This window comes from Silurus meridionalis, chromosome 1 (assembly GCF_014805685.1).
Source record: "Silurus meridionalis isolate SWU-2019-XX chromosome 1, ASM1480568v1, whole genome shotgun sequence".
Taxonomy (NCBI): domain Eukaryota; kingdom Metazoa; phylum Chordata; class Actinopteri; order Siluriformes; family Siluridae; genus Silurus; species Silurus meridionalis.
The window spans coordinates 21,442,900-21,587,078 of record NC_060884.1 but is presented as its reverse complement, the minus strand read 5'-3'; the positions used below and the strand labels follow the sequence as shown (position 1 = coordinate 21,587,078).

At 38.3% G+C, this 144,179-nt stretch overlaps 3 protein-coding genes across 24 annotated transcripts in view; all 3 read left to right on the top strand.

Annotated features, from left to right (window-relative positions):
• The first annotated feature begins 27,571 nt into the window (after nt 1–27,571).
• Nucleotides 27,572–95,169, top strand: pbx1b (pre-B-cell leukemia homeobox 1b). Of its 3 annotated transcripts, XM_046847644.1 has the most exons (9): nt 27,572–28,329; nt 29,829–29,902; nt 79,571–79,815; nt 82,304–82,494; nt 83,784–83,919; nt 86,334–86,493; nt 88,109–88,221; nt 89,138–89,227; nt 91,443–95,169. In XM_046847644.1, exons 1-9 carry the CDS (start codon nt 28,142–28,144, stop codon nt 91,533–91,535), a joined length of 1,290 nt encoding a protein of 429 aa, XP_046703600.1. In that variant the 5' UTR covers nt 27,572–28,141; the 3' UTR covers nt 91,536–95,169. The 3 variants fall into 3 exon arrangements, with proteins under 3 accessions (XP_046703600.1, XP_046703615.1, XP_046703605.1); XM_046847659.1 differs by lacking the exon at nt 88,109–88,221 and having other exon boundaries at nt 27,580–28,329; XM_046847649.1 differs by lacking the exons at nt 27,572–28,329; nt 29,829–29,902 and adding an exon at nt 68,106–68,259.
• Nucleotides 95,170–118,533: 23,364 nt separating this feature from the next.
• Nucleotides 118,534–123,241, top strand: med8 (mediator complex subunit 8). The gene is made up of 7 exons (XM_046851711.1): nt 118,534–118,646; nt 119,205–119,326; nt 120,761–120,905; nt 121,019–121,159; nt 122,256–122,343; nt 122,739–122,975; nt 123,102–123,241. Exons 1-7 carry the CDS (start codon nt 118,641–118,643, stop codon nt 123,170–123,172), a joined length of 810 nt encoding a protein of 269 aa, XP_046707667.1. The 5' UTR covers nt 118,534–118,640; the 3' UTR covers nt 123,173–123,241.
• A 9,476-nt stretch (nt 123,242–132,717) lies between these two features.
• Nucleotides 132,718–144,179, top strand: part of szt2 (SZT2 subunit of KICSTOR complex) — a 106,911-nt gene continuing 95,449 nt past the window's right edge. For 16 of the 20 annotated variants that reach the window (XM_046857565.1, XM_046857616.1, XM_046857611.1 and 13 more), the window contains exons 1-13: nt 132,718–132,950; nt 134,467–134,592; nt 135,340–135,513; nt 137,440–137,610; nt 138,276–138,398; nt 138,763–138,910; nt 139,135–139,241; nt 139,376–139,586; nt 140,922–141,092; nt 141,443–141,674; nt 142,067–142,196; nt 143,027–143,172; nt 143,300–143,452. In XM_046857565.1, coding sequence (XP_046713521.1) covers nt 132,927–132,950; nt 134,467–134,592; nt 135,340–135,513; nt 137,440–137,610; nt 138,276–138,398; nt 138,763–138,910; nt 139,135–139,241; nt 139,376–139,586; nt 140,922–141,092; nt 141,443–141,674; nt 142,067–142,196; nt 143,027–143,172; nt 143,300–143,452 — 1,916 coding nt within the window. In that variant the 5' untranslated portion in view covers nt 132,718–132,926. The remainder of the gene's footprint in view (nt 132,951–134,466; nt 134,593–135,339; nt 135,514–137,439; nt 137,611–138,275; nt 138,399–138,762; nt 138,911–139,134; nt 139,242–139,375; nt 139,587–140,921; nt 141,093–141,442; nt 141,675–142,066; nt 142,197–143,026; nt 143,173–143,299; nt 143,453–144,179) is intronic. The other 4 variants (XM_046857674.1, XM_046857684.1, XM_046857664.1 and 1 more) reach the window with 1 other exon arrangement.

Sequence of the window (144,179 nt, the reverse complement as noted above, 5' to 3'; positions counted from 1 at the left end):
TTTAGAATCTGAACAAAATGCTTTTTTAAAAATAATCACTTCCATTTATAATTTAAAGATTTTTTTTCATAAAATATTTTATTCCAATTTCAATTATCTGCTTCTTATTCTGATTACAAATCTTATATTTATCTGATGTTGATAGTTTTTTTGAATGACTGACTTATTCATTAACTGTAGTTACCTCTTAATGAACAGTTGTCACACAGCACACAGAGATTTTACAGCATATTTTACTGCCGTTATCCTGCCAAGTACTTTGAGTACTTAATTAATTTTTTTTTTAGTTAATATTTATGCAAATTTTAGAGCCATCAATTGACCTGATTCGGACATATTGCAGTTGCTTTAGTTCTCTTTACAACACAGAGATTTTAAAAATCTAGGCTTTCAGGTAATAGAAAAGAGCTGCATTTAAATGCTGTGTTTGTTAAGATAATTATTGTCATCTTTAAAGCAGCAGACTGAAGGGTGTGTGTGTGTGTGTATATATATATATATATATATATATATGTCTGTTGTGGGGTGGATTTATGGAGGTCAGCTATAAGTGTTTGGTCTGTGGCCAGCGTTGTGGCACAGTGGGGATTGAAGCGTGCATCACCTCTGTGATTAAAACCTAATGACACACCGGGGTGTCGATATGTTCTCCTGCAGGATTTGTGGCTCTGGTCGGCCAGATGACCGTCAGAGGCACTATACATCATCTGAAGAGGTGTGTGTGTGTGTATGTGTGTGTGTGTGTGTGTGTGTGTGTGTGTGTGTGTGTTTGGAGAGAGAAAAAGAGACTGAACATGAGTCTGAGTGTCTATTAGAAACAGAGAGAACTGAACTGTCTGAAAAAAAGGTCTGTTTGATTTCAGCCCCTCTTGGCTCCAGTGCAGGACTTATTTCTCATTTCAGGCAGGGCCTGCAGTAAATACCTCTCTTTGCCCACACTGCTCCTGTCATGACCCCTGACCTGGTCCCATCTCCCATGATTCTCTGCTCAAGGCCAGCCGACGCTGCAGGGACGGCGGCCCTGTAATTCACAGCCCTCCAGAATGCCTGCCAGAGAAGTATTGATTTTTGTTTCCCCAATCTCCAGGAGAGAGGCTGAGAAAAGATTAAACACACTGTCAGTCCGGAGCTGAATAAGGATGGTGCGCCGGGGAGATACCTTGCACAGAGAGAGAGAGAGAGAGAGAGAGAGAGAGAGAGAGAGAGAGAGAGAGAGAGAGAAAGGTGGAGGAAGTGGGGGTTAAGGGAGGGTCAAGGAAAAGGCAGGACTTTTTATGGCTTTGATACTTTATATGCTGATCCTAGGGTAAAATGTAACTAAACTGACATTTGATCAGCCAATCCAAAAAGTGATCATTTGTCACCATCACCACCTTTCTACCCACTAGCTGTAAAGATAGATAACCTTTTTTATATTTCAACAATAATTGTGGTAGTCATAATTCAATTGAGCAAATTAAGCACGTCAGCCTTACTCAAATGCTTAATCTTTACTATTTACTGCCTGTATTCTGCCAACAATTTTAAATACATAATACCTAATTAATGCAATATTTATGCTAACTGTTTCAGAGATTCCTCTCATTCTGCACTAGGGCTGTATTACTTTTGCTCTCAGTCTCTTTACAATACAGAAAGAGAAATTCTGAAACTATCTCGCACAGTATTCGTTATTTCCCAAACGACTGGCAAATAACATTTTGAGATTAATCTCTATTGCCAGTTATTGAGTGTATTGGATGTGCAGTTGAAGGAAAGAGCCGGTAGATTAGCTCACTAGCTGCTCCTGCCTATTTATCCACTGTAATAAGCAGCGTCTCGCTTTCAGACTGCTGCTTTCATCATTAATGACAGGTTAAGATTGTCTCTACTCTGTCCCTGCCTATATAGTTTACAGTCATACTCTGTTTGTGTGTGTGTGTGTATGTGTGTGTGTGTTTGTCCAGTGCATTCTGAATGAGCCAGTCAAGCCCAATTCATCTCCTCAGTGTTGAAAAGGTGTGTTATGGGCCCTGACCTCATATGAAATATTGTCCTATCAGTTGTACACGAGTTGCCAAAAGGCATTAGGAGGGCACGTCTCTCAGAAACACACAAACACACACATTCACTGTTCTCTGGTCCATTTTTGATTGTTCAGCATAATCCTTTTCAATACCCTGACCAGAGTGATCTCTTTGGGTGATTTTGACTTACAGTAATATCTTCAGTATCATTCTTATCATGTTATGTCCCACTGGTTTTTTTTTTTAGTATTTTGTCTTTGTTTGAGAAAGAGTGGATCACGGGTCAGTAATTTAATCATAAGTGAAAATTAGGAATGCATTGATTTATTGGAAATGAGTGATGCTCTATTAAAGGAACTCATACTTGGCGGAAAAAAAAGCTCTGATATCAACATCTGATTTAATATAATAATAAGCCAGGTAAGCCTAATGTAAAGCAAAGCTGACTGCAAACTGTGCTCTGTAAAGATATCTAAAGGAGATAGGAGTACATCATCTTCCTACAATGCAAGGAACCTGATAAAACATCTTTATGGCATTTAAATTATATCTTTAATAGAGAGTGCATAACCTGAGCAGCAAGGAGCAGTATAAGCCAGAAGTCATTATTGGATGCAAGGTGCCATGAATTGCATGCACCCAAAGGTTTGTAGGAGTATAAAGAAGTGAAAGTAGGGTCTATGCTTTTCCTGAAAGTTAAGATTAATTTCACAGCGCCTTGCACTCATTTTAATGTTATACCTGTTGACACAGTTATGTGTGCTCAGAACAAAGACAGTTGTTACATTTTCTTTCCAGCAAAACTCTCCAGCACCATGGTGCTGCCACCCCAATGCTTTACTGCTGAGATGGTATTCTTCCAATTAAAAGCTTAATTTATTTCAAACAGAGGACTGATGACACATTTTTCTTTTTTTTCCCTATGAGCAGAGAACAATCTTCCAAAATGCTGGTGATTACCATCAAATATCAATGAAGTACAGTAGGACTCTAAATGGTGGATGTACTACATACCGTATTTTCCGGAGTATAAGCCGATACTTTTTTCCCCACGCTTTGAACCCTGCGGCTTAAACAATGAAGCGGCTAATTTATGGATTTTTCCTGGGTTTTTCCCGATTTCACAAGTTCATGCCACAAAACCGAGCCCCATAACATTAGACCAATTAAATTGCCGAACGGGTTAAAGTGAACCAATGAAACTCTTTATATTCAATCAGATGCGCTCCCACTGAATTGAGCTGCACCACATTATAAATATGGATGAGGTTCCTCTGACGTTTGACCTGCTGCTCACTCGGACTGTCTACAGGAAATGCGAATCATTCGTCACGCTGAAAACAACCGGGCATAAAAACGCACTTCACCTGTGTTCTGAGCTGCACGGCATCAGGAGAAAAGCTTCACCGATGGTGATTTTTAAACGCACGACGATGCCAAAAGATAAACTCCTGAGAGAAATAGTTGTGAAAGGAAGGAGGAAGACAGTGAACAATTAATTTCTTGGTAGGCTACTGTTTAAATACAAGCCGTGTAACAGACACTGTCTTTTGTTAAAACTTGTGTAAAGTTTATTAGTTTCAGTGTAGGCACCTGTGGCTTATAGACAGGTGCAGCGTATTTATGTTCAAAATAAAAATCTTTGTCAAATTCAGTGGGTGCGGCTTATATTTGGGTGCGCTTAATAGTCCGGAACTAACTCTAACCCTTTTAAATAATCTGTTCATTGGCACCCTGAACGATGCCATGTCTGTGTGGTTGCATGATTTTTACAGATTCGTTGTTTCAACGAATGCAAGTGGTGATATTCCTGTTATTTAAAATGTAAACATAAATTAGCTAATGCAAACAAAACCATAAGAGCAAGTAACAACAAAACATGAACAACACAACCTGAGCAAAAAGCTAAAGACAAGAGAAAACAATAAAAGACAAACATGAGACAAATTGTAAATGGTGAAATACTAATTAAAAGACAATGTGATTCAGGTGTGTGTGATCAAAGACAAGTAAGTGATCAGAGACATGCAATCAAGTCATGTGAGGTACAGTGGCTGATGGGAATCATAGTCCAGGACCATAATCCTGACTGTTATCAATGCATCTTTAGAATAAAGAGATGTTGAATATTTCAAGACCCACATTATGAACAACAACAATATTGAATAATGTTTGAGGATCAGCATTCATCTAATAGCAGCACGGTTTGGCTTAAGAGTTGAGATTTCTGGGATGTACTAGGTAATGTTCAGGTTTTGTGTGTTTGCTTTTTATGTATGTTTACTTTCTCACACATAACTCTTTACTCATCTACCACAACATCATTTATTTGCTAGTGGTAAGCAAACATAGTGTTTGCTTGAAACATTTTTAAAACGTACATACCTTTTTTTTTTTCACTTCTTGGCTTCATATTTTGCCAAGATTTGTGAAGTCATAAGAATATCATTCTATTTATTAATCTCTCCTATAAATATTGCAAATAAGCTCATACCAAGCATGCAAATAGAAAAATAGAAATAAAAATGAGGATACAATTTAATGACACAGTGAAGCCTGCCTTGACCTTTTTTTAATGTGCTGTGTATACATAATGTGGCCTGAATTTCTTTTGTGCTACTGATGCATTTACATATTGAAATGAGTTACAGCCTGGAGCTGTAAGTTCTTATGCTTGCTTGCACACACACACACACACACACACACACACACACACACACACACACACACACACACACTTACATAGAGGCTTTCCGTCTTCAAAGGGCATATTAGTTTTGCTTTTGAATTTTAATCTGTTTTGCCTGGCAGCCATGGAGCCTCTGCCTGGACACAGACACCCTTCCCCCACCATGTAATTGCAACACTGGCTAAAGATTTCACCAGTCTCCATCATCTCACCCTGATTTGTACATCTAAAGCTGTCCACCCTGACTTATTTCCATAAAACTCAGTGTATATAGACACATATTGGATTGCATTGCTTTTCTTTATTTTATCTAATACTCCATGTTTCACCTATAGACATACAAACACACTGGTCTGCAAACAATGTCCAGGATGTCCCAATATCTATCTATCTATCTATCTATCTATCTATCTATCTATCTATCTATCTATCTATCTATCTATCTATCTATCTATCTATCTATCTATCTATCTATCTATCTATCTATCTATCTTCAGATTTACACTGAAATAATAATTAATCTGTATACACACACACACACACACACACAAACACAGACAGACAGACAGACAGACAGACAGACAGATAGATAGATAGATAGATAGATAGATAGATAGATAGATAGATAGATAGATAGATAGATAGATAGATTATTTACAATTTCATAAAAATATACTAATTACCTCTTTGATTAAAACCAACACAAACTGTTCCTATTTGACAAATAAAAATGGCATGTTTGCTGCCCCATTTATCTGACAAGTACTATTCTAGTACCTAATGGTAAAAGATGGGAACTGTAGCAATTGTAATTAGAGGCCATTGGGGGCAGGAATACTACTGCCCCATACTCAGTCTATTAACATTTTTGCTTGAAAAAGAGCAGCAAACAATTACTGACAAAGTTGGCAAATTTACATCAAATTGGGTTAGTTAAAAAATACCCTGCCCCTAAATTCAATAGTCACAAGTCTTTGCTGACTCCGACAGAATGGGTTCTTTTGGTACTTAAAACAGCAGTTAAAGCGATATCTAAAAACTCCAATTTGTAATCTGCCAGAATGATCCAGAGACTGTTTATTTTTTTCGTTTACAGGAACCACCACTCATCTCCCTGCAATCAAGACAAAAACATCAGTCAAGGCTGTCAGGTTGTAAAATAAATGATCTACCAAAAAAACCTACGATACTTAAGCATGCAAACATTTCTATTAAGGCACATATTTTTTTAGCTCACCAGCTCTAAAAGGATTGTTTTTTTATCTTCTTGTTAATAACTGAAGGAATTGTTTACCGTGCCTCTTGCAAAAAGCTGTAATTAGCTATACATCAGGGAACACAGGAGAAGATCTAATTGTTTCATCTTGAGACTTTGCACTAACACGATTAAAGAATCCTTATTTCCAGGTCCAGCTGTGGACATAACTTTAATGGAATCTTTGTTAGAATTTCTAGTTGTTGCTATAAATAAAACTTTAACACCTCACCATATGAATTTTCTGTAGTAAACGTCTACATATTTTTCCCTGTTGTACTTGTGTACTGTGCTGCAGTGTTTACCACTAACTACTTTTACATTTGTTACACTGCAGTTAATACTTGCAGCATTTTTGCTTATACAGATACACTATATGGACAAAAGTATTGGGACACCTAACTTTTCCAGCCATATGTGGTTCTATAAGTTAGAGGCACACAATTCTATAGGATGTTTTTGGATGTTTTAACTTGAAATTGTTTTTTATTTAAATTAAACTACAAGATGCAAACCTTTTCTGTGTGTACAAACCAGCTCCATGAAGATATTGTGTGTCATGATATGCAAATTGTCTGCCAATTACCAGCCTGATCGCACTATCATGTGTTGTGGGGATTGGGGTGGGCAACAGACCTGAGAGATAAAAAACATGTCTGACATTCGGTTCTGTATGCTGGTGTCTGCTACAATAATCAATATTAAAACATTGTGTAATTGTAATAGCACTGAGGTAATTAGTTCAATGCTAATATGACAATGGGCATAAAATTGTAAATGTAAATAAATAAATACAAATATATTTATAATAATAATACACATCACAAATAATAAAAAGAAAATCAAATGTTTGTCATCAAATGCATAATCAAACTCCCAAAAAAAGACTTGAATTAATTGTAGGCCAGGTCAGACCATAACTATAGCCTACTGCAGAGTCACCACTAGAACTTACATTTATACACTATAGAGCTCTCACTGACCCGTCAATAAATGTCAACCTCACTTGTTACATTTACATTGTTTGTGCCCTGAACAATAATATCCTATTGCAGTACCTTTTTTTCTGACAGTGTATTAAAATGGCATGTTCTGGAGCTTACCATGGCAGTTTAAGTACTGCAACATGCAGTTTTTATTGTCAGGATATGAACAAAGTAGTAATAGCTTTAAGCTACCTAATTACCTTTTTTGAAATTGAACAGCAGTGAAACGCTGAATAATGTTTTAGAATAACTCTTTTTTTTCATTCGTTTTATTCAAGTGAGGTTGTTGGTGTATTGCACAGGGCTATGTTCCTGCATGTCATATTATGCTCATTGTACAGTTTAAAGCATAAAACATTTTTAGCATTACAACCTTATAATCAACATTTTATTAGCTCTATTTTACCAGCAGTTATTGGAGATACGTATAGAATGGCGCAGGATTTAATCAATGTTTTTTATTCTGTATGTTTTTGGAGTTTGATGTCTTTGCCGTATGTTTGGGTGGTTGTGAGAGCTAAGCGTTAACTCGGTCCTCTTGGGAAAAGAGTATTTTGAGCGTTTAGCTAGTCACTGACGACCACAGAGAGCCTGACAGTAGAGAAGCAGGATTCGATCCATCAGATACGTATGCTCTCACTAGGCCCGACGTTAATACACACGGTATGCACGCATAACGGGGGATAACCACTTACTGATGCACTGCACACACTGTTAGACATGTTAACACATACATACACACACACACGCAAACATGCATTTGTGTACACACACCTACAGACTCACACATCACATGCTGAAGCCCAGGTGGATTTGGAGCAAGCTGTTCTCACCAGCAGTGCCTCCTCCCCTCTAAGCTTCATTCCTCTCTCCATTCTTCTCTCCATCTACCCCTCCACTCTCAGCATGTGGAGCTGTCAAGCAGCACGCTCCCATAATGAAGGCCAAAATATTTTATTCAGATTTATTAATTTGAAAATGAAGCGTGCCTGTCTGACTGAGGGATGGCTCTTCTCAATCTGTCACACAGGAGGTGCGTCGCTCTGACACCACCACTCGTCCGTCATGTTGCATGTGACAGTCGGATTTTCCCCGAGCTCCGGTGCTGTCGACTGTCCTGGGATTTTTAGGAGTGAAATAAAACATGCAGAGACAAGGAACAGCCTCTTTATTATTGCTAATTAGCCAGTGAAAATGGCACCGCCATCCACTTGACTTAAGACACTTGATTCTGACACCACCGTGTGTGTGTGTGTGTGTGTGTGTGTGTGTGTGTGTGTGTGTGTGTGTGTGTGTGTGTGTGTGTGTTTGTGTTTCTGTGCTTCTGTGTGCGTTTGTGATTTAATTATAAGAGACTTAAAGAGTGACTGGAGGTATGAAGATAAACATGTGACCATGAACATGAGTGGTAGTGGAAGCATACACACAGAACTGCATACTCTTATTGGATCACTGTTGTGTACACAAGTGTCCTCATCTACTGTACAAGACTAAAGGACTTTTGACACTGCATTTCAACTTTTTTTATACTGTTTTTCTGATTGGTTATCTGTTCAATGCTCAAAGTAGCAGCTTGTTTGGCTTTTGATAGCTGTTCAGTGCAACCAGACACTGATCTCAAGCATTCATTCAAAAATATTACAGTTTCTGTTCTATTGGTTCCTATGGTTCAAATTTCTGGTTCTTTTCACATCTGAACAATTGTATAAATTCAGCAATTCAAACTGCAAAGAGTGGCTGCACAGTGACCAGGAGTATACAGCCACATTTTATGCACATTAAATCACACTAATTTTGTGCATGAGTGTGTAAGAGAGGAGAGGAGAGGAGAGGAGAGGAGAGAGGAGAGAGAGGAGAGGAGAGGAGAGGAGGAGAGGAGAGGAGGAGAGAGAGGAGAGGAGAGGAGAGAGAGGAGAGAGGAGGAGGAGAGGAGAGGAGAGGAGAGGAGAGGAGAGATGAGATATGCAGCTGTGTTTAAACGTGTGGTTAAAACAGCTTTCATAGTAGTAAAAAAAACTATTCCTTCTTGCTCAATCTCTCAATCTATTTCAGTGTCTCTCTCACACACTCCATTTTCCTTCCTCTATCTCTTTGTGTCTCTCCCACTCTCTCATATTAACTTGTCTTATAAGGCTGTTCTGGGGTTTTAGGGTATGTGCGTGTTTGTGTGTGTGTTTGTGTGTGTGTGAGATTGAGAGAGAGAAAGAGGGATAGAACACCCCCCTTTCCCCTGTACATGTTGCAATAAGGTAAATTGAACTTGCTGTATATGGGATCGTTAAAAAGGGAAAGCTGTCAGTCACACTGGACGAAAGGGAAGAGGTGCATGCTGGGATTGCTGCTCGTACACGATGGCTTTCTGGATCCTTCAATTACCTAAATGGATGGATGAGATGGGAGAAGAGACGTGTATGTCCACTGTAACTAGCCGTTAGTGCTCAGACCACCTAATTGCTGAGTCTCAGTTGAGGTGGATGTGTTTCAGTTGAAGGTGTTAGAACCGCAGACAATCTGAGCTCAGCTCCTGCCAATAGCACAAGACTGTCAACCGCCTCATATCCTGCACCACATCTAAATCAATAAAGTGTCTCTGAGGAATATGTCTGCGCTGTGCTCTCTGCCGTGCACTGCTTTTCCAGCTCAGCATCATACATTAGCTAATACTGTAGTGTAAGCTCAAAAACAATTGCTATGCTATGTAAATGGGAATATTACGTCAGACCCGAATGTTTCTCTTGGGGCAGTTTAATAAAGAGGTTGTGGAGTAATGTGTTTTTTATTTTTTATTTTTTTGTACAACCTTTATCTTCCTTTGGTGCATTTTTTTCCTCTGATGCATTTCCTTTGAACCACCTTTGTGGATTTTTGGTGTAAAGCCAAAAAACAAATTTAATCAAAATGTATAAAAAGATTCTGAATCATGTCCCAGGGAGAATTTTACTCAGGTTCAGGTTTAACATATACTTTATTGGCAAGACGTTAAAATATATCTAATGTCACCACAGCAAAAAGAGAAACTACAATACATAATTTGCTGTTAACATAAAGTATCAAACATGACGATGCATGCTGTTAACGGAAAAAGATCAAAAGAAGGGTGGTGTGATGCAGTGAATTCGATTTTTTTTTAAATACGTGCACTTCCTAAAAGGTTTTATTCCTCTTTCACAAGGGAACAACACATTGTGTTTTTTATAATTACTATATTGTTATAGTTAAAGTTTTATCACTTTACTTTTATCCTCCTGTTGCATCAACATCTTGAAAATTGACTGTTACAAATATTAAGCACATTAAATGAAGCAAAGCTTCATACTGTACATTAATGATTGCAAGCTTACTATAGAAATCATAAACTCACATGAGTACACTAATTTAAACTTGTTTTATGAATTACAACACTAATGTCCAGGTTGCTGTTATTCAAAATTAATTCACACCTTTTTATTTATAGAATTCAACAGCACTGTGGTATAATTTCCTAATACCAGAATATGCCAGAGTATGCTATATAGGATTTCTCCTCTGTTTTCCTCTATGGTCTGCATACATATTGTATTTAACAATTACGAAGTTTATATGCTCACATAGTTTTTATGAAAACCCAGCCCTCTCAGTTCACTGGCCTTTTAAAGTCTGTGACCTATGAAAGAAAAAATTTTCACGCTCTCACCCTGTGTGGGTCTAGGCCTATAGGCTGTTTTTCATCCTGTTGCAAAATATCGAACACTACCTTACTGACAGCACAAGTGAAAGTCGGTTTGTCTTGTGTCACAACTGTTTGATGATCAAACTCAGCATCACTAGGCTTCTATTCTTTCAGCTTGCACCATTGTGTCTTTTGTTATCCTTGAGTGACGAGGCAGACTAGAACCCTTAGACAATGAAATGTCTAATTTAGTAAACAAATTTGGTCTCATACCAACATTTTGTAATGATTTATATTGTATTCCATGGGCATGAAATACAAATGCAAACTGTCTTGCCAAATGGATTGTAATTATTAATAATATTCTTTGATTCTATAGCAAGTGTTTTTTTTCTGTTATTATATTTTCCGACAGATTAACAGTTAATGGACCAATTTCTATCACACAGTTTGCAGCAGGCTAGGATATTGAACCATAATGTTTGGGCCCTTAATACTACTTAATAATTCACACATATTTGTGATATGTACATTTATATCTTCTATATATTAAAAACAATTTAGTGGCAAATTGTGATGGTACTTTTAAAATCATTAGTATAGCAACATCATCTTTTATTACAAGAAATACAAAATAGTCTATTTTTCAAAATTTTTTTTGTTTGGGTTTTTACAATTTAATATTAACTATTTATACCCAAACATCTTAACCTGATGTACAGATTAACCTGTCATCCATTGTTTGCAAAATATTTCTCCTACTGTTTAATATTAATAACACTTTAAAATGACCTTGTTTTTTCTTTAACTGGTACATTTGATATGCTTTCTATGTTCTATTGTGATTTAAATATGAGTTTGTGAGATTTGCAAATCATTGCATTCTGTTTTTTTTACATTTTACACAGTGTAACAACTTGGGGATGTAATAGTTATTTAACTGTATTGACTGTCCACTTCACTGGTCTTAATGGGACAAAAAGTATACAAAGAAATGTGGTTTAATCTTGATATGTTGCAGATAGGATTTTGTTTTTTGATTGTTTGAGGGAGAGAACAAATCAAAGCAGATACAATTAAATACATTTAGATTTATGTAAACAAGAAATAGATTTCAAAGTTTCTCACTTTTTTTTTTTTTTTTTTTTAATTGAGAAAAACAGTTGCTGTAGTTTAAGGGGGGGAATGTTGTCCCATTTGTGTCCGACACAGGATTTCACCAGCTCCCCAGTCCTAGGCATTTTTGTTCATATTTTTTATTTCATGATGCACCAAATGTTTTCATCAGGTGTAGACTGCAGGCAGGCCAGTTCAGCTTTCTCACTCTTCTACTGCAAAGCCATGCTGTTGTTATAGATGTAGTATGCAATTTGACATTGTCTTGCTAAAATAAGCAAGGCCTTTCATGAAAAAGATGTTGTCTAGATGTTAGCCTATGTTGCTCTAAAACCTGTGTACACCTTTCAACGTTGATAGTGCCATCAGCTTTGACCCAGTTAAGATTGTGTCTTTTCTGGATCATGTTCACCTATGGCTTCCTCTTTGCATGACTTAGCTTTAACCAGCATTTGCAGAGATTTTGGATGATATTATGTATAGTAGATAGTAGAAATGTTTAAAGTCTTTGTAATTTTATATTGAGAAACATTATCCTGAAATTTTTCCTCAATTTGTACTCAGTGTTTTGGAGATTAAACCTCTGTCAATTTTTACTTCTGAGAGATTTTGCCTCTCTAAGAGTCGCTTTTTCATACCAAGGCTTGCACCTAGGTATCTGTTGTCAATTGAACAATTTAGCTGAAAACCTTTCCTCCAGCTGTTTCTTTTTATTAACACTTACTTTTCTAGCCCCCTAACTTTTTGTTGCCCCTGTCCCAACAATTTTTTAGACATGTTGTGGCCATCAAATTTCACATTACCTTAATTTTCTTTTAAATGGTATTTATTTAGTAGAAGTTTGCAATAAAAGATATTCTTATGGTTTAAATTGGCTATGTTTAAAATAATACAGAGATTTTGTTTGGTGATTGAATTTAATTTCTCTATTTGGTTGATGTATTTTGTACTTGATTTAAATCTCCTTCGATTTTGCCATGATCGTTTGTTAAGTTGACGTCACACCTCCACTCACACGTTTTCGTTTTGTACAGTTTTTCATTTCTGCTCTCAGTGTTTCTATTTTTAAGTCATCTCTATCTACACATACTCCACATAAGTGATGACCTCTTTGGCTCCCTCCTTCATCAATCGCCTTCATAATTTTAAAAGCCCTTTTATGTTGTTTTTTCTCTCCTATAGTAAATGGACCCATAATTTAATATTTTAATGCATGTTAATGTGTTGTTTAACCTTCTCATGACAATCAGGCGCCTCTAAGGTTAACCTTGAACACAAGCGAGTGTGGGCACTTCGTAAAGATGCGCTGCTCTTTGACAAACATCCTAGTCTAATGGACTGGTGCATGATTGCTTCAGCCTGTGGCAGAACAGATGCCGTATATATTGGATAGGCATTAAAACGGGCATTTCTCAATTCCTCCCCCGGCTGCCCCTTCAGGGTCAGCGCAACAGCGTGGAGACGTAGTGATGAGTCAGCACTTCCCGCCTAATTTATCTCGGCCTTCGGATTGCGCTCGGCTTACAGAATTTAAAAGAAACAGGAGAGGTTGATGGTTTTGGAATGCGAGTGTCGTAAGGGTCGTCTGAGTCCTCACGGGCGCACCATATCACAAACACACTGAATATTTCATCAATGTAGTCACGGCCAGATTCAGATCTGGCAAATGGAGCTGGAGGAAATGATGTCTCGTTTCTCAGTCTTACCGTATCAGCCAAGATAAACAGAGGATCACACTATTCAGTGGGCAATACACAGGGGCATTCATCACGAGTTTGTTATTTGGTTCTGCTGGCTTTTAAAATTCCCAGTCAGTGCTTTTATATAGGAGTTGCACAAAGGTCAGTAAGGTATCTAATACATCAATTATAGAGCATTTCTACAAAGTAGGTTGATTTACCTATTGAGAAAGACTCACCAGCTTTACCTCAGTAGACACCAGAAATTGAGCGCGCAAAGGCAAAATATAAGCTAATTTGTTTGCTAGGTAGTGAATCTAGCATAAATCTATATAGCATATTATCATATCTACAGTTTCTTATTATTCTATAGATGTTGTGTTTCTTTTGCCATTTATGAATTTATGAATGTTGTGCACAGTAGCAAAGCAATTTATTTTTTACATAATCATAAACTTATACATCAACCATGGTTATGTAAAAAAATAAATTGCTTTGCTACTGTGTATACTGCATATTGTATACTGCATATACATATATGTGGTGCATAAATCTCAGGGTTGGAATTAAAGCATTCATAACTTGCTATCATGTCAACTGATATCATTCGGAGGGGATGGTAAAAGACAGTTTTACAATGGGGATTACATGGACAGTCGCATTTGTGCAAAGGTCACTTGGTATTTCTGTAAAGATTTAGAAGGAACTCAGTTAAAAATGTTTTTTATTTCTATTAGGAAAAATGACACCTTTTGAGCTTTGATTGTTCCCTCCTTCTGTGCTAGGACTGACTAATAGTTCTTATTTACTAGCAGTTGGCTGACTGGACAATTGAGAAGCCCCACTGTGAAAAACAATGACAAGACTGAGACAAACTGCAGTGTTGCAAAATTAAACCTGTTTAGTCATTTTAACTACACATATGGCTCATTCGAATTAAGCCTTAATGGTTGTTCAATACTATGAAATATTTTTTTCTCTGAGCCAATTATGTGTTTGTTGTACCAAGAGTAAAGGCAGCTATTTACATTTCAAATCAAACTAGGTGCCATTGATTTTAATGAGAACCATGTATAGATGGGCAACCAGTGCTTACTTATTGTAATCTGTTAGAAAAAAACTCATGGTCATGTAAGAGGAGGAGGAGGAGGGATCAATCTTTGCTGTTATTGTTCCATGAACCTTAGATAATCAGCAAGGGTGAACCTTCCAACAAAGTCACCTAGTGACATACTCTATGATGGAGTATTTGCAATAAATACTATTGTCATACAGCCATTTTTTCCTGGAGCCTTGTGGAATATATACCAGTTCCCAAATGACAAGAAACATTTAGCAGTTATCAGGGTCCATATAGCCATAGTGTCAGTATATACATATCTAGGATTCCATTTCAACTTATCTAGAAGGGGCAATAATAATCACATGGATAATGTATGTAAAGAATGGGCTTCAATCATCAGAGTAAAGTTGGGTGCAAATATTTGCATAAACCAAGACTCTTTTAAAATATGCCAGATTAATTACAGCTTCATAAACGCTGATTTCCAAACACTTTTAAAAATAAAGAATTTATGCATAGATCAGCTCTTATTCAGCTTTAAAAAGGAGGACCAGTGAAATGAAAAATAGTACTCACCTTAGGATGTCACAGAAAGTTGCTCAGAGATGACCACCACTACTTGGAGGAGTGATGTTAACCTTGTAAAACCGGGAGAAAATGCATGGTGAAGCTCTTATAGGAGCAGGAGCACTGACTCCTGCCATAACTCTAAATAATTCCCATGAGAAGGAGACGGTCCTCATAGAGATGTCTAGCAAGTTTGTAGGCCATAGTGATACACTGCTTAGACATGAAAGCCAACATGTTTTTCCCCACACTACTCCCTAGCCAGTAAGGGAAGCGTCTGTGGTGATTATTTTCTCCAAAGGGGCACCACTCCCAAAAGGACCCCTTTTGTTAGGAGTGCACTGCATCTCCATCAAACTACTTGGGCACCACACCTGACATTCTTAGCATATGAAAAAGGAGAGCTTTTATAAGCTAATTTCCCTTTTTACAAATTCAGAAATGGAAAAAACACAGTAGTAATATGACTGTAATACAACCACAACCCATTACCCTGTATTTAGTCTTCAATTAGCAATGTGGACATGTCAAGTGTATTGGGTTTAAGAATTTCCAAGCCAACTCTCAAATGTACACTCTATTGGCAAAAGTTTGCAGACACCTGGTCATAAGTATGGTATGTGATTTTTGAGCATCGCATTCCACATTTAGTCCCAATTTGCTTTTATAATTCACTCCACTCTTTTGGGAAAATGTTTCACCAGATTTTTTTGGACATTTGTGTTCATCAGACACAAGTGTAGGTATGTACTTATTCAAGGTAAGGATAACTGGGGTGAAGTCAGTGTTTCAATTTATCCCAAAGGTGTTCAGTAGAGTTGAGATCAGAGCTCTGTAGCAGGCCACTCAAGATCTCCCTTTCCAAACCAGGAAAACAATATCTCCAATATCTCGCTTTGTGAACAGGGGGCATTGACATGCTGTAACAGGTTTGGGTTTTCAAGTTCAAGTTAAAGCAAAGACATCCTATACAATTGTGTGCCTCTAGCTTTGTCCATATAGTGTATATACTGTATATTGTCACGTTGTAGCTATGTGCTAGCTTGGCTGCACACTGCAGCAATGCACAGGGCACCCACATTCACTCATTCACGCCGGGGGCACAATTAACCTACTGTTCTATCATTGAGAGGTAGGAGAAAACCAGAGAACCCAGAGAAAAGACCCAGTGTTCAAATAGAAAGAACATGCACAGAACCTCTACACAGATAGAAACCTCAACTCTACCCACTGTGACACCCTTTGTCCTTGTTATAATAATTGTCTTTCTATATGTAGGATGTTGCCAGTTTATAAATATTTTCCATTCTAATCACATCATACGGTGTTTTTTTTGTTGTTCTGTTTGAATGTAGCTACTAATAGTTCATCATGTTGTGCTGCATTTGGCATCCTGATCTATGTGCTTCATTTTAATGTTGAGCACCTGCCGCTCTAAGGGTCTTTGCCCAGCTCTGATCAGTATCAATATCACTAATGTGCAAGTAAATATAAGGGTAAGTAAGACTTGTCAGTTCTAATATATTAAGATGCCCTTGGGGTCTACCAGCCCTCCCTTGACTGTTTAAGGCTGGCTGCCTGAACTACTTCTCATTCTGTTGTGTTTGCTTAAATTTACTTGAACACTAACTAGACATGAGCTCTTGTTCTTTTGCAGAAAGTCTTAGTGTTTTTCCTGCCTCACGTACCTGCTTCAGCTAAGGGTAGAAAGCAAAGAAATCTGTAGTATGTAAATATATAGTTAATTGTAATAGTACATTTTTTCTTTCCTTATATATATATATGTATGAACGTATTTATGTATAAAAAATCACAGATTAAAAGATATTATAGTAAAAGTGTAAGCCAGTTAAAAATACAAATAAATGATTATGTTGTCGACCAAATTAAAGCAGTTTTCTGATGAAATTTTACACTTGAGGTGCAAAATGTTGCAAGTGCTTTATGGTTGAGACAGTGAAGACAGATGAACATCCCAAATCCCAATCAGGTATCTTCAGTTTAAAATGCATCTGAGGAAACCGCATGATAATGATCTGCAAATTACCCAAACTGAAACCCATAGAGATATCAGAATTTTACAGCTTAACATCCAACATGTGGATACACGTGCAGATAAGCCATTAGCTAACTGAGTGAGCTTTACAAGCTAGCCTGATCTTTTACAGAATAAAAACTCTGTATTAAATGTAAAATATTATTTTGGTGTTTGGTGCTAATTTACCCTATAGGTAATTATCTGAAGAAAATATAAGGAAACATCTTTGCTAGAAACTGTTTAGCTAGAATGAATAAATGTATTAATTAACGTGAGCTAGTAAGCGAACCAAAAACTTATCCCACCACTGCTAATTCTCAGTCATCGCTAGTAACATCCCAAACAGTAACACGTCTAATCCATATTTATTTATTTATATTGTATCATCTCAATAAACGTGACTGAATCTATTATCTATAATGCACAGTTCTACCACTGAGAAATGTCTATAAGTGATTGGTTTACGAAATTAATGTTCAAACAAGTGTTTAATGAAATAAAGCACAACATTAACATTGTTATCTGTAACAAATTGCTAGAGGTCATATGTATTTACCTTCTCTGGGTGCTCCATCGTGGTTTAGCTGAGTGATTTATGAAGAGTGGTATTTTGTATGGTCTGCTAATTAGCAGATTAACCTACAGGCTATTCATAAGGGGTCAGCCTTATGTTGTAGGCCCCTATGTTGCTTCTTTGAAATGTCCATAGACTTTACCTATATCCCTGTCCTACAAAAGGTTATAGGGCTTGCAGAATATATAGTCATGGAAACCAAATACACACCTGTTCTGTATATTTTGATTATAAATAACTCAGATATTCCAATGTTCTCTTTTGCATTATCACCCTAGTGTGAGAGAGCAGTGAAAGCAGAACACCTCTGTGCAAGGACAGACTCTGTGGATGTAGAGTGGAGAGCTCCGTGTAGAGAAATTTGCTTAAAATATGAGTGTTTTGGCCTCTAGCATGTCATTAAGGACGGTGTTCTTTCTACATTCCATGGTTGTTCATTTGCATTTGTGGCCAGCGTGTGTTTGCAGTTGAATCCGGCTGTCTCACATTATCACACAGCTATAATTGCAGCAGAGCTGTTTGTGGAATACTCCTTTGCTGTATAACCCCATATTTCTTGTTTAAACCATATTTTTGTCCTACTGGATAAGGTCACCCTGCTACATTAAGCACTGTTCTAGTAGAACAGTGTATATAATGTGTTTATCTATTCTCTGTTCTAATTCACCAAATTCACACACCAGGTATTTATCATGGCCTTTATTGAATGTTTGAGCAAGGAAAACACAATTTTTTGTAGCTTCACAAACAGTGAGAATTTGACATATCCAGGTAAAAGCTCTTCAGGAGACTTTTGTCAAGGGTACTTGGATACATTTTTATTTATTTTATACTTGAGGACTACTGCTCTTCATTATATACTGCAAATAGAAAAGTAATGGGAAAAATATCGGAATGAACTGTAGTGCTGCAGAAATATAACGTATTATGGAAATCTGTGATTCCAAAAAATGAGTATTTATCATTTTTTGTTTGCTTGGTTTCTGATCATTTAAAAGTGTGTAGTTTGAAAGTGAACCAGCACACATGCAAACTGTGGCAAACATCTCAAATTCACTTTTTAGGCAAATCGATTTAATGTGCACTTCAGATGACAACAGTAATCATGTATTTATGCAATTACATTATGTCACAAATTTCCTTTCTCTTTGCCTTTGTTTTGGTTTAGACCTTGTCTCCATCTCTTTATTTTTACTGGTTTAATTTCTCTAATGTGTTCAACTGTTCTGTGTTTTGCAGTAATTTATTTGTCTACCTCTATCTCTGTCTCCAAAAGTCTTGTCTATTGTAATTGTAAGTATCTGAGCATTGTTTTTCTGTCTGCTGATGCTGTTTGTTCTCCCAAATTGTGCCTGCCGTATCATTATAGAGCTGTCTTCAATAGTGCGGCCTACATGTGTATTGACCGCTGATTTGCGAATTGCACACAATAAAGGCAATGACCTGTGATTTTATGCTGTTGCATCCTGCCTCACAAGCCCACAAGTTGCAATCACTTTCCCAGGTGATACTCAAAAGGTGAACAAATACATAAGAGTGCCTGCATTGTTGCAACAAAACCCTGACATCGTGTAGTGTCTTTGTTTAGATGGATGGGATAATGAAAGCTGTCCTGTTTTGACCTCTACTTAACAGCCATTACCACTAAGGTATTTTTCATAAGTCCTGGTGGTCCTTGCTAATCATATTCCTTTTTAAGTCATTTTCCCAGGTTACTTCAGCTTTCAGCTAATTATGAAGTTAGTGTCGGATTGGGGAAATCCCTAAACTCTGTAGCTGCACTATTGTACTTTTAGAGAGTAATATTTTAGAACGGAAACAGGAGGATGGGATCAGAGGAGAAGGAGGAGGAGGAGAGGAGGAGGAGGAGGAGGTGGGCAGATGCCAGCCTAACATAATGAGCCTTTGCAAATAAACAAGCTGGTGATTGATGTGACAGGAGGCTCGTGGAGGTATGGCCAGACTGTGATTACAGAAGGACACGGAGCAAAGAGGCTCCTGACAGAATGAACCTGAACCACCTGAACGAGCTGAAGATGTACAAGCTCATTGCACGTGGCTCACTGTGATTTGACAGAATAGCTATATAAGATGATAGCTTTATTCAGAATAACCTGGAGATGTGTCATATAATCCGTAATTCTTAAAATTCACATTGTTGCCTACTTACATTGTCTGCTTCTTCCCTACAGTCATTGCATAGATAAAAGGAATAGTCAATAATTCTGGCGGAATTAGACTGAAATAATCTATCACACATGCTGTCTACAAAAATACTCAAACACATTCCCTCAAACACATGCACATGTGTGTATGTGCAAACTGATTGGCAGGCAATTAGAGATGCCTTCTTGTCCCGATTGGTTGAAAAACAAACGATGGTGGTCCACATAATTTGTTTTCTCCTACAATTACAGAGTCTGGGTCACCACAATGGAGTTATTTTTCCATGTGAGATATGTGCGGGAGTACAGCATAAATGCTGTATAAAAAAATAATAAAATATTAACACCTAGGCTTTCAAAAATAAGAATAAGTTAACCAATTAGGTGGAAATGTGTTTTAATTAGTCTAGTTTGTGAGTTTTTTTATGCTTTCTTTTTTAAATAATCACTTCAGTCACAGAGAAAATGTAACAATCAGTAAAATTTTCAGTTGTAGTAACAACATTTATTCCGATTACAAATGTCTGAAACCAAGTGTGATTTTCTCTGGTCAAGATTTGTGAATAGTTAGACACCAAAGCAAAACATTTATAAATGCTTAAATGACCAATTACAGACACATTCATTATCAGTAAAAATTTAGTCAGCAGGCGTTTTTCAGAACTGTACATAGTAGATAATGTCACATTTGATCATGAGAAGGGATTTCCCAAGCCACCACACATATTGTATTGACAGCTGCTGGAGGAGTACATGTCAAATATTACAAATAGTGTTCCTTCCTCTCCATCTGTATCTCTCTCTCTCTCTCTCTCTCTCTCTCTCTCTCTCACTCTCCTACTCTCCTGTGTCTCTTCAACCCTCAGCTCATCATCTGTCCTGATTGTTGAATACAGTAGCTGGACTGCATTTATTTATACTGTAAAAACAATTTCATAATTTGCTGTATATTAAGTGCATAAAAAGTTTTTTTTAAACGTGATTTTCCTGACAATAAACCGTTACATAAAGGACAAATTATGCATTTGTTTTGTGCAATATATATTTTGTATATTGAATACATTTCTATTTTTTTTACTTCTTTTATATATTTAAAAGCTTGAATTCGAATAAATAACATTTCCTAATTTGCACATCTGCCTAAAACCTAGGTGGTGTAATAGCATTAACAACATTCTGTAATTTGTGAGTGCATATGTGTGTGTGTGTGTGTGTGTGTGTGTGTGTGTGTGTGTGTGTGAGCGCATAAAAAACTAATGAGCAGAACAGTGCTTCTAACATTCACTGACACTATGCACCATGGGAATGCGTTAATGATTGAGTCAAAATATTCAGCTTCAAATTAACACTAAGGAGAAAATCTGATTTTCTCTGCTCATTAAAAACAGTGATGAGCTAGAATGCAAATCTGCAAATGCATATATATGTTGAATATATAAAACGTTGAATAAAAGTACATTAGCACAACCTTTTTTACGGCTTTCTCTCATTGGTGTTTCATTCTAAAACCCTTATTGTTAGCGTTTAATGGTTGGACTTAAACATTTTTGCTAAGCATTTACATATTTTAGATGACTGAAGAATCTAAATTGCCCCAGGGGGTGAATGAGTGTGTGAATGTGTGTGTGCCTACTGCTCTGTAATTGACTGCCATTGTATCAAGTGGGTATTTCAGCTTCCTTGGATAAGCTTGACCAGAACAAAGTGGTAAAGGAAATAAATGAATATATGAATGAATGAATGAATGAATCAATGAATGAATCAAATAATCAATTAATCAATTAATCAGTTAATAAATTAATGGAGGAACAAATAAACAAATGAACAAACGAATGAACGAATGAACAAATGAACAAATAAACAGAAGTATAAATGAATGAACTGCCTTTAAACTAAATGGGTTTTGGCTTAAAGGCACTGAAGCAAACAGGATTAATGAAGCATATTATTTTCATGTTTTATTCAAATGTGTGGCACCATCAGCTGCAATGAACTGCTCTCCCATCCAGGGTGTAATCCCTCCTCACGTATGGTGTTTGTAGGATAGGATTTGGGTTTACCCTGACCCAGAGCAGGACAGAGTTACAGAATAGGAATGAAAAATTAGTTGTGTCAGTAATGTCCTTTTTATTATAAAAGTTATTCTTTTGTATTATAATATGGATGGTGGTGATATAAGTAACTCACAGAACATATAGTGTGTGTGTGTGTGTGTGTGTGTGTGTGTGTGTGTGTGTGTGTGTGTGTGTGTGTTTGTATGTGTTGGATTACACCTTTATCTCTGGTGGCCACAGATAGGAAAACAGTATTGCTTGAGGTCACCTTTCTTTATCTCAAGAGATACAAAGGACATCTCAGTGTTGTATTAAAGATCACTGCCTTCTCAGTTCTTTCTCCTAAATCACCCTTAGGAGAAAAGTGGAGATTAAATTAAGTGTATAAGAAGTTCTGGAGACACGTTCTGAGAAGAGAAAAACAACTCCATTTCATACAGATGATGAAATATTATTCAATTCACACTCTGGAGAGATGGGTCAAACACATAAGAATGAAGTTGATCATGAGACATTAGAGTTTGGTTTTGGATGCAAAATCCATTCATTCAAATCTTTTTTGGATAAAAATGGCCACACACACACACACACACAAATGGCCACACACACACACACACACATATACACACATATACACATATACACATAAACACACACACATATACAGTATATATATATATATATATATATATATATATATATATATATATATATATATATATATATATATATATATATATATATATATATATATATATATATATATATATATATATATATATATATATATATATATATAATATATATAATAATGGCCACACACATTAAATAATTGTAATATGGAAAGCTATAACTATATTTAGTGACTTATTTTTTGATATGATATTCTGTTGTAAAGTATGAATGCACTATATATTCTTTTTTATTTATTAAGGCAATTATGACCCTATCAAATGAAGATTTTGACACATTTTTGGAATCTGAAACATTGTGAATTGAACATCACCAATATATATAAAACAAATTGCAGTATTTATCACAATTACATATATTTTTTCCTGCACATTTTAAAACAGCTATCCCTTTAAAATGTATCTATATCTAAATCATTATTTTGGTTAAGATAATTTGTCCTTAAGTTTGGCAGTGTCATAATGGAAAAAGACAAATATTTTTAAATGAATGCAAGGCAAATTTTCATCATGCCATTTCATGATAACATCAATTTGTTTAACTTTCTTGTATTTCCCATTGTGTGATTGCAATATTCTCCCCCCCTCCCCTCCAGTTATCACTTGAAATAGTTGTGCAGTTATCATATTGTGAATTTATCCTCTATCCTTCCAGTCCTGATAAAGTTGGCCCTGACATGAGAGGCACTGAAAGCACAGAGCCTCTTTATCTCCGGAAATGACTAAGGGCACTACAAACGGTTCCTGTCTGCTGAGAAATCAACTGATCCACTACGGAGAACACTAGTGTCAGCTCCAATACACTCAAACGAATATATCCCTCACCCCACCCTTACACACACAGACACACGATGCATTAGTTTACCAACACACACACATTCCCATGCACGTCAAAGCTGGGGTTAAGTGATTACAGTGAGCTTTTTCACAGATGAGATGTGTGATATACGATTTGGCGTTAATTCCCAGTCTCTGGTTGATATGCAGCTGTAGAAGTTCTCAAATCTGTCTGCAGCAGTACGTCATTAGGGTCTGTCACAGTTTTGCTGTTTTTACATTATTAAAACAACGAATTATGAGCGCTTTGTTTATGGCACAATATTAAAATAAATATTTACAGCACAGAAATTTTAGTTAAATTAATATTGCAGGCTCCACGTTCATAATTTATCACTTGATGAACTAGTTGTGGTTTCTAATAAAATTTTAAAATGAGTGTCCTCCCTCTCTTTGTCCTCAGGTGTTAATGCTTTTATCAGAGTGTGTGTCGTCTCAGTATAACGGTCTCCCTGCTGTGATCTATAGGGAGACAGGAGAACGAGAATGCCATGTCTTCCTGCACTGGTGTTGCATTTCACACAGCTGTCTGAAATAACCCCTGTTACTTTTAATAACTGTAACAATAACACACTGGATCACATTAGGATGGCAATATAAAGAAAACAATGCCCAAGTAGAAGAGTTCGCTAGTCTGCCACCAGCACAGTGGAGCAAAATGTACATCAGTTTTCCTCAATGGCTGTAATAAATAGAAGACTGGATACTATAGGACTCTACAAAACTAAACTAGAAAAAAACTATTTACGCAAAAGGCACAGACACTATACACATGCACCCATGCACACAATCCAGTGCTAACTCTGTGTTGTTTTATTTAAAACTGTTTTGTAGTCACTGCAGAAATGTAAGGTGAGGCAAAACCTGTATTCCTGAGTGAACGGATTTTTGGCCACTGCAGGAGGGCAGAGTCGCTTCATTCTTGGCAGTGAGAAGAGGCCGAATGTTTGCTGTGCCATCTGCTAAGTGTTGGTCTAACGAGAATACCTGAGGGAGCGTGTGTGTGTGCAGCAGCAGACATTGTCACACTGGCCAAACATCTGCCCAGTCAAGCTCCAAGCCAGCACACAATCATTCGGCTAAAGAGCCTCGTACGCACATACACATGGACGCTCTGTAAACAACATTCCTCACAGAATAGGGATTGTGATACAGAATAAAACACGCTTTCATGTTTGATTTCAGAAAAAAGCCGATATTTTCTAATCACCAGGGTGGTACTGTGATGCATCAAATGTGCACCTTATTTACTTTAGGTCTGTATCTTCAACACGTATACTTTAACGTAATGATATAGTGAAACAACGTAAGGATATAGTGAAACAATTTAGTACTATTTCTATATATTTCTGAGAATGTATAAAAATTAATGGTACACAAGCAAAAGACGTGTCTCTAATGAACAATCAATTCATATGAAGAACTTCGAACTAAAAATATCAACAAGGGATGCATTCAGACCAGATTTGTGTTCCAGTTTGGAAAAATCCTTTAAAGATATTTTATTTGTTTATTCACGATTCCTCACTGGTTACTCAATTCGAAAAATACAACAGGTATTCTTTAAACACTGACCTACTCTTCATACAGCACACAATCTCTTTTTAATGAGTAGGTTACTGGTTTGCCTCGTAATTATCACAGGTAACTTAGCTACAAAAGTTGTTATTTTAACCAATTCATATCAACACAATTTATGAGTTATAAATATTAGCTATTAAACAAACAATTTATTTACATTTGTTGGTGCAACAATTTGGTTCAGCATGTTTGTTGAAGCTTTCATGGGACTCTGCACCCATGAAAAGAATTATGCGATTTGCTACTAAATTTCCTAATATGATGTACCTGGGAGAAGGTAGCTGAGATCTAAATAATGAGAAGTTCATCCTGGGGTTGTGGAAATGCTCCTCAAATTACTGCTTACCTAGTAGCTGCTTTTGTCATACATTTCAAACATTAATTGATAAGTTGCTTCACTTTTTGTAATGATTTGTTCCCTGCTGTACTATTGCATATTTCTTGTTTTGACATAAATTGAATTTCCCAGATTGCTAGTTGGTGTAGCTAAGAAACTGGCAATTCAATTAATTTTAAATGTCCTGTTAAGTGAGTGTTTATATGCTATACAATTACAATAAAACTTCTAAACATCTTGGTGAAGCTAATCTTAGTAGGATTCACCTAGATAAATAAACAACTATGTTTTCATCACTAATGAATTTTCAGTGTTAAAAATTGTACAACACAATATCACTCTTTTAACACATTGCATCATTACATCTGTTCACATATTCCATTTTTGAAAAGATGATATAAAATTCCATATTGAAGTGCAGCAACAGTGCAAAAGTTATTCTGCTAACATACTTGTTAGAGATTATGTAGAAATTCGGCAACACATGTCCTTGATGTGCAGTTATTAAAAACTTAACTTAAAATATGTGCTCTGTTGCCTCACATTCAACTTCTTAGCTGACAGAAATGAAGCATGATGGAGTTGTCTGCTCTTGTGGCCTTTCTGCTTGAAGGTTTGATGTGTATGTTGAGATGCTTTTTCTGCTCACTATAAATTGTATTAGTTGTTATACCCTTATCTTTAACAAAGCTGCATATTTTCCTCTGACATCTCACATGAACAAACTGTTTCAGTGCAACAATATCGTCAATATATGATAACAAAGATCACCATTTTATATTTTTATATTAGGAAAGATAATAATTATACAATAATAATAATTTTAATGGACCTTTACTGATGTGTTTTATATATATATATATATATATATATATATATATATATATATATATATATATATATATATATATACATATACACGTATAGGCTGATGTTCTAATATATCAGCTTTTTACATCATCAGCATAAAACATCTTTCAGTCAAGTAGGATTAGTGTTGAGACAATCTGTGCTATCTGTGTGGGTGGGTCTGTGCCTTGGCCCTTTTCCTGTAGCCCCCCCATGGCAGAAGCAGAGGAATGGAGGACTCGGTGGGCCTGAAGGGCACTTTTCAGCCTCGACACACACACACACACACACACACACACACACACACACACACACACACACACTTGCCTGCACACTATGGGTCATCGGCTTACATCAGGGCGAGGCAAGCAAACGCAGCCATGCGTAGGCCTCCAACATACCTGGAAAAAATAATACACATTGCACTGAGCACCAGAATAAAACCACAATCTCACGGACCATGTAGCAGGCTGTACAAAATGGGTTTGTGTGGCTTTAGACTGCATTCAGTCAAAAGGCTTGATGTCTGGAATTATATAGGAGTGCCCTGAAATATAATGCAACCTAATGTAGCTAAACAATTCAAAAATACTCAGGGCAATTGTATTTTTCTTTATCTAAAATTAAAGAAAAGAATTAGAGCACACTTACTTAGCAGTAGGTCTTATCTACCATTGTAGATTAAATGTGCTACTTGGCATTAGGCTGGAAAAACATAATGGTGTCTTGGAGATTGAAAATAAAAAGAGGATTTTGTTGATATCCTATTAGCTGGGTTGGTTTCCAAAAACAAATATGACAGACAAAATCCAAAGCTTATACGACTGCATGCATATAATCCAATAAGACTTTTTTGTTGTATATTAATAGTGTCATATGTCATTTAGCGTAGTAAAATTTACATTGTTATACAAATTATATGGTTTCCTTTTGATGTGCAACCTGTTGTGTAACAGGTAAGGCATATAATACGGGTAATTAGCTAGCTATGGCCATCCTCGTTTTCTTTCTATTTATGTTTAATAATTTTTCGTGTTTATTTAAATAACTTTGAATGTGGGTCATGTAATAAGATTGGAAACTGTCTACTTGGAAGTTGGAAGAATTGGGACTGGATGAAAAAGTAATATTGTGCTGCAATGCTAAACTTTTGATGATCATTTCAGGGAATTCTTTTTTTCTGGAAAGACTCTCCTTGGACCAAATTCAGTAGATTCTCGAACAGGGAAAGCAGACAAACTAAATCATGATAGTAACATTGTTGTTCCTGTGTGACGCCTTGCTATTTAATAGAAATGAAGAAACGCTAAAAAAAACAAAAATAAAAAAAAAACAATAGAAAAAGCTCGTGTAGCGTGAAAGCTACATATGCTTAGAATGCTACATGTTTTCTTCGAAATCAGTGAACCTTAGTCCAGCCTAGGTGAATGGAGGAGCATCAGGAAGAGCAGGGTATAGTAGGCTCGTTCCCGCGACTCAACGTCTTCTCGCTGCGCCATGATTGACGTTCGAGGAAAGGCATAAGAGGAGGAGCCAGTAGTGAGAACTGTCCAATGGTGTAAGATGGGCGGGAGTTGATGGTGCTCAGCCCTCCAATCGGTTCTCGCGGGCGGGGTTTGTGCTCCATAGTCGGTGTTTGCGCTGTGAACGTGTAACAAAAGCGAGAGGATGGACTGAACTGAGAGCGGCTGCATGGAAGAGTGTTCAGTTCACATCGCAGCCACTGTGATTTACCCGGAGAACGGTGAGACAGCCTCCAGTTCACACACGCGCCTCAATCCACTGCTGAAGTCCAACCCGGCCATCAGAGTTCAGCTCATATTTCACGGAGTCCAAACACAACCTTGTACGCGTTTTTTTATTTATTTTGCGTGTGTGTGTGTGTGTGTGTGTGTGTTCACCGCCGAGCGGGCGAGCGACCCTGTCTGAGACGTAAGGTTTAGCCGAAGCTGCAGGGAAAGAGAGAGAGAGAGAGGGAGAGAGAAAGAGAGTGAAGCGGCAGACATGGACGAGCAGCCGCGGATGATGCACTCGCACGCCGGCGTGGGGATGACCGCGCACCCGGGCCTGCCTCAGCACATGCAGGAGGGAACCGGAGGAGCCGACGGCGACGGCAGAAAGCAGGACATCGGAGACATTTTACAACAAATCATGACGATTACAGACCAAAGTCTGGACGAAGCGCAGGCCAGGTAAGCTGTCAAAACACACGCGCGCGCACACACACACACACACACACACACACACACACACACACACACACACACACACAGTATCACTGTGAGAGGACAGTTATATTGCAGTACATAGTTTTTCTTTAAGTCGCATTAAATATGTAGCACTTTCAACTTTCATTCATATACTTTTAATAATACAGTAATTAATTTTAATGATAATGATACAAAAACAATAATAATAGTTATAATAATGTATTAATATAAATTATTTTTATTATTATTATTTTGTAACAACATAATATTGTATTAATAAATAATATTAACAATATTGTAATATTCTAAACAATAATATAACGTAATTATTTGTAGTGAGTGTAGCATTGGAATTAATAATAATAATAATAATAATAATAATAATAATAATAATAATAATGACAGCTTTGTAAAATACTGGGCTTAGATCTCTTAATTGTTGTCTATTATTATTATTATTATTATTATTATTATTATTATTATTATTATTATGACCCGATTTGTACCAGTTCTATATAGTTTGATGTAAACCACTCCAAACACATTAACATGATCGCTCTCATTTACATTTAGAAACGCTATGTATGTAACAGGCCTGATTGGTATGCAATTAAAATACAAAATAGTTGTAATATTAAAACTTATTTTATAATGTAAAAGTAACATGTTGGCCACTTGATACACTCGATATGAGTGAGCTGAGGTGACTGTTACCCTGAGTATTGATTCCTCCACGCCGACGTGGCCGTTTAGATGCCCAAGTTAAATACTCCAAAGATTTAGTTATAAATAAAAATATATTTATGATTTGTATGGTTACTGAATAAATTCTTTATAATCTCTAATCGCTATTTGATGTCAAAAAGTTTACAAGCTGTACAAGAATTGGATGTCTGTTGAAGAGCTAGCTATCGAAGCTTTCCCTGTTACCATGACGACCAGCCGTTGAACGCGGCTACCTCCAGAAGCGCACAGTGTTGTGGCCCGCTAACAGGGAACCCACAGCTACTGCACTCTTCTGACAGTCCACTTAGCACGTCAGTCTGCGATTTGAGACGTGTCCTGGTTAGTTCTGCAAGACTAAAAGCAGGATAATTGATTAGGATCAAATATTATTTCAAACCAAAACAATACGTTTGCGATGCTGTCAAATTAAGATAAACACCATCATTAGAATCAGCTGAGAAAATTGTAAAAATATAATAATAGTACGCACGGCTCTGAACATGTATTTGTATGGAGAACAGTAATGTAGGAGAGAGAGAGGGTAATGGATGTGGAAGGTGTCGGCGGGCGGCTGCGGTACACAGCTGACGGAGGATTTGTTCAGCAGCTACGCGTCAGCTTCGCTTTTCTCCGGCGCGCGCAAAAAGGCGGGAAAATGTTTACGGCGCGAGCTTCTGATCACGCGCCTAATTTACAAAAAAAAAAAAAAAAAAAATGTTTTTTTTTTTTTATTTATTTATTTTTTGGCGTTTTAGGAAGCACGCGCTCAACTGTCACAGGATGAAGCCGGCGCTCTTTAACGTCCTGTGTGAAATAAAAGAAAAAACAGGTCAGTTTATATCTCTATTTTACATTATCTATCTATCTATCTATCTATCTATCTATCTATCTATCTATCTATCTATCTATCTATCTATCTATCTATCTATCTATCTATCTATCTATTTTTATTTATTCATTTTTTTTCTTCACTTAGCTCATATAGAAAGCTCAGGTTCAGCAGGTTATAGAGATATTAGCCTTTACACATATGTATAACTGTTGTTATAAATAAGTCTGTGCCTTTACATGTTGTATACAGTTTTCTAAAAACAGCTACATTCAATAAATTTATCATTAATATTAGTATTAAAAAGCCACTTTGAAGATAAAAGCCCACAGCATAAACTAGGCCTAAATTAAAGTGTTGAAGGAATGAATATGACTGAAGAAAGACTTAATTCACAATTAAGTCAAGTATTATATATTTTTTTTGACATGCTAAATATAATTAAGGTTCAAGTTTAGACATTTAAAATATATATTTTTTTAATTTTATAATTTTTTTTTAGCCCTGCCTTTATAGCTCATTTATGGCGAAACTTTTGGAAATATATGGAAATATGTAATGGTCTACGTGTGCACATGTTGGAAAGCTCATCTCTTTTAGTTGAAAAAACATCCCCATAGGCAAATAAAAACATTTAATTTTTCACTTGCTTTGAATGTAAAATATGTATATTTAAAATGCTAAAGCCTGATTGTGCCACCTTTGCCACTTGTAGATGGTGACTATTTGATTTGCCTCGGTAGCTCCCTGTATTTCAGCTAAAAATATCTCTTTGTGTACATATGTTTCTGCCTTGCTGCTCTGTCAATGTCTCTTTTACTCACCGCTGTCTCCCATATCACATATATATTTTTTTACATTCTGGCTTTAAGAGCTGCAAGAGTCACGTTGAGCAGAAACATGGTGGAAATTTCGCCCTGCGTGATTTTAAGTGTTTAATGATTAGGGTAAATTACCAGGTGCCAGGTTTCCAGTGTGTGTGTGTGTGTGTGTGTATAGGTTAAAACATTCAGGGAATTCATTCGTGACATGTCCGTTTGGTGATAACAGTGCTACCAGTCTTTCTTGCTGACAATATAAAATGACACGAGCGACCTGAATCTCATACCAGATAGACTTCAGACTTTTTATTTTCACCTCTGGAGAGACGGAGGGGCGCTGAATTTGCGCCTGCGACTCCATCACAGAAAAGGCTGAGGCATTTTTCACAGTTATTAGTGCGTGAAATAAAATGGATGGAGATATCTAAAGGAGATATCTCTCTCTCTGAACGCTCTCTCCTGGCCGGATAACTTCAGCATGAACGCTGTCGTTTATTCAGCTTCCTCGGCTGCAGCTCTGCCCCGGAGTGGCGTTTGCATTGAAGTCAGACTCCCCTGTTGCCTTTCCCTTTCTTTCTGTCTGTGTTGTTTTGCAGCAGCAGGGGGGTTGTAGCTATGCACCAAGTTTTTCACTCCCTCCATGGGTTCATTCAAAGTTCGAGCACAGGGTGACATGGACCTATTCCAGACAAGCTCACTCTGTCTTTCCCCCTTAAACTCACCTTCCCGTTCCGAGCAGTGCTGCAAGGGCTCACAGGTCAAAGCTAGAGCCCAGGACTGTAAGACAGCGCAGGTATACAGTGCGCTAGCTGAGTGATGGGGCTTTAAGAAGGTTTAGATTTGAAGTGTATTTGTTTGGTCTTTTACTGGAGAGCTCTCTTTGCGTGTGTTTAGTTTGAACTAAAAAATCCTGTAGGGGAATCCCACGGCCGTCCTCACTCCTCCCCGAGTCTCAATGGAGATTAGGCCGAGCAAAATATTTAGCTCAAACCTCGTCTGGCTTGAGATTGTAGAAGTGGAAAAAAGTGAAGTGTCTGCGTTTCTTGCACAAGCTTCCTTGAGTGTTGAAATCCATATGATCCAGCTGTTTGAGGTTTTCGTGTTTATTAATGCAACACGTTAGCGCCTCGATTTACAAGCAGTGAAGAGTTTCAGAAGCGTGCTCAAGTTCAGCAGCTGTCTATGCTCGAAGTTACACTCCTTTAAAAGCGTTTATAATTAATTTGTTATGTTGTGTTTTAGGATATGTTTTTTTTTTTCTCCAGCAAGTTTCTTGGTCTAAGTGATAGTCCTGTCCACTGTCTTTGACAATCGTACATTTTTAGTCTCATCCGGTGAAGAAAATTGTGTTTTTTTTAGAACACATGCGAGTTACTAGCAGAAACTATACATGTTGTATTACACTGATATTATACATATTAGGAAATGTTTTTTTTTTCTATTTCTGATGGTGCTGTGTTTTGCACACAAGAAGAAAGAAATTGTCTTATGTCATCTTTAAAACAGAAAATATTATATGTATATTGATTAAAAAATACAGTATTATATTTGTTCAATATTGTAGTATTTTGTTGTCATGGGTGTATGACTAAATAGGTTGGTATTATGTTATGATCTTTAATTTTTAGTATTAGTAAGCTAAAAAAAATTATTTATTGAAAATGTAAAAAATTATTTCATATAAAATCAAAAAAGTATTTCTCAGTTTATACTTTTATTTGAATCAGGATGAAAATGACAAACGAAAGAGCAAGGGAATATAGCACTATACATTTTACCATTGCATATTGTGTAAACATTGTTACCACCAAAATAATTTACATACACAATAATACATATATTACATACATTTAGTAATACATCTAACTAAATGTTTTATGGTACAGAAATATATATTGTGGCATTTCTGTATATACAGAGGGAATTAACTGATTAATAAAGCAAGATATTAGTCACAGCTCTTAACAGATCTTAACATAAGCATGTGTAAAATAGTGTGATCGTAAGAGGAGTTATATTTCTCTACATATGCTAGAAGGAGCAGGGTGGCAAAAGTTTGTTTTTGTTTTGGTAATGATAGTGTTGTTATAACTGTAGCATAATAGGATGTATTAATATTGTTGATTTTGTTAATACTCTAATTGCTGAGGATGTTTGTTGAAATTTCTTTGCCAAATGCAAAACTAGAAATAATTAGCATTTATTTTAACCAAATTCACTGATAGTCCAGTTATGAACATTTGGTTATTTTTAACAATGACAGATGCATGCAATTATATGTTATAAAACGGAGTAGCAGCATTTCTTTCATATTCTATAATAACATTTGACCACAATCAGCACATAATATCATTACCGATTTCATCATGGGAAATAAAAAATCTCTGTAGAGCTTCAGTCATTCAGACTCTGAGTTTGACACACCTGCTTTACATTCTCAGCCAGCATGGATGTTCACCTCATAGTGATCGATAGTTGCTCATTGTTTAAGCAGTGTGTGTACATAAGTGTGGATATACCGTGAGTTTGGTAGTTCTGTTCACATCACTATATATATGTGTGGGAGCAGATACACTTCACCGCACAGCTTTGTTACTGTATATAACAGTATGGAGAAAATTACTGGTGAATCCAGGGAGTGTGTTTAGATGAAACAGTAATCATGCTCATAAGTCGTTCTGTAAAGTAGTTCCTACATATATGGTGAAGCAGCCTTTAAAAAGTTTCTATGTGATTATTTCAATTGATTTCCACTACAGATTTTTACTATCTATCACTAAATATTCTCCATTCACACACACACACACGTTTAAATTCTAAAGCAATAAATAAATGGACGGAATGTGATGTGCTCATGTATTTCTGGATTTTTAAAATGGTTTTATTACAGTAGTGCTTTGTAAGCTTGTGCGGTGTGTGTGTGTGTGTGTGTGTGTGTGTGTGTGTGAATGCAGTATATTTAGTGAAAAATAGCACTCTCGCAACATAATGCTTAAATATGTGCAGGAACAGTAAAACAACAACAGCAAATTATAGAAATGATACCATGGTCTATTTGAAAAAGTATTTTGTAAGATAAGTAAAATAATTGAGGAAAAGTGCTTTTGCAAATAGAAAGCCTGAAATCTGAATTGTTCTTTAATTATCTTTTTTTCCCAAAACACAAGCATGAATTACTGTATGTGATGCACTTTATTTTAATTTACATAAATTAAAATAACCATTTATACAAAGATGTCTTTGTGATCCAAGATAGAAAATGTATTTTTTGGCAGAACATTGTTGTTCCGTTTCACTTGTTGTTTGTTGCATTTCAGCAAGGTGTGAGTGTATGTATGTGTATGTGTGGGTTTCAAGCTTAATCGGTGTGATAGTCCACGCCTGCAGGGGGGTGTATGCATGGACTGAGGGCATGACCTGATCTTATGACCTACACTTTAGTTTTCTATGCTTTCATAGTGACTTTGAATACTCATGGAAGAAGGGATTTTTCAGTCAGATTTTTTCCCCTACTCCTCTCTTTTTGAACCCAGTCACATTCCTCACATAGTTTCACTCTCAGCTCAGAGAACAGAGTGTTGTTTTACACAAAGCTTTGCAATTTGTGTTCTCCTGCACACACTTTATACCTGGTGCATTACTTGTTCTTGTTTATGTTGGCTTTGGACTATAGTGTTGTCAATTTGAGACATGAGAAATTTGCAAATGTATTTGTATAGCAAATACATTCATAATTTTCCTTCAGAGGAGACTATATTGACATTACTTTTTATCTCACTGTAATTCCTTTTTTATCATTGTTTATGTCATGATAATGTAATAAATATTTAAAGATAGTGATAAGAAATAAGAAAAGAAGTAAGAGATTTTTTACTTGACAGTATTTTTCCACCATCATCATCGTCAAATTGAGCAAATATCTTGTGGAAGAATGATAGCCCTTTACTGCAGACTTGTAAAATGTATGCAAAGACACATTGAAGCTGTTCTGGAGACTCAATTAATGGCTCAATATATAACTGAGACACCTTTACCATTTTTTCCCTTTATTAACATTTAGAAATATTATAGTCACTTATGTGTACATGGTGCAAAATAATATTTAGTTTGCACTTTCATTAGATACCTAAACACACTGAACTGTTTTAAATTAATGAAAAGCTCCACATTTATTTAACAAGTAATTCAAAGAACCATATCTAATAAAAGAAGAAACAAAATAACATTTCACTTGAGAAAATCTATTAAAACACTGGATGAGTGCCCAGCACACAGTGGGTCACTTCCTGAAACAGTAACACAAGCTTCAGATCATATTTATAAACATGTGACATGACTTTACTTACTTTTCTTATGTTTTCATTATAAAAAAATTGCATGTTAACATAAATGAATAGTGGAAGAGGTTTAGTGCCTTTATTAGATTACAGTGCAGTTGTGCGATTTATGCGTTTATCTATTTCTATTTTTGCTGTTCTTGTACTGTAAGCATCAATCATCCCAGTGTTCCTATGATAAGCTCTGACCAAAAAAAAACTGTTACTAATGAATGAAAGAGTGATTGATTGAATCCTTTAGTGAACGATGTGGTGTATATAGTTCCCTGGTCCAATGATATAAATACAGTGCTATATAGCATTTAATACAGATACAATGATGTATTGAAAGCCATCATATTTGGCAGTTGTCATGCTGAATGGTTCACATAAGTTAATTTTAATTTTAGTAAGGAAGAGGAAGAAAGAGAAAGGTCAGCTGGTAAACTCTGCTGAAAACAATGGCCATGTCTTGTCAGAGTGCCTGCTGTCCCTGGAGCTTTGACGGCTTTCCAAAAATACAGGCCCAACTCCACCCCTCTCTCTCTCTCTCTCTCTCTCTCTCTCTCTCTCTCTCTCTCTCTCTCTCTCTCTCTATCTATCTGTCTATCTTTCTCTATCTCTCATGCAGACTTTAACACCACTCACAAACTCTTTCCTTACTGCACATGACACGCTGCAATGACATAACCCAGCCTTACACTTGAAAGGAGAAAGTGCAAATGTTCTTTGTTGTGTGCGTGTGTGTCATTTTTCGGGTTTTGTCTCATCTGACACTTAGAAACTAGTCTCAGAGGAACGAATGCTTGGATCTCCAGGCACTTACGGATGGTGTCAAGGCGTGCGGTTGCCTAGCGTCACATGCATGCCGCTCCATGACACTGCCTTGAACCTTAGCTAAGAAAAAACCAAACAGGAGAACGGCAAGAATTGAGTAACACTCACACTCTGCTCCTGGCGTACATAAATAAACAGGATACAAATAGTTTCTTGAGTTCCAGTTTCACTTCACACGCTTTCCTAATTCGCTGTTTTTCCTCTGTCATAAATGAAGCCATTATGGAAACTGTTAATGCACTCAGTGACTTTTTCATTATCCCTTCTCGTTTTTCTGCACTTAAACTCCACCGAGCGACATTTAAAAATGAATTACGTACTAAATCAATTCATTCTCCTTTTCTTTTTGCGGCATGACGTTTCTCATAGCATCATAATCAGTAAAGTCCTGTTCTCAGTTTTCTGGAAAACGGACTTGTAAACAAATGCCACCTGAGAAAAATTGGAAGCGAAAAGGAGCTGTAAACATCTTACATTTGGTATAAATCTAAACCTTATAAACCTGCATCAAACCGCAGCAGTCCTCCTGAATAAAGCTCGAGACAGACGGGTCTGTCGTTTGATTTTTTTCCCCTCTTCTCTCAACAAAGAGCCTGTTTTCCAGCGGTGTGTGTTTGACCAGCGTAAGGTTTCACGCCCTCGGGGAGCGACCCATTTATAAGAGCGAGCTGTTGGGTGATGTAATGTTATTTTTTGAAGGGTGAGAATGGGGTGAGGAGAGAGGGCGACAGAGGAATATTTGACAAGGCTGAAACGAGCCAGAGATCTGATTACTGCGAGACTGTGCTGCGTTTTGCACAGCGTTAAAGGTGACAGTAGTCATAGTATACAGTTACTGCAGTATAGCTCATTACAGCTGGAGTAAATCATTTTAGCCAGGCCTCTCAGTCAGCACCATTCACTTCATGGGAACCAGGGTGCACGCTGAAATAAAATACACCTCGCAATTTCATCACAGTGGTTTTATAACAGTGACCACTAACGTGTGGTTGACACCATGCCAAGGAAAAGAACAAACCACTGAGAAAGGTGTTCGTCTGCTTTAAAAAGAGAAGCCAGGTTGAAAAGAAAACTGTGGATTCATACATGGAATTCTTTTTCCAAAACTATTAGGGGGACAGTTTCAAAATATCACTGATATAAATAGTGTGAGTTGGAGAAATAGACAATAAGGGAATGTAAAATCTCTATCATAGTATATTATAAATAGTCCATCTTGTTCAAAATTGTGCAAGATCCTTTAAAATATAAATATGGATTGACGAATTGTTAATGGGTAAACTTTAATTTGACTTTTTAAGTACCGTTTGGGTCTTAAAGTAGAAGAAGGACTGCTGATGAGCATAGAAAAGATAGTGAGCTAAGGAAGAAGGGAAATGAAATGTTCTTTTTGCAGGCTTCTGCAAATAAGGTAATTTTAAATCATTCATATTGTTTAAAATCCATGCATGAAATATCGTCAGCTATTTCACAATTTTACTTGTGCTAAGGTTATGAGTAGCATTGTGCAATATATTGTTGTTTTTTAATGTTATCATGTTGTTGATTTTTGCAGATCTTTCCAAAATTTTTATTGTGTTTTCTAAGTGCCTATCAGAAGTTCTACATAATGTGTTTTCTGCACATTGATAAATGGTGGCAATAGCATGATCCAACACAAAACAATTGTCTTTTGGTCAGATGACTGCTGAGCATATCTTTAACCGCGTTCATTCAAATCATCGTCAGTATGTTTACCCTCTCAACTGCTAAAAGCTTTGCTTAGATGAGATCCTACCTCAGCCAAAAGTGGCAAAAGAAGCAGACAAAGCAGACTAATTGATCACAATTGTGTTACTTTATATAGATCGTGATTTTAAAGTGTTTCTATTACTGACAGCTCTTCTGTTTTAAATATATGCAAGATGTTTTGAAAATAGACATCTGCATTAAGAAATATTGTATAATTAAACCATTTAATTTGTGTGATGTTTATAAATGAAGTCATGCAGTAGACCTCCTGATGGTGATGCAGAAGCTCATAACTATCAAACTGTGCTATGTAAATGAATTAAAAAAAGATTTAATACAAGCAGTACGTTTCCTGCAGAATGTGTGAGACTAAAGAAAATCAATATAGACTCAGATATGAAACTGATACAAAACTGCACAGTTCCTGAATTTCAATTTATATATCTTTACAAACAATACATTGAGGGAGAGCAGAATAATGATTATCCTTAATGGCTCATATCCTGAAAATGTCCTAATTTGTTACCATGATGTATATAAATTCCATTTTTTATATGATTTAAACTGTGCAGGCTAGTTATCTGTGCTCAAGGCTAACACTCAAACCCTTTCAAGTCTGCATTCAAGCCTCTTTATCTTTTGCAAACTTGTGTTTGTTTGAAGATATTAATCTAGATAATTAAAGATATGAATTTCTTATAAGTGTGTCTAACCAAGCAGCAAACTAAAACAGCAGGCCTAATGATTTTGCATAATGATTCGATGCTCTCGCTAACATAAAACCTCTTCATGCCACTGTGTGATTGCCAAAGAGCCACGGCACTGTAAACTGGCACTTCACATGCTGTCAACACTGTGTGTGTGTTCAGACACACACACACAAAAATATGGTCGGATGTTAATATGGAGGGCCTTTTCTTCCTTCGCTCCATCCTCCACCAGAGCAAGTGAGAGAGCAAAAGAGAGATGGGCATCACAGCTGTTTGCTCAGCCACACGGGCTAATTATCCTCTGAGCGGAAACGCTAAAACCTAATTCTGCGCATAATAGACACACACACGCACTCACAGACACACACACACACACACACACACACACACACACACACACACACACAGACCCGATCATCCTCACAAATATACAGAAGACCATTGTATCATTGTAACAAGTGTACATTTTTTTGCAAGCATGGCTTTTTCAGCGCTTGTGTCTAAAATGCGATTAAGGACAGCAATCGTGGAGATGGATGTCAAGAGAGCCTGCGCTCGCATTTAGCATGTTTAGTATTGTTATCTCGGAGCATACACCAGAGCGCAATCGCATTACCTTATGAATTATGCAAATTGTCAGAGGCCTAATTGAGACGTGTTAATCATATTAAGAAGCTTAATTGCCAAAATTCAGCCCCGATGCAATTTGGTAATTAACTATGACATCGCGTTTTCACTGCGATTGATTGAGAGCTCTCGGATGAAGCTGTCTACGTGTGCAAGCGTGTGTGTGTTGGCATGAGAGAAGGAAAAAAGCTGCTGGTCAGAGTCGTGCACACGATTGCATCCTGCTCTCGCATGAATGGCACAGCTTCCTTTGATTCTATTAGTATATGTGGCATTTTAATATTTATAGAAATAGATATGTATCACATATAGAGATGAAACTGGCTAAAACTGGTATCAGTGGCTGGCTGGGTTTCTTATCAGCTCTAGCAGTCAATGCCGCCTCCATATTAGCTGAAAGCACAGCGTTCAGCACATCACGCGCACAGTGGAGATGTTATCACTCGGCTCTGCTTTCCTTTTTCATAAAGCCTTTTTTAACCAGCCACGTGGGTAAGAAGCTCGGAGTTCCTGCTTTCAACCCCCCGCATCCTTAATGCGCTACACGTTTAATCGAATCTTCAAATTTGTAGCACGTTAAACCGGCGATCTCTTTTACGAATGCGGTTGCCATACCAACCCCCGTAGGAGTTCATTTTCTTTAATGTGAGATTCGGAATCTCATTTCCTCTCCTCCTTCTTGCTGCTGCTGTGAGCTACCAAAGGGCCTACCAACCCTCACGCACACACACACACACACACACACACACACACACACACACAGTACACAAACACAGAGAGAGAGAGAGAGAGAGAGAGAGAGAGATGCAGTGGGGGAGCAGAGTGAAAGAAAGCGAAGGAGAGGCCTCTCTCCACGTAGTGGAAATGACACAAATTAATATACACAACTTAAACCAGACCAAGATTAATGGCTGCCTTTCGCTGCAGCTTAGTTCTTCCGTCACTCGCCGGCTGCTCGTCGGACAAAATCAACACTAATCAACATTTATTCCACTTTCGCCCTGGGCCTTTAGAAGTCTGCCAGGACCATTCCCCCCCTCTCCATTCCTCCATTCTGCCATCTCTCCATCCCTCCACCTCGCCACGCTTTTCACCTCTCATCCACCTCGTCCATACATCACCGTACTCCCTGTCTCCCTCTCACCACGCTCTCCCTTCAGGCCACATTACAGCTATGATAGATTTTCTCTTTTCATTTGCATCCGATATTTAACGCCATAAAACGTTCGCTCTGACATGTCTCTCTCTCTCTCTCTCTCTCTCTCTCTCTTTCTCTCTCTCTCTCTCTCTCTCTCTCTCTCTCTCTCTCTCTCTCTCGCTTTATCTACCTTGACCATTTCCCCAGTCTTTTCCATTTTTCCCCTTTTTCTCTGCTCTAGCCCTGACTCTTGCTCTTTTGTCTCTTCCACTTTCTTGCTTATAACTACAATATTAATATTTATTTAGAAAATTATAATAGTGTGTATATCTGTATGTGTCTGGTTCCTTAGGCTGCATGTTAAGAAGCATAATGTCCAAAGTTATTGTCTTTGTTCTTGTGAGTGTGTACAAATATATACTTTCTTTATGATAACTGTGCACTAAAATGCACATGGCGCCACATTGCTGCCAACTGAAACAGAGAAATAAACGAAAGTCACTCTGGAGCTGCTTTAATGATTTGCTGATTAAAATCACATTATTTCTCTCTCTCTCTTTCTCTCTCTCTCTGTCTCACTCTCTGTCTTTCTCCTTCACACCTTTCTCTCTTTCTATCTCTTTCACACACACACACACACACACACACACACACACACACACACACACATACAAATACACACAAACACACACACGCACTTTGACCCAAAACTATTATTCTGTTAAGATTACTCAAATGCATTGAAGAACCAGATGTTAAGAGCATATCATCAGATCCAGATGTCTGGCCTTTAAATAAGTGTGGCAAGACAGACGGGTAGAATGTTTGCTTCTTATTACAACTGTTTGATTACCAGGCTTGTCTTTATGGCAGAAATACTATATCATTACACCTGAAGAGGTTTTCAGGATACACAATATGTTTTACAATATTTAGATGCTTTACTAACAATGTAGTATCAAACAAAAGAAATATCATATTATTAATAATAATAATAACAATAATAATAGTAATAATAATGTAAGTAATAAGTACATGTTATAGAAATATTTCAAGTGACAATATTGAGGAACAACACTTCCTGTGGTCTTAATTGTCATATTGCACAAAGCTGATTTTCTGCGCTGTTCTCATTATGCAAAAAACATGGCTAGTTGATCATAAGATTTCCCCCTAAAGAACCTTTCTCTTTCTCTATCCCAATTCTCTTTTTTCCACCCTCTCTCTCTTTCACACATACACTCTCTCTCACTCACTCTCCATTTCTTTCTCGCAAGGATTTGCCCGTCTATGCAAATCGCTCATAATTAGACATGTTAATATATGGCGGTAATAAGCCGCTGTCTCTCATTATGTCTGCCTGTCTCCCTGTTGTGTTGAGGGGGAAAATGTTCCTGAGGAATAACATTACCTAGAGCTCAGTCCTCTCAGTGCACTCTGCAGAAACACACTGCTAAATGGGTTTGGCTTTACAGCTTGACTTATTGATACAGCAGCCACTGATCCTTTTTTCTTTGTCTATACAATCCCGATATCAGTGTTCTGAGTATTGGCAGATGTAGACTCAATATTGCCTATCTCTCACTTTAACTGCAGAAACTGGTTTTATTTAGCTGGAATATTTAGAGGGGTTCATATGGTGTCTGTGTGAGGCTGCACGGTTTGCTGTTATTCTCTTTCAGCTACTGATGAGCTTCAGACAAAAATAATGATCATCACTGAGCTACTAGCGCTGCATTTAAAAAAAAAATTGCCAGTCAACATAACACACATTAAAACAAAAACACCAGTGGAGCAGATCTAAAAATATCGTCGCCTTTTGTGATATCAGTGTTTCATAGATTTTCAACTTTCACAAATAAGGAGCCTTAGCAGTAAGCTTTACCTTTGAACATCAGTGCGGTTCACATATTGCTGCAAAAAGATAAATGAAGAAGTGCCTTTGAAAACAATATTGTTATAGGCCTGTAGTGTCAGACTGATTATTGGCACATGTTAAACAGGTCTTAAAAACAAATAGGATGTAAAAAGTTGGTGGCTACAGCTGCCATCTCATCAGGGACTAGTTTTGTGACTTTCTGCTGTGGTGAGCTTCTACCAAAACTGACACCAATTAACGGCCTGCCTAGCTCTGCGAGAGTCCCATCGCAGGTGTGTGTGTGAGTGTGTGTGTGTGTGTGTCTTAAAATAGCCCCTCAGCACACGGCATCAGTGGCAGGGGAACATTTTTTCGAGGAAGTGTGCAGTGCCTTGTGCCCCCCTCGAAAGGAAGCAAATGTTCTGGAGCAGAAGAGTGCATCACTTTTGGCCCATGTCCCAATACACACACACACAAACACACACAAACACACACAAACACAAACATGAGTGCCATCTCAGCTATGTTGTAGCTCAGGAGAACCTGAGCTGCCAATGTTGGCTTGAATAGACACTAAACATACACTAGAACTGTGCAATAAATTTTATACAACACCCAAAACATACACTACTTCACTTTCCTTTCCGCTAGCCAATCATAACCAATCTGCCAACACGAATGATTGTAATTAGTGGAAAATGAAAGAACAAATGAAACTAGGGAAGAGGTGGGACTTGTTTAGAGGGACTTTGGTAGAAATTAAGCTCTAACTGTTGCAAGGTGACATACAATATTATATACAGTATTACATAAATGTATTTTTCCCATACATGAAGCCTTGCCTCCCAGAATTCCTGATAGCCACATCCTTATTCGTTATTGCTGTTTGAATTTTGTGTCCAGTCCCACAAAACTCTATGAAAGAATTTTAAAAGGGTTAAATCAAATGGGCTGTGCTATTATAGAAAAATAGTCTAAAATGGGTCGATGTAGATTTTTCTCACACATAAAATGTCCTGAAGTATTTAGTTTTTTTTTATTTCACAGCAATTTGCCAACAATAGTATACTACAGTATACACTAGTTACAATAGTGAGCTGTGAGGATATAGACAATTTGCACCTTAAGACACAAGAAGTCAAACGCACTTTGGAATGTATGTGGTATTTATTTAAATTAAGCAGGCAAGTCATAATTATGCATTTATTTACAGCAAAGGCCTTTTTAGCGGACGTGTGGGGGGTTAGGGAAAATGTTGTTTTTAATACAAGGACCCAGTAAAATGAATTTAGATTAAAAAATTTGATTTTCAATTTGCAGTTTACAAAGTAATGATGTCATCATTAGAATGACTTTCGACAGGTAAATAACTCATAGTAGTAATGATAAAATCCGATCTCTACAGAGTACTAGCTTTGTTTTTGCCAGCGCATGCTCAGCAGTTCAGCAGCGATCATCCTGTCGAATGCTGGCAGTGCTGCAGCAGCGGGAACAGGTGCTTCTTGTTTGGGAAGGTCACTTCAGGACTCTGCTGTTGGAAAGGTTATGATCCGAGGCAGTGTGCTGACATCAAACACTGCCAAGTTAAGCCACACACACACACACACACACACACACACACACACACACACACACACACACATGCACACAGACTTCTCCTGACCCAATTTTATGTTATACAGTATATAAGAAGACTCTTTAATAGATAATCATAGAGCTGCACTGTTTGATTATCAGGATTTAATGTCAAAGTTCATTTTTTTCTTTTTTTTTTCCTCACTTTCTTTTCCTTTTTCTTTTCTTTTTCTGTGCAAATCTTTCCCTCTATGTTTTTTCTATATGTTTCTTTCTCACCCTCCCTCTTCTCTCTTACTCTCTCTCATGCTGGTAAAGCTGGCCTGGCATTTTTATGACCAGTGGCCTGAAATGCAGGCATGAGTCACATGGATAAAAGAGTGCAGACACACACACACACACACACACACACACACACACACACACACACCGCATGCAACATACTACACTCAGAAGCAGTACCAGCAGATGTGATCTCACCTGCTGTATGGAAACATTGGGAGAACAAATGTGGCTATAGTCTTAGGACTAACAAAGAGATATTTTTATTAACAACAAGAAGTAATGCTTCTGTTATTGTTTTCTCAATTGTGCTTCATGTAGCTCTCAGGGATAACAGCTGAAAGCTGAGAATGCCATTTGGCACCTTCCAGTAATTGGTATATGATGTACTGCAATGTTCAAACCTGCACATTTTTATTTAAGGCGAATCTGTCATTATTCCTATATAATTTATGTGAGAAACGTTAGACACTGTTTGTGTTCATGAAAGAACAAAGGCAACATGCGTCTTCCTTATTTCAGAAAAATTCTAAAGGAGGCACTTTACGTGTCCTTCTCTCTCTAATTCTGTTAAATTCCAAATGACATACCACAAAGGTTCATTTACAATTAAAATGTTGTCCAATGAAAACAGATACTAGTATTTTTAAAGAATACACTGTATGCTAAGTGTAATAAAATGCTAGGCATTTACTGTGACATGAAAATGTAATATCAGCACATGCCTACTAGTGGGTTTGGCCTCCGGCGCATCATTTTGCCTGAGATGCCAAACGGTATTCATAATGAAAATGCCATTCGACGGCACTGTCAGCATCCCCTCGTCACAGTTTCATCAGCCCGCTGCTGTGTATCTAATTGTTTTTTTTTTTCTCTCCCCACTCTGACTAGACTGCCTGATAACTCCATATTCTGACAGAAGGCGAGAGATAAAGCAGGGTTAAGAGTTTGGAGGATAACGTAACCTTGATAAAACACTTGTCTCAATGACGCTGATCTTCTCCATCCATCTTCAGCCGTCATGAAGTATGCAAATGGGGCATCGGCGAGAGCTAAAACACCACCGCGGTTAAATGGGCCATTTCAAATGCTTTGCGCATCACACTGACAACCACATTTCCCCCTCACGATTGTGCCACTACACTGCTCTTCCTCCCTCTTCTCCTCCGTCTTCTTTTATTTACACCTTTCTCCTGTTCATCCTGCTCCATCCTTCAGCACTTTCACTTTCCCCCTCAGCCTGCTTCACAAATTAGAGATATACTGCCTGGTGTCAGGACGACTACTCATAAAATATTAACAGCGTGTAGAGAGTTTTGTGTCGCTACATTCCTCTTCATTTTTAACTCTGTCAGCACAAGCCGTGGCACAGTTATTTGTGTATGCTCATCTGTTTTAATACCTGGTTTATACAAGGCCATGTTCACCAGCTATCTCTCCACTTATTCACTTTGGGGCTTTCACAACTAACATATTTTAAACTATATTTTTAGACCCAGAGGTTAAAATATGGTGTGGGTAAACCCATTCCTCAAATCATCTGTGATTATTTATTCATGCATTTCATAAATGTTCTCTTTTACTTACTTGGGGACTTAATGTACAGCCTTTATAATCTCACCTTTACATACTTCTTTATATTCCAGTGATAACCCATGTATAACCATAACCATAAACATATACTTTATATAAATTCTACAGTATAAAACTAAGTCATAATTCCCAGTGTTACCACAGGAGGTTGGCCTGTTCCTGCTTCTTGACTTGTCTGTACAGCTTTCTGGCTTTAGGAAATCTGTATTTTAAATGGCCAAATTAAAATGCAATATATTTTTTTTAGAAGAAATGCTATGTCAAACAGACTAATACATAAGGAAGATTTCAATCCAAGCCGAGCGGCTGATTTTGACGGCCTTTACTCACAACCTCAGAAGTGGCTCTCTGGCACTCTTGGAATTCACTTTTGGCACTTTTTCCCTTAGCAATAAGCAACATTACCCTCATAGCTCTAGCACAAAACTAAAGAAGTAAATATGATTTGGCTGACATTTGTGCTAGGATTGTAATGTTTACTCTGACTTGTCCTAATTCACATTTCTGTGCACATATGTACGGAATTGTTTTGGTCCTTTATGTTCATGCTGATCCAGTGCTCAGTCAAAACTTAAATGATCATAATAAGTAAAATGAATACACATATTCTCAGCCGCGTGAATAAAATGTCGAACAAGATATTATATATAATGATGCAGCCAGTAACATTTGCTGACAGTGTGTAGGAGAAGTATGAGATGTCTGAAAGGCGTTTTCCAGAGATGATTGATTTTTACATCTGTCTGTCTGGCTCACCCTGCCTTCCAAAGTAGTTGATGCTAGTGGGCGAGAATTCGTCCTGAACTTTTTTTTATTGGATTATAGATTATTGATAATTTATTTTTTCTTTTGTAGCGCTTTTTTAAATTGCTACAAACATAATGCTATAAGGCAGCTGAACATTGGAACAGCCTATCCAGAGAACACTGGGCATGAGGAGTGGAAACACTTATTTGTATGTAGGGCCAATTTATAGAAGCCAATCCACCTATTAGCAGACTAGAAAGGAAACTGTAAGAATATATGGAGAATATATGGACAACAGCACAATTGCACTAACCTAAGGTCATGATCAGTGCTTTAGTACATTTCCACTCTATATAGCACAGTAAACCATGTTTTGGCACCCTTAATATGTCTGATTGTAAAGCATTTTACCCTGACAGTACCACATTCAATAGTATAATTTAATCTTCTTTGATATTGCAGTCTGAAATCTTAATTTTATATACAGAATCCCTAATGGATTGTATGGTATCATATCATTAAATTAGTACTGTTTCACCAAAACCCACAGTTCCTGCCACTTCCTTATAGAAGGTTTAGACTTTTCTCTGACTAGAATCCCCTTAAGACTGAAGGGAATTAGGGCTGCGCTTAAGTGGGTGGAGAGGAGCGGCATACTGACAGAATGTTTATTAATCAGCTCTGACACGTTTGATTGTTATTCATTTCCACTGACATGTCCCATTGTGTTGATTGTCCCTCCGTTGCCCATCTAGTGACAGACGGCAGAAACCGAAACGGCATAGAGCAGACGAATGTTTATGATCTATGGTGGAAAATATACATGTTATATGGCTAAATGCTGACAGGAGCGTTTGATCGACAGTAGACCAGTGCAGCCTCTCTCTCTCTGTGATCAATCACAGCTCATCTACAAACCAGCATGAGCAGTAAATCACAAGGATGCTCTTGCTTGAGATTCGCTCCTGTAGAAATGAATTGGCCATGTTTGTACGCTGGAGTTCCAAAAAACAGCAAAAAACATTCTCACCCTTATTCTCCAACAGAAAACAAACCATGCACAATTACAATTACAAAGGTTTTGCATGCAATATCAACACAGTGGAAGAAAATCACAGTAAACAGTGGTGGATGAGTTAATGAGCTGAATCCTCCCAGCTCGTTCCTCCTCTCCCGTGTGCTAATGATGTAGCCACGCTCAGGTAACTGTCAGCACGCCGTGATTAATTAAAGTTGAAACTAGGCCAATTTGTCAGATTCTTCCATGTGGTCAGAGAGAGAGAGAGAGAGAGAGAAAGAGAGAGAGTGTGTGTGGTTTATTGGTGTCTCCTCTTTTGTCCTTTCAGCCACACTCTTTGTGTCACTCCCATTTCAGAAAGGCTCACCTGATATGACAAAGGTGTACCTAATACCAATTATAGAAAGCTATTCTTATAATAATCTAATTTTATATGATAAAAGTTCAGTCTATTACAAAAGCATGTTATGTTATTGGCTACCATCTGTGTCCCATGTATACTCTTTATAATGATCATCATTGAGAAAATGTAATATTGAAATATATTCTCTAAAGTAATGGTCTGTGTCAGTCTTTGTTAAAATGAGGTGTGTGGAGGATAGGATGTTTCATGGCTTTAGCTTGTTACAGTGATAAAAATCACAACCCACTATATAACTATATATAAATTGTTGCAAGATAAAGGGATTTGTATTTTTTTTTTTACAACAAAAACATATCCTTATACTATAAGTAGATCGAGGTGCAAGAATACTGTTAACATAAAACTCATTGAGAATATGAAAATATGAGGAGTCTTATTACTGTTTTATTCATATAATAATTTGGTGCCCAAGGGGTCACATTGTATCACAGCTCACGGGGTATGTGTATGCAAAATGAATCAGAACCACTGGTCGAGATAATATAGAGTACATTACACAGTAGTGAACAAAACAGAAAAACAATTTTTTTAATGAAGAATTGAACTAGTTTGCTTGATCTGTTTTTTTAGTGATGATATTGCAGAAGCAGGTCAATGACAAAGACAGGTTTTCCAGATATTCTCACCCTCAAATCCATGTAGACTTGTAAGTATCCAGCTGGCCATCAGAAATATTTGTTCATGTTCAAGTTTAAATCATTTAGAAAGAAGTGGTCCTCACTAGACCCTGTGTCGGACATGTGAATTTGATTCATGTGATCATTTCCTGGCAAAATATGTTAATAAGGCTGCTGTTAGTTCTAGAGGTGTGCATTTCTAGTTAGGATGCTTATGATGCCTATTTTGATATGTGTTTTGTGATCTGATGTATAAAGACAAGAACTGATTCAATACTACATGCATATTAGGGCAGTTTTAATGAGCTACAGTGCCATACAGTGTGATCAGAATTATGCATAGTAAATGCTGGCAATTTTCTACACTTTTTTCTAGTTGTGCTCATAAAAGAGTTGAACCCTGCTTGTGCATGTGTTTTTTTGCATATAAATAAAGGAGTCCATCTTGCCAACATCCATTTTGCCAACATCCAAGTAATTTCTGTCCCCACTTCCCTGCTGTTCTACCTGCCAGCATGTGAAGCCTTTACACTGCAAAGTGACACAAAATAGCAGGAGCCAAAGGACTAATGCAAACCCCCATACAGAACTCACCTCTCTCTTTTCACTTTTCCATTTCACCACCACCCCCAGCCCCCCCTTCACCACACGTCCTTTTAGCGGCCACTCCGATTGATCTGTGGTGATCCGGAAAAGGATCGCTCTATATTTAATGTCTTTCAGTGCTGCTGTTTCAATGGAGGCAATTTGACGTTAATAATTTAATTGCAAACGTGTTTCTGGACAGCATTATAATGGATAGATATTTTTTTGGTTTCCTGAATGATGAGTGATACACTCAGCCACACTCAAACTCACACATGCACAATCTCATTTTTCTTTATAATATGCACGCAGCGCGGCTCCTGCCACTGATCTTTCAGGGTCTCGAGGTCCTCGGGCCGAAGTTTCTCTGTCCCTTCAGTGCTAGCCGTCAGAGCTGACAGTTCTCATGTTTATTTCATTGTGTGTGTGTGTGTGTGTGTGTGTGTGTGTGTGTGTGTGTGTGTGTGTGTGTGTCTGGGCCGTCTCGTTTTCCCTCTAGCCCGCGATGTCATTAACGGCGGGAGAGAGGAGCCTGCAGTGGCGCGCCTAATGAATTCCACTGCGGCTTTCTCTCTCCCCACCTCGTTACCCTGGCGCAGGGTGTCAAATTAAAACGGCTGGAGAAAAGAAGGAGGGATGGAGGTTGAGGAGAGAGTGTGCACTTGGTAGGGGGTAGTTGTGAGAAAGGATGTTATAATGGTTATGAGGTTTTACTCTTGTGGTCAATAATGAAATCTGATAGTCAATAATTAATGTTGAGCTGTTATTTATTATTTACTTCTGTTCATGTAGGCTGCGACTGGGTATGTGTTAAAAAATGCTTGATTTGTATTTTTTGTGTAAAGAATCCATTCTCTAAAATTGTGAAAAACACTTTGCCACCACTTGTGTCATTACAAGCAGACTTATTTCTAATAACAAGCATATTATTATCTGATTGGGTGGCATGTGTCTGTGATGCTCTAACCTGTAAGTCCTTGATTCCAAGGCAACAAGCATAAACAACAGTAATTGAGATATTTTGTTATTATTTAATCAAAAGACTGTAAAGCAGTGAATACCGGATCACACAACATCGCATCTGTTTTCTTTAAAGCTTAAAAATCCAGCGAGGTGGGTATGAGGAAGTAAATAATGTATAATGCCTTCAGCTATTGTTTAAATGACTGTGCATGGTCATGTTTAGACAAAATAACTCCACTAAATGAATATGACTTGATTTGGTGGTCTCATTTGCTTTTTGCTGATATTGGCATGTTTTGCTGAATACTATCTACTCTACAAAGGATGACTATCATACTGTGTGCATATATTCGAGTATTAATAAGCATCACCTTTATTTTTCTCTATTTATCATCTCTTGCTTCATGATTAAGGTGAACATGAAATAAAGTAACATGATAGGAATTTTTTTTTTTAAGAAGAACCCGCTTCTTCTTAGACACGGCTGCTTTTAGCACTGCCCTGCTAATTGCTGTTTGCCAAGATTTAGATGTCACTGAGGGAAGCGTGACGAGGGTGGACGTGTTATTGAGTTGTGCAACAAGAAAAGCTTCACTGCAATCTGTATTTGAAGTAAAGAAAGTAAATAAATACTGCAAAGGCATCCAGTGATTTTGTTTGGGTTGCAGCTGGAGCTGCTAAGCTTCATCATAGCACTTGCGTGAGCTGCTGTTATTAATCATTTGGTCTTATTGTGGTGAATGGTTTTCAGTGCAATTGTATTCCAGTCAAATGTTGTTCTTGTGATTTAGGCCAGCAGTTAAAGAAACACTTACGCTTTAGCTTGTATAGAGCGCATGCAAGGCTAACAATCCGGCGTGCAAGTGTGTCCCTGTAGACCTGATGCTGAAATGGCCTGTGTATCTCTTTCTCATTTTCTCTCTCTCTATCTCTCTTTCTCTCTCTCGCTCTTTCTTTCTCTCTCTCTCTCTCTCTCTCTCTCTCTCTCTCTCTCTCTCGCTGACAGCACTGGCAGATGGAAAATGGTGTCAATCAATTCGTCTGAGCTGTGTGCCTCCTTGGGGAGGAATGTGTTTGTGTGTGTGTGTGTGTGTGTGTGTGTATATATATGTGTGTGTGTGTGTGTGTGTGTGTGTGTGTGTGTGTGTGTGTGTGATGGGGAGGTGCTGATAAGGGCTGCAGCAAGGTGCAGGCCTGGCGGTGATGATTCAGACCACCATGATATCCATACACACTGTTATGAATCAATTTTCTCCAGCTTTGCAGACAGCCATGCTCTAACAATACTATCCGGATTAAATGAAGTTAATTCTGTACATGTTGGAGTGGTGGCACTCTATCTGGAGCACTATATCACAAGTCCACTGCTCCTGTTTTTATTTCCATAACAACTGCAACAGGACGTAGAATTCGGTATGAGTGCTGAGAAAATGAAAGCAGCAAAGACAATAATACAATAGAAAACTAAGATATGTGTTGAGAGCAGGAGAGTCATGCGCAGAAAAATGAAGCATAGATGTCAGCAGACATTGCCAGCCAAATTAGCCAAATTAGCACCAAGAAAAGTATGGGGTTTTAAAATCAGCAGTAGTTCCCGTGCAGGCTGTTCTGACACGTGTCTCTGACATTACGCCCTACAGGTGTCATTTTCCGTTTGCTGAAAACATCACAATGTAATTTGATTTGATTCTGTGCTTACAGAAATGCAGAAACCATTTACAAATAGGGTGCAGTATATCACTCAAAGTTTTCACACGCTTCAATAGGGTTTCTGTGCTGATTACGATTATGTATGGAGTTACAAGCTGTGAGCTTGGTGGCTTCTGTTATCGCCAGTCTACATGTCCAGTCACATACATTAATTGCTGTCAGGTATTTCTGCACTGGTGTGTTTGGAGGTTACGTGTCCTCCAGGTCTGACTTGACTGTAGCTGAAGTAACACGTGGCTGTTTGCGGTGTGTATTTCACCGCTCCTTTGCCCAGTGATCTGTGTTGCTGTGAATCACCTCGGCACTTCCAGCCCACGGCTTGTTAGTCTAAAAGAATGTCACGCGCTAATTAACGACGCGTAAATATCCTCGAATGGGGCCGCATTTGCATGTTAAGAGAGATTTGTGGGATCGGAGGCATGATATATTTTAATTAAGGATTAATTGAAAAATAATGGGAATCTGATTTTGCGTGGCATGCCGGGTTTGGATCGTGAGCCGGCGTCTGCTGTGAGCTCATCAGTGCAATATTGAGCACCGGAGAGAAAGACAGAGAGAGGGTCCTCTCAAGGTCTTCTAAAAACAACCCCCCTTCTCATCCTCAACACACACACACACACACACACACATACACACACCTCTAGCAGCAGGAGTGGCCCTTGTTTGGCTTAATTAAACCCCTGCCTCTGTCTCTCACTCTCCCTGTTACCCCTTTGTCTCTCTGTCTCTCTCCCTTCTATTCATTCCTCTCTCTCTCTGTTTTTCTCTCTCTCTCCTTCTCTCTCTTGGTGAGGCGGCTGAGAGGCATAAGACACGCAACACTAGTTGTGCAGGCAATTATGTTAATGGGATGCTATTAGGCCATGATTCCGTATGAGCGATCGGGGAGAGCGAGTGCCTCGCCGGTGGAGACGATAACGCGCAGCGCTGCTCATTGATACTGCTCCAGCAACATCATTAGCATAACGAAGCCTCGCTGCTAACGAGGGGTGGGGCTCATCCGCCTCAGAGCGGGAATGCAGAGGCTTATCCATCCATACGACTGCACGTTATTTTACTTTCAACTTTTCAACTCGCTTTCCCTGACAATAAGTCCATAGTCATGGATGAGTATTGTAATTCTGAAATATTGACCTGCTTAGGGGAACCCCTGGCATCTTAGTGAAAAAACATTAAAAGTAACTTTAAATTCCTCCTTTATTTAGAATGTACCGTGCATGCATGTGTGCGTATGTATTACCGTGAGCTCCACTTCACATAATGTGGCCAAACGAAGAGCAGACGAAGTATATATTAGAGTATATTATTAGTCAATGCACAGCATTCCCACAACATTATTAAAGCTGAGTATTAAAGCAGCTTTACTAAACAGTCATTAATAATACACTGTAGTTCTTTTGGGTTCTTTGGGTACACAATTTTGCATCAATGATCAATATAAACTGTTAATCCCAGAGTATTGAGGTATTATACTTTACACTACACAGCTATGTACTGGTTTAGCTTCAGAGTTGAGTTTTATTCTTCTATGTTCATGTTTGTGTTTATGTACCTGGCAATGAAAAGACCATCAGCTAGTAAAGTGATGGATGGCAGGTTTGGGTCTGCAGTTTTGACTACATTTCATGCAGTTTCGAGCTTTGGGCTCATGCAAGGTTAGGGCAGCCGAACAGACTCGGAATGAAACCTAAAGAATGTAACTATATGAAGAAGTATTACATAGAGCATTATTAATCATTGGTTAGTACACAGCAGAAGAATCACACAGCAGGAGTGAAACACTCATTTGTGTGAGACAAAGCATTGTACCCCACTCTGTCTAAAACCCACCTGGAAACACTAAATTGTTGCAAAGGAATACTGCAAACCAATACCAATGCACTAGTATGTGAAATACAGAGGCAAACATTGAATCAGATTTCTGAAAATATTTATGAGGTGTCATGTTTGCATGATATTGATGGCGATCAAACTCTGTTCTTTTAGCTGTAAAATGCCATCTTAATCAGTAGCAGCTCACCAGGCAAAGACAATGTAGTCAACAATGACTTTTATTACAACATTTATTTCAGACTAAATCCCTCCAGACTAATCTAACAGATAGTTTGGACATGCTTCTTTGCTCATACAGACAGTAAGTATTTTAGTAAATGTTTAATGAGTAAAAGATACAAATAAATAAATTTGTCATTCAGGTTTCCCTTGTTAATGACCTTTAGCTTTACCTACATCCAAATAAAAAGCTCCTTTGTCTGCAGTCTCGTTGTGTTTGAACAGCAGAGTCAGAAGGTGCTGTGATTGGTCAGACAGTTAAAATATATAAACGCACCTAAGTAAGTAAGTAAGCTAGTTATCATGAGCTAGCTTTGTGTAACATCAATATTATTGCAGGTAAAAATTTTAATTTAATCAACGATGGCCATGAAATATAACATTTGATGCGTGTTCTCAGTCTATTTCTTTCTCCTATGTAAGTTTGATTTTAGGGATTTTTGCTTATACCTTCCCTGTAATCAACCATCATAATTTATTATAAAACGGGTCAAGCCTTTTTTATCTCTCTTTCTTTTTTCAGTATGAGGGTTTCTGTGTCTGTTGCGCTGTCTGTCTATCTGCTTGTCTTTCTCTCGTGTCTATGTCTATTATTTGTGCAATTCCATTTGCCCAGTCCTATTTCTCTCTCTTAGTGTTTTGTGTGCCTCTGTGTGCCTCTCTGTGTGTGTGTGTGTGTGTGTGTGTGTGTGTGTGTGTGTGTGTGTGTGTGTGCGTGTGTGTGTGTGCAGGCATGTTTTTCTGTGGTAAGGCCTGTCATCTCCATACAGTGCAAGTGGATGTGAACAGAAGAGTCCGAATTCATGTAGTGGAGGAATATATATTAAACACCCTGAGCTCCCTCAGGCTGTGGTCTCTCTCTCTCTCTCTCTCTCTCTCTCTCTCTCTCTCTCTCTCTCTCTCTCTCTCTCCCCCTCCCCCCTCTCTGTCTTCACTCCTCCTTAATGAGAATGCCTCCTAATTATTCCAGTGGCTGTAGGGATGGAGGGCTGGAGCAGAAGCCGATGCCCATGCTGAGCTCAGGGACGTGACCGCTATGCTGATGAAGCTCCTGGATCAATAATTCAGACACGAGCTGTAATGGCAGGGCTCGGGGAGAGTAAGAGCAATACGTCTGAGTCAGAGATTGTGCCACGAGCAGCCTATCCACGATGCACTGCACCTCGGTGCGTAGACTCTGTTAATAGCCCGTTGCCTGTTTCCTCTTCTTATTACTATATCTTGCATTGTTCCTCATTTGTAGCTTGCTGAATCACTTCAGTCACACATCAGTCTTTGGTGAAAGGTAATCCTCCTTGCTGCGTTTCTGGCTTTTTTTTTCTGTTTTAGAAGAAGAGTCGGTGCAATCTGATTCTCCATCTCTCTTTCATTCCCTCCTGAGGCATCTGCATGCATCTTTTAAAGCAAGGACTCGGCTCCAGCCTGGGCCTCAATTATTAAAGCCAGCACTCCTCTCTCAAGCTTCTATGTTTTTTTATTCCCTCCTCTAGCCCTTTGCTTCTGTATTCTCTTTCTTTATTTTACTTTTTTTCCATGCTACTAAAGTCTTGCTTTACTTTATTTAATTCAGCCCACCAATATTGATAAGACTGATTAATGCAAAAACATAATATTATTAGCAACAGCATTAATGATGGGGAATGAGGAGGTCAGTGTGTAAGGTGTATGCAGGAGGGTGGTGGTGGTGTTGGCGGTGTTGATGGTGACTTTGTTGCTACATACTTTGTTTTCAGTTCATGATCTATGTTTCAAATGAAGTCATTGTTCCTCTGCCTTCCACTCGTTCTCCCTATTCTTTCTCCAACCTTGTTTCTATCTCTCTTTGCCTATTTCTATTCATGTATTCATCCTCCTCTCCCTCTCCCTCTCCATCTCTCTCTCTCTCTCTCTCTCTCTCTCTCTCTTTCTCTCTCTCTCTCTCTCTCTCTCTCTCTCTCTCTCTCTCTTTCTTTCTCTCTCTATTCAATTCTGCCTTCCCCTTATTCTCTCTCTTCCTAAACTATTTGTAGCACTAATGGCACTAACAGCAGTAGAGTTAATTGATTAAGAAAAATAATCAATTACAAACTCAATTCTGAATTGCATTTCTATCTGTGAAGATTCTGCATTGACTTAAAAACGTATTTCGATTTTTACTGCTACATAATCAGACAATTTTAATAATACAATTTTTTTGAGAAAAACAAAATAAAAAGATTAAGCCTAGTGTGTACAGTATGTGTTCACATTTTGTAAAAATGACAGTATTCTGTTTTAAAAGTAGCAAGTGCTGATTCTGGAAAAAATAAAGAATTGAGGCATCAACATGAATTTTATAATCACATTGTGGCTCCCTGAGATGCTTAGATATTCCCACCCTACTACTAATAACAACAACAATAGTAGTAGTAATAACAAGAAGAACATGAAGAAAAAGTCGAGGAATATTTTTTTGGAGATAGGAGATCTAAAAAAAAAAAGCTATCCTGATTTTTTTCAGCCTTTTCTGCAATGCACCATATATATGCTCACACACACTGCCGGGACTACAAGAAAAGAAAAGAAAAGAAAGGTTTTTAGGAAATAAAGCAATTAATAATAATAAAAAATAATAATTTATTTGTATTTTCTATAATAAAATATGCATAAACAAAAAAAATTAAAAGTTAAAAAAGGTTTAATATTTTTAACATTCAAAACATCAAGTCAGTACATATATATTATATACATATACAAGATGTCTGAGAAACGCAAACCTGTTGATGAATATATTATCGCCCAGCCCTACTCTCTTTCCCTATTGATGAATAGTGCAATCGGACAACAATAAACAATACAGTCTCCTGCATCTCTCCTTCTGTCACCCTCCATAATCATCCTCTGCTCTCAAACACTGCAGACAAAGCTAGATGAAAGACTAAACTTTGAGCGCAGATTAAGACCATTTATGCCGTGCTAAATCTGTTCCATAACAGCTGATAAACATTTAACAAACACTGGGTTTACTCTTCCACAGCACGAAGGCTTTTGCATGTGTTAATAATTGTAGTAAGCTCCATTGGGAAAGTTGGACAGGCTCGAGCATGATGCGTGTGATGGATGTCGTGTCGCTGCTGAAGTCCAAAATGAAGCTTCGCTACAGTTTTCCATCACTGTGTCTTTGATGTCACAGCGCATCAGGAGTCAGTCTGTGCGCTAACGATTCCGCAGGAGACATTTCAGCCTGCTGTCTGAGATCTGCGGTTTTGTTCTGATTCAATCCAAACGACATTCTGCTATTGACTCGACTTAATAAACGCCAACAGACTCGCTTAGAACACGCCTGTCGTTTTTACGTTTCAGGGCCCTGCAAATGGATGGAAAGGCTCGTAAATAGAAAGCGATGCGTCCTAAATGATTCCCATCATAATCCGTAATGAGAGAGGACGCCGTTATGAGTTTGCCTGGTTCGAGGCTGTCAGCAGAAAAACACTCGGTTTGCTTTTAATGTGTCTTCAGTCTTTCATTAAAACGGCTGCGCCACTCGTTCCGCTAATTCCCTTCAGATGCCTGCCGGCCCCGGGTAATAAAGCGAATTCCTCAGAAATCTTGTTCTCACCGCTTGGATGAAATATTAAGCTTTGTGTAAAACCCAAGTCTTCACATTGCATGATTCAGTCAGTGTCATGCACTTCACGCTTTTTTAATTAGGCTCATGTCAATAATTGGATAAACAATCGAGCTGAACAGTGACCGCCCAGTTTTTCAGCTGCATTAGTTCCATTAGTTTCTCAGCAGATCATGACATCCATGGAAATAGAAATGCAAATGGTCTAAAATATCTAAATAATTCCAGCCAGGTATAAGATTAAATAAACAGTATTTACTATAGTATAGTATATCACATCGATCTTGTTTTAGCCTGGCACACAAGTGGCCTAGCAATTCAAGATCCATCTACTAAAAAAACAAACACATTTATTTAGCTCTAATTCCATGTTTGATAACGTTGACCTGTGACAATTATTATAAAATCAATTAAATGAATCATTTTGTCCGAAGACAACATTGCTGCTTATTCCTCTTATAGTGTGATGATTTAAGTGCTTAAACGTTGGATTAGAATGGATTCTCTAGTGTTTCCAGACACACTGGAGCCTTGTACATGCCAACTGGTGTCTTTGTTGATGAGGAGAGATGGATAGGAGGCATTGTGTGCTGTTTTGTCAGTTTGATGTCCGACGTGTGTGCCTGGCGTGGACTATTGACGTTGAGTGAAGACGAGACGGACAAATCGGCAGCTGCTCTTAATCACATCATGGCACCCTGGTGAAACGCTCTTTGTCATCTGGAGAAATGTGTGCGTCTTTTGATTGCTCAATTTGTCGGGTTCCCATGCAAAATCCGTGTTTTTTTTCCCTTGTTGTTTTCAACATGACATCAGACAAAATCGTTGTCAAATAAAATAACATGTCTGTTGTAAGATTGAGGCTCAGGCATGAGATTTGACTAATAAAGCTACTAATCTGCTGGTACTATCATCTTTATAACCATACTAATATTATATTCAGTTTGCAAGGATGATGTAAAGTGCCTAATATTGGAAAACTGTTGTGTTGCTGTGTTTAGCTGGTGTGCTGTACTGGTGTTGTCTTATGCAGGAACACAGTATGTGAAGAAAACATATTTTTTGCAGTGTTAAGAAAAAGTATTTCAATAAGAAGCTACTCTATATGAGGTCATGAAGTTGCGTTTAATACATTTATGTGAAGGTCAGAGGTTCAGACAGACTTTGTTATTCTTGTAATATATCCTTTGTGGCATAAGGTGTTGTACTGAAATTAATCTCCTTACTTTTTAGTATCGCTGCAGCTTATTTCCAGAGAAAAGTATTTTCTTATCCCAAATGAGGTGTCTATCATGCTGGAATATGCAAGGAAAGAAGGCAGAAAATCTCTGTCCATGTATTTGTATGTGTCTTGTGTTTTCTTTTTATAGAAACTCGATGTAGCTGGGTGTTATTTCATAAAATGTCCAGAAGGTTACTTTAAGTAAGAGCCCAGATGTTTGTGTCACACACAGTAATGCTTTCGCTTTATTGGATCATATTTGTATACAAGTTGCATGAGTCGTTATCCAGTATAAAGATAATGGCTGGATATTATAGACAGATTTAGAGTCAGCAGGGATTTGAGCCATAAAGGTTAAGCATTAAAAAGACTATATTTTTCAATCAAATTGTGGCTGCTGGGGAAATATAGAAATTCTATGGATTTAAATGAAAAGAAATGTAAACTTGATGTGTAGCAGGGGGCAATTACAGTGATGTCTCACCAGACGGGACTTAAATGGTCAAGTCACCCTTAAGTGTAACCTGCTGGGGTTGTGCAGTGTTTATCTACTTCTGCTGCAAGTCCAGAATGTCATAACATTGAATTCCAGTCCACAATGATGAAGTCTTTCTTTCTTTGGTTTCTCTTTCATTTTTGTCCTCTGAGCTGGCGTTTTGTTAATTGCCTCAACGTCAGATATTTGTATGTGTCACAATGCAAAGTATTAGAGAGAGCAGCTCTCAGTGCCAGAATAACAAACCACAGTCCACCAAGATATTATATTTACTTCATATTTCCCCCAAGTTCAGCTCTGTTCCAAATTGGCACTAAGCTGAAGTTTGGTTAACATTCCAACTGAAAACATGGCAATCTTTTCATTTTCTTTCCTTTTTTGTTTGGGTCTTTTAATTTTTTTTAAATTACGTAGTAATGATGCATTAGTCCAGACTGAGTCTTATTTTTTAAATATCTCTCTGAAGCCAAGTAACTAATTGTCCTTCATTAAGTAAATAAAGGCTGGTTTGAGACAGAGCCCAGAGAATGCATTCCCTTCACAGAGACTGTTGGCTCAGATAATGACAAGGAAATTGCACTTTGCCTGGTGTAGGCATGTGCTAATATAACATTTTCATGTCATGATGAGTTTCTGACATTTTAATCATAACTTACGATATTGCCATCAAATGTTTCTTAAGGTGTTGTGAAGCTCTGATTGGGAAATCTTAGTTTGAAAAAAGGACACATATGACTGTTATAAGACCCTTATAAAACCAGCTAGGACAGGATCCGAAGGCTAATGACATTGAACTTGTTGAATATCATTATTGATTATTGACAGATGGATTGAAGGGAAAGAAAATGCAAGATTGAACATCAAAGAGGTGAAGAGACAGAGCAAGTGAAAGAGGGATGTCACACTGTTCCTATCACACTGATTACATGCTTGGGTCAGATCCACGACAACAGACCAGCCTTTTGGGAAATGTAATGATAACATCAAAGCACTCAATTACTCCCATGATGACCATTCACAATACTCTTTATAGTAGATTCAAAGATATAAAAGTTTATTGGGTAAGTGAAAAGGGACAGTGTGTAGGATGCTCTGCATTACAGCCCCTTTGTGGCTTTTTCAACCTTATAGAATGTTCCAAACCTGAGCAAAGTGAGGAATTTACGAGTTTCTGTACGGTATGTGGATAGATACACAATTTCTGAAGTACTATGCCATTCAGTCTGTAGGGGACTTTTTTGTTTCGAGAATGATTTCTTCACGAAAGAAACAACCAGGTATTCGCTTTTTGACATAATGGGCTTGCGTTCCCTTTACGATCACTTTGGTGATGGCAGAAAGAAGCAGCTTATATGCTCTCAAACCTGGCACACACAAGCAAAATGCTCCTGATCAAAATCAACCTGTAGGCAATCTTAACCTGTTTCAAACAAAACAATCACATTGATGATATTATGTTTATTTAAAATTGCAGTTGTGCAAGCAGCACATTCTCACGACCTCACAGGGTAACTCACAGGGTAAATCCTGAGCTCAGTGTCAGATTTTTGTGTCTGTAGGGAGATTTGCATATTCTTCACGTGGGATGTGAACTGCAGTTACGATGTCGGACATTGACGGCTGTAGCAGTGTAGACACCTATGCCAGTAAGGGGGGCCCTAAACTGTCATTCTAAGCTTAGACAATTATAATAACAAGTGACTTTAGTGAGATTTCGGCTCATGCCTGGTCGTGATTAGATCTGCTCTAATTTCAAGCATGATGCCTGCATTTCAGCCTCAATTTAAAGTTTGTATTTTTATATTGTGCCTTGTGTTGCATCACTGCAGTGAAGTCAATTGAAAATCCTTTTCAGCCTAAGTTTAGTGTGGAAAACCGGCCCCCAGAGTTTTGTTATACACAGTTTTATTTGGCTTTATAATGATATATAGACGTATTTCCTCAATAGATGAAATGGGAACACAATGATGGTCGGTGGAGGATGAAACACCCCTCCTCCTCCTCCTCCTTCTCCTCCTCCTTCTTCCTCCTCCTCCTCCTCCTCTTCTTTCTCTGTCTGTTTCTCCTCGTTAAGCAGTCCATGTTGTTTTTGCAGTGAGACCAGGAGACTTGCGCCGCTCTCGCGCTCTCTGTGAGCAGAATTCGAAAGCAGGCGAAAGTGAACGAGGGAGTCAATAAAGCCTGAATGTTTTATGAAGGCAGAGATATTCAGATCACAGCGCAACTGACGGAGAGAGAGAGAGTAGGAGAGCAGCTCGTGGCTTATATAAAGAGACAGAAGAGAAGAGCGCAGAGGCCCGCATCGCTCTCTCCAGTAGGGTTTTCTTTTTCTTTTTTGTTATTTTTTTTTTTTTTCCCTTTTATACACACTCCACTCATTAATGCTGTGCTGGGGTAAGGCCCAACCTCAGTCTTAGTCAGTATTAAACTATCAGAACATCTCCCAGTCATATCTTTTTTGTTCTTTCTTTCTTTCTTTCTTTCTTTCTTTCTTTCTTTCTTTCTTTCTTTCTTTCTTTCTTTCTTTCTTTCTTTCTTTCTTTCTTTCTCTCTTTCTTTCCCTGTGTCCCTCTCTCATTAAAAAAAGGAATAAACAAACTGCAGCACCATCACATCCCCGGCACTACCATCAGGTGGGATTTGATCCGAGTGAAATGCTCACTGTAATCGTTATATCGAGCTCTGTGCAGAGCGCTCTGCAAGACTATCACAATATTCCATTATAAAATCACACATTTACCACCAGAAATACTTTCTGGAAGGACACATGCACACATTTCCGAAGTTTGTTTAGAATAGCAGGATGAGTAAGAGACAAAGGATAGAGAGGGAGAAAGGAAAGGAATTAGGAAGGGATTAGAGGAAGAAAGTAGAAATCTGTCCAAAAGAAACAGGGTCACTGGTTTTATACCACCACCTGAATAGAAAAGTTTTTTTTCTTGTTTTTTTTTTTTTTTTTTTTTTTTACTTTTTTCCCCCCTGAGGTAATGATATGAGTATTGTGATGTACATGTTGAGCCTATGCATGCTTGAAAATATATTTTTCCTGAATGAGGAGTGTCTATTTTTAGGTATTATTAATATTAATAGGTTGGGACCTCCTGCTAGCAAAGTAGTTATATGAGTTCCTTTGAGTGCATGTGTGTGTGTGTGTGTGTGTGTGTGTGTGTGTGTATGTGTGTGTGTGTGATTGAAACAGAGTGCTTATCTCCAGCCGAGTGTGTTTTCTCTTCTGTGTCATTAATCTGAAGGGAGATGCTATTTTTTTCCAGGAGCTCATTGAAGCTCCGAGTGGAATCTGGTGCAGGAGAGCTGGGGTCACCTGAAAGACATCTCGCAGCAGAGCTTCCTAAAGTCAGAACACTCTGTTTCTCTCTCGCTCACACACATACACACACAGAGACATGCACAAACAAACACACACAAACACACTGCTATCTGAATCCCTGTGCTGTCTTTTCTTTCTCTGGTTGTTTTTGTTTACACTTGCTGAACATGTGTGTGCAGATGTTGCGGTTGTTATTGATTATCCAGTGTGTGTCACCAAATCTCAGTCACGTTTTTTCCCTCAGCGCAAGTGTGTGTCTGTCAGCTCCATCTCTCTCTCTCTCTCTCTCTCTCTCTCTCTCTCTCTCTCTCTCTCTCTCTCTCTCGCTTTCTTTTTCTCTTTCTTTCACAGCTCCCAGCTGACAGCTCCTCCTTTCTATTAAATTCATTTTCTGTGTCGTGGTTCTGAATTCGTCTAGCTCACCATACAGCATGAGCAGAGGGAAGAGAACAAGGGAGGGATGAAGGGAAAATGAGCAAGAGAATGAGGGAGTGACAGAGGCAGAAAGAAAAAAGGAATAAGGGCAAGATGTTGGGAGAAAGGCACGGGAACAATAGAGTGACAGAGGAAGAAAGGCACAGCAATGAGGGCGAGATGAAGAGAGGAAGAAAAAGGAACGGGGCAGAGATGAAGGCAGGAAGTAAGGAAACAAGGGAGGGATGGAGGGGTGGAGGAGACAAGTGTGAATAGACAGTGGAACTCATAATGCCAGGAGGAGCAGGTGCACATGCGCTCAAAGGTCGAGGTGTGTGTGTGCGTGCGTGTGTGCGTGTCTGTGAGTCTGTGTGTGTTTGTGTCCAGCATACAAAAAGGTTTTCCTGGTTAGCTCTCTCTGTGTGTGTGTGTGTGTGTGTGTGTGTGTGTGTGTGTGTGTGTGTACTGGTGTGTGGAAGAGCTGAGACAGAAAGAAAGATAATGTGTTTATAGTATGCCTGTAGTTCACACTTTGTGTGTCTTTGTCCATCAGAAGCTGTCTGTGTATGTGTGTGGCCCATATGTCTAGGTGCTGATAGAGAGAGAGAGAGAGAGAGAGAGAGAGAGAGAGAGAGAGAGAGAGAGTGTGTGTGTGTGTGTGTGTGTGTGTGTGTGTGTGTGTGTGTGTGTGTGTGTGTTGGCAAAGGAGATAAGCGTGTGTTTATAAGCTCGGCCGAGTGTGCGCTCTAATCTGGCAGCAGCATATTTCCCCTCAGCGCCCGATAAAGAGCCGAGAGCAGCCTTATCTCTATCCCTCACACACACACACACACACACACACACACACACACACACACACACACACACACACAGGCCAAGACAAAGATACAGTGTCATATAGACACATAGCCACATCAACACATTCACTTCCTCAGTGGCTTCCAGGCACAAACTCCCTCACGTTAACACTCATATTCATATTTTCAAATCTATATGCATCCACACTGCATGTAGACTCCCTGTCTCTCTCCTTCTCTCTATTACACATATAGGAAGATGAGAGAGAGGAGGGGGGGGGGGGGGGGTATAAGAGAGAGAGGGATAATATAAGTGAATGAGGGAGAGACAGAAGTAAAGGATAAGTATATGAGGGAGAGACAGGGAAAAGGGGAAGTGTATGAGGGAGAGACAGGGAAAAGGGGAAGTGTATGAGGGAGAGACAGAAAGAAAAGGGAACGTTTATGATGGAGAAACAGAGAGAAAAGAGAAGTGTGAGAGTGTGTGTGTGAGAAAGAGCGAGAGAGAGAGAGAAGAGAAATGTATATGAAAGAGTGAATGAGAGAGAAGGGAAGTGTATGAGGGAGAGACAGATATTCAGTTGTTCGGTCTAATTTGCCACAGAAGCCCAGTTGAGGCTGTTATTATTATAGGAGGTCAGGAGAGTGCAGTGTTCCCTATATGGTTTTAGGAAGGAGTATGTCCGAAATAATAATATCTATTTAACTTTCTGTGTGAGAAACATTTGTGTATGCATCTGTGAGCTGCTCCCGAACACCCACAGATCTTTAATAATACTTAAGCCTACCTTTGTTAGTGAGACTAGTGTTAGCAGCTTTGTCTAACTGTGTATCTCTCTCTCTCGCTCTCATTCTCTCTTTCTCTCTCACTCTCTCTCTCTGGGCAATATCACCCCCTCCTCCCCCTTTTTTTCGTTTCTGCTACCCGGCGTCGGCACAATTATAAAGCTCTCTCTCGTCACAGGGAAAAGACTGAATTGTCATCCGCCACTACAAATTGCCTCTACTTTTCCCACTGCTCAAAGACGATCTCGCTAACACACTCGCTCTTTCTTTCTTTCACTCCCTCCCTTGCTTGCTCGTCCCCTTCTCCCAGTGAAAAATCGCTCCCCCTGCAATTTCTCACACTGCACTTTGAGGTAAATACATACGGCTAGCCTGAAGCATTAGCATGCAATTATTCAGACAACTGTCAGACCGCATGGCATTAGAATGAACCGTGTGTGTGTGTGTGTGTGTGTGTGAGAGAGAGAGAGAGAGAGAGAGAGAGAGTGTGTGATCAGCATGTATATGACAGGTTTAGTGTTCGCTGCCTCATAGCAACAACTCTGCCGAGTTTCTCCGAACACTTTGCAAACTCACACTTTTGTTTCAGCTCTTGCTCCCTGACGCCTTCCCGCTCTGCTGAGGCAAAACTCTGACATGCAATGTGTGTGTGTGTGTGTGTGTGTGTGTGTGTGTGTGTGTTCACTTGTGCTAGAAGTGTTCATGAATTAGCATTGCGTATCCGGGACACACGGGTGCTGAGAAAGAGGGGAAGAGAGGGAATGTGAGTGGAGGAGAGAAAGAGAGAGAGAGAGAGAGAGAGAGAGAAGGAGAAAGAGAGAGTGTGAGGGGTAGTTAGATAGAGTGAGAGTGGAGGAGTGGTGGAGTCTCAGAGCTGTGCAGCATGTAGGTCAGAGTCAGAGAGGCTTTCTCATTCAGCCTCTGACTGCAATGAAGCCACAGAGACACACATCACACACATACACACACACACACACACACACATACACACACACATATATATATACACACACCATTCCCTTCAGCATCAGGGACTTCTGCCTGCAGTCTGACACACACACACACACACACACACACACACACACACACACACATACACACATTCTCACATCCTGTCTGTGAGGGAATCTCCTGAGAAAGCACAGTTTGCAATTTTGTGGAATTTCTGTCACTTTTCTTCAGACAATGTATATATGTTATAAAGGTAACTGACACTCACACTTCTCTTTAATAACTGCATATTCATTTTCTGAGTCCACTGTACTGCCCACTCAACATTACCCAAACATTGCTCTGTGTCCTGTTTTCTCTCTGCTACCACCCTTTTTCTTTTTTCCACTTTCTGCCCTTTCTCTCCCTTTGCGTTTCCATTTCTGCCCCTATCATGTCTATCTCTTTTCTATCCCTCTCTTTCTTCTCAATATGTCTCCCTGACTCTTTCCACTGCCACTCTGTGTCTCTCTTGCTTGCTGTTTGAAGAAGAGATGAAAGGTTAGCCATTTTCACTTGACTTTTTGAAATGCACTTTCATTAAATCTAACCTTGACAGAATCAGGTATATTAACCTGTGCTTGAGATGCTCCAAATTAAAGTCAATAATGACCTTCAGACGGTTTAATTTACTGCGATATTGTCCTCCATCTCCGTCTCATACTCTCTCTCTCTCTCTTGCCCTCTCCACCTCTGACTCTGTCTTCATCCACATATGGTGTTAATATTCCTTTCATCATTCCCATACTGATGGTCTATGATATACTTCACCGGCCATGATCTCCCTCTGTCTCTCTCGTTCTCCTCTCTTCATCATCTCTCCACAATCCCTTTATTCTTTCACTTGTTTTGTCTTTTGATTGACAGCAGAGGTTCCTCCTGACCCATATTAGCATCTGCTCCATGACCCAGATTGGGTATGTGTAACAAATGGCTTGGCCACTCTCACCACATTCCCACTCTTCTTCCTTTCATCACCATGAAGGGACGGATGGATGGAGGGGATGGAGGGATGGAGAGATAAAGGGGGCCGTCAAGAGCCACTGATAAGAGTTTGTGTCCCGAGGGCCTGGCCTATCTGGGGCTCCATGGATGAGCATTTCCAGTCGGACATTTCTTTTCTGTGTGTGTGTGTGTGTGTGTGTGTGTGTGTGTGTGTGTGTGTGTGTGTATATGTGTGGTGCATGTGCTGCATTACTATTCATGGGAATGAGATGACAGGTTGAGGAAGAGGCCTCTGATGGATGTGATGGAGCAAATCCTCCTCCATTCATCATCCTGTATTTTCACCTGCTAATGTTTGCAAGATGGACGCTCGATAGCAAGCTAATGGTGGCAAAGCAATTTTGAGGAGGGAATGAAACTGGGTGTGTGCCTGTTTAAAATCTCATCTGCATTTAGCTTTATCTCAATCATCATTCATATAAACTAAACACAACAAAGCAATGTTTAGTTTCCCCTCAACTGAATAATAAGAAAGTAACATATTTAGTGTCCATTTTTAGCCCAACTTTCTCTTCTCCATCTTCCTCATATCTGTAGACTACCATTATCCGATTGTTTCTATGGTTACATCTCTGAGGGTGTTATCTCTCTCTCTCTGTTCATTACAACACTATGTCCATGCAAACACTGGATATAAAAAAACTCTTTTATACATAATGAAAATTGTTAGTTTAATTAAAATGTTAGCAGTTTTATTTGATATGATAATGCGTAAAATGGGACCCTCACCAGCCCAGCAGCTATTGTCTGTAATCGTGGTATCATTTTGTCATTGAACTATGGCTAAATATCCGTTATTTTTGTAAGACTGCGTCATTTGCACCCTCTTTCTTTGTACAGTTTGTTTGCCTGATGTCAGTGTGACAATATAGAATTTTTTTTTCTTTTCTCATCTGCTTGTGCGGTAATGTCATTTGACATGTTTTGCTGCGTTTTGTTTATTCCACAAAATAGCAGGTAGACACTCAGCATCACATACACAGCGTTTCCCAAATGATGGAGGCCCTTGGGATTTTCACCTCTCTCTCTCTTACTCTCACTCTCTCTCTCTATCTCTCTCTCTCTCACTTGCTTTCTCTCGTAAGATGTGAAACAGTCTCTGAGTCAATATCACAGAAAAACAGTGCGTCTGGGAGAAGAGAATAATATAGCTCAACATTTCATATACAGAGCTACTGCACTTAAGAGTTTGCTGAGTTTCTTCTAAATTACTTTATTTTAAATTTTCTTGCAGGTATATACACTTTGAAATTCTATCAGTGCCACATGAGATTGCACAGTGCCACTAATTGACATCACTTATATATATTTACTTATATCATCTTCAAATCAAATTTCCCTACAGCAGCGCGAGACGTACTAATAAACAGGTATACAGTGTTTCTCTTACAGTGTATCGCAGTATTCAGCACAATGTAGTAAACTTTGAAGTATCATCATTACCTGTATAGTGTTTACATTTGTGAGATAAAGGCTGCATTATTTAGATGATAACATTCTTCTAAGAATCAGTTCTTTACAGTATAAGAATAATATTTTAAAGATATATTAGGCATAAAAAATATAGTTGCTTTAATTGCTACATTTCTGGCATTGTATTTCAGGCCATTGTTTTGCTATTCAGAAAAAATATCACTTGTTTTGTTGGTGAGCATTTTCTAGCTTTATGTCGGGACCATAAGTCACATGATTGGGGTGTCTTAGCAGCGAGTGGTCCCCCGGGCTTTTGCATGATGTTTTAATGAGAGCTGGAAGCTCGCAAGGCGCTATGCCGAGCGCTCTGCTGCATTTCCTTAAACTGCCAAGTAAGAGGCCCATTAATAATGCAGCTCATTAATGTGTGTAATTAATCGGGAGTGGTGTAACGGGAAAAGCTGGAAGGGGAGGGCGCTCAGGGAGCCGGGCTGAACCCCGCTGAGAATGAGGGAGAGAGAGAGAGGCTGCAGCGCACCACACGCCGCCGACTAATGCATTATTTATCTATCCGCAAGAGAGAGAGAAAGCAGCAAAAATGAAAAGAGAGACCAAAAGCAAGCAAGAGAGAGACTCTTGCATGGGCCAAGTCACTGCTGGCATGCACTGAGGTATTTGTAGGCAACGCAGCCAATCAGGAATGCAGCAGAGGCACAGTAGGTGAAGTGTGTGTATGTATGTATGTATGTGTGTCTGTGTGTAAATGTGAGTGTGTAAGTGTGTGCAATAATGAGTGTCGGAGACTGTGTTTTATTGTGCCTTCTTACTGTTGCTTTGCAAAGGTCAGTGTCTTGGATGGCATATTCAGGCCCTTGTTCTTTTGGTTGACAAAACCTGACTGGTGAAAAAGGCTGACACACACTCACACACTTCTGGCTCAGACTCTTGTTTAGAGCATGTGCTAAATTCCTCAAGCTGACATTTCTCTTGCTTTTATTGAGCTGAACCTTTTGGAGTGATGTCAGATGCATCAGCATCAGTAAGATTTACTGAGGAAAAATCGGCTTTGCCAGTCGGCATGCGCCGTCGATCGGTCAAACCATATTGCTCAATATTGTTATCAAAGGCACTTTGAATTATCGTCACCATTTCCATCATTTTCATGGTTAAATGTAGCTAACTAATGTATTCCTGTCAAGAAAGCACACAGAGTACCTAGAGGACAAGCCTCGCTCACTTTCTGTTCACTAAAAAAGCTAAATCTATTTTAAAAGCATTGTTATGCTGAAAAGCTAATGAAAGAACAAATGTCATGTGTATAACTTCTTTTTTTAGGCAACACCGTAAATTACAGAGATATTAAAGCTTAGGTATTTACCATGTACAAACTGTATATTCCTTTGCCTTCTTAATGGCTGTTCACACTGATGCCAGCACCGTAGCAAACAAAGACAAAGTGTTTTTGACCAAGTCATTGCACAAACAGATAAAAAAAAGTCAAAAATATTTAACATTGTTCTATAAAACATATAGATTAGTTCGTACTCCGCTATATAATTTAGGATTTATGGTTTATTGGACATCTAGTAGTAAAAAACATCACTAATAAATAATCATTGTTATAGCAAGTGGCATTAATTGCTGATACAACACTGCATAAACTCATAGTACATTCGGATATTTGGTCATCAGCTACAGTATAACAAAATCAACTGTAGGTGTTTATGTCAAATTAACACCCACAGTGTTTATGTATGTTAAATTGGACACAAATTAATTCTGAAAAGAGTTAATTTAGCACTCTAGGTGATAATTCAACACTTGGGATTTGCCCTGTGGTTGACAGGGATGACGTTTTTTATTGAAAATTGTCTGAATGCAAATAGGGGCAGATCAGCTAATATCACAGTCGATTCAAATTGGGTAATGACAAGGATAAGAGTCATTGGATTGGATCCAATGTTCAAAGTGCAAAGTCCAAGTTGTAGTTTAAACTTTTTTGCTCAGTTTGAAAGGATTCAGCTTTATCTGGCAACACTGAAACAAGTTGCTAGCACTGTGTGCAGGTTCCGATCAGCTACAACTTTTTTTTGTTACTTTTAAAATGGAGCCCACAATTGGTTTTCTCTGTAAATTATTTTGGAAACAATATTTTTCAAGGTACATTAATAACTGCACATATACACTTGTGAAATCTCAAAAGAACTGAAATATACTTATGCTCACAATTACGAAAAAGTTTATTCATGTTTTACTGGTGTAAAATTATATTGCACATTAATGTGTTTCTATTTTGTAAAACAGCATTATTTGCAGCTTAGCCTCATCATTGATGTGTACCGCAGGCTTTGCTGCAGATAACACAAAACGCAGCAGATCGTCTGGAGTATATGTCGCCCCACCCCGCTCTGCCGCTGCCACTCGCCGCTCCTCTGCTGCTCCAGATGTGCTGTAATTTACTGCGACTTGGCTAATCAGAGTAATTAAGGATTAATTACTGTTAATCACTTTTACATAAACTTGTTGGCGGTGAGAGAGAGCGACGCTCTATGAAATATGCCACACAAGCGCACACAGATGGAATGAGGGCTGGGAGAGAAGGATTAGAGGGAGAGAGAGAGAAGGGTGGGGGGTAGTTGGAAGCCTGGCATTTCTCCCTTTGCTAAATTTCCCAGGAGCTTCGTGCTCAGTCGATTCTGTTTCCGAAACACCATAGCCTCTTTTCCACTGCAGGGCCGAACGTATATGTGCACGGGGACTAACCATGACTGTAGCATTTCTACGCGGCTTACATACACGTTTCTTCAGTGCACTCAGAAAGCCACGCCGAGTGCTGAACCATTCGAGTTGGACAGTTTAATGACGTAGGTACTGACCTCCTCTGTTAGTGCACATTGTCAGCTCAGCACGGAGGAAAACTCCACAGACAGGGTCAGTGTTCAGAACATCAAAGACTTGTTCTAATTACGTCGTAAAAGGAAAAATACTATTATGAATCTCAAATATCATCATTTATTTAGCAGAACAAGGAGTGAAGACTCCTGGATATTTATTACATATGCAAGAGCAGGAAAGCGAAATTTTGCAGCACAATAGAAAAAAAAGGATTTTATATAAAATAACATTAAATAAGCCGGAGTTATGCGGCACAAAATATCATTACAGTGGCAGGGACTTGTGTTAATCACACCCAGTTCTCCTCATATCTACACACTCTGCTTAATATTATTTCATATACCATTATTATATATTTTCACCATGCATAATATTGTAATTGGGGTTGTGTCAGAATGGTTCATTTTGGAAAAGGACCTCAGAGGAATAACAGACAAGCAGACTGTTGCTTTGACTGGAGAATCTTTTATTTTTTATTTTTATAATGTTTTTTTTTTTGTAATCAATTTGATCTTATGACAAATCTTAAAAACATATAATACATATATAAATATATAATTACTATGAATGATGATATTATATCTATAGAATATAATTTGATGTATAATTCAGAGCCTCCCGTACCGGTATGAAAAGTGTCTGGAAGGTGTAGGGTGAGTGAGAGATAGTCAGGTTTGGCTGCAGCCGGCCTGTTTTGGCTTTCCCCTAACGCACAGTGACGTGGAGGACGACTGCAGTGTCAGCAGGGCCGTGTGTGAAGTTGTGTGTGAAGTGACCGTCCACCCCTGTCTTGTCTCGTGTGGGTGATGGTGTCGCCACCTCCCCTTCTCCCCCGCTGCGTGTCCCGCTTTAGGAGACTGACATGCTTGCTACCTCATCCCGAAGGGAAAAAGAGCTAGAGGGGAGCTTTTAATGACACAGCCAGCCTTGCCCTCGGGGACGAAGTGGCTGTTTATTCGCTGTGCAGATATATAAATATAAACACACACTGTCCACACGCATGTCATATTAGACCTGCTCATGCTCTGACTGGTCTTTAAAAGCAAGTCAGCTGGAGTGTGAAGCGTTTCGATATAATTTGGGATACACAGCTGAAGTGTAGCTTCATACTAAAATAATTACTCCTGTCAAGCCTCCACTTAAACATAAATACATAAATAGTCCTTTGTTTGAGTGAAAAGCGTTCGATCCTAGCTGAGGATCTGTCACTTGAGCTTGAATGCCTGTTAGTGTGGGTAAAGCTCATTTTTGTTCACTTTTGGTTACACAGCTGAAGACATTTAGCTTTAAGCTAAGATAATTATGCCTGTCAAGCATCTAATTACATATAAATACACAAATAGTCATTTTGAGCTATATGCTTTCGTTCAGCCTAGCTTTTCAAACCCTTGGCATGTTCGAGTGCGTACGAAGCCTCCAGGCTTGCAATTTGGAACACAGCCCTGATTAGCAGGAGCACGTAGGCAAGATCACGTAATATCAAAGAGCGAGGAGGAAGAGTCCTAGCCCGCGGCTGCATTATATTGTCCTTTTTGAAATGAGGAGCACCATTTTCTTAATGAATGGCTTTTACTCGGAGATTTTCTCTCGCTCGCCTGCTTCCGCCTCTCTCTCTCTCTCTCTCTCTCTCTCTCTCTCTCTCTCTCTCTCTCTCTCCATCCTACAGCCGGGGCCGTGTCATTACCAGCCACCCTCGGGCCCGGCTGCCCTCTAATGATCGTAATTAGCATTATTAAAGCCGGATCGAGCACCCTAACAAAGGGATGCCTCCTTGCACCGGTCCAACGAGCTGTAAGCTCACGGTCCTACACACTCCAGGGACAAACAATTTTGAGATAAGGAATAATACACACACACACACACACACAGAGAGAGAGAGAGAGAGAGAGAGAGAGAGAGAGAGAGATTCAATCCAGCACCTGTCATCTCTGCTTCAGCCGCTCGTCACACGTCCACGCACGCAGGGGCTTATTCTTTAATTGATTATTTAATTTGCAATTTCGTTCTGATTTAGTTGATTAATTACCCTCCATGATAGAAAAATAATCAGCCATCCATTAAAGATTCTTTATTTAGTTTTTTTTGTTTTTTTATAATTGACTCTCATTTCTATTGCCATTGCTTTTTCATGCTAATAATTAATGCATAACTTTCATTAATTTATTTATTTATTTATTTATTTTGCTGTTCTGATCTGCCCTAAGCAGGCATCACAGCATGGTTGTATTAGCAACTTAGTGGCACGAGGTGGCCTGGATTTAACAGTGCAGAGCCTGACGTCCTCCTCCCGGTGTGTGTGTGTGTGTGCGTGCGAGTGCCTTGGTTCCTTTTCCGTCCCGCTACCCCCGCGCCTGTATAATGAATTCTGCTGCTGTTGAATTAGCATGTAGCTGTCGCTTCGACTCTGCTGCTCGAGTCGTGACAGGACCACCACCACCACTCTCGCTCACAGTCGACCCTCCCTGATTTATCAACCGCCGGGCGCCGCAGCCGAGCGCCACAGCCTACTGAATCAGCACCGTGCAATATAAAAAACACGCGAGCCGAGCTGTCGGCATAAATCAGAGCCCACCAGAAAGGGTTAATTATGCAAATGGGACGCGACTCCAATCCAGCGCTCCCCGCGTCTCTGTTGTTTTTGATTCAGGCTATGAAAAGATGTTCCATTCTAATGATTTATTATTGGAAGGAGAAAAAAAATTACATTTTGTTTCCTGTTCTCAGTGGTTGGCGCTTCAGGTGGAACATAATGGAGTCAGGCTAGTTTTTCTCCCACTTGAGAATAAGAGAATTTACACATTAGCTCTGTTGAATATAAATATATGCCCTGGTGTAGGCAATGTGGCAAAAATATTATATAATGAAGCTATTTTACATACAAGTTGCACATATACAACACACACCAGTGAAAAAATCAGAATAACTGAATTAAATGTGGTTTTATATCTAGTGGTGACCATAGGACACGTTTGAACCAAGAAAACGAACTAGCATTTAAAAAGCCCTAGACCTCTTTATTCATGAAAAGATCCAAAAAATTATTTGAGGTAATTAAAAAACGAAAGATAAAATGATTCATAATGATTGTTCAGAAGTAACACAATAAATGCGTGGATTTATTTATATATTTATTTATTTCGATTTAGAGAAGCTCTCTGACTCATCTTGATAACGATACCATTTTGCGGTTTTGACCACACCAAATATGTACAAAAGATTTATAGAGTTGTTTGGAAAATGTTCCAGGTGACGTCAACACCGTGTCCTGAAACAAATTCCAGTACAAAATTTGTATAGGCAGGTTGCATATTTGCATTTCGAGCCATTGTAGTATGTGTAATTGCTGACTTGCTGGTGTGTGTCACTCACAATCCACTCTACTCCTAAAATGCAAAATCCTGTGTGCGTGCGCGTAGACGCGTGCGCGCCTGTGTATGTGTGTGCATGTGTGTTTGCGTGTCCACATCCGTCACATCTGCCTAAAAGTGACAGCGCAGCCCAACATTCATTCATTAAACATCAGCATCTCCCATCACCGCATTGCTATGTCAACATGAGCTGCGAGCTTCGGAGAGGATTACGCTCTGTTGCGGCTTTTGACAGACTGGTGTTACCCAGTGCTAATCTGATGGGAAGAGATGTATGGGGAGGTGAATACGTTGTGTTGTGACTGTCTCTTGCTGTTATTATAGCGTCATTCAGAGCTCAGGACGAGATTTAGGCACCACGGGCTGGAGACGAAGCCGAGCAAACTGTCTCTTTGCTTATCGATTGAGTTCTTTTATCACTGATACAACTTTCTTTCCTGTTTATGGCTTATGGTTTAATATGTTAAATTCATGACACGATGAGTGAATAAACATGTTTGACAATTATTCTGTGCAAAAATAAAAATAAAAAAGTAACAATACAACTTTACAAAGTAAAGGGCACAACTCTGAATAGCTTATGGCCCATGGCAGCATTGTGTTACTGTAACTTGAATAAGCCTATAATAAGTTTTTTTTAATTCTATACAAAAAATTTTTTTCATCTATAATTGTGAAATTTGGGAATTAAAGAGCAGAACTCACTGATTTCTATTGTAAATGGATGATTGAAGTGAATTTTATGTATTGTGCCACAACCTATATTCTAAAACTCTAGATATTATTCTATACTCTAAAAAACATACCTTTTTATTAAATAAGTAATGCACCACAATGTGGACAAACAGTGTCCTTTATTCTCATCAGACCAGCTTCTTTACTTTATAGGCTAATATCTTCTACAGGTACTACTAATTAAGCTTTGAGAGATGATGTGCTGTCAGTGTTATGAGGCTGGAGGAAATTCAGTTTGAAGCGGAGGCCGCGTGTTTGCATTTTGCCCTCCCTCTTCGCCGCTTGGATATGTTTCAATCATATAAGTGACATTAGCGGCCTTTTGCTGCTTGTGCTTGTTCAATTAAGCCTCGCCACAAAAGGAACGTTAAGCCACAGCGATGGCCAGCACCATTTATAGCACTTCAGTTAATATTTCAGTATCCCACGGAGCCCCTGCACAAGGCAGGCAGCCATGTTGAATGTTTAGTTAATGGAAAACACAGACGACTGGGAGCACTGCACATTCAGCAGTGCACAGTAACGCAGCAGGGAGGCAAAAAAGTAGGCAGGGTTTTAAAAAGCAGTCATCTCAGGAAAAGGTGCATAAATTCTGCTCCGGCCTTCCATTCCTCACGGGTTCCTCAGAAAACCCTAGGCTTTCTGAAGAAATGAAATGAATCGCCTCCGATAAATGAGCAGACGGCAAAGAGAAATCCATCGTGCTCTAAGCCTGTGGCTCGAGTTTTTATTAAATATTGATTTGATTTGTAAAAGGCCAGATGTGCAGAGGTTGAACAAATGTCACAGACTCCAATTTTATTTAATCTTTTTTTCTGGATTATAAGCTTTACAAAGTAAAAACCAACAATAGTTTTGGCCTTTTGTACAGCCATGTCTGGCTTAGTAAACCCAAATCCAGTAATATACATTTGAGAAATGCTCAGCACAGTGCTGCTAGTCTACTGTACTTTGAATAGACATGCGCGATATTACTTTTTCTTTTTTATCACAATCATTAGTTTATCATTGTAGGTTTGTGTTCGACATGTTCTCATTGGGCAGTATTTTTAATACCTAGTATTTTGAATCTGTTTTTGTCATTCAAAACACCTTTTCCGGAAATGTTCATTTGTCTAAATTGAGGAATGTTAGAAAATAACTGTCCTAATCTTTGCTTTTTTATTTTTGGGCAAAACTTTGCTTGCCTCTTGTAGAGATGATAATGGTATTTTAAAATGTCTACAATGACAATATTGCATTTCTTTCTTTCGGTGCTTGTAGGTTGCACAACAGCCAATTAATGGGTCGTTTTTCAGAAATGTGAAAAGCAGAATTTTTGGTGCCCAGTGGAGGAGGAAATAAATCAAAATGTTTTCCAGCTGTCAGGATAATGAAGTGTACTTGCAAGTTCAAGGGGCTGAAGGGGTTAAAAATGCTTTATATCCAATCCAATAAACTGGTCAGAGGTTGTGAGTAAACAAATAGCTGCTCGGGCTGATTTGCGGTCAAAACACTGAACACTAAGGACAGATACATCATCATATGAAGCATTTTACTAAAATATCTGATAAAACATGCGCTTATTCAACTCTGTTTTGATAAGGACTCCCCCTCAGCGTGTTCCTCAAGATTGAATAAAAATGAAAAATTTGTTAGAGATGAGGTCAAAAGAGATCAGGATTGAAAGCGAGAGAGAGAGGGGAATAGAAAGAGAGAGAGACAGCAAGCTCACATATCAGCTTGTTTCAGACTGCTTTGTTGTTCTGGTAGAGAGAAAGTATGGAGCCAAGGCTGGAAAACATTAGGAGGAATCAATTAGGCTGCCATTAAGAAGTAAAGTGGCCCTCACTGAATCGTGTAATTATGACCTTCAGCAAAGCCACAGTTATGGAAGCACAATACCCTCCATCTCTCTTGTGCACTCTCTCGGTCTCATTTAGCCTTAATTGTATTTATTTAGGATAATATATTGTTAGCTTTTAATGACATGCTTTAGGTTAAGCAAGAGATAAATCATCATTTGTCTTGCTTAGACATGGTTGGGAGATTACAAGTATAGACAGTTGTAAAGCATATGGCGAATGCAATAGAGAATGCACTAAATATGTTTTTATGTATCTTTGTAATTGTAATTATATCACTTTTAGAGAGAGCACCTCAAGTGCCAGATATTATCTATGCACTGGAATTAGAAATGAGATAATATCTGTAATTTAACATCACTCCATAGTATTATTGAGTGCAGAGTTTTTACTTACAAATCTGTTTAGTATGTATGGTATCCACAATAATGTATTAAACTTCGAAGTATCAGTAATGTGTTTTAGTAACTCTAGTATTCAGACACTTTTTCAATGCAACTTGTGATTGCACTACAACGTAGACAAGAGCAGTACTAGGCCTACACGTATAGCATTCCCACTATAGCCTGAATGAGCGTGGTCAGTTGAACATGGCTTAAAAGCTAGTGGATGAATGGTGGTCGTGGCTCACAGATGCTCTCCAGCTGCACTCTGGTTTTTCTTGGCCGTGCTGTTGCTTTGGAATCACGTACAAACAGCAGAGCTGCTTAGAGACGCTCTCTCACTGGCAGAGGCAGATACAGCAATGTGGAGCGCTATTAAACCCAACTCAGCTCTGATTCTTTGCCCGGCTGGATTTACTTTTCAGACTCTGCAGACTTGTGCATCTATTGGTGTTTTTATTTTTTATTTTTATATTTTTTCAGAAAACATGGTTTTATATGACCTCATAAATTCTATATTCTTCAAAGAGGATTCATGTCAACAGACATTACTGCTTCTTTGATTTTTTTTTTTTTGATCCTGTACTATATGTTTTTTCCCTAATGAGTGTATTGGGTTGCACTGTGCATTTTCTGGCCTGCACTGACCCAAACAGCTTTGCTCTTTAAGAGGCCGATGGTGGACGGGCCTCCAGCCAAGTAAAATAAACACGGGAGACTTGGCAGATGCGAGCTGAACGGTGTATGAATGAGGGGAATTTTTATGTTCCATTTTCACTCGACAGTCTAGACGCTTCATACCGTTTGGGAAGAATTCTCTCGGCTTTGGATTTCAGTTAAACGTTGCCCTGCACTGCTCCGGCTGATGTGATGTAAAGCGTGAGATGTTTGCTCTGTAATTCAGCTTGCATCAGACTTGCATCACACTTAAAGGGCGAAGAGTGCAGAGTTTATAAAGCACAGGTCTGTTTAATTGACAGCACAAGCACTAGTGCATTCATTTAAAATTACTGTATATCTGAAGCAACGCACTACTGGTTTGTGCGATACACAATTGTGTTGTGTGTAAACCATTTGAAGGAATGCTTGTACCATTATTTGTATTATTATTATTTCGAGCAATCTGGACAGTATGATGAGTGACTTGTCTTGTTAATTATCTAATCCTAAAAAGAGTTTATCAGTGAGCCATTTTGTAGGCTATTTTGTTGACTAACACTAAATTATTATTATTTTTTTAATAATAAGGAATGTATATAGTGATTTTATCAAAGTATATATTGATAACAAACCTTTGACAAGTGCATGTTATATTTAAAGTCCAGAGTCATTTTTTTAATTGTTCCTCTATTGGTATTTAACCACGCGCTGTTTCATGCTCTGCGTATAAACTGTAGCTGATGAGGAACCGTCTGCTCTAGCCTGGATCTCTAAAACATTATGGGGTATTTTTAATAGTTGCGACATTAACTTTAGGCTTTTTCCTTTCTTTATTGGTCAGAGGCTCTGCCAAACCACGGTTTATGGTTTTGTGTTACACTCCGTGCCATGAGCCCTGCTTCCTTTCCCCGAAAACATGGCTTTGTCCCAATTACCTTATCAGGTCAAATTCAGTTTCAGGCTCCAATAAAACAGGATAGCCATACAGCTTCTCTCTCCCATTCGGCTCAGCAACATGGCGCGGTTCAATCGACCTCATGCTGGGTGCAAGGCATGACCTCCTGACCTGTCCCACTCGCCAGCAGTCTCTAAATTTGCATGAGTACACTTAAAAGCAAGGGGTGGGAATATCATTCCCTGCTACCCCCTCCTCGAGTACAGCAGGACTCTTTCTCAGTGAGCTTGACCCCACGCGACGCCGTCCGATCCCCGCACCGCAGTCTGGAGTTAATGCACCGAGTGCTTGCTTTGTCTCTGTGTTAATGAAGTGCCCTTCTCTCACTCTACCTCTTTCACTCCTGCACAATGGCATGCATAATCAGCATTAACGCTCAAGTGCTGCACTTGACTCTGTAGGCTCAAATCCATGTTTTGGTGAGGCATCAAACCTCACAAGGAAATGATCGTCAACCTTTGACTCGCCTTCGACTAATTCAGAAAGGGTACACTTTCCCCATTCACTCATTAGAAGGGATGGAGAAAGTGTTTCTAGATTAGGTAAAAAAAAAATGTCTGGTAATTATTCTGATATGTACATATGTGTTGGAGATGACAGCTACCACAGCCTCTTATGTGTGTTTTTCGTATTAAGGAAAACGGGATAAAAAGAGAGAGTAATGAGAGCCCTCTAGTGGATTCGAGTAAAACTACAGGGAGGTTCCCCGTTTCAGCACCGCATTCCCATAATGTTCTTAATACACCCTTGGCAATTTCCCATCATAACATGTGCATATCAACAACATAACACAAATTCCCCCTTTTAAGCAGGAGGGGATTGTGTAGTAGCATTTTAATCGGAGCATACTTGACCATAGCAGCAACAATGAACTAAAGGAGATTTATGGGCAGGGACTGGATGAGAAGAAAGTCTATGAAGGCATGTTTAAAGCATTAGATTTTCATTAATTGTGCTTCATTATTTTGTGACTTTATGAATGAAATGAAGTGCACTTTGATTTCATCATTCAGAAACACTGCTAAGCTGACATTTTTCTTTTTTGTGAAAGTCTCCTTTCATACATGGAAATTAATTGTGAATCGATGAGGCTTGAGCTGCATTGCCAGCTTTAATCCAGTGAATTGGACATCTACTGCTTTCAGTGTTCAGCTTTTTACCATCTTCCACTGCTTACTCCTTTACAGTGCTGAGTATCCGTGGCGCTCAGGAAGAGGAGCCTCCTGATGCCCAGCTTATGAGACTGGACAACATGCTTTTGGCTGAAGGCGTGTCAGGGCCAGAGAAAGGGGGCGGGTCAGCTGCGGCTGCAGCCGCTGCGGCAGCTTCGGGAGGAGCCGGAGCCGATAACTCAGCTGAACACTCTGACTATAGAGCCAAGCTCTCCCAGATCCGCCAGATTTACCACACCGAGCTGGAGAAATATGAACAGGTAAATGACTTGACTCATGTATTTTTTTTTAAAAAGGCACATCACATCAATCATGGGCTATGTTCGAAATGTTCTACTGTTGAACTAAATAGTATTGCTCAAAAATTTGCACTAGTAATAAATATAGTAATAACTAGTAATCTATATAGCAATCTTTTACACCTTTTATATATACATATAGGTAGGTAGGTGGAAAACATAACAATTCAATTCCATTTTATAAAAAGATCATTTATTTAAAAAAGTTACATATATAAAAGGAAAATACAATTTGAATCATGTAAATGAGTAATAATCAAATAATACAGAAGCCATCAAACACGCAGTAATCATTCAATGGATACAATTTTAAGGAAAGTGGTTTGAATTTATAGCTTTAATTGAATCATTACACAATGCGATACATGACAGTAACACAATGACTCAACAGGATAATAAACAATAAAATAAACGTGATGCAATGGTCAATAAAATATCAGTGCAAACAGACAGAAGGAGGGTTATTCGAAACTATAAACCTTTCTGTTTTTTTGTGTATACTGACACTGCACCTACACATCAACCTTAAAAAAACGGACATATTGTTAATGTGTATACATAATGGTAGGTGTTATATATTTTCTTTCATGCACAATGTGGGGCAATTATCCTCAAAATAACCCTTCTATGAGTTTATAAGGTTCTGTGTTTTTTTTTATTTTTGGCTTGTTTCTCAAACTTTTGATGCTGTTGAGGCATCTGCTCCTGATACACTACCATACACGTGTCATTGATGCTGTGAGAATCACCCAAATGATACATCGGGGACTGATACATTGTACATAGCTACAGATTACAGACTACAGTCAGTAATTGTGCGAATACAAAGCGGACCTGCTAGTTCATCACGCACAGAAAACTAACGCTCGCTGTGCAGACACTAACAGTTTGGAAGTGCATATGGAATACTGTCCCATCATTAGTGTATGAAGGAGCAGAATGTTTGTAGCAGTCTGCCGAGTTCTGCTCAGATTGCTAATTACCGGCGTGGGTTTTGTTGCTGAGCAGTGTAGATTATCGTGTTGAAAAATGGGTCTTTCCATTATTCAGGACGCCTATAACATTGTTTCTCTCTTGCACACAGATATACAAACACATTTTAAAAGCCTATTGTCAGTTTTTATCAGGCAAAGTGCATTCTTCTGTCTCAATCTTCACCGCAGTAGACTTGCTCCGTAACGGTCTTTCTCTCTAAAAGTGTGCTTACTGAGCTGCATAACTGTCTTCCTCTCCCAAAGAACAATACTGGAGTTTCACATATGAGTGTTTCACTCGTGCAGGACGGTAAAAGGAACAGGTTCATTTTGAGTACAATAGAGGTCTCGCTCTCTATCAGTACAGTACAAAAAGTTGGTTCATGCTCTTAGTATCCATAAAGAGGCTGTCTCACTCTATCATCACTGTAAATTAGCTGTCTTTCTGCATGAGTGCAGTAGAAGAGATGTCACACTCAGTGTTACTGTAGAAAAGTCACCTCACACTATTCAGACAGTAAAAAAAGCTGTCTTACTCGCAACATAGGAACTCAACAGTGATGGACGGGACAGCAAAGGAAGGTCTGACTTGCCAAAGTGCATGCTGGGAAGAGACCAGGTGTCCATTTTGAGAAGACCGTTCAAACCTGTCACACACTGGGGCAGCAGACAGTCTTCTTACACATACACATAAACACACACATGCACAACCAGACGATGCAAACCTCTGTCCCAAAATTTCCTTCAGGAGTTCTGTGTTGTCCTTTTGTCTTTTGATCTTTTTGACTTCTCACAGTGTAACTGCTTTGTATTTCTTCCTGCTCACTGTATGAACCTGCAGTGCGCTTGTGCCAGTAAAGCAATTGTGAAATTGAGCCTGCAACATGGCAAGTGGATTAAGTACTTCCGTCACTCTGTTTAGTTTTGCCAAATGGCTTTATGGTGAGCAAACTGTATAAGTGAGACAATTCAGGGAGTGAACAAGATGGATAGGCTTTTTTCTTTGTTTTGTTTTTTTTACTCAATTTAGCCATTGCCAATCCCCACCCACTAGCTGTGCCATCACAGAACAGCTACCTTGCAAATGACACACACTTGCATGCTCATGCATACAAACACACACACCATACACACAAGAAGAGACATATATTCTGTTTTCCTGCTGTTTTTTTATGTATCGTTATATAAATATTACACTGTTTATCTAGAATTTAGTGGATATTAAAGATCATGTTAAGTCCAAATGATGCAACAGTCAAGCTTTAAAACACAATGCCATTATATAAATGTAATTGTTGCTTTCTGTCCAGGGTAAACTAAAATTGTATTTTACATAACATTTCTAGATTTTCTGCATTTTCTTTCAAAGCTCAATTTATTTTCAACAAGTAGCTCAATAGTGTGTGTTTGATTTGTAAAGTGACTTGAGTTGAGCTTCTCCAATAGACAGAATGTATCTTGGTGTGTCTTTGCAGGCATGTAACGAGTTTACCACTCACGTGATGAACCTGTTGCGAGAACAGTCGCGCACACGGCCCATCTCACCCAAAGAGATCGAGCGCATGGTCAGCATCATCCACCGCAAGTTTAGCTCCATCCAGATGCAACTCAAGCAGAGCACCTGCGAGGCAGTCATGATCCTCCGCTCCCGCTTTCTCGATGCCAGGTCTGTCATTTCTGATGATTTATGATGTGTCGAATTATATTTCTCATACATTCTTTGATAAAGTCTAAAATTGAACATTTATGCTGGCTAAAAACAGTTTACACACAACCACTAATGGAATACATCAGTGTTATTTAAGAGAGAAGGACAGCTTTGAAAAACATCGAAGAACTCTTTAAAATAATGCATTCTTGTCTTACTAAGTAAAACCCAAACAAATTGAATAAGCTTTTCGTAATGAGTGAAATAAAGATCCCTGTGCATGTGTCTTTCAGTCAGTTATACTTCTGAGTGTGTACAAACTATCGGTGTCTGCATACAATGATAAGACTGTTTAGCTTCATTTGTGTATTAGTGTATAGAAAAGCTTAGATCCGTGCGCTTGTCTGCTGCCACCTCTCCATCTCTCTTCATAACAGCCTGTTCCCTGTGACAGGCATGACTATGTAAACCTAACAGTCGTGCATGTTTAATTGTGCAGGTTTACATTGCACCGTTACTGGGGTCCGATCTATATACGAGCTTCTACATGGCAAAAAGTGTGCAGTGCTTTCCTGCTTTAATGTAATCACTTGTTCCCTTTGATGCATGCCTGGGATTTGCATATATTTCTTTGAGGATAAATCACACTGGAAGCCTTGAGTTGGAGGCATAACATTTAAATGAGCATCTCGCTCCCTTTTCACCATGCACTATCCATTCTACTGCAAATGATGGTGGAAAGTCTCTCACCCCCCCCCGAGCCCCCCTCCACCACCACCACCACCCCACTCCTGCCTGCTCAGTTCTTCAGCTTAATTCTTTTGCAGGCTGAGACCATGCTGTGCTCATTTGCATATGGTGAAGAGGGGCTTTGTGGGTAGGAAATCGTCTTGCTCTGTGTTGCGGGGGAGAAGCTTGCAGGGTTCACCGCTGCATATGCAAAGCCCCCATGAGACATGCCACATTCACACACTCTTAACCCATGAGATGAGCAAAGCTGGCACCCACCACTGCCTTGCTTTCCCCCAAAGCTTTTAAACCTCCTTCAGCACGTGTGTGAAGCCTGTACTGCGCTTCTTCGTGAATAATAAAATGTTCCGAATGCGAAGTGGCACATGTTTTTGCCAACGATATCCCAACACATATGCCAAACATAACTTGCATATGCAATAAAGCCATGAACAAAATGCACAGGGAGAGGATCTGTTATTAGATGAGGTAACATTAGTATTCAGTTGCACTAGTCAAACTTCTACTGAATCCCCAAGCATGTCATCTCTCTCTCTCCCTGCTCCTTTTTTTCACAGGAGGAAAAGACGAAACTTCAACAAACAGGCCACCGAGATCCTGAACGAGTACTTCTACTCCCACCTCAGTAATCCGTATCCCAGCGAGGAGGCCAAGGAGGAACTGGCCAAGAAGTGCTCTATCACTGTCTCCCAGGTAGTTTCTGCTTTCTTTACGAATCAAGCTCTTAATTATACTTGTATATTACTATTTATACTCTGCGTATATCAGCATAACAGCTCTAATAGAATAACCTGGAATACCTGGCATGGGTACATTATCTGCCTATATTGAGACACTTCTAATTTAGATCTGGTAAAACTCTAAATCAATGTGTCTGATACCGTGTTGGAATGTAACCATGATCATAAATCATAATTATAAATGATAGTTTATGTTAGGCTTATATTTGTGCTTTGCTAACACAATTAAATGTAGAATTTTAATTGTGCAAAAAAATAATTATTCATAGGTGACAGGGCATAGAAATTGCCAAATTAAAAGTGACACGAACAAAATGAGATAACACCCTCTGAGACAAAGCCATTAAATAGTAGTTAATTAGAACTGTAGCTAAATAAAATGCTGACGAGTTTGCTATTTTTACTATCTATAGTTTGAATGTGACTTTTTCTCTGCTTACCGCTCAGACAAGTAAATAAAAAATTTTCCCCGCTCTTGTATTTAAATGTTGCGGTAACATATGGAGATTTGAGACTTGTGTGCAAGTGAGACATTTACCTTTTCTGTGATGAATAGCATTGACTAAATAGGAATATAAAGCTCAATTGCGTACAGTTGTCCCAGATTTTCAGATTTTCTCGCAAATTTCCAAACTTAATGTAATCCTGCAATTCTTGTCTGAAACCCATTTTTATATTTCATTTCTGTGCATAATTCCCTCCGTGTTCTCCACTTCTGAGAAATCAAAGACGTCTTACTTCGTTTTCATCTGTCGGTTACCCATTACATTTTAAACCTGTTATGCATACAAACTGTACATGAATTTAACTACCATTGCTGTGTATGGACGTATGGAAAGATGCTCACTTTCTGTAGAGCACCTATAATTGCTTAGAGTGTTAGTCCATATGTAATGATCCTCGATTATAAACACCTGTGTTGCTGCATGTGAATATTCTGCACCTGCTTATGTTAAATGGATGATGCTCAAAAAAAAAAGAAAAAAAAAACACTTAATGAATCCGGGGTGACATAATTTGACGATGCATCTGGGTGCCGTTCTCGAACAGACTCTGTTCAGAATGATTGGTTGAGCACGTCTGGTGCTATTTTGTAATAAAGAAACACGTTTAGCCGCTGTCTACGCGGGTGTGGGGGGGTGTTTCCACAGGATTGATTTGGTTTACATTTTAATGTTGTTTATCATTAGCACAAGCCTTTATCCGCACAGCTTCATCTGGGAGTGTATTAGCAGTAATGGGTGTTAGTGCGTGTGAGGACCGATCCGTGCCGTCATAGTCCTTGATGATAGCTAGCTGCAGATGGAGTGACTTAATGAGATTGTTATTGGCTATCTTTTTTATTCTGACACTAATGTGAGTTTGCTCTGGTAGGGTTTGCATTCTTCACCCCTTCATAGGCAGGGTTCTGAACGTGGAGGAGTCCCGTATTGTCTGTGGTTCTCTTTGTTATGTACAGCGTTGTTGTGTTACATAGAGAGAGAGAGAGAGAGAGAGAGAGAGATCTACCATCTGTGCTATTGACAGATTGGTATTTCTATGCTCAGAGAGGCTTCATCATATTATATTAATCCTCAACGCTGTCGGGGAGCTTAACAATATTGTATTTGTTTTGTCATAGGCTAGGTCATTATATAGCCATGCAGTTATTTTGTTGATTAGTATATGATGATTGGATCACTCTGATGCACAGGTCACTGCAGAGATTTCCTTTTGGAACTTTACTGTAAACACAATCATGTAAAGTTTTACTGCAGATACAGTAGGCCAAATGAAAAATCAACAAACAGCACATCAGTTTCACAGCGTGGCAACATCCCATCTTGGCATGCGTCATTACAGTACTGATCAAAGCCATTATGGGCAGGTGTGAAATATATAGTCTAGTTGATTCATTGCTATATGTTGATTTGTTTCATTTGGGTTGCTATTAAGTGTTCTTCCCCCGAATGATGAATTGTAGCAGTCAGCAGTTGTGGAATTACCTCACATCCTGATTTAGTGAAACTCTAAATCTAACAGAGTGTAAATTTGAGAAGGGGGAAGGAATGGGACAACCACTAACATCAAGTTTTTGGCTTAGCTTAACAGTGACTAATAGCCATTTTAAACACCTTAATTTCACCTTGTTCGACTTTTTAGTCCAAATACCTCTCAAACATCATCTCTGTGTTGGAAAAAAAACCTTTTTGTTTATGTTTACTAGCGAGAGTAAGCCAAGCACATGAAGTTCTATGCTATTTTTCTGTTAATGTTTCACTGTCAGTAAAGATTGAAATAATAAATTTTGACCCAAACAGAGAATAAGGATTCATAATGCTCTTGCAAATTTGTGAAATTAAAGTGTTAATTAATTTTTTCGGCCAGGTGTCCAACTGGTTCGGAAACAAACGAATCCGGTATAAGAAGAACATTGGGAAGTTTCAAGAGGAAGCCAACATGTACGCAGCTAGAACTGCAGTGAATGCGACCAACGTGTCAGCTCACGGCAGCCAGGCAAACTCCCCCTCCACTCCCAACTCAGCAGGTGGGAAAATATACACTCACGTTTTACAGACGCATGTTAATTACACACCATCCCACATTATTATATGATTCCACACACTTCATTATTGCAGCTTCAGAAGTGACTCTCAGTGGTCTAATAGACAGATTTTGAACTAATGCAAGTTAAATGTAATTAACACACACCTGAGACTTACGTCTTCTTACTTTCTACATATTACTTTTTCAAACAGTCAAAATAGTTTTATAAATATGTCTGTTGGATTTACATTTGTTTAGCTCACAGCACTTTTGTTTCAGTATTTAGTCAATATAGTCTCTTAAACAGTCAACTAGTATGTGGTTCCGATTTAAATTTACGACCACATTTACATCTGTCCATTTCATGCTTCTCAATTGTATCCTAATAAGATTCAACCACGTACATTTACACTCGTAGTCAAATTTGTTCTTTGTCAGAGAAACTGAAATCTGGTGGTTATACTGTGTGTTCATATGCAAATTAACTCATTACATTCAAACACCAACTTCCAGTGTTGTTCTATGTTTTTAGACGTTTTCTGAATTTCCGCCATCATGATATTTTGTGCTGTGTTTAATTGTTACATTACAAAAAACATGAACATCTGCATTTACTGAACTTGTGTGTTGTCAAATGTGGCTTGAAGAGTTAGATGCATTTACACTTGTGTAACGTGGCTAAACTGTGTCTCAAAAGTGGTTTGAGCAATTCTTTGAGTAAATCTTTTATTTCTCTATGGATAGTCACTGAAAAAAGTAAAATGACTAAGTGTAAGTGCAGTCAATAAGAGAATACAGGTAATAATTTTACTGGTCAATTCAAAGTGCCATTATGCATAAAAAGGCACATGTTCAAAGATATTTAGCATCTGAATTGTGTAAATGTAACAGTACTACTGGGATTACTCAGTTTTATTGCAATTACTAAGCCGTTCAAATCAGCCATTCGTCCCAAAACCATGAAAAACCCTGAGTCCTCCTTTCTCAGTTTACACTTTATAGGATTTTGTTCACAGACAGAGCTGCAAGGAGCACGGTAGTCGTTTCATAAACCTTTCTGCAGTAGTCATGAAGACGAGTGTGAGCCATTATTGGCCGAGTTGAGGTTATCACGTTTGTATAAAAATGTAAAATGCCTTGTAATGCAGTTTTACAAGGATTTCAATTTCATTGAAATCCATTCTGGGCTTGCTTAAATTTTTTTAAACAGCAGCATATGTAGGACAAGCACTTTCCTCCATTAGCTAGCTAACATTACAACTTGCCTGCTCTTGCTTTAAACCTGTCCTACAGCGTTATCTCTTGCTCAGCCTTAGTGCTGATGCTCTGCTCTCTATGGGCTGCTCATTCTCTCTGCTCTGTTACGCTTGTCTAACTGTACTTCCGCATGTGCTTTTTCTCCTTCTCCTCTCTCTACCTCTCTACCTTTCTCTCTCTCTCTCTCTCTCTCTCTCTCTCTCTCTCTCTCTCTCTGCTCACACTTTCTCTCTCTCTCTCTCTCTCTCTCTCTCTCTCTCTCTCTCTCTCTCTCTCTCTCTCTCTCTCTCTCTCTCTCTGTGGTCTTTGTGCTGCTGCTTTTTTCCCCCCTCTCTTCTCTCTACCTCCTCTGCTCTTAGGTTCTGCTGGCTCTTTTAACATGTCCAACTCTGGTGATTTGTTTATGAGTGTGCAGTCTATGAATGGCGATTCATACCAGGGGGCTCAAGTGGGAGCTAACGTGCAGTCGCAGGTACAGTACATATCAGTCTGGTCACCTCATATGCTGGACATTTGCTCAAACAATGACTACTTTTAATGATACTGTACATGGTGGTATATAAAGACAAGAGCAGGCTTCAGGGTGCAGATGTATTTATGTAGACAAGTGAATTTTAAACTGTTATAATGTTGTTTGGTATCATGTTACTGAGCTGATACACAAATCAAGCTCAACAGCTAATAAAAACGGGACATCCTCACGTACAAACCTGCCATTCTTTCAGGAAAGCTCAAACCTCTGATTAGTATTGCATTGAAAATGATAAACATGGGATCAAAATGGTTAGTAGTAAATCTCTGAATGATTTCTCTCAGAAATACATATACGCATTAGCAGACATATGTTAATATTCTAATAGTTGCTACACAGTTGATCAATATTAACTTTTTATTATATACTTTTTAAATGCAGTATTATTGATGCAGTCAATAATACTAACGAGTAACTGTCAATTTGAAATGTCATAAGCAATTTACAGATGCTAAAGATCCACAAAGCTGTCGAAAAACAAAACATGCAAACAATATATGTAGCAAAAAAAACATGTTGAACCTTGAGCAACACTGACAAAGAAACATCTTAACTTTAGCAAAAGTCCAGTCACCTTGACTCACTGCCACAAGAATTATGCAGATGTTCTGTTTTACTCTTTTCTTTTGTTGCCATTTTCACTATACCTCAATGTATTTACATTGTTTATGTGATTGTGTTCACTTTGAACTGTTGTTTTCTTTGTGCTGCTCATTGCTGCTGTGTTGTTTGACCTTGTGTTTTTTTTCTGTTAAGTTTTGTTTTGCTGCTTGTGCTTTCTCGTCGACCTTGCTTTGTTTATTTGTGTGTGTGCGTCTGCTCTGACCTTGTTATGTTGTTTATTGTGCGTTTTCAGGTGGATACCCTTCGCCATGTTATCAGTCAGACAGGAGGATACAGTGATGGCCTCACAGCCAACCAGATGTACAGTCCGCAGGGCATCAATGTAAGGAAACAGAAAAATAACTTTTTTTTCCCTTGTGTCCTCTACCAATTATTTTAAAGCCATAGGGCTCGAAATGGTACTCGGTAGGACATGTCTAATCCACAGTCACCCAGTGTGATCGTCTGTGTGTTGCTAATGCCATGGGGCTCGGACACACCCGTCACGTCCAGTAAGATCGTTCCAAAAACCTGCACTGACGCGTGCCATGCTGAGCAGTTTGTGTGTGTGTGTGTGTGTGTGTGTGTGTGTGTGTGTGTGTGTGTGTGTGTGTGTGTGTGCGCGAGCGCGTGTGGCAAGCTGTGAACAGGTAAGGTGGCCTGCACTGAGCATCCTCTCCCCACCTAGACCTCATAGCTGCCTGAAGGCTAAATAAAGATAATAAGGAAAATACTATATCTTAATGCTAAATTTAAACCTAAGCTCATGGCTGTCTGTGTTTGCTGCCTTTGTTGTCCCTCACATCATCTCCATAATTTAATTATTTATTTCCTTTCGGTGGGGGGCTGCTGCTGGGGTTTCTGTGCGGTCGCAAAATTCACAGCGACAAGCCATGTGGTAAAGGGGAAAATCGATCAGACAGACACACGGGGAGCCGAGTGCGGACTTGGGACAGCAATCCAAGCACATTGCTCAGATCACATTCGCGCCGAGCTAATGGCCCTGACAGCGCAAGAGAGCGAATGGCGGGTGTGTGTGTGGGGGGTGTTGGGGGGCGAGGAGGAGTAAGGTCAACGGCTGTGCTGCCATGTCTTGGCCCGCTTTCTGTTATATGCTAATGAGAACGAAGATAAACATGAATGCATTTAAATTTCATCCCAATCCCTCCACTTCCTTCACTCCTTGCTTATTCCAGGAATGAATAGGAGGAATGTAATGTTTTCACGTTAGATAACAATTAATCAGCAACAATTAATTTAGAAATTCCAGAATGTCATTTATTTAACCGACATGTAGAATTTAAACCAAGTGATTGACACCAGACATTTTAATACTTTTAAGTGTGTGCCTCTCAGACAGCCCTCAACATCATCTCATGTAATAAAAATAATTTTTATTAAAAAATAATTTACTTTTTAGACTTTTACTGAAGTGCTGTGTGCTGTGCACATAAGTATTTGTTAATACATGTTTTATTACTTAATTCATTAAAGCATATTTGCAAGTTTTATATTATTAAACATTAATTTCTTAGACGGTTGTTTATATGCAGGTGGAAGTAGAGTCTATAATTCACATAGACAGCAGTGACTTTGTGCTAAAAGCCGATTTAAAGTCTAAAGATGAAGAATTTTTTTCAGACAAGTGATTTCCCTCTTTGTTCGCTGTGTTGATAATGGCTCATGTAGCGTTTTATAGCAGTAATTATGCCTTCAGTAGAAAATAGGAACGTGGCACCGTAACCGAACACGTTTTAAGATCTTTTTCTGCTCTCCTCCATTTTGTTTGATTACAGACTGCCTCGACTCTAAATAACAGGCTTGGAGCTGAGTGGCTGCCGGCTGCCATTTCCAGCCTTTTTGCTATTAATATCCCCAAATGCTCTTTAGCAGGCCTGTCTGCAAGACGAGAAATGGCTTCTGCGCCTCGCATTGTGTTTTCATTTCAATCTCCAAATGTCATAATTTTCCACCACCGCTTCCCTCTTTGTTTCTTCTTGGAGTGTTATATGGTGGGCCACTTCATCCCAGCTCAGTATTATGGTGTGTGTCAGTGAAAGTGACAAGCATTTAACTCTGTCCCGTATTACATGTCTGCAGTGCTTCCCATCTTCCTGGGAAAAGCAAACACAGTAAAAACACAGAAACACAAAAATATTTTTATATTCACAGCATTTTCTATCTATCTATCTATCTATCTATCTATCTATCTATCTATCTATCTATCTATCTATCTATCTATCTATCTATCTATCTATCATCTATCTAATCTCTGTAGAATCTTACAGGAAATCAGTGGTCAAAATAATCTTTTTTAAATATTCATAACCAGCCCATTTGGCACCACCATCCATGCCACAGTTAAAGATCAAATTTTATTTTAATGTTTGATGTGAGCATTTGCTGACACTATTGACCTCTATCTGCAAGAACCTATGCATTATGTTAACATGATTAGCTGTCTATATATTGCATAGCAAATTTCAGCACATGCCTGGTTTGCCTAGACAGGCTTCCAGCTTTGGTTCTCTAATGTATATGTCCTTTTTCTTCCACAGGCTAATGGTGGATGGCAGGATGCTACTACCCCCTCCTCAGTGACCTCACCCACAGAAGGACCTGGAAGTGTTCACTCTGACACCTCCAACTGATCCCCTCATCACCTCACTCCTTCTTGTTCCCTCACTACTGCACAAACCATGGACTCTCGTTTTCTTCCATCAATCTCAGTCATTCATCACTATGTTTAAGTAATGCACTCACTAGCTCACTAACCTTGGTCTCTGCCATGCTTTGGAGTGAATCAGTCTGTTTTACTGCTCAGACTGATCAGGATTTTACACCAAACACACACACACACACTCACGCACGCGCTTACTATTCTCTAATAAAGCCCTGGATTTGTATTAACCCCTTCAGATCAAATTTATTTTTTATCCTCAATTTTTTTTTCAAAATCGTTTAAACAAGCATTTGGTTTTTATGAGAGTAGTATTCCAATGCAGCTCCTATAGCCAGTGGATGGAATGAAAAAAAAAAATCCCTCCAAAATATCCATTACAATGAACATGGAATCTGAAGGGGTTAATATATACAATCACACTACCTCTTAAAAAATGCATAAACAACAAACAATAAACACACAACAAACTGATTTCTAAAACAGAAATGATGGTGCATATGATGCCCCATTTTTCCATATCGGAATCTTTTTCACATTTTTACCATGGTAAGAAACCATGAACATTTTCTGTGTCCATAGTGCCAAAGTATTTTTCTACATTTTAACACTCATGATTTGCATGTTCATTTGACGTGATCATATTCTTCATGTTGTAATATACGAACATACTGTATTATAAAGACATATTTTGTATCTCGGTCTCTTCTCCATCATATAACTTAAAATTGATTTTTAAGTAGGCTATACAAACATCGCTTGTCTTTGAGTCCTGAAAACCTCCTTTCTTTAAAAAAAAAAAAGAAAAAAAAAAAGCTTTTTTGTTGTTTTCCGTGTATAATCTCCATCAATGACAATGCAGTATAGGCCTTTGCAAATTAAGAAGTTTGTAACATCTGTGTGAATCACCCGATGGCAAATAATTTAATATGCTTCACCAAGTTATGTTATAATAAAAACAAAACAATTCACAATTTAATCAGTAAATGAAGAGCCAAATGCTGCTGTGAACCAAAATCACTTCTGTAATAAGTTGAGACAAGATTTGAAATGATGCAAACTTTATAAAGCTACTGTATTTTACAGACTATAAGATGTTTTTTAACCCTCTAGATGGTGCTCTGATTTTTGTTATTGCATGAGCCTTCATATTGGTTATGGAGTAACATTTAAGCCATTAACATCAGCACTGACTGCAGCAGAATAGCATTATGATGGAAAGAAGAGTCTTTTCTTAGAATTCTTGGTTAGTTTTATGATTAACTGTTAAACTGTGACATAAATATAGAGATTCATACAGATATCTGTTCTATATGACTGTATGGTACACTACCATAAGATTGGTGCTAACATAAACTGTTCATGGGGCTATAGCAGACAGTAGTGGCAGCGTTGAGGATGAATTGCAGATGTTTTCCAGTCCTGAAAGAAGAATTAAGATCGTAGCAGAGAAACCAGTCGAACCTATAGCATCACTATAACAGGACAAGAACATAGAAATGCCGCTACTTAAATAAAATAAAATGATAATGAGGGTGCATCTTATTCTCAAGAGTGACTTATAGTCCGAAAAATACAGTACGTGTGTCTGTGATTTGCTCCTGAAATATCTTTCATTTTTTCCCCAAAAAAGCAGAGGACTTCATAGCTGCATATAATTAATCTGATTTTCTAATAACTTTAAAGTGTGACTGTTGTGAAGTCACTTTATAATGTACATTTTACTCTACGTTTTTCATCCAAGAACTGAACCACTCCAAATGACAACAATTGAGCCTTGCTTTTAGTTTTATGGTCTTTCTTGGTGACAACATATCGCATATCCGTCATTACTTTGATACCAAAAACAGCAGACATGCCCATTTTGTTTATCATTGCCATTTTAACCAGCATCCACATTGTAAATTATGTATTATCTCCTGTACCTGGGCTTGTTTCTTAGCGAAAGCCCCAGTGCTTCGTATTCAAAACCAAAAATGCAGTCAGAATTCAGTAGTGTTTGTCGAAAGAAAACATGGCACAAAATGCAGAAAACATTTGCGTATAATTTTTACGTCATCATGTTGTGAATAGCCTAATGCGCTTTTGTTTTCGGCTTCAGGTCTGTTACAAGACATTTAACTTTTTTTTTTTGTCTTTTTTTTTTTCTTGCTTTAGCTTAATGTGAATTAGCCCAAGGATGCGCTATGTACGTAGTGTGCACCTTTTTGAATTCTTATTTTGCTCTTTTAAACAGTTTAAAATGATACATCTTGTGTCGTAATATAAGACACGTATAAATGTGAATCGGGTCTCTGATGGGCAGACTACGTCTTCACGAAATCTTTCATGATTTGATCAACATAATAGAAATAAAAGTCCCTGAAGGGAAGTGACAAGGCCAGCGCTGATGGTCAGTTTAGAATAAAGTGTATAACTGGGCAACAATCTTATCACACCAAACAAATCAAGTGTGTTGTGCAACGCACATCGATTATATTATCGTGTTACTTGTAGCAAATCAACCAAGCTTTTTGTCACATTAAGTGCTGTAATTTATTTAGTTAGATCCACCATCCATCACTAAGCTATATCATGACATTTTATAATGAGCATCCATTAAGAAAGAGGGCCCTTTATTTCCGTGTGTCGAGAGTCCAGCACTGTTTGCTGATTTCCTGATTTCAAACACACCTGCAAATGGGGTTTTAAAGGAAAAGTAGCACCAGGATGGAAAATGGCATTTTTTTGGCCATGCTTCCTTTAAATAATGAGCCGAATGAGTGTGCGTTCAAACTGGAAAATCACCAAACAATGCTGGACTCCTGTTCGGCTACAGAAGTGCAGCTGTAACTAGCCAAAACAGCTCCTTCTGTGTAGGTGACCTGTAGATCCTCAAGACTAGCACGTGTTAGTGTAGACTATGCAGTTAGATGCACCATCTAACACTTAGCTAGATAACATTCAATAATAAACATCAATGCTGATTTGTTGTAACCCGGAGAGGCCGATCTATATAAAATAGGAGTTTAACACGTCTTTTACATCACTGTGTGTGTTAGAGCAAATCAAAAAGTGCTAAACTCCATCCAGCCACACACAAACACAGTTGGTCAAATCTGGGTTGAAGAGTGACATATTAACCCTAAATACTCACTCAGACACACACACACATACACACACACATACACATACATATCTGTTGTCACCTGCCCAATTTTAGCATATTGTTAAAAGCTTCATGTAATGATGCTTTTAGTTTTTTGCATATGAAGCAATTTGTAAAACATCAAATGTTTACTTTGTTGCATGTCTTTTGTTCTTTAAAAAAAGTCCTGCAGTGTTTTTGAATGTTTTTTTTGTTATCTGTTTTTTTCTCTTTTTTTTTTTAATAAATAAATAAATATATATCTATATAAAGCGCGGAGACTTTCTCTTGCCGAGTTTTAACTTTTAAGATCTCTGCATATGTATAATAAGGAATAAAAACGGAACAGCAAATTATTGTCTTTTCAATTCCAACTTGTTTTTGTGAAGGAAAAAAAAACTAACAAGGTGTAGGTTTTCTGGTCTCTTAATTTGTACTGGTAATGCATATTCCAAATAAATAGTTTCTTTTGTTGCAAGATCGGTTGCTGTCATTTTTTTTTTCTGCAATTGAAATAAAAAACATTTCATTATACAATCATTCTTTTTTTATCAAAGTCTGCTCTGTTCTGCATACATCAGCTTGCTGACATTGGTGATTGGCTTTTGTCACTGTAGGGGCGTTTACATGGAGCACTGTAATCGGTTTCAATATCCGAATGAAAATGTTTCATATAAACATCTCAATCGGAATAAAAATGCCCAAATCGAATGAAATTGTAATCGGTTCAAGAGGGGTGGGATAAACTGTTCTATAAACCAAACAAAATAAAAATTCTGCCATGTAAACACTTTAAATCGATTACTTGCTGAAGATCCTTTTTACTGTGCTCTTGTGAACACCGCACAGCTTCCCGCATAATTAGGGGAATTGGATTTTGGACGGTGTTCTGCAGCTGGGGCACTAAATCCCTCTACCAGTCCACACATAAGTGTAAATGACCGGCGACTCATGCGAAAGTTTAATTTCCATTCCAGGTCACTAAATTCCAGCAATACAACCCGCTCCCACCAGTCCTTACTACGGACTTCTAGTAGTTCCTAGAATAGCAAAGTCCACTAAAGGCGGTAGATCATTCTCACATTTAGTCAAGTCAAGAGGCTTTTATTGTCATTTCTACTATACCCAGTGGTACACAGTACACAGTAAAAACGAGACAACGTTCCTCCGGAACCCTGGTGCTACACTAAACAATAACATAAAGCTATAACACAACACAAGCTACATAAAGTGCATCGAGTGCAACCTGGTGCAAACAATGCAGACAAAAAACAGTACAGACAGACAACTCAAGACAAGACACAAGATAGCGCCGACCAGTAAACCTACTGTATACTTGGTTATACAGTACTGTGAGCTGTAAAAACTATACCCGGGAGTGAATATAAGAACACAGTGTAGTGCAGAAATACAGCAGCAGTCAAGATGTACAGAAGACAGCATGTAAACAGTGTAGTATAATATAACAAAGTCGAAGGTGCAAAAAAGCATGTAAACAATATAGTAATCGAAGGTGCAAAAGACGGCATGTAAACAGTAATACAGTGAAAGGTGCAAAAAAACAGCAGTTAAACAGTGTAGTAGTCAAATATAAATAATAATAAATAGATGATGGTGGAATGGATTGAGATGAGTGATGAGTGTGTGTTAAGTGTTAAGTCCATTTAGCTCCTAAACTTTGGAACAGTCTTCCTGACAGTGTTCGAGGCTCAGACACACTCTCCCAGTTTAAGTGTAGATTAAAAACGTATCTTTTTAGCAAAGCCTACATATAACATACGTCTCACATCATAACCTTGTGCTCCAATACATCTAAACACATGCACAACTTGTGCTGTTAATATCATGAACAGCAGCTACGCTAATTTCTCTCCACTGCTTCTCTTCCTCTTCCCATCCCAAATCATCCTGAGGTTTGGCCAGCTCCAGTCGCGTCCCACCTCATGAACATTATGGACCTTTGAAGAAGTAGATGCTGAACTAGCAAACATCCCCTACCATCTAGGGACGTACCAGTGCCAATTGGATCCCACTACATGTGTGGAGTTTTAACATTGGAACTCCTGGAGTGTTAAAAGGCTCTGGCCGGTAGAAGCTGGTGCTGGATCTGTGATGATCATAAATGTTGAGCTCAGTAGCTCCGATTTTTATAACCATAAAGACTGTATAAGACTGTAGAAAGAACATTACTTATAATCTTATACTCCAGTGCTTATGTTAGTCTCACTCTCCAGTGTTCTGTATTGTTGAAATATTTATGATCAAACTCTTGATGTCACCCAAATGAGGATGGTTCCCCTTTTAAGTCTGGTTCCCTCAGGGTTTCTTCCTTATGTCATCTAAAGGAGAGTTTTTCCTTGCCACAGTCACCATGGCTGCTCATCAGGGATAAATGCACACCATTCACCTGGACTGTTGATTTCTGTAAAGCTGCTTTGAGACAATGTCTAATGTTCTCGCTAAAGAAAAACTTGACTTGACTTGACTTGACCTTCATCCACACGCTTCTGCTCCTTCATCCACACGCTTCTGCTCCTTCATTCACACGCTTCTGCTCCTTCATCCACACGCTTCTGCTCCTTCATCCACACGCTTCTGCTCCTTCATTCACAAACTTCTGCTCCTTCATCCACACGCTTTTGCATTTTGGAGGAGAGAACGGTGGTATCGAGATGCTACTTAGAGACGCACAGCCACCAAAAAGTTCAGCTTCCTGCGCTCGTCTTTTCCTCAGACCTTCCAGCAGTAGCATTCCTTCAAATTCATCCTGTTGCTTGATTAAGAGCAACACTTTACATGTTGACAGAAATAAAAGATGGCAAACTGGAAATAGGCTAATGTGCGCATGTCACATGCATGCGCCGGCACAAGTAAACAACATATCGGATTAGATAACGTCTCATGTAAACAGTCCACCAAATCTTTTAATTGGTGAATGAGAAGAAATTGTACATTTAAACGTGGCTTGTGTCACACAAATTCTTAAATACTCCGGAGACTCCACTTCCCAGACTCCCCAAAAATGGCTGACATAGACTATAATCCTCTGCACAACACTCATTTATGAAGTTCTATTCATATAGTTCTATTGATGCACACCTGTTCACGATTACATTTACATACTATAGCCACAGAACAGCCACAACATCAGGAACAATGAAACATCAATAACAATGGGAAAGCATAAGGATCTCAGCCGCTCTGACAAGGGCCAATTGTGAAGGCTTGATGAGTGGGTCAGAGCATCCTTAAAATGGCGGGTCTGATGAGTGTATGCGGTGGTTACTACCCAGAAAAGTGGATGAAGGTAAGACAATAGGTGAACCAAGGGTCATGGGTGTCCAAGGTTCATTAATGCTAATGGGAAGAGAAGGCCAGACCACCTGATCCTACAGAAGAGCTACTGTCGAACAAATTGCCAAAAAAGTCAAAGCCGTTTATAATACAAGGAGGTAAAACACACTGTGCCATGCTGACCACTTTCACCCCCAAAAGCTCCTACAATGGTCATATGACCTGCAAATCTGGACTATGGAGCAATGGCCAAAGCTGATGACTTACATGGAAAGCCAGGTATATTGGTATCAATTACCTGTGGCATCGACAGCAGTATTATGCTCTATGAGAACAAAGCAGGCCTGAAAGCATTGTGAAGCTTTGGGAAATCTTCTGTTGGAAATCATGTGGAAAAATACCCAACTAAACACACCACATTTAATTCTTCCCTCACAACGGTGTTCCATAATGACCTCATTCAGCAAGATAATGGTTTGAGGAACACAAAAAAGAAATGCTGGCTTGGCTTCCAAATTTATCAGATCTCAATCCAATTGAGCATCTGTGGGATGTGCTGGACAAACAAATTGGATTCATAAAAGATCACTTTGCAACTTACAAGACTTAAAGGTTCTGCTGATCTTTAGATGCTGGATACCACAGCACACTTTCACAGGTCTCCTGGAGTCCATTGATGACCTACAGCTACAAAGGTGTTTTTAATGTATGGCTGATTGGTGTGACAGGACAGCTAATATATATAACTGTCTAACTTAGCTGCAGGCTTGAACTTAGCACCAGGTACATATAGGCAACTGCCTTTGCCCACAAGAAGTCAAGACCCCCCTCCAAATGTAATTTATATTTAATAATTATATTCTCACTGCTAAATAGTATATGGTGAAAATAAGTGTTACAGTTTTTCTCAGTTGCTTTGGAGCGTTTCTCAGATCAGAAATGAAATTCTCAAAACTACTTGTTCAACCTCCACATCATTTGTGTCATAGTCATTTGTGCTAATTATAAAAACATTTCTTGTTGCTTTGATCAAATTGCGAATTTTGTACGATTATTTTATCGATTGTGTACAAGTGTCTGCTGTTTCCTACATTATCAGTTGTTTATGTTCATGTTGATCAAAATATATTATACTGGTTTCATCTAAATAGATTAACCCCCAAAACATCTCGGCATCAGTTCATTGCATAAGTCACTGAATGCAAAATGGTTAAACCAGTTGTCATCTAAAATTTATATTAAACCTTTTTTTTTGTAAATGTGACTTGAATTGATGAATAGTGCAGATGAATCTTGATTGTCACTAATAAAGGAGAGTGTATGGCATCAGATCAACCAATAATCAACTAGTTTTCTAAAACAGGTTAAAGGTAAATCTTGAGAAAAGTCTATTTTGAGAGTGAACACAGACAGAGCAAAACACAGAATTATAGATTCTGAAAATGAATGGACAACTAAGAAACAAATGAACACTAGTACAGTAAAGTAAAAGTGTGACTCCTGTCCGGTTTCTAGCAATCAATATAAATCAAATATTAAATCAAATATACAAATTTGTGCTGCTGAAATTCATGGAAGTCGAATTTTGTTCATTTTCAGTCATTGTAATCCTTGTAATGTTATTGTAATAGTTTATATAAAAAAATTGTGCACCATCAAACTGACAACATAATTAAACATTTTGATGATTTTGTTTGTGAATAATGACAAAGGGACTTTTCATTCTGATGGGAATGACATGTTCATTGACACGAATACTTTTTGAGAGATGAGAAAAGTACAGGCTTTTGCAAGAAATCCAATGTGTTGTGTTGTTTGTACAAATTGTTTTGGGAAATGCACTTCCTGGATTGCAAATATTAAGGATGATTTGAGAAATGCTCCAAGCAACTGAGAAAACCTGTAAAACTCTGAAACAATTCATATTGCTGTTCAGCAGTGTCAGAGCAACACTCCCCCTCCTCCACCACCTTTCATGTAGTGGAATATTCCTTTACAAGTTATTGTGTTTGCAGCTGGGAGGTGAACCGCTGAAGTCGAATCACACACGTCACATGCACGTACACATACATGACATCCGTGTTTTATTACCGTAAAATGTTGCTCGTTTGATTAGGTTTGAATTCGTAGACAAATAAATTGACAAAAGGGTGAAATCTAAAATTCATCTCTACACTCTATTTTATCACACAGCAGTCACCAAAATGATGTTTATATTAAAGTTCATGACACCACAGCTGATACCCCTGATGGTCTTGATGAAAAAAAAAAGATGTTCACCAGCATGTAACTGATTTCCAAGATTAGACAGATTTTCCCTTTTAGACCCCTTTAAAGAGTGTTTCTATGGAGAAAGAGATTAAACTCAGTCAGCGGAGGAACACTTTGAAAGTCAGGAGGAGTAAGACAGAGTACATGTGTGTAAATAAGAGGGAGGGCAGTGGAGTGGTGCGGTTGCAGGGAGAAGAGGTGGAGAAGGTGGAGGGGTTCAGGTACCTGGGGTCAACAGTGCAAAGTAATGAAGAGTGTGTTAGAGAAGTGAAGAAAAGAGTGCAGGCAGGGTGGAGTGGGTGGAGAAGAGTGACAGGAGTGATTAGTGATAGAAGAGTATCTGCAAGAGTGAAAGGGAAAGTTTATAGGACTGTGGTGAGACCTGCGATGCTGTATGGTTTAGAGACAGTGACATTGAGTAAAAGACAGGAGGTGGAGCTGGAGGTAGCAGAGCTGAAGATGTTGAGGTTTTTGTTGGGAATGACGAGGATGGACAGGATTAGAAATGAGTTTATTAGAGGGACAGTTCATGTAGGACGTTTTGGAGACAAGGTGAGGGAGGCGAGATTGAGATGGTTTGGACATGTGCAGAGGAGGGACATGGGGTATATCGGTAGGAGAATGCTGAGGATGGAGTTACCAGGAAGGAGGAAAAGAGCAAGGCCAAGCAGGAGGTTCATGGATGTGGTGAGGGAAGACATGCAGGTAGTTGGTGTGACAGAGGCAGATGTAGAGGACGGGGGGATGGAGACGGATGACGGGGGATGGAGACGGATGATGCGACCCCTAATGGGAGCAGCCGAAAAAGAAGAAGAAGAAGAAGAAGAAGAAGAAGAAGAAGAAGAGCAGTGGAGGAATACTTTAACAGGCAGATTTTTTTTCTGCCCCTAATACTGACAGCTCTCAGTAACTTATAGGAAAGATTTTCAAATATGGAAATGATCTTTACAGATTTCTATATTCTCTCGATACGATGAGATTCACAGAGATATAAGGTCTAGGCAGCCAGATTTGCTAAAACTATTGATCACGGGGTTACGTTACTGTACAAATACTTTGTTTAAATTGATGGAGGAAATGTGCATTACCTGCAGGTGTGGAAAATCTATATACTGTAGTTTATGGTAGTCTGGTTGTCTTCTTTGTGCAAAACATGAATTACTCATTGACTACCATTTAGAAACTGGACACAACCAGAGGGCACTGCTGTGCAGCAGCTGGCATTATATCAAGAAAGAATGTTTAGGTATAATCAAGGTAAATGGACTTTAGAATAAAAGGCTGGGCAGTAAATCTATATACACTGACAAGAACGTGGTAGAAATGCCTAAAATAAGCATCTTATGCTACATGTGTTTTATGTCTACACATACAACTAGAAATACAAACGTTGTTGGATCATTTCCTTATTCACACATCAGTAGATTTAAGATTAAACTGATTGTTATAGCACACGAAAATCCACTAAAGGCAATGTTAACACACATTTCCTCAGCCACCAGTGTTACAGCAACAAGTACAAGCAGTCTGAACAGGAGCAAGATTACTCCTCCTCATGTGAAACCATGCCCCAAGTACGAGGAGACTTGCAGAACCCCCATCTCAGTATTGATATCCACACAGCGCTACATGACATACACAACCATTTTATCACAAGCTGCCTTTTCATTGAAAAAATAAAATTATGGAAGAGGATAAGGTCTGGGTATAAAATAAATCAGTGCAGTGCATCACTGTTAAACCCCCAGTGCTGTTCTATCTTCGTCAAATCAATACACTTCAACCTACTAGCGTTCGGCTGGAATCATTTTCATGGAACCGGAAAAACACAGATAATGTTTTCTAGTCTGGGGGAAAAAAACATACCATCATCTCTAGAGCCCATGATCTCACTAGTAGCCAAATTGCTTCTAATTCAGCTTCAAAATTTGCCGGCCTACTTTGCAGTGCTAATAATTCCTTCAGCTATAAAATCGTCAGCTCATTGATCAAGTCACTTGACGAGTTGTCAGTAGTGAGAAAAAAATCTTGATTAAATGTTTATATAGGTTTTGTCCTAAATGGCTTTAGGTGTGGTGTTTTATCACACTGTAAACGCTACCTTTATTTCGAATAAGAGCTGTGCAGATAAATTGTGATAAACAGAAGGGTAAACATAATAGTGCATGTACCTATATACAGTTTTACTGGAGTAATCAGTGATATTAAAAAAGTTTAGAAGATGTATATGACTGCTACACATAGTCCTGTAAATACTGCATATAGAAAATGTGGCAGAAAGAAATATATAATATCACAATTACACTTTATGGGCCCTTCCTAGCTTGTAAACCACTGCAGATCTCTCTTTTTTTTTAATGAATGAATGGGATTTTATTTATTCACCATTGCTCCAGCATGACATTTACTTCAAGAATACTGTAATGTCATGTAAAGGCATTTTGCCTTGTTGGAGAAAAGGCAGGTTATATAGGCTAATTACTTCCTGCCCTTTAAAAAGGGGTCATGGTCATTTCACACTGCGGGACACAGACTCGCACGTCGCTGCGCTGTCATTTTTAACTGCACGAAGCATTTTTGCACGCTGGGAGCAGGGTGTGTTTTCTCACCCCTCTCATTCGCCACTTCGTCAGAGAGGGTGTTGAGATTGTTTGGGAAGGACTTGACGGTATGTGACAGCTCCTGGGCATGTGGTCCACTTTATTCACATTTAGGATGTTTTCCTGACAAGAGGATAACGTCAGCTGCTGCATAGAGCTGATACAATTTTATGATTAAATCTTACTTGAAGACTTGGAACAATCAGGGTGACCACTTTACTAGGAAAAGTGAAGGGATGAGACCCTGCCACTGTCTAATTACACTTCAAACTACATGCCTCACATTTGTACTTGGAATGGATATCATTACTCTGAATAGATGGATGACTGAATATGTATATATATATATATATATATATATATATATATATATATATATATATATATATATATATATAGAGAGAGAGAGAGAGAGAGAGAGAGAGAGAGAGAGAGAGAGAGAGAGAGAGAGAGAGAGAGAGAGAGAGAGAGAGAAAAGTATGTCCTTAAATGCAAAAGTCTTCTGAGTAGAGTGTCAGAATTATGCTGCAATGATTATTTGTAACAATAGATAGATAGATAGATAGATAGATAGATAGATAGATAGATAGATAGATAGATAGATAGATAGATAGATAGATAGATACATAGATACATAGATGCACAATTCATAAATGCACAATTCTTGATAGTGTCAGTGTCATACTGCAATGCTTTACTCCTAAGAGAGGAGTAAGAAAGAAAGAAAGAAAGAAAGATATTGTAAATAATGAGAGCATTTCCTTAAAAGCACAAGTCCTCTGAGTAGAGTGTCAGTGTATTGCTGCAATAATTACTACTAACACTTTATTCATCCCAGAGTTATCCCAGAATTCCCAGAGGTACTGCAATACTAGGTTAATGTGTGGAGTGGATAGAGAAAGCAGCATCAAAATTCATTTAATATGAAGTCCCTATATAGATGACGCATCGGATATTCCGCTGGTTAGAAAAGGCTGAGGAGAGATACATCAGTAGTAATACTTCAGGACTACTGTATATCATACTCCATACTACAGTGTCTTTCCTAATTATATATTTTATATATCACTTTCTATACAGTACTGATGGTGACTGGAAGGAATGCAGAGTAAGAATTTCATCTTCCATTTATTATCCTGTACAGTGTTGTGCATTGTGCACTGTCACTTTTTATTTTCATTTTGTGCTACACATTGTCAGGTGCATTTCACTTCACTTGTCTCTTTTATAATGTGGCATCAGAACCTGCTATTTCCTTCTATTACACTTACTGTATACGGCTGGAATGAGAGTGAAGTTGTCTAATCTCTATGGTTAATTGTTCTTTTTGTTTCCTGCTGTCGGTTTTCTACTTCCTGCCTTTTCCACAGAGTGGGCCAGTCTGAAGTGATGAAGCCTGCACAGGGGGCTTTGAATTGAGAATGCCTGTGACAGCTATTTGCAGCCACGTTCCAAACGCAAGTGTTGAAAAATAATTACTTCGGGCCACTTTCTGTGCAGGGGTCCTGTGCAGGGGCCAACGAATGGAGGCTAAAGTGTTTCAGGAATTTATTTTATTTTTATGAATTTAGTCAATAAATATAGGTCAGGATCATGTTGAAGATATATTAATTTTATATTTAGTAAATAGTATTCAGCAGTGTGGAGAGCATATGGAGAACGTGGACTTTTTTCCCCTGCACATGCACCCGCCGCACAAAGTGTTTAGTGTTTGTTTTTTGTACCTGTCCCTTGTTATTAGTTGTATTTTGTGCCATTAGTCAGTGTATGTTATATCCTGGTATTTGTCTGTGTGATTGCATATTGAGGTTGCAAGCTGTTCCTCTGCTTCCCCCCTAGTTCTCCTAGGTCCTAGTTTTTTATTTCCCACTGTCTCTTGCTTTTGACCTCTACCTGCCTGTATCAGATATGAAAACATTTGCAGGACAGAGAAACACGTCTTCACATGTTTTGTTCTCAGCTGACTCAGATGAAGCTTAGTAAAGAGACTGATCATGTACATCCTGACTGGTTGATGCAGTTTAGTTAGAACAGATGTTTAGCATATATTAACAGTGTGTAATGTGGTTCTACTGCTTCAAATCTGTGTGTGTGTGTGTGTGTGTGTGTGTGTGTGTGTGTGTGTGTGTGTGTGTGTGTGTGTGTTTGTGTGTGTGTTTGTGTCTGTGTGTGTCTGTGTGTGTCTGTGTGTATCTGTGTGTGTCTGTGTATCTGTGTATGTCTGTGTGTTTGTATAGGAGAGATGGAGAGCCCCTCTGGTTTAAATGTGCTCTGACATTTCCTTAGTGCTCTTTCTCTCTCTCTCTCTCTCTCTCTCTCTCTCTCTCTCTCTCTCTCTCTCTCTCTCCCTTTCTGTCCATCCACTCCTTTAGTGGCTGTGCTCTTCATAAATAAATGACCTCTCAGCCGAAAGCGCTCCAGCTCTATCTGCTGGTTCAGGAGTCTCTCTCTGAAAGGTCAGCAGCCGGGGGACCCGTGTGCGTCTAAGAAACAAATTAAGCGAGAGAGATGAATGCAAAGCAAAGCGCCCATGTTTATTGATGGCCACCATTTAGAGTCCCCGTGTGTAGTCCCATTTTTCAGCAGCTGCGTTTTTTTTTTTTTTTTTTTTTTTTGAAAATGAATTCGGAGCAGGAACGTTTCTCATCGAGCTGGTGAGATTCACATGCGTCTCTGCTTGGAGCATGTCACAAATCACAGCAGATTTATTTATAATATATAGAAAAATAATAAATAACAGATACATAATGATAAATCATGTTTTTTTCTGCCCAATTCTGTCTGAGAGATTCATGAATTCATGTTTATGGGTTTTTTTCTTAATTTTTTTGCACAGGATGTTATATTTTTAGTGATTTTATATTTATATTCCTATTTTAGTTATAGATGTGGATATAAAGACAATAATAGATAAAGTGATACACAAATCTGTTTACACAATAGCCAATAATTACAATGGATGACAATACATAAACTAATAGTATATGATAGGGTTTGAACATAAATAATAAAAGAAACTAAAATAGATTTTTCTAAGAGTTTAAAGAAAATTATATGTCCAGATATATCTCAAGTATAGTACATAATAACTTTAGTTTCACTAGAAATAATAGGACAATAAGGCATGTGTCCAGTGCTAGGGGCTAGGAAAGGAGGAGGGCAGAATGCCTGCAAAACGACAGTTTGCGAGGGAGCCGCGGGCACCTTAGGACCAGAACCAGGGGAGTAGCCTCGGCCACATCTGCACCATGGTGAGAGAGAGAGAACCAGAGGGGACAGAGCGAAGTCTTCCTAGTCGCAAACAGATCCACCTGGGCTCTGTAATATCTCTGCCATATCTGCTCCACCACCTCGGGGTGGAGGCTCCATTCCCCAGGCCATGGCCCTTGCCTTCGAAAGAGCGTCTGCTCTACAGTTTAATCAGCCCCGGATGTGAACTGATCTTAATGAGAGGAGTTTTCTCTGGGAAAATAGAGGGATCTGCCGTGCCAGCCTGTACAGGGGGCGAGACCGGAGACCCCCCTGGCAGTTGATGTATGAGACCACCGACATGTTGGACCATCACGTGGCGACCTCTTAGGTCTTGGTGGAAGTGTTTCAATGGACAGGACAGGGCCTTGAGACCAGGGAAGTAGGTTCTCTCCATACTTCTAAGGCCCGCAGTGCTCGCCGCAAGACCTTGATAACACGGAACTGATTGCCCTTTCGGGAGAATCCTCTGCCTCTGAGCCACCACTGGAGGGGTCTCAAATGGAGGAGGCCAGGTGGGATCACACTGGCTGCTGCTGCAATGAGACCAAGCAGCCTCTGGAACTGCCTCACAGTCAGTGACTGGCCTACTCTCTTGACTGCAGTAAGGATGACTTCGATTCGGGCAGGAGACAATTAGTCTTAACCCCAATTCCTTCATGTGGGCAAGAACGACTCTCGATGCCAGATCGCCTGAAGCTCCGATCAAACTAATACCAACCAACCGTCGATATAGTTTAGAATGCGGATGCCCTAAAGCCGTAGCATAAGTCATGCACTTGGTGAAGGTGCGGGGTGAGAGTGCTAGGCTGTAAGTAATAAGTACTGGCTGTAGTAGCCTGACTCTCTGACCAAGGGAGGAACCACCTCGATGGAACACCCCCTTTCCTTAGGAGGGTGTAATCTTCCTGTTCCATGACCAGAGCCCGCTTGTGTCCCACCCTGGTAGGACACAACCCGTTGAACCGGGGCAGAGGGGACCCGAACTGAATTGAGTAGCCCTTCTCTATTGTGCACAGGACCCACCGAGATACGTCTGGCAGGCCTTCAAGCTGCCAGGAAATCTCTTAGGGGAACCAGCCTCTCAAGGCTGGTCTCTGATCCTCCCAGAGCGGCTGGAGCAGTGCCCTGCAGCCATTGGGGCCTCCTGAGAGGCAGCGGTCTCCTCGATCCACAGCAATCTTTCGGGCGAGAATGGAGGGAGCCTGTCGGAGAGGAGGCTGCACTCTCAAGCACTCTTGTGGCAGAGCTAACAGCCTGGCCTCCCCCTCTGCCTGGAAGTCTGATTGGGTAGCCACTGGAGGCTGGCTTCTGACCCTTTCAAAACAGCTGGGGAGATCACCTGCAGCTGTTAATGCTTCCCAAGCAGGCCCGGGTGGGGACAGAAGGAGCCACCCAGCGGAGGGGGACTGCGCTCTGTGAAGAACTAACAGTCTGGCCTCCTGGTGGTGTTGAGGAGGTATGGCTACCACAAGTGTAAACCGACCTCCCCGAAGCAGGGCACTCTGATTGTCAGGGCCGCTGCACCACTGCCCATTTGTTCGCGAAGAGGACCACCCTCAGGTTGGCCGACCCCTTGGATTTAGCAGGGTCCGGGTGGTCTCTGTTTCTGGCCTTCTGTGCCTGCTGGGCAGCCCCGTGAGAGCGACAGGGGAAGTACTCCTGGAACCTGTCGACTACCGCACCTACCACGCCTACCAGGCCTACCACGTTGCCAAACAGGCCCGAAGTAGCTATCGGGCCATTCAGCAGAAAAACCTATGTCAGGAATTTCTGACAAGGTAAGTCACAGATGCCTCTCTGTGGCTACTAAGGCTGACACGGAGCGACTGACTGCCCGCACCGTTTTCTTGGTGGCTCTATGGTTAAGGTTGGCAGCACGACCTAACTCTTTGATATCGTCAGCCCCAGAGGTAAATCCCTTGTCCAACTCTCAGCAGATATATATATATATATATATATATATATATATATATATATATATATATATATATATATATATATAGGGGCATCTATTAAAACATATCTGAGGAAGCACACTTCATAGAGCCTCCTGCTTACAGAAGCGTGTGTCCCTGTAGGGTAGAAGTGAAGAGTGGAGGACAGGAATTAAAGCAGGATAAATGAGGCTCGATTTCCTTATGGTAAAACTGGGTTTATAAGGTTGAAAAGGCTCTCAAGACACTGGCATTTTGTTGTGCCCTTTGAGTACGCATGTGTGTATGTGTGTGTGTGTGTGTGTGTGTGTGTGTGTGTGTGTGTGTGTGTGTGTGTGTGTGTGTGTGTGTGTGTGTGTGTGTGTATACACTCGTTTGGCCTATTTTTATAACAGGCAATTTGTTTGTCCAGAAATAATATTTGCACAATTTTTCAATCCAAGACATGTTTCAGTGGGGTTTTTTTTCAGCTGGAGCTATGAAACTAATTGAATTAAGATAAAATAGATTAATGATGGGTCTAGATTATGGAAATAGACTACATTTCCCTTTAGCTTCTGCACCTCAACCTTGTCATGTGATAGTCTGCACACCTGATTCACACATTCACAGTTAATTACTTTCCACTTGTATATAGCCTCACCTTTCACTGCCCTCTTTGTCTCATGTTTATCTTTGTATTTCATGGTCTTCGTTTCCATGATCGGGACAGGGTTTCTTGTGTTTTCCTAATCGATGTGATTAATAATTGCACTTAAATAAAATATCTGCACTTGCATTCATCTCTGCCTGAATTACATGACATCATGCCTAAACTCATAAAAGACTTTGTTTGGTTCAATAATGTTAAATATTGAGCATATCAAATATCATACATCTGAATCAAATCTAACAGAATTTGAATGATATTACCATAAGAAACACATCTAATGTTTAATTATACCTTCAGTCTTTGGTCAACACCTGCATGCTGTTTCTATATGTGTTTTTCTGATTAATAAAGTGATTCAAATTGACAGATACTAAAGTCTTTAACAAGATACCTTTGTCTCTTTATATATAACAGTGTGTTAGATAGTATCAAAAGTCACGGCAGCATGTCTGTTTGATACAATAAACACAGTTCGAGGAGAGAGTAGGGTTATTCTACCAAGTGCATCTCGTACTTTGTCTTGTAGCTCCAAAACGAAACTAAACAAATGTTAACATTCTTTAAAAATATGTACATTTCATATTTTGCCAAATTGTTATTTGGGTAATTCTTTGACATACTTTTCAAGATGTTATACAATTGCCACAATACATTGCTCAGTACAAATGACACAATTTTCTTACTTAGACAATAATAATCACATATTAATACTAGAGTAATTCACACAAGAAATTCAAATCATGGTTTAACACAACAGTAAAAGCATGGTATGGCTACATGAATATACACACTCACATACACCTAATAAGACACTTTGAAAAGTAAAGTTTTCCTTGAGAGAAAAGGAAACGCATAATCGTGGTGTATTTATACTATAAACGTATTCATTAAGTATCCCTATCTCTAGAAGCTCAACTTCCTGTTTGTCAGCTTGCCTTTGCCACCCACAGCCCCATAATATATTCCTCTGATCTTTTATGCAGCTTTTCCTGCAAGAGATGCATTTGGGGGAGATTTCCGCACGTCTCTGAGTGTCACTAATGCTTTTCATGTTGTTCAAAACCCCAGCGCACTTTTTTGAAAATAAAGGAAATCATGCCAGTGTTTCTAAAATTCAAATCTGTTAATGTGGGTGTTTTAGAATTGGGCGTTCCTTTGGATTTGCCTAAAGCCTCTTTGTGTTGTGGACTATTGTTTTCACTATGCAAAGTGAGCACCTTGTAAAAAAAAAAAAAAAAATACACTGCCTCGAGACCATATAAACAACTTGATCTCTTTGAAACGCAAATATGGATCATGTTTGGAAGAACGCTTTGGGTTAGTGTTGTCGTGCTGATCAAAGGTTTGGGTTCAGTTTTCCGTGTGCAAGAAGCCAGATGCTGAAAATACTGGATGAAGTGTCGAAACTGCCTTTTACAATGCAGCTCGAAAGAGGTTTTAGAAAATATGCAAATACAGGCATCTTAGTGTACTAATGATCTCTCATTAATAAGAATCTACCTATATATATTCTTTTATTTATAATGCATGCAGGTCACGAGCACCGGGTTAATTTTTCAATTAAGTACTAGAATGGTGGAAGAAATGTGATCTCAGTGACTTTGACAATAGTATAGCTGTGGGTGCCAGATGGCTGCTTTGAGTATTTCCGAAACGATCTTCTGGGATTTTCACACCCACCACTCTCTAGAGATTACACAGAAAGTACACAACATTGTCCTTTGAGGCCTGGACTGCACTGGTAGGCCTGAGATTGGACTGAGCTGACAGGAAGGAGGCTATGGCAACTCAAATAACCACAAAAATAAATCACCCAAACTGGCCAACAGGTTTCCAATCTTTACCTGTCCAGATTAATTTATTTATTTGCAGTACCATAGTCTCCTATTATTTCAGTTTAGATTGAATTACATTACATTATTAGATTCAGCAATGTTTTATTGGCATGAATGTTACAGGTCACATTAGTGACAAAGCAAGTAAATATATCAAAAGATCATTAAAGTCTAACATGCTTACCCAGGACAAATGCAATGACATAACATTTGAACACAGATTAAATAAATAAATCAGAACATAGGCAAATAGAAATAATTGTTACCCTATATTAAACTTTTAAAAATCCTGTCTTCTCTCAAGGTGCATGTAAAACTGTTGTTCACTGGATTTGAAACAGTTACGTATAAAAAAGGAGCTCTGCAGTTACTGAAATACTCAAATTATCTTATCTAGCACGAACAACTGTGACACTGTCAACAACATGAGTGCTGGGTTATAACAGTTTATATTTAGGAAATAAGTTTAATGTCCCGAGCAATGCAGCAGGTTCTGTTGATCTTGGCATTAGATTTCGAGTTTATTCAACTGTGAGTTCTGTTTATTGAATAATATAACACAGAGCATAGCTGTACTTAATATCTAGTAGGATGAACCTTGTGGGACACCCTGACAAACAATAACAGTATATGATTTGTTCCTGCTACAGCTAGCATGTCTATTGGGCAGGATCTGAGCTAAATACTGCATATAAATAAGCAACATTCAGTGATCTGAAGTAAAATATTGTAGTAAAAGCAACAAAACCAATTGTAAGATGGAAAAGTACTGGGACACTGCAAGCCAAGATTCAGCAGCACAAAGGAGGTCATTTACTACTTTGACATGAGTACATGCGGTACTGTCATGGGAATAAGAGCCAGATTGGAAAAGCCACAGCAAAAGGGAAATATGACACAACAACAGGAAAACAATAGGATTTAACATCATTCACTCTGTGACACTGTTCTGTAAGATCTGTAAGGTCTAAGAATATTCTACTACGATAATCACTACAATAACACTTAAATAACACAATAGCACTTTGTATTGTTGTCAATGATGTTGTTTTTTTTGTTATTTCAGGATAATACAATATTAGTATTATCTGTGAAAGTCATAAAATCAAAATTCCAATTTAAGACATGACGTTTTTTCCTGTCTGAACCCCCCCCACAAAAAACAGATGTTTTTGGTGGAAACCGATTTTCTGGTGAAACAATGGCGACCTCTAATGGTTAGTTCTCTCTCTCTCTCTCTCTCTCTCTCTCTCTCTCTCTCTCTCTCTCTCTCTCTCTCTCTCTCTCTCTCTTTATACAGAATTATTCTATGTAAAAGTCATTCTATTCCAATTCAGATTTAGTGTGAGAATTTTGTAGGTTTTTTAATTGTCATGCTGATGAAAAATGTTTTTCCAAAATAAAAAACCTAACCAATATCAATCATATTTAATAAGGTTTGCAAGATTTACTTTACATTAGATTTCAAAATGAAGCTCTTCTCACCAATGGGGGCCCATAAAATGGAAAGTATGCAAAGTGAAGCTTAATAAAAGGTACATATGTAATTGAGTTCCACAGTATGAACAAAACTTTTTTGACAGATACTCACTCACACTGATGATGGCTGCTTTTACCTCAGAAGTCCAATTAAAACTGATTTCCTTCCAGTGTACAGAGTGTATGTAGGTCAATAGGTGTGTAAATGTTGTCTCCTGGGAAATGAATGAAAGTGGACAGAGCCTAGGCAGGGGTGGACATCCTCCCTGCGGTCAGCACTCTCCTGCTTCCCTTAGCTAAAGTGACATTATGAGGACAAAGCAGCGTCCAGCCAAGTTAAACTCACACCACCAGAAAACAAACACTGGCTACGACATACTGTAACTGCAGGACATGAAAAAAACTGCAAACTGGGATACGCAGGGACGGACTAGACCAAGGTACAGGCCAAGTTCAAACTCAACTGTTATCATGCTGTTTGTCTTGTACTGTCATACACAATACTGTTTCTTTTATCGAGTCAATAATATCTGAGATGTGAAAGAGCAGAAGACAGCGAGTGCAATCATGACAGGATTTTTTAAATATATACAGTCATGTAAAAATTGAGGTACAGCCTGTACAGTTGAAGTCTAAGGTTTAATGTATCAGGACATAAAAATCATCTGGTCCTTGATAGGTCTTAGCCGGTCAGAATTAGGTAACTACAGCCAAACAAGAATGAATTATATATTACACCCTGTCAATATTTTGAACTGATTTTTACAAAAATAAGGCTAAAATATAGAAACATTGTGTAGAAAAACTAAGTAAACCATATGATTCAATATGTTGTAGAACCACCTTTAGCAGGATTCACCTAAAGTAATAATTTACATGCCATACATGACTCTGTGCATTATTACCAAAGATCTCCACTTTGGTTTCATCTGTCTAAAGGACATTTTTCCAGAAGTCTTGTGGTTTGTTCAGATGCAGTTTTGCAAATCTAACCCATGCTGACATGTTCAAGAGGCGTTCTCCTGGCAAACCTTCCAAACAAACCATTCTTGTTCAGTCTTTTTATAATTGTACAGTCATGATTTTTCATATTTAATGTAGAGACCTATAGAGTCTGAGATGTACTGCAGCTCTTGGGTTCTTTGCACATTTTCTGAGGATTGCATGGTCTGAACTTAGGGTAGGTTTGCTGGAACACTGACTCATTGGAAGACTGGCACCTGTCTTGATCACTTTTCACTTGTGCATAATGTTTCACATTGTAGAATTAAGTGAGTACTTTAGACTTTTAATTGTTTGAAAATGGCCTTATAACCCTTCCCAGATTCAGGGTAGCAAAAAATTGCTTCTCTAAGATCAATGCTGCCTTACCTGTATGACTTTGTGTTAAAACACACCTGAATGCTGTAAACCAGCAAACTGGTAAAATGTAGGCGTTTATAAAGGCAGTCACACTTGCTGATGATCAATTTATCGAAGGGTATTAAAGGGCATTCTTTTTGGAAGAAAAGCACAAGGACTTTCCTGTACTTGCTTGATTGGTGTTTCTGGTGGACATGCATAGAGTAACAATGGTACAAACAATATTTGCATTAGTCATCAAAGCAAGTACACCTTATCACCTATTGAGCATGAAAGCTCTGAGAACTCTGAATGTTTCATGCTATACAACACATATTGCAAATCTACACCAGAGCGTTGCGAACAGAATAAACAACAAAATTAGCAACAAAAACTCCTTTGCTGCTTAATCAGACTGTTTAAAAGCCTCACTTGTGACAGATGAAGCTACATCTCAAATGGAGATTACTGAATTTTCTGAAAATGAGAAGTCTGCTCTTAGGGAAAAACCTCAACTGAGAAGTATGTCACTGTAAGACATCTTGCCCCGAGGTCACATTATGATTGTGAACCAATTGTATCAGCCCTGGAACATGTGAAAAATCAAAGCATTGCACTGACAGACATGAGAAAGAATTGCTTCAAATAGCCACAGCTGAATACAAGCCAGATTTGAAGCAGATTGTGGAAAACAAGGAGCACCAGAAGTCCCACAGAGTCAAAATAGGGTACATGTCAGATAGGAAATATGGTTTGAACACATTCATACTGTCTTCTGTCATCATAATCATTATAAATTGCTGTTGCTGTAGTAGTGGGAGTTGGAGTAGTGGTAGTTCTGGCTCTGGATGTCTGTCTTTGGCCACTTTTAGACACTATAAGTATAGGCTACAATTTTCATTTAATTTAATAGCAGTTATACATCACAGTTGTGTGTATTTGTTTTCTACTGAGAAACAGCATGCACCAAAAGCTGTAGGATTATTATTATTATTATTATTATTATTATTATTATTATTATTATTATTATCATTATTATTAGACTATCTAAGAACGCATAGTGTCTATCATCATTGGGTTTTAGTGCTTCTATGAATAAGACAGTGACTGCATCTTTAACCTCTCCACAAACAATCAATAATAACATACAATCAAAACATCACTCGAATTAAATATTCACTTAGAATTAACAGCCTGCATAAAATACATTTTTATAAGTGTCTCTACTTTTCTGAGTTTGTGATTGTTGTGAAGCAGCTAACAAATCCTCATTTCACAGACGTTACATTTTTAATATACTTTATTCAACTGCTATTACGACGTGTGATATACAGTAGCCTATAAGCAAGCCTAGTGCTGCATGTGCCTGTAGTGATGCTGCTGTTAGCACATCCGAGGCTACGGCTAATTTCAGTTTACCCTCCACAAGCACTGCTCCTCCTCAGTCCTCAATAAGTGCCCCAAAGCAGACACATCTCCTGGCTGTTTCAGGCCCAGTTCAAGCAGTTAGCGATTTCAATAATGACGTTCCATCCCAGCCAATATTAGCTAATTACCCAAAGCATGTTGTAATGTATGCTGCTCATTTACTCCTTCCTAGTACCGCAAACGACTATGGCTAGAGACCTGGGAATTGGTGTCTTCAGCATCATGTGAGGGTTCCTTCTCAACACTATAAAGAAATTGTCATTTCAAATTGTCATCTTAAACCCCTAAAAGAAAGAGGAATTTAGAGAGCTTAGCCAATGGGAAAACCATAACAAATACTTTAGACATGGATATATTTGTAAGGATTTTTGCCAAGAGAAACAGGAGACTAATGCTGTAGATAGATGAATGGATGGACAGAACAAAAGCTAGACAGAAAAAAAGGGGGAAAAACAACTGATAAATAATACAAATAATGTTTTATGTTGCTGTTATAAAAAAAAAAATAGAAAAAAGTTCTATAAAAAGGAAAGAGTTCTATAAAAGTTTGAAACTAGGCTTGGATTCATCATATAATTTTAATTGAGATCTAATCTAATCAGTACTCATTCAATAAAAAATCCAATAAAAAAGATTTATGGAGTTTAAAGTTAAAATACAGTAAAGTTTTAAATTTTTGTTGTTATTACCATCACTGTTCAGATATATTTTAAATTAGATATGTTTAGAATTAGGTTTTTCTAATTGTAAAAATATTAGTTATTGGGAGAATTGGATTAGGTGTTGGGGTCACTACAACTGATTCTCTCTCTCTCTCTCTCTCTCTCTCTCTCTCTCTCTCTCTCTCTCTCTGTGGCAAAATTGCTGGTCACATAGTGTTTTTTTTGTAACTGCCGCTAAAATTATCTGATTTTCATGTGTGGGTGTTACTATATTGGAAAATATTGTACAAGCATAATTTGACTGCACATAATGTTATAATTTGGATCAACAGGTGTATTTTACATCAGATAAAATCTATAATTTATAAATAATGGTTTGACAAAGGAGTTTGTAGTGTATTTGGTACTCACCAAGAGAAACCGGTAGAGGCGGTGGTATGGGTTTACTGTTGTCACAGAGATGGTGTTTTACACCTTTCCCTTTGTCTCATCTAACCATGTCTTCTTTTGAATTCCATGCAGTTTCAGTTACCTCTCTAATCAACCTCTACATCATTGTCATTTTCTCCAAACGGATCTCTCTTCCTATTCTTCCGAAAAACTATTACTACATGTCTCTCTTATCTGTTCTAACCTTCACTCCATCTCTCCCTCCTCTGTAGCTTCCTGTACTCTTTCATCTCTTCCTGACCCTGACTCCTTTTTCTCTCTACCGTTGGAGTTTGCTACTGACTCCTTTCTCTCATCTCTTGCCTAAACCATGGACCTCCTCTGCCCCTTGACTACTAAACTCAAAAAGACTTCTTCAACCCCCTGCCATGCCTGCGTCATCCTCCCTGACTGCTAATGACTTTGTCTTCTTCTATGATAAAAGATTAAGGAAATCTGCCAGACTTTCACTTCCTCCCCAACAATGACTACACAACACAGCCAGGAATCCAATACTCTTTTGTTGTCAAGCTTCTCAACCTTAACAGAAGATGAGATACTGCAAGTCATCCAATCTTGCAATCCCACCACCTGTCCTCTGGATCCAATCCCTTCAACTATGCTTTAGACCATAACACAAGATTTCCTGCCCTTCATCTCCACAATCATCAATGGGTCCTTAACATCTCTCCTTTCTTTCTAAATCTTTGGAACGCACTGCTTTTAACCAACTGTCTGTCTATCTCTCACAGAACAGCCTCCATGATCCAAACCAGTCTGGGCACATTCAGCGGCACATTCCACAGAGACGGCCCTTTTGGCTGTTTCTGAGAAACTGCATGCTGCTCGACCAGAAAAACTGTCATCTGTACTTATCTTCCTGGACCTTTCAGCAGCATTTGAAACAGTCAAAAACAAGACTCTCTTGTCTACCCTCAAGAGCCTCGGTATCCGCGGAACAGCATGGGAATGGTATGCTTCCTACCTGGAAGGTCACTCATACCAGGTAACCACATCTGCCCTGTGCAGACTCACCACTGGTGTCCCACAAGGCTCAGCACTTGGTCCCCTCCTTTTCTCCCTCTATACCCACTCCATTGGTGAAGTCATATCCTCACATGGGTTTTCTTACCGCTGCTATGCAGACACTCAACTCATCTTTTCTTTCCCTCCATCAGATACCACAGCTTCCGCTCAGATCTCAGCATGCTTGACAGACATATCTTCATGGATGAATGCTCATCAACTAAAACTCAACCCCAGGAAAACAGAACTGCTGGTCATCCCAGGTGATTCATCTCCAGGTCAATATCTCCGAATAACTCTTCATGACTCACTGGTCCCCCCTTCAGCCACTGCTTGTAATCTTGGGGTAACTATGGACAATGAACTGTCCTTCCCCTGACATGTACTGCAACTCTCTGCTCTCTGCAGGTCTTCCTCTGAATGCTAAACGTCCACTGCAAATGTTTCAAAACGCAGCTGCACGACTTGTGTTCAATCTGCCCAAGTTCTCCCACACCACCCCACTGCTGCGCTCCCTTCACTGGCTTTCAGTAGCTGCATGTATCTGATTCATAACACTGATGCTTGGCTACAAGGCCAAAAATGGACCAGCACCATCTTACCTCAGAGACCTCATCACACCTCGCACTGCACCACGCTGTCTGAAATCCTCCAGCACTGCTCGACTGGTACCACCTTCTCTCAGAATGAGAGGTAAGTATACTTAGAAGGCTCTTCTCTGTTCTGGCACAGAGGTGGTGGAACGAACTTCCCCTAGATGTCCGTACAGAGGAGTCCCTGGCTATCTTCATTCAAGAGTTATATTTATAATAAGTTTGTAATCTAGCATACCAGTGTAGATTTATTCATTGCTAGAGACTTAAAGCACTTTTGTACATCGCTCTGGACTAAGGGTGTCTGCTAAATGCCGCAAATGTAAATGTATTTAAGTAAGGACGAGAGTAATATGAAAAGTTATGATAATATTAAGATAACGTTTAATTTGGATCTTTCGTATGGACAATTTTCTTTAGTTGTCAAAGCTATTCTTGTATCTTTAAGGAATTCAATTAAAGGAATGTTACAATATTCATTGGTTGATTTGTTTATTGACATTTAAAATTTCTTGGATGTTAAATGTAAAAACAAGGTTTTAAGATATTTACAGAATAACAGAATAATAGTTTCCTCTCCCTGTTAAAAGAAAGGTTTTATCTGAGAGTTTTTCAAAAGCTGACACTTTCAAAGTCAGAACTAGATACCTGCCATTTCCTTTGCTACCTAAAAAGAAAGTTAATTTCAAAACAATCAATGACATTTATCCATGTAATTAGATTCTTACAATGAGATTTAATTTGTATAGTAATGTATGTGAAATATATTGAATCTCTGGAAGATCTTTTTTTTTTATAGTACTATGGTTAAATCCTTTTGGGACAGATTAAATATTATATATAATTTATTTTATTGTTGTTTTTTCACTTGCGTTTATGATGCTTGGATTTATTGTTAAATGTGTTTATCAGTGGAATGATAACAATGCCTGTTTGTTATTTGAAGTTTTATTAAACTGATAGAAAAAAAAAAACTTTAGAAGGGGAAAAAATGTAGCAGATAGACATTCACAACAAGTATAAAAAACGCTAAAGAAGAAGAAGAAACATTCCGCTCGTTTGTTTTGCCCGGACTTATTTTCAAGCGCAGAAATCTCCACTTCCGCTAAACTTCTTCCGGTTTGTTCTTGGGGCGCTATACGTTTGAGTAAATATGCAGGTAAGCAGGGTACATTTTTAACATATTCAAGTTTCAGGATTCTCACACAACATTTGCAGAGCAACATGAGTGTCACCATTAACACGCAGCACTTTAAATGTATTTTATATACTGTGCATTTGTTCACGTTAACTTCATTGAATCTGCGTTGGCAATGCAGTGTTTAATTCAGATGTAAAAAAAAAAACCCGGCAAATATCGTTTTTGGGTTTTGTAAATGTATCTCTTCATATGAATGAATTTTCCTTTTTCTTAGTTTGCTTACTAGTACAGACTAAGAAATGCTAGATAAACAAGTAGACTGGTTTTCTATAGAGATCCTGACATGTTAATGAAACCCCCTTGAACACATTTAATTAAAAATAATAGATACAAATAGACACGAAATAAATCAAATATAGTGTGTGTGTGTGTGTGTGTGTGTATATATATATATATATATATATATATATATATATATATATATATATATATATATAATGTATGTATATGTGTATATATGTATGTATGTGTGTGTGTATATATATATATATATATCTGTTCATGTGTTGTTTTCAGCAACGAGAAGAGAAGCAGCTGGAAGCCTCTGTGGAGTCTTTGATTTCTCGAGTTGCACATCTAAAGAATTCTCTACAAAGTTTCATCTATAAGCTGGAAAATGAATATGATCGAATGGCCTGGTATGTACTTTCCACCATATGAACCATTTGTGTAGGACAGAATCTTTTATTTTGTTGTTTCGAGGTGTACATGTGAAAAGCAGTGTTTCAGTTGTGAACTAGGGTGAATAAAAATCCTGTCTAATTAAGAAGTTTGAATAAAAATTGCTGTTTAGTGTTTGTGAGGGTCAGATTAAGAGTATCCATGTTACCTGTAAGATTTTAAACTTTTCTATTGACAAACAACATATTTTAATTATTGGTCTTTCACAATGCAGAATAGACTAAATGTATCATGTTTATATTATGTCATTTAATAGATCTGATATTGGAAAACCCTAATACACTTTTCCCTCTACCTTTTTATTATGAAACACTTAAATTCAAATAATTGCTGGACAAAAATCTGAACCCTTATTGCTCTTTTGTTCATGTGTTTTGTTTTTTTGTTTGTTTGGGGTTCTTTTTTTTTTGTGCAAAATTTGATTTATTACAGTCTAGTACAATAGTAACTAAACTATTTTAAGCTTTTTTTTTTTTGCAGAGACAGTCAGGCGTTCAAATAATTTCTATTTAGATTTGACTCTATTTATCTCTAACAAAATGTCCAAACTATTTCATTTTTCACTATAGGTATGAGGTGTTTTGAGGTATTGACTATATCTGTGTCCCTTTTGACGTTCCAGTAGTGTCTTCCAAACTGAATAACTTTGAGTTTAATATGGATATTTGAGTGGATTTGGAGACTTTCTGACCCCAAGATGCAATTAACTAATGCAGTTCTCCAGTTGTTATCTGTGGAGATTTTTTTTGTACATACACAAAAAAATCTTAACGCTCTTTATAGTACGATGTAGATTCATCTTCCATGTTGGTTCATAACACTTCCGGTACACTTTAACTTCTTAATTATTGCCTTCGTGGTAGAAATTTGTATTTACAATACATTTTCTTGTAGCCACTTTCAAGTTCAATCTGCTTTAGTCATACAACACAGCTGTATTCGTTGCTCTTAACACATCGTGTAATTGTCAAGAAGTAAGACCCATTTATACCTTATGAAAGAGGAAGTTATGGTCGAACAGTTTCCTGTTCCAAGTTACCCAGGTGTTCTAAAAAAATTTGGTGCCATGGTGCCATATATACCACTCCATGGTGGTATATATTTATCAAATGAATTTTTTATAAAACTGTTTCTTTTCTTTTTTTTAAACAGAAGATAAAAATTTTAATCAATGAATTTTTACTTTTTTTTTTTTAGCTTTCTACCCTCATGTTAAACAAAGGTGGTAAATATTGGTAGGCAGTGTACACTCCTTTAAATACTTTAGGAGAAGGAATAATGGAAGTGTGAAATTTTGGAATTGCAAAAAGAATGTTTTTTTTTTTTTGTCTTTATTTATTTACTTGTCTGTGATAATTGATGTTGATATTGGTGTGTTTTATTCTTTGCAGGCCCTCGGTGTTGGACAACTTTGCACTTTTGTCTGGGCAGCTAAATACCATCAACAAGCTGTTACGTAATGAGAAAACACCATCATACCGGAACCAGGTTATCATTCCCCTCCTGCTGTCACCTGACAGAGACGAGGAGCTGGCAGTTAGTATCAGAGACCTTCATTCTCTTCTAATCAAACCAGCTGAAACAGCATAAAGTTGCTTTTTTTTTATTCATCTAAATTACATTCTGTGCTTTTTCTCCCGCTAATCCAGAAACTGACAGAGCAGCGTGTTCCAGTGTTCAGCCACGAGATTGTACCGGACCATCTGAGGACAAAACCCGACCCAGAAGTTGAAGAGCAGGAGAAACAACTAAGTGCAGAAGCTGCCAGGATTGGGCAGGAATTAGCTCAGGTAATCACACTAACTACAATCACCTAATCTGGGCGTTAATGTCAGACTTTTACACTCTTTTTCAAAAGCTTGGATTAGCCCTTAAATTCTTATTATTATCATACCACTAGAAATACTATATTATATAGATGTGGACACCTGCATTTTAAAAGTCTCCTTCTAGATGTATTCCCCTTTTGCTGTTGTAATGACCGCCACTCTTCTGGGAAGGCTTTTCACTAGATTTTAGAGTGTGGCTGTAGGGTGTTTGTTAATTCAGCCAATGAATAGCCTTAGTAAATTCAGGGAGTGATTTCAGATTTCATCACACTTCATCAAAGGCTTTAAGTGGGATTGAGGTCAGGGCTCTGTACAGGTCACATGAGTTCCTTTACTCTAACCCTCACAAACCCTGTCCTCATGGAACCCACGTTGTGCACAGTCTTATTGCTACAGTATTTAAGTTCATCTTATACATTTGTCGACTTCCATCTCAGCAACAGTTTGGGGAAGAACCATATATGGCTGTGAGGGTCAGGTGTCCTTAAACCAAACAATGTATTTTAACTTTTCACATAAGTACTTTTCTTATTTTCATAATTATGCATCAAATCTAGATATATGCAAATTATACCAGAACCCAATATTTTATTTTATTTTCATTATTTATTTCCTATGTAAACTGTTAGTAGTTAATACTGCTATTCACAGCATAGAAGTTAAGTACATCAAGTCCCTCACCAAGCTTTTCACCACAGGATTTAATCTCTGCTTCCCAAATATCAGGTGTTGTAATGGTTTTAGGACATTGGTGGCAGAATTTAATGCGTCAGGATTTCTAACTCAATCTGAAATCATCATTGTAGAAGTCACAAATATTTTACCATTTACCAATTATGATGTTCAACTCATGAAGTGCCTTTGAATATTGACTGAATATTGGAACCAGTTTAAATCTTCATCCACATTAACATCGGTTTTCGGTCTTTTCCTCACTTTTAAACAGTGTATATTGAACGTTTATGTCTTTTAATTTACATAATTGAATTACAGAATTTATGGATCCCTATAGTGATTTCTGAATGACATTAATTGTGATTGTTATTGGTATAAACAGAAACATATCCAGACTCTGAACAAACTCTGCTCAAGCCTTTTGGAGAAGCTCAACAACCCTCGAGACGACAGAGAATCCGAAACTTCAGGTGCTTGTTTGTTTGTCTTTGTCTCAGTTGTTGTATCCTTGTATCCCAACATTAACTGTCCTTGGACTTGGTCAGTAAATAACTACAGTTAATGTTACAGTTAATGGCTTTTTTTTTATTGTTTTACTGAGGTTTAAAAATACAGCCTCTGTATTGTGTTGCTGCATTTTTATACAGTTAAAGCAATTACACTATATCCCATCTTGACCAATCTGAATAGTTCAGGACTGGATTTCCTTTCTTGACAGTGATTTTCTTTTTTTCCCCTACTAACTGTAGTGGAGCTTACAATTACGCTTATAACTATAAATACAATATATTACTAATAAGTAGGTTATGCATCTCTGTAGGTAACTTGTGTCTCTGTATGTTTGTTGTATCTTTCTGTGTCTCAGCTATGCGCCAGAACAAACAGTGGTTTAACCCAAATGATACGAACGCCCTGGTGGCAGCAGTTGGCTTCGGTAAAGGCTTGTCCAAATGCAGACCACCTGCTTCAGTGGCTCCTGGACATCCAGGACAAGCCATGATGTCAGGAGGACCCACACTGCAGCAAGTCACCATCGCTGGGGCTCCTGGACATCAGGCGGGCATGGGAGCATCTGTGGCACAACAGCAGCCTGGCCAGCCTGGTAGGAGACATGCCCCACACACACACACACACACACACACACACACACACACACACACACACACACACACACACACATACTTGCACACCACAAAGTTCCTAATGCTGCTCTGTTTTGTTTTTTCAGGGAAAATGCCAAGCAGCATTAAAACAAATATCAAGTCAGCCTCGGCATCAATGCATCCTTACAACCGATAACTTCTGCTTGAGCATCTGCAATATCTGTATATAAATGTTTTGTTCTTTAATAAACACTGTGTAAATTTACCTTCTTTCTTTTTTTGAAATTCTTGAAATTTAGAAATAATATACAGAATATTATCCTTCATAAACATACATTAACATACAGCACAGTCTCCTCTAGTAATTCATCTTGTTCCTCTGCCATTATTATCCTTCTACGTTATAAACTGGCATAATAGGGAAGGTGCATGTATTGTATAATGCAATAAAATACGATACAGTAATTCTATTTTGAAACCAGCCAAAATAATTCAGTAACCAATAATAAATGGCAATATAATTACCTTTTAAATGTCTTTAATGTAATTTATCAATCATTCATTCATTTGTATAAGTAACTATTTTAACCTTAGCAGTAAGCTGACTATTGTACTACTATCTTATTTGCTTGTTCTAATTAATAAAGACTCAATTTGTTTGACATGACATGTAACTGTTTACCGTGTGTTTGGGAAGCATGTGTTTTTATTTATCTTATGTTTAGCACATTTGTTATGTGTGTAAATGTTTTCACATGTGCCTTTTAAACTTTGGTCTGGTGTGTGAATTGGGCTTATGTAGAAGTAGTAATAAAACCTTAATTGAATAAAGTATCTTATCATGATGCTTTACATGAGAAAAAAACAATTGTATAAATATAAATAATAAAAATTAAGCAACACAATTAAAGCCAGTCAAATACATGCTTTATTTATGAAAACCTTTGATAATATATTATGTATTTTCCGGCCTATAAGCCGCTACTTTTTTCCCACACTTCGAACCCCACGGCTTAAACAATGAAGCGGCCAATTTATGGATTTTTCCTGGGTTTTCCCCAGTTTTACAAGCTTCAAGCCAAAAACCGAGCCCCATAACATTAGACTAATTAAATTGCCGAACTCAAACTCTTTATATTAAATCAGATGCGCTCCCACTGATCGGGCTGCACCACATCATAAATATGGATGAGGTTCCTCTGACGTTTGACCTGCCGCTCACTTGGACTGTCTACAGGAAATGTGAATCATTCGTCACGCTGAAAACAACCGGGCATAAAAAAACGCACTTCACCTGTTTTCTGAGCTGCACGGCATCGGAAGAAAAGCTTCACCGATGGTGATTTTTAAACGCACGACGATGCCAAAAGAAAAACTCCTGAAAGAAGTTGTTGTGAAAGGAAGGAGGAAGACAGTGAACAATGACTTTCTTGGTAGGCTACTGTTTAGATACAAACTGTGTAACAGACACTGTCTTTCATTAAAGCCTGTGTAAAGTTCATTTGATTCAGTGCACCTGCGGCTTACAGACAGGTGCGGCGTATTTATGTTCAAAATAAAAATCTTTGTCGAATTCAGTGGGTGCGGCTTATATTTGGATGCGCTTAATAGTCCGGAAATTACGGTATATTTGATTTTACATGAAGTTTGATAAAGCAGGATTCTTATTTGATTACAAACACTGATAGTGGCCTCAGCACAGAATCTGTACATTGGCCTGCTTTTTTTATTGAGGTTCTCTCTCTCATCCATTCATGTTCATCTGAGATGTAGGTTCATTTATTACAAGTGAGGCATTCAGACTGCAGTCTGATTCAGCAGCAAAGGGGTTAACCAAGCATCATAACTCATGGCCTTCTCAGTCCTTGAAGCTCTGTTGTAGATTTGCAGTATGTGTTGTATTGCATGAAATACACAGTAAATTCAACTTGAAGCTTGATGCCTTTGCATTTACCAGAGAAGAAAAATATGTTGTTGTTTTGTTTTTTAAGATGAATAGCTTGAGTTTAGAGACCAATACAAATATTGTTTAGCACCAGGTCAGGCAGCATCTTTAATATTCTCTTGAAGTTCAGTTATAGTATGCTCAAGTGCTGCAGCAGGTCCACCAGAAATACCAAATTAGAAATCCACTGGGGTTCAGGAGAGTTCTTGTGCTTTTCCAGTTTCTGGTGCCTATTTCATACAGTGTAGAGTAGAGGCACATCACCAGGAATGCTGTGATAGGAGTTTTGTTTAAACTGTGATTAAGCACGTGCAGAAAAAGAAAAATTGAAAGAAAAATGTATAAAACATACCGGTTATCCATGGGTGTAAATCCTGACATGTCCCCCCATCCGAAGGTTGTCCCCCCCAAAAAATATTTAAAAAATATCGCACTCTTTATTGTGAAAAATATATGTATGCATACCTAAATAATTGTTTAAGTAGAAAAAAAAACGCAAAAAATGCATTTAGATCTCTCCCCTTCCTCACAGTGGTTTGACCCACTACCTGCGTTCCCAGTTCATCTCACCTACTCTACACACACGAGTCAGGTGTGTGTCTGCGGCTCAATTAATATTCAACTCCATTAACTAGGGTATTTTATTCACTTTAATTAAAGCGATTCTCTTTAATGTAGTTGATGCAGACTCATTTATAAATTAGTTGCGGCAAAAATGCTGATTAGCGATGTAATTTTCCATGAATCTGCTCTATTAGCGATTAAAATATTACTTATCTCGTGAACGTTAGCTTGTTTACAATAGCTTGTAGCATAGTGCACTGACACTAACACGCCAAAGCCGTTTCCCATGCAGTGTTTTATTTGGGACGACTTGGTATAATGTTAATTTAACATTAACACACAATTAGCATATTGTTCATCTGTGCATTTACTAAATAAACACTGTGCTACGTCTGAACTGACCCCACTGTATTTTTATAATTAATTTCTATTCTGTTTTTAAGTGTCAATTAATTTTAAATAAAAATGTAAACTTTTTTTAATTCCTTGTTTTGCTTTGTCATTGAACCTGAGAAAAACTTTGAAAATAACCATAATAACGCAGTCTCCATGCTACAATAATAATGATACAAGCAAGTTTTTCACTGTGGGGACACTTTGTCTTTATAAGTACAATTTGACTGTATTATTTGTCCCCTTCAAAAATTGCTCATGAGAAATTTTATATTTATTGTCCCCCCCCCCCACTGTTAAATGAAATTTACGCCCATGCGGTTATCCTAGTGAATGAACAAATACAGTACAGGTAGTCGTCGACTTACAACCTATGCAACTTACGACCGTTCGACTTTACGACCACAATTGCTAGTCGCGGCGTACGTAATTTTTTTACCAGCTTCCGGCATAATTTCACAGTACTGTGCATATAGCCTACTCTACTTACGACCAAATCGTGTTACGACCGAGTCGTTGGGCCCAATTGTGGTCGTGAGTATTTGGAGGGTTAAAACATTTGACCACTAGCTCTATACTGACAACTACTGGACAGAAAACGTCTTTCTGTGTATTATTCAGGCACCGACCACATTCCTACATCACAAAAAAAAAAAAAATACTATTTGAATTTTGTTGGTTGATTTGATATTTGATGAAAATTAATTCACATTTGATTAGTACGACAAATTTAAGTGTCTTATGTCTGTATCAGTCTGCTTTATGAAGTTCATCTGTGGGCAAATTATGACTTTTATGATATTAAGTAATTTCACAGAAAAAATGTATTATTATATATTTAAATATATTTCTCAAACAATATATTGGTATTGTATAGTATTGAAAAGGGAATTAGTATAAGGTAGTGAATGTAGTATAAGGTTAGGTGTGATTAATACAGTAGACACAGTGTATATATTTATTTCTCAACATTAGACATGAAAACAATACAGAAAGCATGTAAGAAAAACAATTACCTGTGTACCATGTAGGCTAATATGTTTACAAACAAGGTTATTAGTACTGTATAAATATCGAGTGTAATCTATAAGTCAAATTCAGTTTAAATCTATCAAACACCAAATGCACGTAAAAGGTTAGAGCCATAACTCTGTACAGTACAAACAAGAAAAATAAAGCAGAAAAAAGAACAATGCAAAATAAAGATGGTCTAAAATGTGTGTAACCAGGTCAAATATACTGAATAGATCGTAGATTACATTTCACCATGGGGCATTTTATCAGGTCATATTCTTACAAGGTCACCTTTAAGAGGTGCCGAAGAGACTGCATTTACAGTCCCAACAGTAAAACTCTCCTGTGAGGACATTTATTATTGTGTGTTGGATTCTTGGCACAGAGCACCTCTGGTTTTCTCATCAAACACAAGCACAATTCATCCTGCCATGGCAGGGACACACACTGCACTGCTACCGGCAGACCCACGCCATCCTGCAAAGCCTGCGAACACACACATAGAGTGCAAAAGAATATTACTAGTGATTAGATGAGATTAAAAATAAATAAACAAATAAAAAAATGAACACGTCTAACACACTAATAATAAGTGCATCTGCCAAATGTGCTAAATGTTAATGTAGTCTATACTATAATCATTTTCACATAGTGTCTACTTGTTTTCAGGTCTAATGTAACCATGTAATGTAAATGTATTACACTGTATAGTGTATTGTATGTCCTTGGTGTCTTCTTACCGATTAACCTTAAGCCAGAAGCAGTTAGTTGGAGTAGACGTGCATGCTTCAGTCTTATAACTACTCTTTTATTTATTTCACAGTGTAATAGTTGCTGAAAATGTGATCATTGTTAGTCAATAATATTCTTATTCTTATTATGTACTTATATCCTGATCTATAGCTTATTCTGGGAACAACGAGCATGAGACAGGAAATACCCCCCGAATGGGACACGAGTGGCAAACAATCATTCACACCTAGGGGCAATTAATCATCACAAATCCACCTACTGCCATGTGTTTGGGAGAAGAACAAAGATTAAACCTACAGGGAAACCCAAACCAGGTCACTCGAGCTCAGAGGTGGAAACAGTACCTGCTAAGCTAGCATTCTCAATAATATTCTGTAAATAATGGTCAGCAGGGAATGATTGCAATGAACTTCCACCAGGGGAACTCTACATTTTAAAAAACAACCCTGGGCATTTTAGATCATTGATTAACAAAAAACATGGCATGTGATCAGAACAGATACATTTACCCAAATAGGGAAATTGATCTTTTATCAATCACACTGATTATTCCATCATTTAGGGACACCAAAATGAGCTTGTGAGTCTGCTAGGGTCTACTAGATGTTTTTCTAAATATATTTAACCATTCAGTTTCTTTTGTATATGAAATTTCATCTTATAATACTTATTACATTCTTCTTCTTTTTTCGGCTTCTCCCATTAGGGGTCACCTCAGCGGATCATTTGTCTTCATACCCCCCTGTCCTCTACATCTGTCTCTTTTAACCCAACTACCTCACAACATCCATAAACCTGCTCCTTGACCTTCCTCTTTTCCTATTTCCTGGTGGCTCCAACCTTAGCATTCTCCTACCGACACACCCCATGTCCCTCCTCTGCACATGTCCAAACCATAATACTCATTATATTGTAGATATTAATTCTATCTGTATATGATAAAAATGGCCAAAAAACAGTAAACCAACAGCAAACTAATGGCTTTTTATGCTCTTTATGCTTTTTATGCTTCCTAAAACATGCTCATGGATGTGACAAATGCATTTAAATAAAATAAAGCTAAGATTTTAAGAGTTCAGCTAATAAATATGTTAAGGAATGTGCTAAAGACTGCTCGATTTTAAGGTTAGGTTTAATGTTTCTGGTTACTCTAGTTGGAGAAGTAATTCTGCCCACCTGTGGGGAAGATCATGTGATCATAATGTGAACGTTCCAGAAGTTGCAAAGGGCAGTTACTGGAACAATGAGTAGTTTTTCATTTATTTCTTTACATATAAGCTTTCATTTACCCCCTGTTTTTATTTCCCATATGAACCTTAAAAGTTATGAAAGCAATGACTCAGCAATGAGTTCATATTAAAGAATACATTTATGTCTCCTCTATGACACTGTAGCTAAACTGGTTTACCATTTAAACACTATTTCTGACCCATGCTGTTATCTGCGATAATACATTTTCTATGATGCTACATTTACCATGGTGAAAAGCTTATCTTCAAATCCTCTAAAGGTCTCCTTGTAGTGTCTGAGCTGATCTTCGACTTCAACTGTGACTTCTGTGTAATCACTCCCACAGGGAAGTTCGGCAAGTTGTACAATGCTGTGTAACTTTCACCTCTTAAATCAGCAATACACAAAACTAGTCAGGTATACAACAAGTTGATGATTATATATTAAAAATTATTTCCTGCATTTATATTGTTCAATTCAAACTATGTAATCTAAATGTACCTATGTTTTCAGTCTAGCTTTCTTTGCTGATTATAATTACTTTTTTGTTAGTCTGCAAATTCTACAGGTTCTTACTCGATTCCAAGTTGTGTGCTACTCTCTCGATTTGTGAGCTTCCAAATATGAGCTAAATGTGCTGTGCCACTTGTCAGTCTTATATGTTTTTTCTTTGTTATAAGTTTAAGGCTGACCCCAATATGGGACAGAGCACCACATCCAGGTCTTCCATTCTCTGAAGACTTCATGGTTATAATTCTTCAACAACAAAAATAATGCCAAAGAAACTTTAGTATTTAGAATAATTTAGTATTGTGCCCTTGCAGCACATAGACTCTTACAGCTGTAGACATAACAAAACATAGCAAATAACTTAAAACTATTATGTTGTGCTCAGTGTCACACTGTTTAAACCAGTCTCTGAGAATCTATGCAGTAAGTCCAGTTCGTATCTGTTACTGTATGTGTGGAGTTTTTGTTCCTGGTCTCCCTGTCAGGATCCTGACTTGTTGTGTTGTATTTAATCCACTAGAGGCCTCTATTGTTCCCCTTGTTGTTTCATTTCCATGTGTACTACGTCAGCGTTATATGGTTGAAATGAGATAAAAGCTTCTTCACTTGATTCGAGATGATGTAGTTTTTCCCCTTCTGTGAATCAGCAATTCCTGCCACCTGAGTTCACCCATGTATTTAGATGGCAATGTTCCCCAGTTCTCCTGCTTGGTGTTAATGTGTGGTCAGGCCCCTGTGTGTTAGGTAAACTCCCCCGTTTCTCTAGTCTGTGTAAACTTTGTAAAACCTTTGCATTGCCCCATTTTTCCCCACTAGACTTTTCTCCTATATCTTCTCATCACTCAGAATTGTTGTTGCACAAGTATTTCATTTTTTGCTTGTTAAATGGATGAAGAAGTATTCCCCACTTCCTGGCAGAATTCCCACTCCTTTTGCCTAAATTTACACAAAATACAGTCTCTTTGTATTTTTCATTTTTAATTATTTAAACACCGATAATTTCGTGATTACATTAATATCCAATGCTTCTGACAGCAAAGTTGCATTTCACTGCTGTGTACATGTGCTGTTCAAATTTTATTTGTATGTGACAAATAAAATTTGATTTGATCAATAAGGTTTTATCAAATCTATGACACATAGAAGATTGATTTTGTTTCAGTCATTTCTGCTGGAGCTGAGGACACATGACATAAGTAACATTTCAGGGTTAGGATTTTGTCAGCACAATTTTCACTACTGCCAAAAAATCAATCCCCATATCTCTGTAGCAGAATATAATATTAATTAGAAATGTATCTGGTGACAGGTCTTAGGCTCTAGATTAAAGTAGGGAAAACACATGTCTATAGCTGCTTTACTGGCTTTGAGGATGAACTTTTTGCCTTAAAGGTGAATAAATGAGCAGAATACAGTCTATAAAATAGAAGAAGACTTGTAGGTTCTCATCTTTCGACAAGGACTTTTTGTTTGTAGAAGTCTCTTCATTAACTTTATTTTTATAACTTTTAAAACGTATTTTTTTTTCATTAACTTAGTTTCCTGTAGCCTGATTTTATTACATGACACTCCTATGATGTCAAACATGCATTTATTGGGATGATTTATCATTTATAGGAATGATGTACGAAGTAAAACATTAAAATAAAGATCGATATTAAAACAAATAGAGTTTAAGTCTGTTTCTAATGATGTGATGATGTGACATGTTTGGTACAAATTTGCCCAGGTATATTTCAAGCCTGCCAATAGCTGCTTTGCCCTGCTCTGATATTAACCAGCCTTTAGAGGATGCTAACCATCATGGATCTAAAACTTCCATCAAGCTGTGCTTATTTCTCACACTGCCTGTAACAAATACCCCCGGTGAGCAGACATTCTCATAACTGGCCTTGGTTTAGAACCAGGCTGTGATCTGTTCTGGGCCAGGAGCATCTTTTGCGATGTGTCTGGAACGACATTCTTCAGAAACTGGATTCTACTGAGCTAATGAAGGACACAGAGGAAAAGCTTCTGAAGGTTGGACGTTTGAATTTATTCGTACATGAGCACATGTGTGTACATGTGTTGACTAATGGCCAAAAAGGGAAAACTGGGGTGTGTTTGTGGTAGGGTAGGGATCCTACAGTCTGTAGCTCATGGGCCTGTAGTGACCTGCGCACCATTTTTAGGCATAGACAATTTAGGCGGTTGCCAAGTGCTCAACCAGCTGGGGGGCTGCCAGTGAGCGCCCCCTGCCTCACCGCCGCCCTTGTTCTCGCCCATTTCATTTATTTACTTGTTTTTCTCCTGAAGTTTAACATACAGCATATATGTTCACATACTTGAATTCAGGCAATTTGGCAATGATTATTTAATGTGTATAACCATTTCTTTTTATCGTTTCAGTTGATGTTTTATGTTCTGAAAGTTTCCTTGTTCACGTCCATGTTCATTATTTACACAAAAAGTCAGACTCAAATAAAACAAAAGGTTTGTAAATTTTCGTTTGCTTTTCACTCATACTCAAAAGGGCAGCAGGTGAAACAAAAGCAAAAAAGCAGAATAGCAGGATGAAGCCGTCAGAGCATTGAAAATAAAACTGCTTATACATTATACCTTTATAAAACTTAAATATTTCGGCGGGAGAAAATAACATATAAATCTGTCCCGTGCAGGTCTTTTAGTCCTGGGTCACCTAAAGGCGTCCCTTTTATTGAAGCAGGTAACATTGTCATGTTTTACACCTACTGAATGATTCCACCTAGTGGTCAAAAATGGGAATTACACCAAGAAATAGCAAAGATCCGTGCGTTGTCTTGATTACTGAACCATGAACCTGATAACAATCCACCTATAATTTATTATGTATTATTTATCATAATTACACCAGTTATTCAAATCTAAACATTGTTATTAATACCAGCAGTTGTGCATATGATGCGCAATGTTGTGTGCATGCGTTTAATAGGATATTACAATAGATAATTCTGAAGATGTTAGTTTTTAATTTTCCAACCAGTATTTTTAATATTGCTGTTTATGGCTTGCTCCTGAAGAACCCACTATTATTTTGACATTAAACAGTAACCGGAAGTTTCAAGAATTCTAAACTCAGAAGAATTGTATCTTTAATTCAGAAGTGGTTTCTTCATAGTAGCACATTCTTTTTAATAGTCATGCAATGATAATGTTTGGTTGCTCTTGTACAACCATAACATTTATTTTAGAGAAATAATTATTTGCATGTAATGAAGATGAACTTTTCTTTTGACATTGGCACAAACGCAAAAGCGGAAGTTTGTGTTCCTTGTCTTGCCTTCCGTCCGAAACGAACACATGCCAAATTGCTTTCTACTGTCTATATACGCGCACTACATAGGGGCTATAAAAATGTTTTTTTCCTCCATTTGTAGTGCACTATATGGCTGAGAAGCCTGTATTTAGGATACAGCCAATTACCTACAGTCAGCAGAGGCTAAGTTGAACGGAATTAAAAAAATAAATAATTATTTGTTGCTGTTGTGCAAACAGTAATTGAGCCAGTGATGGTAAACACGGCATGGCAGAAAAACAGGACAATGAGGTGACTATATAACATTTATTGCTTTAGTTATTATGTACATAACCCGCGTTTATAATCCATGGCCCCTTTATGGAACTTGTTTACTCACTTGTTTTCCTGGGATTTATTTTAAGGACAGTTCTGTACTACGTCTTAGGAAATGTCATGTTTTTTTGCTGTAATTATGCTCGCTTTATTAGCCAATCAGTTATATTTAGTATTTATTAGATCAGATCTGTCTGTAACAACTAGAAATTATGTGAATGTCTTATTGTGCAGGTGAAAATAAGACATTAATGCCATTCTTCCAGGCTCAGAAACTGACATGACATTAGGAAGTGTTTAGTAAGACAGGATGCCACCATGAGCTGTATTGAGGAGACAAAAGCAGTGTTGTGATCTGCATGCTGGGTATCTGCCCCTCCCTGATATGGCTCAGTCTGCTCACTGCAACATGCATTGTATGATTTATAGATCAAGAACTCAGTAGTAAAAAAGCAGTGAGTTGTACTGGGAGAGGTTTAATGGTGTATGCACACTGAGCAGCATCGAAGAGGCAGAGAGTCTGACGTTTTGTGAGAAGTGGTAGCTCAGTGGTTAAGGTCTTTTTTTTTACTGATCAGAAGGGGGGTCAAGTATGGCCAAGCTGAAACTTTTGGGCCCTTGAGCAATGCCCTTATCTCTCTCTGCTCTAGCAGTCTCATTGCTCAGCCTTTACTTTGACCCCTGACCCCTGATATGCAAAAAAAAAAAAACTTCACCCTGCTGTAATGTATACATCGATCAGGCATAACATTATGACTGGTGAAGTGAATAACACTGATTATCTCTTCATCATGGCACCTGTTAGTGGGTGGGATATATTAGGCACCAAGTGAACAGTTTGTCCTCAAAGTTGATGTGTTAGAAGCAGAAAAAATAGACAAGCGTAAAGATTTGAGTGATTTTGACGAGGGCCAAATTGTGATGTCTAGACGACAGGGTCAGAGCATGTCAGAGCATCTCCAAAGCTGCAGCTCTCTTGGGATGTTTCCAGTCTGCAGTGGTCAATATCTATTAAAAATGGTCGAAGGAAGGAACAGTGGTGAACCGGCGACAGGGTCACGAGCGGCTGAGACTCATTAAAGCAAGTGAGGGAGCGAAGGCTGGCTCATGTGGTCCGATCCAACAGACGAGCTCCTGTAGCTCAAAGTGCTGAACAAGTGAATGCTGTTAATGCTCAATGGGTCAGGACTGTTTTGGCTACAAAAGGGGGACCAACAAAATATTAGGCAGGTGGTCAAAATGTTATGCCTGATCGATGTACGTGACAAGTAAAAGCCTCTTTCATCTTTCTTTTTCTTTACTTTTACCTCCTTACTATTTGCATATTCATCCGCTGCTACAAATCCTACTGGCATTGTATATACTGTATATCACTGTGCAGGAGCAGAGCAGGGCTTGCGGCCATAAACCGTGCTATGCTCAAGGGCAATGTAAATTATTACAGGTATGTAGTGAACACGTATTTCTGAGCATGTCTTTATCTCTACTGCAGGTGGAGGAGGCCGATCAGGTGTACTTGCTGACAAATGAAAACTACCACATATCGCGCAATGTGCGTCTGTCCTGGTTCCTCAGCCGACTCAACCAGGTCATCAGACCCTCACCTAAGATCGAGCTGGTGCGTAAGATCGTTCTCGTCTGATTTATCCCAATACACAGGATTTATTGATGGCTAGTAACTCTGTTGTAATGTTTATTCAGTCAGGGAAACTACTATAATCTATGAAGGAATCACTTTTTAACTTAATCAGTTTCATAGAACAATTATTAATTACTATCAGTGTTTCCATCTTCAACAGTCAGTTTTCTTTTTATGACATCAACATGCCACAGACAGAAATGACATGATAAGAGGCAAAGTCACACAGAGTTTATTAAAAGAACTGCATTAACATTGGCATCTCTGTCTTTTATTAAATTAGTCCTGTCATTTGCATGATTGTTTTTTTTCTCCAATATATGACAGACATAATACAGCAAAACTCAACAATACGTAAAAATGACACTGCCTAGTCAGTTTATAAAATTCACCCAAGCCTGATGTAACCAGGCTTCATCCAATCAGCCTGTAAGTATGAGTTACTGGCCACATGATTCCCAGGCACATGTTGGGGGAAGAAAACTTTGATATTTACCACTAACAATGACTCAGCAAGTCAGAACTACTGACCTGTGTGTTTTCACACACTTGCTACCGTGTACTTGTGAATTTCAACCGTACAGTTCTATTACGTTTCTGCTTTTCATTTCTTTATACATCCTTTATATGTTCTTTCTGATGGTTACTTCTGTTTTATTAAATGCTTACTGGGACCACAGAGTGTCCATTTAATTGCATTATCTTGGTGTTATTTGGTTTTTACAGCTTAAATCAGATAAAGAGCTGGATATCCTGAGTATCCTCCCCAAAGGATGGCAGCCCGATTCACCGCCTTCCTCGATGCCATGCCTGCTGGTCCCATCCACGCGAGTCATCTTCCTGGCCCGCAGATACCGCTTTGTCATCGAACTGGACCTCAGCCCCTCCACCGGGATTGTGGTAAGAGTCGCTTAAAAGCTCCAGAGCTATAACAAAATCACATCATTTTCAATTTATGATTAATAGATATTCGGTGCTACCCAGATGAGTGTGGATTCCCTTTTGGGTTTGGTTCCTCTCAAGGTTTCTTCCTCATAGCATCTCGGGGACTTTTGAATTGCCACTTTCACCACTGGCTTGCTCATTATGAATAAACTTATAAGGGTTAAACTTATAAACATACATGTATAAACTTATAGGCACTAGATTTTTTTAGCATTAACATATAATTTAACTTTTAATACCCTATTTATGTCTGTAAAGCTGCTTTGGGAACATGTGCATTGCTCAAAACACATTTAGTCAGATATAGAATACTCTGAATACTAGTGATGAAGGATATGACAAAAATATAACTTCACGAAAGTTGGATGTGGGTCTCACAGACCCTGGTTAACTGTTTGATCTTGAGCCCTGTAAATTTATTAAAAAAAAAAAAAAACATTGCGAAAGCTACCACTAGCATAAAAATGTGATGTGGCCCATTGGGCTATTTCTTCCTCTATTGCTGGAAGATTTTTTCCCCCATTTGCTTTTAATTTAGTTACACAATGTCTTGAAGAAAGGAAGCGTGCTGTGTCACTCGGGTGCCTTTGATTTAAAACGTTTCTAAGTGACAGACACATTTATTCTGAACACTGCTGTAGTATAGATGCAAATAAGAAGCAAACTGTCTGATACATGTTTTTTCCTGTGGGTAACATAACCACAACAGAATCATTTTGTCGGACGTTTACTTTCTACTTGTATAGTAAATTAAATATACCAGATTAATAAAACTATATCTTTTTCTATAAAAATACTTATTTTAATACATTTACAATTGGGCTGAAATCCAGATATTTGCATTGGATGCTTTTTAAACTGAAATTTGACTAAAAAAGAACAGCTGAGCATTTCATTTAGGACTTTACCTACTATTAAAATCTCTTACTGCTAAGATCCACAAAGCCACCAGCATTAATGTACAGTTCCTGTCATTTTTGTACAATTTGGAAACCTCTTCTTTTGACACATGCATTTTTCTTTTGCTTTTTAAGAAACTAGGTCTTTTGACGGTATACATTTTCATGTACAGAAGGTTTTAGATGACATACTTGTAGCTATGTCATGTTCCACTTCAGAAGTTTCTGTTTATATTTGTAGAACATTACCTTCATACATTCAAGCTCTGTGAGTGTTATTTCGGGGCTTGTGTGTTATCTATCATGGAATGTCCTGCCCAGTCACTACACCTGAATCATATTAAACTGCTCCGGGATGAACTGGATTGCAAGGTCAGAAAGGAAAATCCAACTAGTGATGAACACCTTTGGAAAGTTTTATAAGAGGCAAACTATTTCATCTGAATGTTTGGAGAAACTGTCCTGATACCGAGAGTGTTAAAGGCTGTTAGTCATGGTGTGGGAGGATAAAAATAAAAATATAAATTTACAGATGATAAAGTTTATATCTTCTGCCCAAAGTAAAACTTTATACCATTAAATGACCTAGTTTGTTGCATTTAAAACAGACAGAACATGCACGTGTTTCTCAAAAACTTTTCGGTGTTTCCAAACTTTTCACAGGCACTGTAAGTCTTGCGCACTGTTATGTGGTTCACCATGTTCCTGGAGAAATAACATTTTGTTCCTATATATACAAGCAATATAGAGAAATGACAATAAAAACCCACTCTGTATGAAAACTCAATCTCCTGGTTGCTGCAGGACTGAGATCGTATTAGTATTATTGGTTTTGTTTATATATATATATATATATATATATATATATATATATATATATATATATATATATATATAAATAAATAATATAGCTCCTATACGAAATCAGAGATATTTCATTGACTTCACAGAAAGAAATGTTAATCTTTCTGAATCTTTGCAGGATGACAGTACAGGAGAGATGATATTTGACGAGGTCTTCCATGCCCTGAGTCGATGTCTGGCCGGATTGGCTGCACAGTTTAAAGTCCCAGGCACTGATTTCTTGTTTCAGCCAGAGATCTTCATCACCATTCTTGCTTATTCATCCATTGTTGGCCTCAGCTCACACCAGGTTATTATAATACTGTTTCAATGCGAAATGATTTATATTGATTTATGGTGATATGATATAGTGGATAAAAATTAAAAATAAAACAAATTCCCAATGGGATCAATAAAGTATTTTGATTCTGTTGATTCAGCGTGGCATATAGGAAAATATATACTTATAGATAGACTTATTTATCTCCCATGCATAAGCATGGATTTCCTGCAAAACAAGGGATTTAATTTATTTGTATATTATTGTATATTGAATATTTTTGTGTTTTTGCATCTTTTCATGTGTGCATTGGAACTCCATGAGTATTTAGTGGTAGAAAAAGGAAATTGCAGAGAAACTGTTTGAAGAGCTCTTATCTTACTGTCATTCCAGTTTATTTGACTGGTAATTTACCAGGTGCAGGAATGTTTTTCCTGAGAGTAATGAATGCCTAGATTACTTTTGCCAATATCAGTTTAATAGATCTCTGGCAAAAAAAACCCCCTACACATTACAGCATTGATTTGCACACTAAAGTCCATTCTACTTGTGGGTTTGTAGCAATAGGGTCATAATAGTGAGGAATGGAGGCTAAAAAAAAAAAAAAAAAATTCAAGTAATTTATCACGAGAGCTGTTATTTATTTATTATTTTTTTCAGTGCTGCATAGTGAATCTCTTGGCTCTGCTTTGTAGGTGTTGGTGCAGGGATGCCAGCTGGATTTCACAGATCTGGACCAGTTCCTGCATCAAATATACCAGCAGCTCCGTGCTGTGGAGAACAACATCGCTGAGGTTTTACAGCAGCAGCATAAGCAGGCAAGAGAAACCAGTTTAAGAAGTTTTATCGGTTTAGTCTGATTGATTGATACCACTGATTGATTGTTAGTGTCTTTCTTAGTATGCATGTGCTGTCTTTGCAATTACAGTTTTAGACACATCACATCCAAAACAGAAAAATTAAGAATACCAGGTTTTCATATTTTTCTAAATATGCATAATTAATGTAGATTGTTGAAGAAAAAGAGTATTTAGGGTATTTTAAACATTGAGTGCATGTATTATTCTGTTTTGCTCTTTTATATAGTGAGTGTATATTGTATGCATATATAATATGTAATGCTGTCTTTTCAAATGTCCCTTTATCCAAAACACTGAAATTGGACTCGCTGTACTTTTTCAGTGTAATGGCTCCATCCCTGCTGATCTAACAGAAGACCTGACACAGAGGAAGCAGAGCATTTCCATGGTGACTGCAGATGTGGGACTGGTCAGTATGGTGCGCCAGGGTATCCTGGCACTTCAGCTCCTCCCATCGAACTCTAGTGCAGGTCAGAAAGCCATACCACAGTACCTTGGTTCCTTTCTCTTTTTTTCTGATGACGAAAAGGGGGCTGACGCGTTATGCAACAATGTGCTACAGGGGGGGTTACTGGATTTTGGTTGATGTTATTAATTAAATTATATATATAACTTAATTAATTAATTTATTAATTACTCTTGAGTATGTATCCTTCCAACCTAAAAGGAAGCTTGTGTTAAACTTTGTCTGCAGGTTTAATAATAATTACGGATGGAGTGATGAGTGTGCCAGACGTGGCCGTGTGTGAGACTCTGCTGAATCAACTGAGGAGTGGAACCATTGCCTGCTCTTTTGTTCAGGTTAATTCTACTATGTCTACTTCTACTACTATTACTACTACTACTACTAATTTTAATGATATAATAACAGCACATTTGGATACATTTATGATGAGATACATCAGCACATTTAAGATGTGTTTGTTGCCTATCAGGTGGGCGGAGCTTACTCCTATGAGTGCAGCTTCGGTTATGTCCCAAATGTGGAGCTGATGAAATTCATCTCTATGGCAACGTTTGGCTCGTACCTGTCCTTGTGTCCTGACCCAGTGCAGATGGATCAACAGATGAACTCTTACCACCGTTCCTTCCTGAATTACTCTTTCTTCTGCACAAACGAGTCCATCAACCCCGACTACTACTGCTGTAAGTACCACACAGACTGCTATGCTTGATGGTTTACAGTTGAGAAATGAGGCATGTGAAACTACACAGCAGGAACTGAAATTGTGTTTATGTATCCTGCGGTTACTTCTACTTTCAAATATGTTAACAGGTTCGATGTGTGACAGTGACAATGATAATCAAACAATTTCTATCCCTCCCATTTTCAGCTATATTTGCATATACAGAACCGGGGTGATTTAATGTAATAATTTTTTTTTTCCTCCATTATGGTCCGTAATGTCAGTTTTTTTTCCTTCATACACCCTCGAAAATTTGTGTCGTTTTTCACCATACCCACTGGTGGTCTAATCACTTTAGACTTAGTTCTTTGTCTTAGAAGCAGATGTAGCCTCGCATGTTAGTATACTTTTGAGCACTTTCCTATTATCTTATCAAAATTCCCATTATCTTCTGCTCCTGAAGGAATGCAAATCAGTCTTAATTAGTCACACCCACTTCTGCAGTTAATTGTACATATTTGCACATGGCTTCCATGTTTTCTAAATTTAGTTTAGGATAGACTTACTACTTCTAAAAACAAAATAAATAAACACATAGCTAATTATATAAATGTGACCGTTACTGATGATGGAGACAAGCAGTAAATGTAACATACAGCACAGCATAAGCACCATGTTCATGAACTTGATAATCTTTTGTCTCCTGAGCTTCACATCTAACTCTCAGAATCCACTCAAACCTTTACCTCTAATTTAAAGTGGAGATCGACCGGTTATTCGGCTTCGACGATTAATCTGCACCCATAACTGATTGCTTGGACTATCAAAAAAAAACCAAACCGATCGTTTTTCTGGCTTGTTCCCATTGCTGGAGCTGCTTTTATTTACCAGAGCGGTCTCTAGAGGTGAATCACTTGACTCCATGTGCTGTTTGTTTTTACACTCGATGGAACGCTGCACGAAGAACGCTATATGATATTTATTATTTATTATTTATTAATTATATACCTATATTTATTAATTAATATATTGATATTTATTTCATTTAGCAGATTTTAAAGATTTAATACTGTTTTTTTTTTTTTTTTTTTTTTTTTTGTATTATTTTACATGGAGTGTTATTATTGTTATTTTTTATTTAGTATCCATTTTAAAAACTTTCGGTTATATTCAAGTATGATCAATAAAAATCAAATCCACTACTGGTCGACCTCTAATTTGAAGTAACTAAGCTCCATTGGAAGAAATGTGTATTCAATGAGTGCATTGGTATGGGGAACATAAACTGGTTATTGTTCAGGTCACAAATGCAAGACCAGAAGTGTTTTGAAAAAGTGTGTGTGTCTGTGTGTAGTTTCCCAGCACAGGCTATTTAATGAACACCTAGTATCAGCAAGTGGAAATCCAGCTCTGGGGCTGCGTAGGAAGAAGCACACTGAGAAGGAGGTGAATGCAGATTTGATCAGTGTGTTATCACTCAGGTTGAGGGAGGGCTACACCATCCGTGACATCAGCTTTACTAAAGGTAAATGCATGCTAGTTTGCTTTCTCTCTCTCTCTTTTTCTTTCTCTCTCTCTTTCTCTCTCTCTCTCTCTCTCTCTCTCTCTCTCTCTCTCTCTCTCTCTGGAAACACAGTGTCATTATTAAGCATCAATTGGCGAAGTAGTTTTATTATGTTAAATGTTTTAACCAGTTGAAAATGAAATCCCAATTCACATAGGCATTTCTTATTTTTGCTGTACCTAGGCATCACCTTATTAAAATATTGAAATATAATATTAATGTTAAGAAAAGAAATAAACATTGTATAAATTGGGTAGGGTTGCTGAAATGACCTGCTTACTTTTTCTGCCTCTCACACACTCTCTCTGTAGGAGGCACACAGTTGGAGGTGAAGTTGGTGTTGCTGTGGAAGCACAACATGCGTGTTGAGTATGTGGCCGTGGCATCCTGGCCGCTCCTCCCTGCTGAGCGCAGCACGTGGATGGAGGTGACTATGGAGGGCAGCTATGACATCCTGCATGACCTCAGCTGTACGCTACGCAAACCCATCACCAGCCCGTACCGCACGGCCGTCATCCGCCGCTTTTGGAACACGCTTCATGGGTAACGCCCACACCTTCCACAACACCTACATGCAAAAGCACACCATGCAATACTGCCTGAATGATTGTGTGGTTGTGTTTTAGTTTTTGTTTACTTAAAAAATGTATCCAGTCAAAGTTGAGTTTTATTCAGTTCTAAAGCAAAAAAAGTTATATTCCTTGTGTATAAATACTGAGACAGACTGCCATTACAGTAGCAGTAGGAGAAATCCCCTATCTACTTGCATTATACATTGACTGCATTAGAAAAGGACCCAGAAAAACGCTCCAAAATAAGTGTTGCTTTTTCGTAAATGTGTCCTTGCGATTAAACTTAGTTTGTCTTGTAATACTGTGTATTTCTTTTATGATCTTCAAAGTATACCCTGCAGCATTAACCATTTTACCTTGCAGCATTAACCAGACCGACCAAATGCTGGTTCACCTGCAGTCGTTCAATTCCATCCCAGAACACTATACGATTCCAGAAAGCACTAAAAATGGTGTTCCTCTTTTCTACATCCCACCAGGATCCACCACGCCAGTAAGAGCAGTAATCTCATGTGCACACCACTGATCACCCACCACTTAGTAAACCTGATGTAGAACTTCACATTAGCAAAGGAACATCTTTAGGCCAAGCACAAGTCTGGTCACTTTGACTCACAACTTTTAGACAGTATTGGAGACTTAGTTTCTGGGGTCACACATTTTTTACACTAAAAATAACCAGTTCTTGGACCCAAAATCTATTTGGAACGAAAGAAAGGCATGGATGGGACATGGGGGTTTTGAGAACAGAATAAAAGAATAACAGAAATAATTGCATAACCCTAAAAAAACCTAGCTGTTTTTGCCAAGTAAATTCGGTATCTGCATATAATTTGTAGATTATTGTTGTCTATTAAAGCAATACAATTTTTTGTGTTTCTGACTGAAATCACACAAACAACAAATTCTCCCACAGTTATTATCTTTACACTGTCCATTACAAACATTTGAAATGATGATTGTCTAACACATCATCTCTGTGGAAAAAAAGCCAGGGGAAAAGTAGGCTTAAAAAAAAAAAAAAAAGATCTTCTGGCTGCTTAAACCCCCATGAGCTCTGAGTCAGTGTCTAGGGTTTAAGAGATTTACCTCTTATGGTAATACAGAACTGCTAGTTCTTTGACTGTATCCACACTCTTACCCTTACATCTTCACGATTTGAACTTTAGCTTATGAGATCAATCTGATCTGAGTTACTACATCTGCAGTATGTTAGCCAAGGGTGCTTGAACCCCCAGATATTTTCTCCTTTAATCTTTACCAAATTTTTGTGTCCCTGCACCAGGGTTGGCTTGTTCATAATGCATGTTGACTCTCTTCCAGGTCCTCTCCCTACAGCACAGTGGCTCAAAAGACTCCAGCCATTCACAGTTTGCTTGCTACTGGAAGCCCATCCTGTCCATGGATTCCATCATCTGGCAGCGCTGGTTACACATGCACAGAATAACCATTATCCTGGAGCACGATGTGTGAGTTATCTATGATTCATTTTTTTGTATACTGTGTCCCATTACTACAGACTATAATTTAAATTTGAAAACAAGAATAATAATTTAATTTGTTTATTTTATTATTTAATTTATTTGTCTTTTACAGTCCTGTGCCAAAACACGTCCACAGCGCAGGCAGTAATGGCAGGTTCAGCACCATCCAGTGCCGAATAGCCCACTCGGCCCTCACCTCACTGCTGAGGGATTGGAGTAGCTTTGTCCTGGTGGAGGGCTACTCCTATGTCAAGCTAATCTACAGGTACCACTGATCACATGATTTTGACTGCAATTTTTTTAGTTTTCATCTACTTTTAGTCAACTAAATATCATTAGAGTTTAGTTGACAAATTCTACAGTAAATTTTGTCAACTAAATCTAAGGTTTCATTTAGTTGTAATGATGTATTTCTCAAAAATTTCCAAACTATACATTTCCAAACTATATATTTCAGGAAAACATCTGTTAGTATGAATGATGTTAAGGTTTTAAATTGCAATACAAAACAGATTTAACTGTTGTGACATAATACATCTTTATTTTTTCAAAAATGTAAAGCTGTAATGTTTGATTTTTTTTACGATGTTTTGTCAATTAGATTTGTTTATTTCGTTTTTAGCTACTGTCATTAGAACAGCCCTCTTTTTTAGTCATTGTGACTGGTGGTCCTATGCATCTGATCCATTTTGCTATGGCTTCCTCCTTGCTCTGTTGTACTTTACTGGGATGCAGAAGGTTTATTTGAACTTGTTGGCCATTAGAAGTCTTTTGTATCTGTCAGGTGGAAAAATGGGGGAAAAACAAGTTAATATGATTATTCCTGCTGTCACACACCCCTCTTACTCAAACATGTGCGTGCACACACACACACACACACACACACACACACACACACACACACACACACACACAGTATTCTTTATTTTAGTTAAATATAGATTCATCCTTCTACAAAAAAAAGTTTAAAAGAAATGGATTCAGCCAGGAGC

Excerpts from the sequence above, each read along its gene's own strand:
- pbx1b (XM_046847644.1), top strand. The coding sequence starts at position 28,142 with ATGGACGAGCAGCCGCGGATGATGCACTCGCACGCCGGCGTGGGGATG. Across the intron at positions 29,903-79,570 it reads TGAAATAAAAGAAAAAACAG|TGCTGAGTATCCGTGGCGCT; the intron begins GTCAGTTTATAT and ends ACTCCTTTACAG. Across the intron at positions 83,920-86,333 it reads GCTCTATCACTGTCTCCCAG|GTGTCCAACTGGTTCGGAAA; the intron begins GTAGTTTCTGCT and ends TTTTTCGGCCAG.
- med8 (XM_046851711.1), top strand. Across the intron at positions 119,327-120,760 it reads GAATATGATCGAATGGCCTG|GCCCTCGGTGTTGGACAACT; the intron begins GTATGTACTTTC and ends TATTCTTTGCAG. Across the intron at positions 121,160-122,255 it reads TTGGGCAGGAATTAGCTCAG|AAACATATCCAGACTCTGAA; the intron begins GTAATCACACTA and ends TGGTATAAACAG.